The sequence below is a fragment of the Cavia porcellus genome, unplaced genomic scaffold (genome assembly GCF_034190915.1).
Source record: "Cavia porcellus strain 051 isolate PalLab524CR breed Dunkin Hartley unplaced genomic scaffold, mCavPor4.1 scaffold_8, whole genome shotgun sequence".
Classification (NCBI taxonomy): domain Eukaryota; kingdom Metazoa; phylum Chordata; class Mammalia; order Rodentia; family Caviidae; genus Cavia; species Cavia porcellus.
In genome coordinates, this window is record NW_026947491.1 from 28,367,370 (window position 1) to 28,492,496 (window position 125,127).

Genomic DNA, 125,127 nt, shown 5'->3' on the forward strand with positions numbered 1-125,127 from the left:
ACTATGCCTGAACTGCATAGTGAGACTCTGTCTCAACTTGATAGCTTTGTTTTTATTTGCATAACTCTTACATGCAATACTGTAATGTGTAACAGAACAGAGAGCTACAGTGCTGTACTCTATAGTTCAATCACCAAAAATTACAGTGCTGCACCGTGGAAGCCACCCTAAGATTGCTCTGTTGCCCGTATCCCTGTGTCGTAAGTCCAAAGAGTTGATAACCAGATAGGTGGTTCAACAAGGAATATCTGTACTATGGATCAAATGCAGGGCCTTACACGTGTTAGGCAAGCACTTTATCTCTCCAGCCCTTTTAAAATTTTATTTTGAAGCAGGGTCTCATTCCATTGCCTAGACTGCCTTTGAATTCATACTTTCCCTACGTTGGCCTCCTTAAAAGCTAGGATTACAGGCAAGCACCATACCAGGGTGGGTACCGATTTCTGTTAGAGCACTGGACACTGCCCATTTTCCTCTTGAGGGAATGAGATTTGAGAAATACCCATCGATGTGTCCAATCAATGCATCTCATGACTTCATAAGCTTTAGTATTTAATGTAGTACTTAATGCTGATTTTATGTTTTAACTTTTATTTTGTTTGCTTTTGCTTTTATTGCAGGTGTGAAGAGTGATACACATTTAAACCTGCTGTCTGGATTTTGGAGTGGATTGCGTTTTAGCTTTGTCTTACTTAATAGTATAGTTAATGCCATTTAGCAACTTACTTCATTTTGGTAGTAGGTTGCAGAGTTTGGGAATAAGACTATGGCTTCTACAAGAAAATGATTCTTTAGAATTTTTTTTCATATGGCATAAAATTTATAAACTGGCTGAGGTGGTACATGCCTGTAATCGCAGCACTGGGAGGCTGAGGCAGGAGTATCTGCCAGTTCAAGGCCAGTCTGGGCTACAAGGTGAGTTCAAAGCCAGCCTGAACTGTATAGTGAGACTCTGTCTCAAAAAAGAGTACATAAATAAGATAAAAACTTGTAAGTCTCTGACTAGCCAAGATGAAATGAAAATGAATATGTAAAACATTTGTTCCACCATCCACCTATCCATTCACCCATTTAGTCAAACATTAATAACAGGGTCTGGGGATTTAGCTCAGCGGCTTAAGTGCCTTCCTTGCAAGTCTGCGGTCCTGAGTTCGATCCCTGATACCGATAAAAACAAAAAAGACCAAAAAAAATTAGTAACTGAGGAATTAACAAATGAAAACCACAAGTGATAACCTTTACATATATTACTCATGCCTTACTGAGTACTTTATCACATACATTGTGCCACTGATACGAAGTCTTATCTCACCATGATTGTGGCATTTCTAGGAAACTGGCTCTTATTAAATTGACCGATGCTGCCTAATACTGAATAGAGGGACTGGCTGGAGTATCAGAAAAAGACAGTCTCTACTGGGGAGAAAGGTGAAACCAAACAGACAAACGTCAAAACAAACCAGTCTGTACTAGACCTAGCTACTGAAGTCAGGGTGGATGTCGGTTCTGCTCACCACCGTGTGCTACTGAGCCTCTAGATACGCCAAGATAGCTGGCCCAGAGATGAAATCCAAACTTCTCACTACAAAATGAACCAGCTGAGCTAGTGCAGGGGGGACTAAAAGGAAACCTGAAAAAGAGAGGAGGGAGATTTGAAGTGCTTCGCAGAATGCCCAACCATTTGGGAACCACGAGTGAAAGGAGTGAATAAGGAGTTGTGGGCAATCGGGTACGTGGAGTAGTTTAAGGAATGTCCGAGAGCTGGCGTTGCTGTTATGTGAAAATCACTGTGATCTCCGTAATACAACAGTCCACGTTTTGAGGATGGAAGGATTAAAAAAGAGTTTCACCGGTGAGTGTAGGGCAGCCCAGGCCTGGATCTAAATTGCTGTGCTTCCTTTTGCTCATAATTGTGTTACCACACTGCCCTCTAAGGGCTGACACTGTCTCACAGATTGAATGGGGGTGTCCAAGTCAGCGGGCTCACTTCACCATCTGTGGACAGTTTCTGGCTCCTGCCAGAAAATGTGGACCAGAGAGCAACACAAATTGATTAAAGTTGAGCCCAGAGAGCAGGGCAAATTGAATAAGCTGTTTATCATCTTTGCAAAATACAGGCAATTTCCAAAATATGACCGAGAGGCGGCCTATCAGAGTTTGATATTTTATACTAACATTAGATCCTTATCACTATGATATGAGCAACACAGCTTAGTCGTGCTATCACATACAGGGTGGTTGCATTGGCCACCAAAATGTAGGAATAAAATGATACAGGATACTTGCTATACAAATAGTCTGGAATGACCTCTTTCAAGAGCTCCAGTTATGAACTTAACCCAAATTAACTTCCTTTCATTACAGACTTGAAGTTAGAGCAGAGCCAGCCTCCTGCCTGCCTAAGTGACTTAGCAGTATTCTGACGGGAAGTCCTGTGCCAAGCAAGCCTGCCATGTTAGGTAGAGGGGAAAACCACAAATACAACACCATATTTATCTCAAGTCAGTATTAGGGGAGGAGAAGGACAAATTCACAGATCTTCCCTGTCCCCCAGCAAGATCTACATACCAAGTAAGTACTTGGCAAATAATAGAGGTTGACTAAACAAGGGAATAAATAGAGAAATAAAGCAGCAGGAGTAGAAAATAAGGCATCTCTGAGTTAACCAGACATCTTGTTTTAATTCAGCTCTGCCACATACTAGCTACACAAATTTACCAATTTATTCAACTCTTTGGAGTCTTGGTTTCCACATCCATAAACCCATCTCACAATGATATCATACAGTGCTTGGCACAGAGCAGCACAGTGCTTCACACACAATACATACTCGTTAAAGAACAGTTTGTAAAAAGGGCAAAAGAAAAAGAGGTGAGAGTGATTATGCAGGTTAGAATTCCTGTATTATGCATGGAACAATTTTAGAATTTTGGACAATATCTGAAGGTAGATGAAAGCATTTTACTTTGTTTCAAACCAATTTATTCCATATGAGAACAAAGATATCTCCTGCGACAGTAACACGTCTTTACAGATTTTTATCCGGAGAGGAAATATTTCTGCAATTAGTTAGCAAATCCTGAGGGAAGGGCTTTCTATGGTCTTGCTTGGTTCTGGTCCATTTCTAGACCTTAACCTGTTGGAGCCGCCGGTGAAGCTTGAAGTTGACCACAAGCGCAAGGTTGCAAGGCTGGAGCATGACCATCCCAAGAACAAAGAGTGCCAGCGGCAAGCTGAGTGAAGAAGCTGCTTCAGCCCAGAGAAGCCTGGCCCCAAGACAATCTAGACAGTGAGTTGCTAGGACAACAGGGTGTCACATGACATTAAATTGCTAAAAGGTATAAATAAAACCCCCTGCAGTGAGAGGCCAGTTCGTTTCCTCCCATCACGAGAGTAAGGGCTCCTGACCTCAGCTTTGTCTCTTCTTTGCTTTCTCATCCTCTTGTGGTCCTTCACCTCAAGAATCTCAAAGGCCACATGGGTTGCAGCAATTCACCAGGTACAGAAGAACCAACCTTCAAAGGAGTCCATGTTCTAGTTCCCAGACCTGTGAATTTTAGGTGACAAGAGGCTCTAATGATGTGACTATGGGTGCAGATCATAGAGCAGGGGAGATGACCCTGGGTTGTTTAGCTGAGCCAATCTAATCATGAGTTCTTTTTTTTTTTTTTTTTTGTCTTTTTCATTTTTATCGGTACCAGGGATTGAACTGCTTGCAAGGCAGGTACTTATGCCGCTGAGCTAAATCCCCAGCCCCTACTCATGAGTTCTTAAAAGCAGAGAATCTCTCCTGGCTGTTGTCAGAGAGGTTTAACGACACAAGGATTAAAGCCATGTGACGCTGCTAGCTTTGAGGATGCTGGATGGAGGTCACCAAGTGTTGGGAGTAGCCTCTGGAATGTGAGGAGGGCTAGTGAAAGACTCTGGGGAAATGCTGTGCAATACATGTATTTATATATTGCATAATACAGGAATTCTAACCTCCATAATCACATTCATCTTCTTTTCCTTTTGCCATTTTTACACATTATTATTAAACTATTATTTATTGAGTGTGAAGCATTATGCTACCCTATGCTAAGCATGGTGACACTGTTTTATTTATTTATTTATTTGGTCTTTCTGAGACAGGGTCTTGCTATGCAGTTCAGGCTGGCCTTGGGCTTACTTGTAGCCCAGGATGGTCTTGAACTTGCAGTGATCCTCCTACCTCAGCCTCCTGAGTGCTGGGATTACAGGAATGTACCACCACTTTTTTAAATAAACAAACAAACAAATAAATACATTTTCTAGCACTAAGGATTGAACCCAGGGCCTTTGCACTGAGCTACATTCTCAGCCCTTTTTTCTTTTGAAACAGGGTCTAAATTGCTAAAGTGTCCATGTTGATCTGGAACCCGATCCTCCTCCCTCAGTCTAGCAGGGTGCTAGGATTCCAGGTGTGTATCACCACAGCCGGCTCTGATGATGAGGTGATTTTAGCCTAGTGACTTCCATGTCAGACTCCATGTTGTTGTTTTGAACCACAGAGTCTGTGATACTTTGTTAAGGTGGCAACAAAAAACTAATAGAGAAGGAAGGTGGAAACCTGGTTTCTGTTGCTCCTCAGATACTCTCACCCCACCTGTCCCAAGCAGCTTCCTAGGTGATGTCTCACAAGGTCCTGCCATGACCCCCTCACCTCAGTCCCCAGGAGGAACTGGCTTGATTGAAATAAACCATGCGGATCCAGGAGGTACAATTCCAGTGCTTCTCGGGCCCCTGCTTTCAATCATTCGAGGTCAGTTCATTCTTATCCCATGCACCCAAACTGTCCTACCGAAGTCACAAACCTCTGTTGAGAGAGTCACAAACAACTGAAGGAGATGAGCTTTCAGAAAGGCCTTTTGAGACAACACTTGACAAGGATTACTGTGATTCTGTTGAATCTACTCTGCAAAGAACACATTTTCCTACTTCCAACGAACAGGGAGCTATTTACTGGCTAAGTGGCTTTCCCACAAGCAACAGTGTTCTGGCATTAAAATGTCCAAGCCCCAATTGGTCTGCTTTGTTTCCTCCAGTGAAACACATACAGTATCCTACCTCATATAGAAAAAAACCTTATCAGATTAGAGCCATTTCTTCTCGAGGCCTCATCACTTCCTGATTCTTTTTCTCTGCTCCTGATTAACCCAGTGCTTTAGGACAGCTATTGGACAAACCTGCATAGTGGCGGAGTGATGGGGAAATTTCTGAGCACTGACCACAAAGTCATCCTTCCTACTTCTAGGAAACAACACACGTTATTATGAGGCTCTGGATAGTCTAGCCTGTTTTAGTTACATTCTTATCATTGGGTCAAAATACCCAATACCCACAAGTTAAAGGAGGAAAAGTTTATTTCAACTAATAGTGGGGGTTTCAATTCATAATGGGCTGGCTTCGAGGGACAGGAGAGAGGTGACATGAAGGAAGCTCACTCATGGCAGGGTGGTAAAAAGCAGCCAGCACCCAGGGGAACAGGTGGGATCTACAGCCATGCCCACGGGGTCTCACTCCTCCCACCATGCTTCACCTGCCAACATCACACCCAGCTATAAATTCAGCAGTGGACTAACCCACAATCCAGTCACTCCCAAAGCCCCGCCTATGAGGGCAGAAGGCTTTGTGTGTGTGTGGGGGGACACCTAGATATAAGTCATAACACAGCCCAAGAGAAAAATTATAATTTAAACACAACTACATAATACCACACAAAATTCATGACATTTTGTCTTCTGAGATATATATATCTTTTAATTTTCCTTTTAGCAAACAGGTAAAGACCAGGTAAAGATGTTATAAATAAGGGAAAATCAGTTTTGGTCCCATCATTTTTGCCCCAGGGCATTTGGACCCCTCAAAGAATTACTGATTGCCTCCATGAAGCTTCATTCTAACCCTCCTTTTCTTTCAGCTGCTTGTTCTTGGTAGAAGGAGTATAGTCTGTATGGTTTTCTACTTGAAAATAACAGCCCGGTGTGGCAGTGCATGCCTGTAATTTCAGCACTCAGGAGGCTGAGGCAGGAGGATTGCTGAGAGTTCAAGGCCAGCCTCAACTACATAAACTTGAGTTACAGCCAATCCTTACAATGAATTGAGTCCATAAGTTAAGAGTCTGCTTTATTTATTTGTCTTATTAAGCACATATCCTTCATATCAAGCTGTTTCCTGGGCGACTGTGTACACCTCTGCTGGTCAATGGTACTCACTGAAGTTGGGCAGTGTTCATGACTGGAGTAGTTCCTGCCCCAGTGGAGATTAAATCCACTGCTTGTAGGAAGTCTTACTTGAACTTTGACTTCTCCCCTCAAACTGCAACGTGTGCTCCTATTATCTGTTGTACAATATACACGGTCATAGCACCTTACCTGGTCTTTTATCATAATGTTACCACCTGACTCCTACATTAGACTGTAAACTAAGAGCTTGGGAGTGACTATCACTGGTTATTTTCTAGGAGACAGGGACGCATTATTAAAGAGTCAAGAATCTGTCCTCGGGGCTGGGGATTTAGCTCAGCGGCATAAGCGCCTGCCTTGCCAGCAGGCAGTCCTGAGTTCGATCCCTGGTACCGGTAAAAACGAAAAAGACCAAAAAAAAAAAAAAAAAAAAAGAATCTGTCCTCTAGGAGCAGATAATCTAGCAACAGGAAGTAGAAAAAAAAGCTCAACATGTTCTGATAAATACTATGACAAAAAACGGGAGGGAAGGAGACTTTTTCTCACTTGGTTTAGTTCTTTACTCAAACACATGCATATGTATACATCAATCCTCCCCTCCCTCTTTACTTTGACTTAGAAAACTTTCGTAAACTTGGCCTAGGAAAGATACTATCCATTTAAAAAGAAAACCTACATTTAGGAATGGAATAGTAGGGGGCCGGGATTTAGCTCAGTGGCATAAGTGCCTACCTGGCAAGCATGAAGTCATGAGTTTGATTCCCGGTACAAACAAACAAAAAACCCCAAAGCAATGGAATAATATACACCTAGTAAAAGGGAAGCAAGTTTTTCAGATCTTGACTTCGGCAGGTATTAGGCCACAGCAGATAAAAGGCTTATATAGACTAAAAGTCGAGTACTTGTTTTCTAAAACGCCAACACTTTTTAAGACTTTTTTTTCAGAATACATTTTAAAAATAACCAAAAACTCTGAAAACCCTACGCTGGTTCTGGGTTTGCAAAAGAGCACTGCACACAATGTGGCACTCGCATGTAGACCTTTCGCAGCTGGCTGGGGTGTCTGGCGTCGTGAGTCATTAAGTCTTCTCAACCTGTCCTTAAGCATCTGCATAAGGGAAGGACATTTTAGTGAATCAAGAAAGACATCACTAACACTAACACTAGCATTTTCACATCCCTTCTTGCCTCACTTCCTAGGCTTCAGCCCAGGAGTCCTCAGAGAATCCATTCCTACCTGTCCCAAATCTGCGCCTAGTCGCACAGCCTCCTGGGACTCGTAGGCATCCGCGGGCCGCCCTGCAAGAACTACAACTTCCGGCAGGTTTTGCACCTCCCCAGCCCTCGCGGCGCAAGGTTTGCCGGGAGGGGCAGGGAGCGGCAGTCTGGATCCAATGGGCGCGGGCTCCGGTGGGGAGGGCAGAGGAGAAGAGGAAGGAGGTGGGCTCCAGGCCCAGTCCCCATTCATTGCTGCGGCCAGCTGGGTGGGGGTGCGGTGTTTTCGGAGTCATGGAGGCGCTGATTCCTGTCATCAACAAGCTCCAGGACGTTTTCAACACGGTGGGCGCCGACATCATCCAGCTGCCTCAGATCGTCGTGGTGGGGACGCAGGTGAGAGACGGCGGCGGCGCAGGCCAGAGTCCCGAGCGGGTTTGGGCGGTGTTGGCGGCCTGGAGGAACAGGTCCCTGCCAGGGCCCGGCCGCTCCCGCACCTGCTCGCCTGCTGGGCGCGCCCGGAGGACAAGCCGAGGCTACCAACCGGCAGGGCGGAGCTGCGTGGCCCGGAGGGCCTGCGGGAGTGGAGCGGCGGGTGGAGGAGAGTCCTGGCCGGCGTGGCTTCCAAGGGCACCTGGGGGACGCGAGGCGCGCGGGCCGGCGCGGGCTCTGCTCCCTCTGTTCCCTCTGCTCCTTCCCGGTCCCGTGGCGGGGCTGCGGGGCGGCCTAGAGCCGCGCTGGAGCCCGGAGGCCTCTCCTGTGTTTCCTACTCCCGACCCCTCTACCTGACCGGAAAGGCCGAGGCAGTGTTGCAGAATCACCAACAAATAAAATTAGCTTTAAAAATCCCACTGGTATCTGGACGTCTTTGGGTGTTAGGAAGGAATAGTCGGGTGTTCTGCTTAGGCGTGTTTTTTGTCTTGAACCGTTTTGTGATTGTGACCTAAATTGGGCGTCAGGTTCTCTGGACTTTTGGGTCTCAGAAGTCGTCGTCTTTTTTATGCACACATATTAAGCATGTTTTCTAGAGTGACAGACATGTGAGTTTCATTTTCTTTGCCTACTGTTCTTTTTGACTGAACAGGAATCCTATTAGGGTTCAGAGAAAAGCATTTTAGAGATAACAGTGTATAGACTTTAAGTGCATTAATTTTTCTTTTGAGCTGAAGGTTTCCTCATCGTTTTCCATGAGGTTCACTGCTACATCTTGTACAAAATGAAAGTGCATGGAGTAAAATTATGAGAAGGAACTGATGTTTAGAATATTAGAAGATATCAAACAACTGTAAACCGTGGAAAACATGTATCTGTACTTTTGCTACTGTTTTGCTTTTGGTTAAAACAATAGAAGTTACTTTTGAAACAAATTTCCTTGGTCTAGTATTCTCAATTCTATCTACATACTTAGGATTTGAACACTTACCATTTTAACGTTTGGAGACTCTGAATCATCAAATATAATAAATCACGACCAGCATTTTTATTAAGCATAGTTTGTTGTCTGTGTCACATAATAGGTGCTCTGTAAATATTTAGAGTGAATATTACTAACTAGACAATATTTTAAAACATTGGAACTTTTAATATCAAAAGCAATGTTTCATAAATAGAATTATAGAAAGGATATTATACAATAAATTTTCTTTGGTAGTAATTTGCATGTGTTGTATAGCTGCATATAAACTTTCTATGTATTTTAAAGAAATTTTCAGTGCTTCTTAAGTGTGAAAAGAATCAGGGCTATATTGTATCAGCATAAATAGTTTAAAATCAAGAAGGATTCTTCTTACACAAAATAGCGTTTCAGTCAGTAAACCTTGTTGGCAGAAATAGAAAGAGACCTGAGAGAAAAGTAAAAAGTCATCCATCTGAAAAGCCATTAACCTGTGCTGATAGAAACACATGCTAGCAGTGATAGCTATATGCCACCATTGTATGTTGTTTGACATTTCTCAAGGGATCAGTTTTGACTTAGTAACGTTTATCTTTTTCAAACTCATTGTTAAATTCAGTCTTTCATTCAGGGGTAGAAGTAAGGAATGGAAACGGTTTCTTTTCCTTTAAATATTAGAGTTTTGGAGAAGAAAAAAATTCTTCTACTGGATTTGAATATAGTACCACAGTGGTGATCAACCTATGGGCATGCATGTTGTTTGTCTTTTAAGGCAACGGATCTTCTTTGTTTTTTTTGTTTTTTGTTTTTTTTTTTGGTCTTTTTCATTTTTATCGGTACCGGGATCGAACTCACGACCACCTGCTTGCAAGGCAGGTGCTTATGCCGCTGAGCTAAACCTCCAGCCCCCAAGGCAAAGGATCTTAATGTAGGTATTCTTTTCTAAACGAAAACCTCAGTGTTCAGGTTTAATTGCTGTTGGCATTTTGTGATAAGTAAGTGGCTTTTGGGTTGTAGTTTGGGCATTTGTCTCTAAAAGATTTGCCATCACTGGCTCACCACCACTTTGTCATTCATGCCATTTTTACTGTTTGATGTTGTGTAACAAATACACACATCTATTTTAAAATTTTAATTTTTATTAGTACATGTTTACAGTACATAATGATTAGTTTCACTGTGGGTATCTAGTACATGTGCATAACACATGGTAATTTTTTTTTTTTTCCTGAGACACTATCTCACTCTAGTTCATGCTGGCCTTGAACCTTTTATGCATGTAGCACAGGTCCTGTAGTTTAATCTGGTCTTTAGTTATGTAGCCCAAACTGGCCTCAAATGAATTTACAGCGATCCTGCCTAAGGCTCCTGAGTCCTGGAATTATGTGCACCACATCCGCCCTTGCTGGTCCCATCTTGTTGAACTTCTTAGGAAAGTGATTCCCAGACTCCAGTGTGTAAGTCACTTTGAAAATACATTTCCTAGATCCAACTCCTAGAGAGTTTTGGTGAGTTTGCAGTAAGCATGCTAGATGGTTCATAGACTCTAAACTGAAAAGTGTATGAGTGAATCATTGAATTTTATAATGCACAATACTAGAAAAATCAAGAATAATTCAGGGACCTGTGTCAAAGGGTGGACAGTATAGTACCATGTTGATTTTGATGATATTCTTGCTTCAAAATATAGATTCCTAGGCAACCTTTGCTAACTCCTAAATGTTTTGAACCTTGATTTTTAAAAAATTGCCCAATAATACTTATTTGGGTACCAAGGCATTGCAGGCATTTAAGAGTGAGAATCATGTTTACAGGTATTATTCACAGTTTTTATTATTTAGCTAAATATATTGCTTTTTTCTTTCTTTAGCTGAGATCATCTGTGTGGAAAGAACAGAGAATGGGGAGAGAGAAGGTTGATACTTTTAGGCCGTGGTATACTTTGCAGGTGGAGAAGGAGATAAGACTTTAAACAACTTTTGTGACTCAACTTGGAAAATTATTCACTATTTAAGTTGAGAACTGGAAGGGGGAGCCCTCCAGGTACGTAATTCAAACCACCACCTAGAATAGGCCCACAATGCAGGTGACATTAACCTAAGACTCTGGCTTAGTGTTGCTGGTAATGTACTTTCCACTTTGCTTCTTTTTTTTTTTTCAGTGATTAGCTCAGTAGTTGAGACCGATGTAAAAAGGGAGATTGAGTTTTAATGACCAACTTGTAAACCAGGCATTTTAAAATGAAGAAATTCATGAAACATAAAATTCACTGCTATGAAGTATACAATTCTGTGGTTTTTAGTATATTTATAAGGCTGTACAACCATGACTAGTATCTAATTTTGGAACACAGTCATTACCCCAGGAGGAAACCTCCTTAGCCATTAGCAGTTACTCCTTCATTTTAGCCCCTTCTAGCCTCTGACAACTACTAATCTTTTTTTCTGACTCCAGATTTAGAATTGAAATTGTACATGTGGGCTTATTGTCTGGCTTCTTTTGTTCAACATAGTGCTTTTTTAGGTTCATTCATATTGTAGTATGTGTTGTATAAGTTGAATATCTCTAATCTAAAAATTTAAGTCCAAAATGCTCCAAACAGAACTTTTTGAATGATTATAATGCCACAAGTGGAAAATTCCATATATAACCTCATGACAGGGTATAGTTAAAATACAGGGACACTAAAAGTGTTGCATAAAATTACCTTCTGGCTGTGTGTACAATAAAGTGTATATAAAACATAAAGCAATTTCATGTTTCAGTTTGGATTGCGTCCCTCATTTACAATAAATAAATGTTCCAAAATCTGAAAGAAATCCTGAAACTAAGACATTTCATGTCAAACCATTTGAGATAAAGGATGCTCGCCCAGTTTGCACCCGTTCCTTTTTTATGGCCAAATAATGTTCCATTGCATAGATTTACTACTTTCTTCCATCAGTTAATAGGCATTATGAATAATGTTGCCATGAACATTTGTTTGTAAGTTTTTATGTGAACCATATGTTTTCAGTTATCTTGAGATGCAAGTCAAATTTCTGGGTTATACAGTAACTTTTAATTTTTTGAAGAACTGCCAAACTCTTCTTCACAACACCTTTCACATACCCTCCTGCAACAGTTTATGACCGTTTGGTTTATGCACATCTTTACCAACATTTGTTACTGTCTTTTCTTTTAAATGCTAAATCATTCTGGAATCATTTCTTTGGAAAACGAAGCACCTTTGAACTCCTATCCTAGTGCCTTCTAGGACTAACCTTTTAAAAAAATTGTTTGATACCCTTTCTTTTTTCCCAAGCGTACTTTCTACATTTTAGTTCCTCCAGGAGTCTTGGCTTCTTCAGGTATTGTGTACATTTGTGCTGTGCTTGTAAGAGCTGATGGCTTTATTAGGTTCAGTAATTTGGAGCCAAATAGTGATTACATATTTCATTTTTTCTGATGTTATAATTGTTTTCTTTTGAGAATTCTTAAACAGTTTTCCCATATTCTTTCAGTTTCTTGTGTAACTGTTGCCACTTCCTTTTTTTAACTTAAAAAAACTGTGAAAGTTATATAGCATAAAATTAACAATTTTATTTTAATTTTGGTATAGGGAATCAAACTTGGGGCCTTGCACTTGCCATTGTAGGCGCCACACCACTGAGCTACATCCCAACCCAAAATTACCATTTTAAAAGTGGAAATTGAGGTCATTTAGTACATTTGTATTGTGAAACCAACATCTTTGTCTAGATCCAGAACATTTTCATTGCAAAAGAAAACTGTACTCATTAAACAGTCATTCTGAATTTCTCTTGCAACCCTTGGCAACCACTAGTCTACTATCTGTCTGTAGATTTACTTGTTCTGGATACTATATTGTGGTAGAATTATACAACATGTAATTTATGTCTGGCTTCTTTCATGTAGTATAATGTGGTCCTTTCATGTTGCATATGTACCTGTACTTCATTCCTTTTAATGGCTGCTGAGTAATATCCCATTATATATGTAAACAACATTTTGTTTACTTGTACATCCACTGATGACCAGTTCAGTGTTTTTACCTTGTAACTGCTATGCATAATGTCACTGTAAATATTTGTCTTAAAGAATTTATCAGTCCTTTTGGTGTATACCTAGGATTAAAATTGCTTGATCAATGTAATACTTCTGTGTTCAACTTTTTGAGAATGGTGAAACTTTTCCAAAGCAGATGCAGCACTTTACATTTCCTATCAGTGACGTATGAATGTCTCAACTTTTTCGTATCCTCATCCTTGTTTCCTCTGTTTTTCTGGTTATTGCCATCCTAACAAATGTGAAGTGTCATCTCTTTGTGGTTTTGCTTTGCCTTTCCCTAGTGACTAATGATGCTAGCCATCTTTTCATGTGCTTGTTGAGGTTGTCTTTTTATTGCTGAGTTGTAAGAATTCTTTATAAATTCTAGATTCTTGAGCCTTAATATATGGTTTGCAAATATTTTCTCCCTTTTAGGTTGTTCCCTTTCTTGGTAGTGTTGTTTGATGCACAAATGTTTTTCATCTTGATAAAGTCCAAGTTATCAGGGCTGGGGATTTAGCTCAGTGGCTTAAGTGCTTACCACCTGGTAAGCACAAGGTCGTGAGTTCAATCCCCAGTATATAAAAAAAAAAGATTCCAAGTTACCTGTTTCTTTTGTTACTTGTGCTTTTAGTGTCCTGTTGAAGATATTTCAAAATCCAAAGTGATGATTTATTATTTTGTGTTTTCTGCTAAGGGTTGTATTGTTTTAGCTTGTACATTTAGTTTTTGTCTGTTATGAGGTAGGGGGTAAAATTTCATCTTTTGCATATTCCTAGCCATCTGGTCCATTTGTTGACAAGATTATTCTTCAACACTATTTTTACCATGCTGTTGCAAATCAATGGACTTTTTTTTGTACCAGGGATCAAATGTACAACCTTACGCTTGCCAGGCAGGTGCTGTGCTGCTGGGCTGTATCCCTACTCCTCAATTGACTTGTGATGTGTGGATTTATTTTTGGACTTCCAGTTGTCTTCTGTGTGTCTGTCCTTATGAAATTGCTATATTGCCTTAATTAGCATAGCTTTTCATCTACATTGACACATGATGAATGAGTCTCCCAACTTTGCTCTTGAGATTTGTTTGGTTATTTGGGGCCCCTTACCATGCCACACGAATTTGAAAATTAGCTTTTTCATTTCTATATTCAAGACTTGGGATTTTTTTTTTTTTGAGACAAGGTTTTGCTATGCAGTTCTGGCCGTCCTTGAACTCACTTTGTATAGCTCATGTTGGCTTAGAACTTGCAGCAATCCTCGCCTCCTGAAGTTCTGGGATTACAAGCATGCACCACCAAGCAAGATTTGGGATTTTTCATAGTGATTATATTGAGTCTGCAGATTGCTTTGGGAGTTTTTCCATCTTTATAGTGTTAAGTCTGACACAGAATTTGTGGTTAGTAATCTTTTTCTTTTAGTACTCTTAAATTATCCTCTGGCTCCCATGAGTTCTGAGGACATATCTCTTACATCTGTTTTTGATCTTACTGAGCTCTCCAGTGTGTGATATGTTGCCTCTCTGCTTCTTCCTGCTTTTAGACTTTGTGTCAGCCACACAAAGTGTAATAGTTTAATTGTAATTTATCTCCATGTGGATCTTTTTATGTTTATCATTGGATTTCTTAGGTATGTAGATTCATGTCGCTTATGATTTTCTGGTTTTTTTTTTTTATGGAAAAAGTGAGGTTTATATTTACTTATTGGTCCTAAAGATTGAACCTAGTGCCTTGTGCATGCTAGGCGCACTTTGTGCCACTGGGCCCCGTAAAGTGGAGACAATCTTACTTTAGCAGGAAGATTGTGAGTTTGTGATCAGCTTGGGGAACATAACAAGTTTAAGACTGCCCTAAACTACAAAATGAGACCCCAAATAACTACATTTTAGCATCTTAACTTAGGAAATGGTTTAAATTTTAGATTTATATTTTATGCAGCGGTAGAGACTTTGAACCATAAATTTAACTGTCTTAAATTTTGTGTAAGAGCCGGAATTTAGCTCAGTGTCACACATGCCTGCCTGGCAAGTGCAAGGCTGTGAGTTTGATCCCCCAGTTCCAAAAAAAATGTTGTATGAATAATATTTTTGATACTATGAGAAATAGTCAAATGAACAAGTACTAAGGAAACCTCTTCTATAAATCTGTAATTATTTCAAAATAAATGAAAAATGTAACAGACACACACTCTTATCAGTTATATTAATATTAAAATAAAGAATTAAGAGACCTGTCTTACACAATGAGAAATAAAAGTTAAAATATGAAGGTAGGTATCCTGGTGTAATCCCAGCACTCTGGGAAGCTGAAGTAGCTAGATCAGAAGTTTGAGCCCATCTTGGGGAATGTAATGACTTAGCAAGAACCTAGCTCAAAATAAAAGTTTAAAAGCAAATGGGGATGTAGTGGGCAAAGCCTGTGGGTTCAATCCCTAGTGTGTGTGTGTAAAATTAGCCTTTATTGAATCAGGCTATGGTCCTCATCAGAATACCAGCAGCATTCCTTACAGAAACTGATAAGAGAGAGAGATACACACCTTCTTCCTGCCATTACATTGTATGCTGGCTCCACCCCATGTAGGTGTAGCACTAACACCGTCAATCCAAGCGCTAGACAATGAACCAATCACAAATGCATAATGCAAACACATGAGGCCTGGAGGCCACCGACCTAAACCATGACAAAACCCCATGCACATTCAATTATTTAATCTTTGACAAAGGGACCAAGACACACACTTGAGAAAAGATAACCCCTTTAATTGGATATCCACACGTAGAAAACTGAGTCTACATCCACATGTCTCACCACATACTAAGCTAAAATGAAAAGGATCAAAGATCTAAATGTTAAAACAAACAATCTGTTGAAAAATAAAATATGTAAAAATCTTGAAGACATAAGTGGAGGTGAGGACTTTCTGAACAAAACCCCAGTGGCACAGGAAGTAACACTAATAATAAACAAGTGGAATCATCAAAATAAAAAGCCTTGTGCACAACAAAGGAAACAGTCAACAGAGTGAAGAGACAACCTGCAGACTGGGAAAAGATTTTGTCTGCTACACTTTGGATAGAGGACTAATATTTAGAATACATAAAGAACTAAAAAAAACTTAGCCACCTCCAATAAAAGACCTTGTCAAAAAGTAGGTGATTGAAATGGATAGATACTTTTCAGAAGTACAAATAGTGTATAAATACCTGAAAAAGAATGACTATTTGAGAAATGGAAATTAAAGCAACACTGAGATTCCACCATACTCCAGTCAGATAACAACCAAGGCTATGGACAAAAGGGACTCCTCTACATTGTTGCTGGGAGTGTAAACTAGTACAGTCATTATGGAAATCAATATAGAGATTCCTCAAAGAACTGAGAATAAAAATTCAATTTGACCCAGCTATTCCTCTTTCCAGGTATCCTCCTGAAAAAGTTAAACAGATATTACTGTGATAATGCATCCTTGGAATACACCATGGAATCCTATTTTTGGAGCAGTCAGAATCCAGGTGCACCTCACTTGACCACCCTCTCTACTCCTCCAAGGAGGCCCATAGTACAGGCTTCACAGCCCTGGGAAAAACGTTCTTTGCCACACAGTGCCCCAACCCTTTGTGCCACATAAACTGTGCCACATTTTTAAAAAATGAGTATAACAAAGTAATGAACATAAAAATAGAAAAGGTTGGAGTAATATGGAATGAAATTGTAATCTTACCTGAATTGCTTATGGCCTTCTGCGGCAAACTTCCCTTTATAGAGTTGGACACTTTAGATTAAAGATGATGTTTATAGAAGGGAGAGCGAATAAAGGAGTTGGTATATAACTGAATCCAAGCCTGTGGCTGCACCAAGTATCTCCTTTGGGTGTAGCATGGAAGGGGAAGGGGAAATACTCTTACTCCTTTTATTACCTGTTTAGTACAGGATTGTAAGTCATGTTTGAGAATTCCAGTTATTTTTTTATTATTATTATTGGTACTGGGGATTGAACCCCTGAACTCATGCTTACCAGGCAGAAGTTTACGCCACTGAGCTAAATCCCCAGCCCCTGCTGTTATTTTAAAAAATGGAAGATGTCAAAGAAATATAGAATACAAGAATGTGAACACTCTTAAACTTACTTGTGAATTAAGAAATTTTGTTAATACTCAGTTAAATTACTGTCTTTCTCAGAGAGAGAATCACTTTCTTGAGTTTAGGGGTTTATCATGCCCATGACTTGCATTATACATATAACATATGTACGGATGACATAAACAATATACAATACTGTCTAACATAACTTTAAACCTGAGATAATTGGTGTCAAGTACTAAATGCTTTATTCAGTGTTTTATCCACTGTTATGTATATATAACTTATGCATGTAATATACATACATGTTCCTTCCCTTTACAATGTTAAATAAAGGATATAGGAATATATCACAATTTCCTGTGGTGCTGAGGACATTAGCGTGTTATCCTTTGTTTGCCATACAGTTTTGATAATCAATGAAACTGTGAACATTCCTGTCTCATTGTCATGTTTGAGAATTTCGTTCAGTTATCAAGAAGTGGAATTGCTAGATTTTAGGGGTTTTTTTCATTCAGTTTTTGGAGGTAGGGTCTCACTATATTGCTCAGGCTGGCTTAGTTTGAACTCTCCATCCTTCTGCCTGAATGCAGTGATTACAGCCTACCATACCTAGTCGTTTATTTTTATTTTTATTGAGTATGGCTGTATGCTCCATAGAATGGTTGATTGTGACCATTTACATTCCTACCAACAAAGTAAGGTTTGTTCATGTATGTTCACAGTTGGTATTGTATTGTCACATTTTTCATTTATGGTATTTTGTGCTTTTTGTTGTAGACCACTGATTTCTAGTGACTGAGCATCTTACCATGATCCTTGACCTTTTCTGTTGTTGTGATTTTCTGTTCCTGTCTCTGCAGTATTTTCTATCAGGTTATTCATCCTTTGTTTATTGTAGGGGTTATATGTTGTTGTTACTAAATTTTTTTTCTTTGCTAGGGTTAAACTCACGGCCTTGCACATGCTAAACATATGCTGTATTCTGACTACTAATTCGTTGTCAGTTATATGGATCACATGTTTTCCCCATATTTTTTCTATAGGATAAGATATTTGAACCTTGATAACCATGGTAGTTAAATTACTAGTCTTGTCTCTTGTATATTTTGCATATTGTTCAAGAAATCTTTTTTTTTTTTTTTCTTTTTTTTGTAGTGCTGAGGATTAAACCCAGGGCTTTTGAATCCTAAGAAAGCATTTATTACAGAGCTAAATATTAGCTCCTTTATCTTTATTTGAAGAAAGGATTTTGCTGTTGCCTAGGATGGTCTTGAATTCCTGAGCTCAAGTTATCATCTTGCTTTAGCTTCCTGAGTACAGTAGCTGGGAATGCAATCACTGTGCCTGGCTTAATTTTGTTTTTGTAACAGGTTTATTGAGATTTAATTTATGTATCATAAAGTTTACCTATTTGAAATGCAATATTTAATGGCTTCTGATATACTTACATAGTTGTATAGCCACAGCCATGAACTACTTTTAAAATAGATCATCGTCTCAAAAAGAAATCTGTATTCCTTAATAATCAGTCCCTACTCTCTATCCCCAGCCACTTAGTCTACTTTTTATCTTTATATTTGCCCATTTTGGACATTTCATGTAAACAGAGCAAATGATACATGGTCTTTGTGACTGACTTCTTTCATTTAATGTAATGTTTTTAAGATATTGCATGCTGTAGCATGTGTCAGTACCCTATTTACATAGTATAACTTATAGAAGACTAAATATTGGTTTCAGTGTTTCTCAGTGAATTAAATACTCATACTAGGGATCCTGGGCAGATGGCAACAGTGGTACAGTGGCTTACTAAATATTTATGGTGTTCCCATGAGAACAGAATAAATAAGAGTAAGAAAACCAAAAACAGGGACATTAGGTCTAAGAAAATCAGTTGACTGTGTTTTTCCATATACTCTCAAATAACAGCAGGTTGGGGACAAACCATGAACAACTCCGAGACCTGTATGTTATCATCAGTATTAGAAGCAGAAGGAAGCAGTGGAACATCTGATGAACCTGAAAAATGGAAAAAATAGCCAAAGGCTATTAGAAATCTTGGAGGGCCACTTTAAGAATACTAGCTGAAATTGGGAAGAGTGTTACACATACCTGTAATGGGTAGTGTTGAAAGATGTTTATTGTAAAGCCTGAAAGGACTGGAGTCCCTTCCCAAATTTTAAAAACTAATCAACGGAAGCTTCCTTTTAGGGCCTGTCATCATAGTGAGGAGGAACTGAGAACTCAGTTAAGTATCCCTGAAGGGTATAGACAAAGAAGCGAATGTTCACATAAAAGTCTGGGGCTATGAACAGAGATAAAAGACAGAGAAACTATATTTTTGAACACAATGGAAACTACAAAAGAATTTCAGGGGTTTTGTTTGGGGGGGGGCAGAGGATCAAACCTGGGACCTTGTACTCATGAGGCAAACACCTCAACACTGAGCTACATCCCCAACTCCAAGAGGGAATGTTAGAGTGTGAAGTTAAAGAATTTATTCAGAGCCAATCTCTTTCAAAAATCAATAATATAAAATGGTATCTTCAAGTTTCCTGCAAAGTTTTTAAAGAAAAACAAGACTCCTATAGATAATGAAAGCACTCCAGAAAGACATGAAAACCAGGAGATACTAAGACAAAAGATATAATGATAAGGCATTTCTAGAAACAGCTTTGCATAAGAAAAATTTCAAAACGTAGAGCACAATAAAGTGTCAGAAACAAAGTTTATTTTAGAAATGAATACAGATGAGAAGGAATACAAGTAAACAACCTTAACAGGCAATAAGAGGGAAAGAACTTTAAAAGGAGAAAGACATTAAAAACAAAAACATAAGAGAGGAGGAAAGAAAATGGTGGAGTGCAGACCAGCAGCAAAACATAGGCTCTACAAAGACCTAGGATCAAGACGACTGGAAAACAACAACTTGGTGAAAAGAAAAAAGAAGTAGATTTCCAGGAAACTGGAGGGTGCTGGCAGGAAAATGGAAACTACAGAGAAGCTGGAGAAACAATAGTACAATGCAGAAAAAGGAAGAAAGCAGTTGGGAAAGGAGCCCTGTCTTCAGGGAACTGGACCTGTCTCCTATGACACAAGGTAAGCCCAGAGAGGGGCAGCAGCTGCAGGGAGAAACATCAAACCAGGCTGGAAGTGCTGGCCTCTGGAAAAGCCCATGGCTGTTGTAAACTGCAAAAGCAGCAGAGGGTTTTACACTGAAAGTGACTCCTGCAGGGAATGCTAGAGTTGGATAAGCAATCTAGTGCCATGCCCACCATACATGTTGGAGAGTGGTTCATCAGGAGCCATTTTGGGAAGGGATTGTTTTATACTGAGCTATCAAGTACAGAGCAACTTCAGTTCTGGTGTCACTCTATTGCAGTGACTGTGTGTGAAACGGCAATTGTGTACAGTTGCAGAGCGGATGCAGGCTAGACATAGGCACCTGAGAAGTTAACCTCAGGCTGGGAAGTTCTTAGGGATCACACCTCCAAGTTAAGAACACACGCTGGACCCTGTGTGGCCTTCAGAAGGGGCTGAGATTGAAAGAGGTGGCACACCTTGACTTGGATAATTGCCACACACAGCCTGGGGTGTATGTACAGACGGGTCTCTGAAGCAGGGAGGGCGTGACACAGACCCACAGGCCACGGAGTTAGGTAGAGAAAGCCATGAGTTGGGATGCCCATAGTAGCACAGAGATTAGGAGCAGCTGGATTGACTGAAATTCTAGGGCAGACGCTACTGCGCAGCCATGATCAGCAGGAAAAGTGGGGCAGGATTCAGCATTTGCACACAAAAATGTGAGTGTGGAAACAAACTAGTTCTTGGTGGTGACTCACAGTCCCGTTCCCATATCTGTGGATTGTAATACTGCATATCCTGGAAAGAGAACACTCATTTAAAAACATGGAAGTATTTTGAACTCAGTTCTTTTTTTTACAATTGGATTTTGGGATTTTGTTCCTCTCTTTTCTTAGTTTGCTTTTATTATTTATTTTGTCTTTGGTATACTTATCTAATTCTATTAATTTTCCCTTATTCCTTAGTAGTACCCTGTCTCATTTTTCTCTTGCCTTCTTTCTCTTTATTTTTCTAGTTTTTACTTCTTTCATTTCCCTTTTCCACATCTTCCATCTTTATTAGTATTACTGTTTTTTACTAGTATTACTATTAAGCTTTATTAGTATTTAAAGATTTAGACTGTGGTATATTGAATTCTTTTTTTTTTTTTTTTTTTTTTTTGAGACAAGGTCTTGCTATGTAGTTCAGACTGACCTAGATTCACTATGTAGCCCAAACTTGCGGTGACCCTCCTACCTCAGCCCCCTGAGTACTGAGATTACAGGTGTGCACCACCATGCCCAGCTATTACTCAGTTATTTTACACTGTTAATAGTGATATACCTGTAGGCATTTAGTAGATATTATCTGTATGTCCATACTTTGTTTGTTTTGTCTAACTACAGATCTCTTCTATTGCTGTGTGTTTTAGAGTAGTAGCTTTTATTAATTCTTATGGTATGTCAATATTTAATTTGCTTTTGACTCTATTGTTGCTGATTTTGTTGCTATTACCAGCGTGGCATAGTTATTGCCATTAATACGTTTTTACTGTATGCCAATACTTGGATTGTCTTTGTGTCATCAACAGTACTGTAGTTCATTTCCAGAGAACTGAATGCTGGGTTATTCGTACTGCGTCCTTTCATCCTCAGATTAATGGAATCTGACTGGATCTTGGGACAGAGGCAGAGGCCTATAATTGGCTATGATCAGAGTACATCACTGACAATCAGATACTAAAGAGATCTCCATACCAGCAACAGTTTTTCTACTACAATTGATCTATAAGCCTTAGTGCATATATACAAATGAAACCTAATAGAAATATGAGAAGACAAGACAAGAAATTGCCTCTAAAGATTCTCAACTTCCCTAAGTTAACTATGGAGGATCAATGAGGAAAACATAAAAAACCAAACAACTGAATTATCCAGAACAATCAAGAAGAGACCAAAAAAGAAACAAACAACAAAACAGAACAGTAAGGTAGTCAGTGAGGTCAACAAAGCAGAGTAAGCAGTTAAATAGAAAGGAAGATGAATTATCAGCAGTACATGGAACTTCCACCAAAATAGACCATGTACCAGCCCATAAAAATGTTTAAACAAAAATATCAAAATTATCCCTTGCACACTGTCAGATCATAGTGGAGTGAAACTAGAAATCAGTGGTAAAAGAAATCAGAGAAATTATGCAAACATATGGAAATTAAATAATATCCTCTTGAATAATGAATGAGCCACAGAAGAAATCAACAGGTAAAAAAAAAGTCCCAGACTCACACAGTAATGTCAGTGCAACATACTAGAACATACGGGACACATTGAAAGCAGCCTTGGAGGGAAGTTTGTAGCTGGGAATGATGTCATCAGAAAAAGTGAATCCAAATAAATAACCCAATGATGCATCTCAAGGTCTTAGACAAATGAGAGCGTCTAAACCTAAAGCTAACACAAGGAAGGAAATACCTATAAAGATAAGAACAGAAACTAATGAAATTGAGGCTAAGACATAAAAGCACAAGGAATCAATGATTTGAAAAGTTGGTTCTAGAAGCCAGGTGTGGTGGTGCATGCCTATAATGCCAGTACTCAGGAGGCAAGAGGATCGCTGTGAGTTTGAGGCCAGTCTGACCTACAAAGTGAGTTCAAGGGCAGCCTGAACCATGCAGTGAAACCTGGCCTTAAAAAAAATTCTTTAAAATAAGAAATAAAATAGACAAACTACCAGTTGATCTTACCAAAATGTGAGGATAAAAGGTCCAAATCAGTGCAATTAGAAATGAAAAAGACAGTATCACAATAGGCTCTGCCAAAATCCAGATTATTAGTAACTACTTTGAGAATTTATATGCTAATAATTGGAAGATTTAGAAGAAATAGATTCCTAGATATATATGAACCTCCAAAACTGAACCAAGAAGATACAAAAACCCGAATAATCTTGTATCAGGCAATTAGGTCAAATAAGTGATAAAAAACTACCACTAGTAACAAAATCCCAAGTCCTGATGGATTTTGTTGGCAAATTCTACAAGAGCTTTAGGGAATATCTAGCACCAGTACTACATAAACCTCTTCAGTGAAATCTAAAGGAAAGCAATACTCCAAAAGTCATCCTAAAAGATAGTGTTAGCCTGATTTCTATGCCATACAAAACAAAACAAAACAAACTTCAGGCTAATCTTTCGATAACATAGATACAAAACTCTTCAAGGTACTGGCAAACAGGATGCAACGTGTTGTCAAAAAGACCATACATCATGATCAGATAAGATTCATCCAATGGATGCAGGCATGGTTCAACATACAAAACAAACATCAATAAATGTAATATGTAAATTAGGAACCGAGGACAAAAACTACATCATCTTATTTGACAAAGAAAAAACCTTTTACAAAATCCAACAGCCATTCATGATAAAAGTCCTGAATAGGTGTAGAAGGACCATTTCTCAATCTGATAAGGGCCATTTATGACAAACCAATGACTAGCATTGTATTAACTAGAGAGAAACTGAACGCCTTCCCTCTAAAATCAAGAGCAAGACAAGGATGTTAACTATCACCACTACTATTCAATTACTGTGCAATATAGTTGCTAAAACATTAACCAGAGCAATCATACAAGAGAAAGAATTGAGAAGGATATGTATGGGAAATCATGTCATTATTTGCAGATGACGTGGTCCTCTACAGAGATTACTAATCCAATTCAGTACTGTAACAGGGTAAAAAGTCAGCACACTAAAATCAGCACCATTCCTGTACGTTAATAATAAACTTAAGAAAGAAATTAGGAAGGAAGAAATTAGGAAACAGTACGATTCATAATAGCATTAAGAAAAATTAAACACTTAGAAATTAACCTAACCAGAGAAGTGAAAGACCTCTACAATAAAAACTACAGTACTCTGAAAATAAGAGATCAAAGAGGATATTTAGAAGAATGGGAAGGTATCTCTTATTCTTGGATAGGCAGAACTAATGTTTAAAAAAATGGCCATATTTCTAAAACTAACATACAGATTCAATGTAATCCCTGTCAAAGTACCAATGACATTACACTTAATCTATTGGGAGATAAAATAGGTGAAATGCTTGAAGACATACAAGTGTAGGCAAGGACTTTCTGAATGGAACCCTTGTGACACCAGAAATAGTACCAAGAGCCAACAAATGAAATCATATTGAATTAAGAAGCTTCTGCATAACAAAAGGAAACCACCAAAAAGAGTAGAGACAACCCACAGAATGAGGAAAAATTTGCCAGCTATTCTTTGCATAGAGGACTAATATCTAGAATATATAAAATTTTTTAAAAAATTAGACCTCCTCCAAATTTAAAGACCTGCATAGAATAAAAATGGGCAGTTGAACAGATACTTTTCTGAAAAAGAGAAATACAAATAGCCAATAAATACATGCAAAAATGTTCTGTATCTCTGGCCATTAGAGAAATACAAATTAAAGCAATGCAAAGATGATTCTATTTTCCCAGAAAGAATGATAGTCATCAAGAAATCAGGTAACTGCAAATGCTGGTGAGGCTGCAGGGGAAAGATGAAGATGATAGGAATGTAAACTTTTACAAACATTATGGAAATCACTATGGCGATTCCTCAGGACATTCCATTCAACTCATTCCTTTCCTAGGGATCTTCCTAAAAGAGTCAAAGGCATCATATTACAGTGATAAATGCATACTGATGTTTATAGAGCACAGTTTGCCATAGCTAAATCTTAGAAGTGGCGTGTGTATCCATCTTTAACTGGAGAACAAGTTTTAGAGAATCAAAAAACTAGACCTGCATTAAATTATTAATTAATAGATCTTGAGGACTGGGGATGTAACTCAGTGGTAGAATGCTTGATGCATGAGCACAGTGCTCTCAAGCACTGTAAAAATAGGAGGTGGAGGAAAGTTTACATATGCATAAATTAAATCAGAAAAAATGAGGGTTTAAGTGGAGAAAGTATGGTCTGTAAAGAGAGGAAAATGGAGGGATCATATTCAAAACATCGTAATTATTTTCATCAATCATGGTGGCATTACGATTGTATCAAGACTCTGGGGCCAGGGATATAGCTCAGCAGCACAAGCACCTGCCTGGCAAGTGCACAGTGCTAAGTCCAGTTCCTGGTACAAAAACAAAACAAAACAAAACAAAACAGTCTGTGTTATCAGATGTAGTGGCACATGTCTATAATCCAAGCACTCAGGAGGCTGAGGCAGGAGGATTGCTGTGTGCTCCAGCCAACCTGGACTACAAAGTGAGTTCAAGGCTGGCCTGAACTGCATAGCAAAACCCAGTCTCAAAAAGACCAAAAAACAAACAAACAAAAGCATTAAGAATCTGTATTTTATATGAAATAAAAATCAAATACAGTAAACTATTATTCTAGCTTTAGAATTGAGAACTGTAGTTCTTGGTATTGAAGAAAGGAATGACTGGGGATATTTATGTGTGTATGGAGGTGGGCATAGAGATAGAGATAAAGAAGATCAACATTCAACTTAAGGAGTTTTGGTTTGTTTTAAAGAACAGATAAACCTTTTTTTTTTTCTTGGAAGAGTGAAACAGTAACAATAAATTAACAGTATAAAAGCAATTAAAAAGAAAAATCAAAAGTGAAAGGTTCCTAAGTTTGATTCCTGGTACAGAAAAGAAAGAAAGAAAAGAAAAGAAAGAGTGAACGAAAAGAAAAGAAAGATAGATCAATAAAAGACAATTGAGCAATAAAATCAGCTAGTAAAACAAATTTAGCTCACTAGTGTAAGTCCCTGCCTGACAATCACAAGGTTGGGAGTACGATCCTGGTACCACACACACACACACAAAATCAGCTACTAGTCAATTGGAAAACCTGGTCAGAAAAAAGAGCATGTGGACAAAATAAGAAATGAGAAAAACTAACAAATTCTGAGAATATTATTAGCAGTTCTGTCCACCCATTTCAAAACAGAGCATTAGATGATTTTTCTGTGGACAGGTTTTGTCATGTTAGGCATACGAGAAACAGGGAATTTTCTTGTTTAAATTATTGTAGAGGACAGCAATTTAATGATGGAAGACCCCCAGTGAGACTTAGTAAACCTGGAAACAGGAATACCAGAAGTTCTGTTTCTACCCTCTAGATCCAATTAGCATTGTGAATGGGCCCTGTGTACTCTGGCTCCAGTTGGATTTGGAAGTGAGGAGCCCCTGCAGGGACTTGGAGAAAAGGAACACTTAGTCTGTTGCCTTCTATTTCCTGTGTAGAGGCTGTGACACTATTCTGAAAGTCCGGATCCTTCCTTAGAGGCCCATGGGCTTAGAGCTGCTACTGCTTTTTAACTCATCTAGGTTACTGTACTATCCCTTGTTATTCTCCTAAATTTCACCCACAGTTTTCTTAATAAACCTTTGGTCAGTAAACCTTTTTAAAATTAGTTTAATTTGTGAGGACCATATTGATTCCTGTTCTGATTGGGCTGATGAGAGTTAAGATTTTTGCATTTATAGAAAATATTAGATATCCTAATTTTGATGATGAAAAAAAATAAGTGCAGGAAAATTATGTTTTATAGAAAAATGTACTGTAAAATTTAGAAAAATGGTATCTTTAGAAATATTTAAAATGGTTACTATATATCATACGCATTTAAAAAGCATAATGGAGCTTTATATGTTATTATTTACCATGTGTTAAATATTAGTATTGTTATCTATTTTAAATTTCCTGATTATGATCATTATATTATAGTTATATAGAAGAATGTCCTTGTTCTTAGGAGATACCTGCCACAGTATTGAGATGTGAAATGTCGTTATGTCTGTTACTAATTCTCAAATGGGCTAGCAAAAGAAAAATATGTGTGTATGTATAAGTAGAAACATAAAACAAATGTGTCAGTGTTAATGATGAATCTGTGTTAAGGTATATGAGTGTTCACTGTCAACTAATGGTGCAACTTTTTGGTATCATTCAAGTTTTCAAAGTAGCTAGGAGTGGGGCATACACACTTGTAATCACAGCACTTGGAGAGGCTGAGGCTGGAGAATTGCCACAAGTTTGTGGCATAATGAGACTGTGTCTCAAAAACCAAAAAAGTAAAATAAAATAAAATAAATGTTCAAAATAAATAGTTGGAAAATACATTCAAAACAAAAAGTAATATATTATGGATAAAGAGCTTTATTATAGACTAAAAAGAAACATAACATACTAGCATTAGAACAAGTAAATCTTTTTTTTTTTGTCTTTTTCATTTTTATCAGTACCGGGGATCGAACTCACGACCGCCTGCTTGCAAGGCAGGTGCTTATGCCGCTGAGCTAAATCCCCAGCCCCTAGAACAAGTAAATCTTAAATGGAGAAATACAGAAAACCTTTTTAAAAAGGATGCTTGACCTCAATACTAAAGGAATACAGTGTTTTTTGTTTTGTTTTTATGTTGTGTTTTAAGAATGGATCTTACTATATTACATGGTTTATGCAGGCCTTGAACCTCCCCAGTCCTGGGATCACAGGCATGTGGTACCACGCCTAGTGGAAATGCAATTTAGATGAGCTGTCTGTGTGTATCAAAACAGCAGAGATGAAGAAGTGTTGATGGAAGTGTCATACACTGAACAAACTCCTAGGCGACTGTTAAAGCCATAGTCCGGTGCCATTTTGTATGCAATGTGGGGGTATCTGTATATGCTTATAATCTGTATGCTCTGTAATTACAGCAATTTAATCTAACCAGGCAGTAAGTAAGGTTATATACACAAGCAGGTGCATTGCCAGCATTTTTTATATTAGAAAGAACATTTAAGGAGCTGAAGATTAAGCTCAGAAGCCTGCTTAGCAAGCAGAGGGTTGTGAGTTCGATCCCTGGTACCAAAAAAGAAAGAACATTTAAATGTCCATACATTGAGGTTTGAATTCACGTAGAATACTTTTTAACTATTAAGTGTGCAAGTTGCTAATATATTGATGAAGAACAAGATCTTTGATTACTATATTAAAAATAAATGCAAGTTAGAGAAAAATATATACAATATTGCTCCTATTTAAAGTAAAATAGTTACATGTTACAGACATGGTTTTATGTATACTAACATCATGTAGGTTTTGAAACATAGTTGGGAAAATATTTTAAAAGGTTGAGAGTGGATCTTGTTTTTTATTGTTTTTGGCATTTTTCTTGAAAGATGTAATAGTAAATATAACTAAATCATGTAAAAAGTCTACTGATTTTTTAATAATTTCTTTGTATGCTGCTTTGTTGTGACAGTCTGTTAATGTAATAAAGCCTGGTTAAGGAACTCACTTTGCTCTCATACATTCTGTTTTCAGAGCAGTGGGAAGAGCTCAGTGCTAGAAAGCCTGGTGGGGAGGGACCTGCTTCCCAGAGGCACTGGTATTGTCACCCGGAGGCCTCTCATTCTGCAGCTGGTCCATGTTTCACCAGAAGACAAACGAAAAACAACGGGAGAAGAAAATGGTAAATTTCAGGACTGGAGATAAGAATCATTGAAAATACTGTTCTAATATTTGGTCTAATCTAAAACAAGGTACAAGTTGATTAGACAATTAGGAATTAGTAGCAAAATCAAATCCTGTGAAGATTAGTATGCATCTTTCCTAAAGTAAAAAAGTAATTTATGTTGTTTTGAAAGGCCATGAATAAAGTTGTTAGGAACAGCTCCTTTTGAATAAGTCAGTTTACAAACTGCAGTTAATGCTAGTGGAGGATCCATTGAGACACTTAGTAAATACTTAACCAATTATTTTTTTTTATTTAAATTTTATTTATCTATTTATTTTTCAGAAGTTCTTGCCATGTAGTCCAGGCTGGCTTCAAACTCTTCGGTAATCCTCCTTAGCCTCCCTAATGCTGGGACTACAGGCATGCACCACCACACCTGGCATTGCCAATTATTTTAAAGAAAAAAACCTTGCATTTTCTGGAATGAGTTAATTTCCTGTTTTTCTCTAGTTTCCCAGTTTTCTTTTTTTGTACCAGGGATGAACTCATGACCTCACGTTTGCCAGTTAGGCGCTTATGCTGCTGAGCTAAATCTCTGGCCCGGTTTCCCAGTTTTAACCTTGATGGTTTTGGCTTTGTTTTAACTTTGATGGTTTGGCTTTTTTTTTTTTTTTTTTGAGATAGGGTCTTGCTATGTAATTCAGGCTAACCTTCAACTCATGATGATCCTCCTGCATTAGCCCCTGGCTTTTTACGTTGGTTTAGATTTTTTTTTTTTTTTGTCTTTTTCCTTTTTATCGGTCCCGGGGATCAAACTCATGACTGCCTGCTTGCAAGGCAGGCGTTTATGCCGCTGAGCTAAATCCTCAGCCCCTGGTTTAGAATTTTTAAATCACCTAGATTCTAGTTGAAAGGTTTGATTTTGAGTAAAATTAAGAGGGCTGCTTCTAAGATGAGCGTTGGTACCTTGCCTCCCTTTTTCTGGTTTCCTTTGTCCCTTGATCTAGAAGAATTACCAAGTGCTGTATTTACAGCATGAGTTTTAATTTTTAAGTTGTTATTGTTACTCTTCCTCATATTGAGGTTTACGTATATAGCACATTCTATTTTCACTTTAAAAGATCCACTCCTCCTCCATGGTCAAGGATTAGTCATCAGCTAAACTGAAGTTACTTCGGTAATGGATTATGTGAATACTAAGCATGAGTATCAAAGTTAGGAAATATGCATATGTACAGTTGAGTTTTTTAGAGAAAATTAAAATGAAAATATTTAAAGAAGTATTTGTTAGTGGCTTTAAAGTTACTTAGTAAATGTGTATCCTGTATTATTTATACTTAGTCAAATTTGGAGTGTTTGATGAAAATAATATATTTAGTGTTCTCATTCAGTTCCAAGTTTAGCTTGGCTTATAAAAGTTTATAAAATAGCTCTAATTATTAAAAACCTTTTGCAGTAGAGTGCCATGTCTGGAAAGACACTCTCAGTGCAGTTTCATTGCGTGTCTTACATTGAGATTTAAGACAGGATAACAATGTTGACTGGATATTTAATTTTTGGATATTTAATTTCTTCATCTGATTTTTTTAAAAATCATAGGGGCTATTAATGATGATTGGTATTTATTTATTTGTTTGTACTGGGATGTTTTTATTTTAAAATAAGGAACGAAATTGTCTTGTGCATCTACTGTGACTCTACAACATTAATCACTGAAGCAAGTTAAAGAAGTTGTAGATGTTAAAATATTTTTGAGTAGTCAGGGATGCCTAGGAATCTTAGTTATGTTAGGGATCTTCTTGGTATGTTACTAATGCCTTTCCATTTCTTTTGTATTTCTTTATTATTGAAATTCTAAACCTTGAGTTTAGTCATTCTTGGATAACCTGTGGTTCAGCCTTAGTTGCACAGAATAACATGTTTTAAATTTCACCCCTACTGAATTTACCAAATGTACCAAACAAGAAACTGTATTACGTTAGATCTTTTTAACTTTTTAATTTTCTTCAGTCACTTTGACTGGTAGATAAAATTATTTTATCTACTATCTTTCTTATTTTATCTACTATTTTTCTATCTCAGAAATTATTTGTGGATGATGGGTAGTGTTGCCTTACATGAAGCTTCGCTGGTTAGGAAGGAGTAGACACATCAACTTCTTGGTATCTCTGCTTTGTGTGTGTTGGGTTTTGTTAACATCTTGTCTTTGTTGTAAGTCTTCAGTCTGCCTGTCTTTTCCTGTATATATATTTTTCCCAAGCTTAGTGCTTATTTTGTTTTTATGTGTGTATGTATCCCCTACATACTTGAAATGACAACTCAGCAACTCGTACACAAAATAAATTTCATAAATTTGCATACTAGTTTTTCTTTTCTTTTTTTTTTTGTCTTTCTGAGATAGGGTCTTGATCTGCAGTTCAGGCTGGCCTTGAGCTCACTTTGTAGACCAGGCTAGCCTCAAATGCACAGTGATCCTCCTGCCTCAGCTTCCCTAGTGCCGGGACTACAAGTATGTGCCACCATGCGTGGCTCTAAAGTAGTTTTTTAGCTTCTCTTTTTAGCTTTAGGTCCTTTAGCTCTTTGGGATAAGCAGTTGCAGCTTATCACAACATTATTTTAACTCAGAAAAAACTAGCAACTGCAAAATAGATTAACATACAGTGTAGTTAGCAGAGTGTGAGCTACTGGACAATTTGATGGTGAGAAAGAATGCAAGAAAAACATAAACGGACAGAAAACCTTCAAAAAGTCACTCACTGACCATTTTTTATAGGGATTTATAAAGCCTCTGAGGACTTTGTTAGGAAACAAAGGCCTAAGTTGTCAATCATACATGAAGACCAGTGCATCCTAAGATGACATTAGGGCTGTGTTCTACTGATATCAAAACTGACTGAAATAAAATATTTTGGAGTTTAGTATGTATAGTTCAATTATCAAGGAAATTTACTTAGCAAGAGATCCTTCATTTCCACCAGTTGAGCAGTATAATCAGTATGTAGATTTATGGTATTCCAAGCTTACTTCTACTATGTAAAGACGTTTCTGTTAAAATTTTTTTTTTTGGTTCTTTTTTTTGGAACTGGGAAGTGAACTCAGTACTTTGCCCTTACCAAGCAGGCGCTGTATCACAGAGCAATATCCCCAGCCCATGTTAAATTCTTACTGAAAACAAAATTAAACTATATTTTAGAGTGGGGTGATTTACTTTCAATTCCAGATTATGTGTTGTACCTTGGTAAGAAATAAATCAAGCTTTTATTAAATTTCCTTCTAGGTAAAATCCCAAAGGGTCATAACTGAGTAAAGGCAAAATTGTGCTTTGTGTTATACTTCTGAGCAATGTCAGTGGAAACATGAAAAATTACGAATGCATTTTGGGGAAGGAAAGCTTTTAAATTAAAGCAAAAGTTTTCGTTTTCTTTATCTATGCTTTCTACAATAATGTTTGAGAATCTTGGTGTAGTGAAAATCTCTATGACCACATAGTTAAGTTATACATTTGTAAAAGCCATTAGTTGCTCCCAAAGGCAGTGAAGGAGGAAAGGAAAAAGGTAGGATGGGAGCTGTGGTACAAATAGTAGACACCTTCTGCATTGAATCATGAAAGTGAGCAGTTAACTTTCTGTGGTGTTCTGTTAAATTCAACATATATTTCAAAGAAAATAGAAAGCAAAAACCTTTGCTGCTAAGATGAATACTTGTATATACTTATTCTTTCAAGGTTTTGAAAGATGTGCTTAGTATATTTTGTATATTCCTTTTTTAATCAGACAGTTTATTTTTTCCTACAGTAGACTATCAAATATTTCAGGCACATCTTTGAATGGGCTAATTTTAATCCATTTAGAATTAAAAATAATGGTGAGATAATTACAGTGGAAAAATTTAAAATATTAAAAATTAGTTATGGCACACAATATACTTTGCTTATATTACTTAAAAACATACATCCTTCTAATTTGATTTTTAAAGCTTTAAAATTTTAGGTGTAAGCGCTAAACTTATCATTCTATGCTGTTTCTCTTTAACTACAGACCCTGCTACATGGAAAAACTCAAGACACCTTTCTAAAGGTTTCCTTTATCCATTTGTTTTTGGCCCTTTTTCTATCATGCCTGCATGTGTGCTTCTATACTGTTACAGGCTGTGTGCATTTTTTTCCTTCCTTTTTTTTTTTTTTTGCCTCTTCACTTTGGTTGCAGGTTTTAGTGGTCCTTGTTACCCTTCTGGCATTGCATCGAAATGCAGGCTTTTTTGGTGGTGAATGTAATTTACTTTATTTTTATTTTTTTAAAATGTGCTTGCGAAGCTAGGCCTCTTCTTTGTGATTAGGTAAATTGAAAACACCCCTTTGGTATGTAGTACTTGCCTTTTTGAGTTTTGTTCACCTAGATTACTCCACTCCTCAAATGAGACTTCTTGGACGAAGGTACTAAGCTGCCAGTAGGTGAGCATTTTACTTGGAAAAAGGATCCAGTTTTATTTATCTCATTCTACCCAAGACGTTGTCCATCTTTTCCTTGACAAATATTTATATGAAAATCACAGTTTTATTTCGGGTGGCTGATATGCATTATTCAATACAAAAGCAGAATAGCTGTGCTCGGGAAAGGTAAAGTTGCATTACGTTCACAATTAAATATTTCTAATTTCTCTGGGAAAAAACCTTGCTCTCCAAGTTTTAGATGTCTCTACATGATGTAGACAGTGAATATATTTTCCTTTTTCTGTTGTTTTTGTTTTTAGCAAATACAAGGAGGAAAAGACCTGTGATTAGGAACTTATGGAGAGTCTCAAACTATGTGGTGCATATAGCAGTTTCATCTTGGGGTTATTTTTCTCCTTTATTTCATTTTTTTCCTATCTTCAAATCTGTGGGCCATTACAAAACAGCACCCTACTGCTAAGACAGTTCTTTAAAGGAACAGCAAATTGGAATTTTATAGATAACCAGTAAGAAAAAAAATTTAACAAACACCTGAAATATTACTTGATTCACATATTGCAAATTTTTATCCTGAGTGATATGTATAAATCTGTTTATATATGCTTCCTGCACTACCCAGTGAGATTCTTAATTTTTCTTCTTAGTCTTAATTCTTCTTCCATGTATAGGACGTTCAAAGAATGTATCACTACAGTGTAAACACAGCCAAAATAGGTGGTGAGCAACTTTGTTTGCAAATATGAGAAGCTGTAGGTGCAACTGCCTGAAGTGAATCATGTCTTTAAAATACAAAATTCAGTTTTCCTAAAGTGAGGTTATGATTTAGCAATCTTAGAATACTCGTTAATTTATAGTTAATCACAAAATACGAACAAACAACATTTTATTGTGTTGCCTTTTTAAGTTGCTACCTAACCATAAAAGTAATTTCCATAAATTAGTTTTTCTTTTCTTAGGAGTCGAAGCAGAAGAATGGGGTAAATTTCTTCACACCAAAAACAAGGTAATCACACAAGAATATAATGAAGAAATAACATGTTGAAAATGTATTTCGTACAAGTAGTAATTTTCATTGTTAACGTGTTACTCTAAAGCCACTATTCTTTGTAAAATAATTTCTTTCTCAATAGCATATCTAAGGGCAGTAGTTTATTTGATAAATAAACTTTAAATTGATCTTGATTCTTTGTAACTCAGAGATTCCTAACTGTGGTGAGGTCAGGTAACTTCAAAACAAAGCTCAGAAGAACTGAATCCTAGGCTCAAAAAAATGTACACTGTAGAGTATGCTTGTTTGTTCTCTGAAGAAAATCAGTAAATACCTCTGACATAAGAACTTTGATCTTATTTTGAATATTGTGCTTTATGTTTCAATAATTTTTAGCTCTACACAGATTTTGATGAAATTCGACAAGAAATTGAAAATGAAACAGAAAGAATTTCAGGAAATAATAAGGTAGGCATTTTTATACCTGGAAAGTATAAATATCAGTAAATATATCATTGCAGATTTTCTATGTAATATATAAGCAGCATTATAAATTCATGATGTTGGTCTTTGTGACAGATATTTTTACAAATATAATAACTGCTTAAAATTCCTTTGTCTTAGTGCTTTTATATATCAAATATCTCATTTATGTGTTCTCTATCTTATCATATATATTACATTCCACATTATAATTATTCTGCTTAATACTGCTACACTGAGTTATTCTCTTCTGATGAATTGATTGTATTTTCAACTCGGAACATTATATAACTTGTGAGATATATGTATTTTGAAGAGATAGTTTTCATATCTGAGTAAGGCTAGATCGATTTATTATAACAGCAAGAGAAAAATCAGGTTTTGTGAAATGAAAAATAATATGTAAGCAAACTGATCACTTTGAGTTTTTGTTTTGTTTTATTGAGACAGAGTCTCACTGTATAGTTTAGGCTGTCCTTGAACTCACTTACCATGTAGCCCAGGCTGGCCTCAAACTCAGAATTCTTCCTGCATGCTGGAATTATACACATGTGCCACTCTGCCGAACTTGATTACTTTCTTACTTTATAAGATTATGAGAATTTAAAATAAATTAGGTGTTTAAGACACTGTTGTTTATAACACCAGGTGCTATCATTGCCTCAATCAGATTCTCCTTTTTTCTCTTTTCTTTTCTTCTATTACCTTTCTGCTCCCATCACTTTTGTTTTTACATCCATTCTTGTATTATCCAGTGGCACATTTAGTCCCAGAAGTGACCCCCCTAGCCACTAATAGCATTAATATGTAACCCATACGTATTTATTGGGCTTCTGTATCTGTCAAGTATGGGGCTGCTGAGGTTATTTTTTGACTAAACGGCATTTTGGGAGACGTGTTGAGTCTTTATGTCTCTTCTGAATATTTGCCTTTGTTCTAGTATCGACGAGATTTGTTCTTTAATAAACTATAAGCTGGTAACCCAGAGTTACTGCCGTTGCTGCCATACTTCCCTTAATTTCCAATAACTTTATTGTATAGAAGAGGTAAAAAAAAAAAGAGGCCAGAAACTAGATTGTATTGGATAATTTTGGCTTTGGGGTCAGTATAAAATCACACCACACCAATTTGTATTGTCTCTCCTACAATTCCCACGTATTTACTGACCTCAGCAATTGGTAGTAATTTTATGTTTTACCAAAAGTTAGAGTATGAGATTGTAGTGATTCAAAAATGAAAGTTTTAATTAATGAACTGAGTGTCATGAACGAGCAACTCTATATATCTATAAGATTTTTACCTTATGCTAAGGATATAATTCACTTACCTATGTAGATTTTCATTCATAGTGTCTGAAATGTGAAAAGTGCTGGGTGTGGTAGATCCTAGCACTTGGGAGGCTGAGGAGTGCCATGAGTTTGAGGCCAGCCTGGGCTTCAGAGTGAGACCTTGTCTTTAAGGGGGATAGATAGATAGATAGACAGACAGACAGACACAGTTGAGAAGACATATAAAAGGGTGAAGAACACTTTGTGCAAAGATAAGGGTGAATACCTCAGAATTGTTTGTTTTTGTTTTTGGTACAGGGAATTGAACTCAAGATTTTACATTTGTCAAGCAGGTACTTGTGCTGCCGAGCTAAATCCCTGGCCCAGATGTGTTTTTTTTTTTTTTTTTTACAAGTAGCTAAACTCAGTCCCAAAATGCATAGAGGGCCAATGGGGAAGCTTGAGTCTATGCAAAAATCTTAGTCCATAGAAGAGAAAATATGGCAGTCTCACTATTCACATTCTTACTCTTTGAATCTAGGATTCTATAAATTCAGATAAATTATCTGAGGAAACCTTTACTGTACATAGTTTTGCCATTTGATATATGAAATCAGGAACCAAACTGATTTGAGGAACTTACCTATTTCTCTCTGAACTCCACAACATCGTATCTTGGAATAATGAGGTTTAAATTGTACATGTAAGAAGTCTATGTTAATGGCATGGGGTTAGATGTGATAATCTGTTATGTGTGGGCTGCTGTCTCCTGTGTTTCCTTAGTTTCCATTTGTTGAACATTTTTGGGAATCATGGCTTAATTCATACTTCAGAATACCCACAGTCTACATACTCGAGTTATACTTAGCATTTGAAACTTCATTGAAATTTTAATGTGGCTTTAATATATTTTTAAACTTATTTTTAGGGAGTAAGCCCTGAACCAATTCATCTTAAGATTTTTTCACCAAACGTTGTCAATTTGACACTTGTGGATTTGCCAGGAATGACCAAGGTGAGGAATAGCTATTACTCGTGGGTTTGTGGGTTTGTTATTTTCACTTGAACAAGTAGTGTTTTGATCCTATATGAGAACGAGCTGCGTGCTTTAACGTCAGACTTGAATACCTAATGCAGAGCTGACTGCTCCTTTCCCCTTTGAGTGCTGCTGGCTTGGCTTCCAGGGTGCTGCACTCTGCAGTTGTATTTCCAGTTTCACAAACCATTCTTTCATCTCTTGCTGGTTTCTTCGCACCTCTCAGTGTTCAGAGGACAGTCTTGGGATCTCCTGTCATACTCTTAAATGTCTGGTAGGCATTTCAAATTTAATGTGTCTAGTACCCAATTCCTGACTTGTTCTTCAGCTAAATTTTTCCTTCTGTAGTTTTCCTACCTCAATAAATGGCAACTCTAGTCTATCAGTTGCTTAGCCAAAAAGTTTGTAGTCATCTTTGACATTCCTTTGTCCTTTATTGTGTTTCCTGTCAGGAAATCCTTTTGGTTCTCATACTTTTTTTGTCAGAACTTTCACACTGAGCTACATCCCCAACCCTTTTTCTGTTTATGGTTTTGAAGGAAGACTGCTAAGTTGCTGAGGCTGGGCTGGGCGGGCTTTAACTTGCGATCTTTGTGCCTCAGCCTCCCAGAGTGCTGGGATTACAGGTGTGTGCCACTATGCCTAGCTCTTCCTGCCTTTACAATATATCTAGTTTTATAGTGTCTGTCTGAGTCACAGTCTCAGTGATGGGACAAATTGCCTGACCCACTACACCTCAAAAGAGGAACAGATTATTTTGATTTTTTTTTTTTTTAATTCATACACAGTAAGCTGGCTCCCGAGCAGAAAGAGCATGGTGAAAGATCTGGTGGAGGAAAGCTACTCCAGCATTATGGTTTGGGAAGCAGTGAGCTGGAAGACTGCTTCCCAAAGCAGTGGGAGGGAGACACATCCCTCAGGTCACCCTTTAGTGACTGCTTTAGTTCCCACCTCTTCCACTAGCCCCTGCCTCCTGATGTACAGTCAACTCTGAACACATCCAGTCAGCTCTAATCTGGTCACCTTCCAAAAGCCCAGCCCCTGAATGCATGAGCCTTTTAGGGACATTTTAGATCTAAGCCATCAGTGTCTTGCAAATTCATAGCTACTGTCCTGAGACAGCCATTATCATTTTGCCCAGAGTGGTGCAATAGTAATAATAATAATAGTACTAGTAAACAACAGATCTTCATTGTCTCTTCTTGACTAAGGAGCCACAGTAATCCTGTTATGGTGCATATTAGATTGTATCATCTCTTGGCTCACAATCTTTCCCAATGGCTTCCTGTTTTACTGAGAGTAAAAGTGTATGTTCTTACGGAGATCTAAGTATGTACTTGATTTGCTCCTATTATTCCCCTCCTAATTTCTGCACCAGCCTCCTGCTCTTGTTATTCACACACCCTGGAATATTCTCCCAGAGTCTGTTTTCCCCAAAATAAGACCTAACCAGAAAAGAAGCAGGCTTGAAAGGAAGAGATGAGAAATGCCAGCCCTCGTCAGCCTGTCCTCGCCCTGTCTGCCATCGCTGTTCTCTTGCCTGATGGCTGCTCTGTGTGTATCTCTCTCCCTTTTAGTATGTAATTTCTGCTATTTCTCTCAGCTGTCATTGTCTTGGTGAAGTCTTCCTTCTTACTCAGTTCTAGTAGAATTTAGTTTTAAAACAATAGTTGAAAGTGGTAATCCTCTCAAATCATCCTAGCCTCTTCTGCTTTGTTTTGATAGCCCTTATTGTATCACCTGGATACAATAAATATGTTTACTTTCTGCTTCTCTTACTAAAATATAAGCTCCAAGTAGACAGAAATTTGGATTTTTTAAAAAGATAGTACTATAACAATTTGATACATAGAGCAGTAACACTTGAAATATGGTGTGGTGTTAATAAATACTTGAATGAAAGAATGAATTTGTCTCTAGTCAGTTAATACTGACCAGTCCTTAACATAGGATTTTGTTTAGTTAACATATATGTACAGCAGTAAGCTTAATTTTAGCAGGAGTTAACATTTTGACTTTATATATTGCCAAATTTGTAAGTACCACTATATTCTAAGTTCTTTATTTATAAATGGAGAAATACCTATATTGTGTGGATTATGTGGGGGAAGAAGCTGAGTTGGCTTTTAGTATTAGTTCATTGCTCATCTCTGTTTGGTTTAGGTGCCTGTGGGTGATCAGCCTAAGGACATTGAGCTTCAAATCAGAGAGCTCATTCTTCGGTTCATCAGTAATCCCAATTCCATTATCCTTGCTGTCACTGCTGCTAACACAGATATGGCAACATCAGAGGCACTTAAAATTTCAAGAGAGGTGGATCCAGATGGTAAGAATGATGTTAAAGTTTAATAAGAAATTGTAAAATTCCAGCTTGTAGGAGAGTGGTTATTACTACTGTCGATAAATGTTCTTGTTGCCACATTAAGAAGCCAGTTCTTTTCACTTGAATATTTGGAAGTTCTGAAGGCTGTGTTATGTTTATCTTTTCTTGATTGGAAGAAGAATTTCAAATAAAAATCTTACAGGATATATCAGTGCTTTAGAATGCTGATTATAATTTCCATAAGCAGGACATTTAAAACTTTTATTTGAAGTTTTAAGAAACTTTCCTATGTGAGCAATTAATATTCATTTCAGTTAGATTAAAAGATAAACTACCATAATGCTTATTTAAGTTTTATTATTTGAAGTAAAATATTAAGCGTTTTATTTGTACCGAGTAAAGTGACCCCTGAACTGTAGAGGTGGGTGTGTAGGTCAGTGCCAGAGTGTGCACTCAGCACAGGCAAAGCCCTGGGTTCAATTCCCAGGAGCAAAAATTAAAAGATAAAAATAGCGTGAAATAAACTGATTCTTGTACAATAAATATGATCATACTTTTGATCTAGTAATCTTAGTCTGGTAACTCATGGTAAGGAAGTCACTCCAATATTATTGTAGTGTCAAAAAATTTAGAAGCTGCCTGCCTTGCAAGCAGGCAGTTGTGAGTTCAATCCGTGGTACCGGTAAAAAGGAAAAAGACAAAAAAAAAAAAAAAAAAATTAGAAGCAACTTAATGTGACTAACAATAAGTAAATAATATGATAAAATGATGTAATTAAAAGGGATGATTTTATACATTTGGGGCAAGATAGAAAATACTTAAAATTGAAAAACACCCTCAAATTGTACATTATTCAGAGCAGCTAGAACTCTTCATAAATTGATGGTGGGAATGATATAGCTACTTTAGAAAGCAGTACAGGGGTTTCTTACAAAGTGAAATCAGCAGTCCCATTCCTAGTTATCTATGCTAAATGAGAACATATATTCATACAAAAACATTATGTAAATGTCTATAGCAGTGTCTATTCAGTATTCCTAGTTTCAAAAAACGTTCATTGTTGTTTCTTAAATGAGGAGTGAATACCCAAGGTACTGTACACCTATCCAGTGGAACACTGCTCAGCAATAAAAGGAAATGAACTGTAGGTACACCTAGCAATGAGTGTGGCTCTCACATGCATTACACTCCGTGAAAGAAGCCAGACATACAAGGCTTGTGTACTGTGTAGTTCCATTTATGTAGCATTCTTAAAAGCCAAGAGTAGTAATGGAAATGGGTTTGAGTGTTTAGCACAAAGAGCTGTGAGGGGCAGTGGAACTATTTTGTTTTGAGGCAGTAGTGACACACCTGTCTGCACCTGTCAAAAGACTATACTAGGCTGGGGATTTAGCTCAGCGGCATAAGCATCTGCCTAGTAATCGTGAGGTCATGAGTTCGATCCTCAGTAACAAAAAAAAAAAAAAAGGCTATAGTAAAGGTGAGGGCTGTGGAAGTAACTCAGTGACAGAGTGCCTGATTAACATGCTGAAGGCCTCTCCAAAACCAAAGTACATATTAAAGAAACAAACCAAAATGTTTGTCTTAAGAACTAATAAAGAAAATTATTTATGAAAACTTTTTACAACTGTACATGGTGTTTAAAATGATACAAAGCAAAGTTCAGAAAAATATTATCAAAATGATGGAAGATGTAAGGTTAGGTGGGGTTATAGGCGAAGATTTTCCTTTAATACTTACTGGCTTTATTTAATGGGTTGTTTCCCTGCTTCCATTTCCTTCCCCTTTCCTCCTTTCCTTTCCCCATTCCTCCTCCCTTCTTTCTGTTTTACATTGGCCAGGCCGCAGAACCCTCGCTGTAATCACTAAACTGGATCTCATGGATGCGGGTACTGACGCCATGGATGTGCTGATGGGAAGGGTTATTCCTGTCAAACTTGGAATAATTGGAGTAGTTAACAGGTTAGCATCAACAGTAGATTAGAATTACAACGTTCTCATTTTCAAGCAAGTATGAATTTCTAAAATCAATCTGGGGGCTGGGGATTTAGCTCAGCGGCATAAGCGCCTGCCTTGCAAGCAGGCAATCATGGGTTGGATCCCTGGTACCGATAAAAAGGAAAAAGACAAAAATAAATAAATAAAATCAACCTGAAATATCATGCTGTCCTATTTTCTCCCTTTACTTTAATACTGGTATTGCTAAAGAATTTATTGCTCTGCAGGGAGAAAACAGATTCACTAAAGCCTTTCGTAGGTATTTCTAATGGAAAATGTTTCCAAAGAAAGCAGTGCCACAATATGAAAGATAATTTAATAGCCAGGCTTTAACTGTTTTAGTCTGTTATTTAAGCTATTGTCTAAGAAGGACACTAGGTGCAGAGAAAAAATATTTTCTGATTTGTACCCAGTCAAAAAAATCAAGTCAAGAAAGTCAAGAAAGGGGGCTGGGGATTTAGCTCAGCGACATAAGCACCTGCCTTGCAAGCAGGCGGTCGTGAGTTCGATCCCTGGTACTGATAAAAATGAAAAAGACAAAAAAAAAAAAAAAAAAAAAAAAAAAGAAAAGAAAAGAAAGTCAAGAAAAAGGATTTTAATAGATTTGTTTAGCTTCTAGCATTAGTGATGCTGTTCATTGCCAAGACAACTTGGAGAAATTTTATTAAAATTACCCAAATTTTAAAAAGCTGTTGAAACTATTGTCTAATTATGTTTAATTCCAGCTATTTTCCTTTTCAGACAAGGATTTGCCATCATACTGCTTTTCTATTTGTATGTGATTGCTCTTTCAGTTAAATTATTTTTGGTAGAAATTAGTTGCCTTTCCATGAATGAAATATAGTTGACTAGGATCGAGTTATATTTTGGTACCTGCCTAACTGCTTCTGAGTATAATAATGGTAACAATGAGACCTACACTGTTTAAGGCCTTAATTACCTTATGGGTCACATAATTAAAATTTGAGTGGTGATAATTAATATGTGGTCTTGGGTATATTAATTTCTTAGAACTTTTAATTCCTTGCTATAAAATGGGATAATGGCTATCACAGAATTATTGTGAGAATTAAAACAATTCATGTTAGGTATTAGGTTGTGGGTTTTTTTGTTTTTGTTTTTTGCTTTGTTTTGTGTTTTGTTTTGTTTTCTGAGACAAGGTCTCACTGTGTAGTTCAGACTGGGCTTGAACTTACTGTGTAGCTCAAGCTGGCCTTGAACGCCTGGCTCTCCTCCTGTCTCACCCTCCCAAGTGCTGGAATTACTAACATGCACCATCACACCCCGCTGATGTCAGGTATTAGGGAAGAATACTTACTACTGTTATTACTGCTAGACTCATCACGGTAGGGAGAGGATGACAGTTCACTTTAGTTGAACATTTCTATTATTTTGCAACCTAGGAGTCAGCTAGATATTAACAATAAGAAAAGTGTAACTGATTCAATCCGTGATGAATATGCTTTTCTTCAAAAGAAATATCCATCGCTGGCCAATAGAAATGGAACGAAGTACCTTGCTAGGACTCTAAACAGGTAACATTTTGTACCTTTTGGGAATGAGACTTGTTTTGCTGACAGGTGTTGGAGAACATTACTTATATAGTCCCTTGTGTTATTACACTGTTCCTTACAGTTTCACTTCTGTTTCCTGCTTAGTAGGTTCTCATGAAGTAGATCTTTTATTTTTACTGGTTTGGTTTAAATCATATAATCTAGAACTTTTAAATGAATTTTAAAATTTTAATAAAATTGAAAAATTCAACAGTTTTGAGGTTATAAATAACATGACTTAATTGCTGCTTGTATTTGTATAATTTGAATGTGACTATTTTTACCTATTATAAGGATAATGAAACCAAATTATATAGCTAAAATTGGAAAGAGTGGCTTACTTTTTTGTGGTAATTACAACAGTATGAAAATAATTTGCATTTTTTTCTAGCATTTGCTACATGTCTTGGTTACTTTTCTCTTATTGCTGAGACAAAATACCTGACATCCAAAATGAAGGAAGGAAAGGTTTATTTAGTTTACAGATTGTGAAGGTTTCAGTCCGTATTCAGCTGGTTCCAAGGCAGAGTGGCAAGGCTGAGAGGTAACTGTTCATGGCAGCTGTGGCAGGTATCAGAAGTAACCAGAGCAAAAGGGCAAAAAGGGCAGAGCACACCTCCTTCTCTCCCTGGGCTGGTGCAGCATTTACACTGCCAGTCCCAGCATTACACAATAAACTGATCACAAATGCTAGACTCAGCTGCCTCCATGACTGCATGAGGCTCTGCAGGTGCATCCAAACACAAACCATAACACTATAGTGTTCAATGGGTTGAAGGCAGATTTCAATGACATTGACCAAAATAGCTTTGCATCATTTTGTTTCTGAAGACTGTTTACTTCTCATCTGAGTTTGTGCACTGCTCTTGTGATCCAGTGTTTTTCCCTGTTCATAGCCACTCAGTAGAGCAATGACTGCTTCTGATGTCAGGTGTGTGGGTTTCTCCATACACATGTAGCAGTTCTCTTGTCTTTCTCCCTAGGAATCTTCTACCCAGTCAGCCCTGACACTGCAACCTAGATAGCATAAGGCCCCACAGGCAAAGGCTCATCCCCACAAGACTGCTCCTCTGCTTCATGTGCAGGTTGTAAGCACAGAGGATGCTCCCTTCCTCAGGCTTTAGAGCAGAGCATAGAACTGTGGGGAACCCGACTTGTTTACTTCTTACTGTAAGAGACAGTGCAGAAGACACAGTTGGAACAGATGGACAAGGCAAGGCATATGGAGAGGGTGCAGCGCCGCGGAGCCCATACAGGGCCAGCTCCAGGAACACTGACTGCTGAAGTTTCCACAGCAGCTCCATTCTATAGATGTGATTGAGCACAGCACTGCCCATGGCCATCAACTCAGCCTCTGGCTGAGTACTGCAACCTTCTGCTCACACCTAGTCTTTCTGGTGAGCAGCCCTTATCCTGAAGCTCTTCAGGGGCTCAGGGTACAGTCATCTCCTTAGTGTGCAAAACATACTCTGGAGAGCTTAGGGCTTTTAGGAACTGAGTGCCAGGAAATGTAGAAGAAGAAAACATTTATATATAATGATTTTTTAATATTATACCTGCCAACAATAAATTCTTTGACCTGTTTCCTCGGTATTTGCATTTTATTTTACGTATGTATATACATTTTGGGCTTTTTGGCTTATTAATATAGGGTCTCTCTATGTAGTTTAGGCTAGCTGTGAACTCACTATGTAGTTAGTCTAGGCTACCCTTCAACTCATAGTGATCCTCCTGCCTCAGCTTCCTGAGTGCAGGGAGTATATGTGTGCTCCACCACACCTGCTGTTTGCATTTTAAACAACTGACTTGTTTGGAGCATTAAAATAAACAATCAAACTCTCCTCTCTTATTTTGTTAGGTTACTGATGCATCACATCAGAGACTGCTTACCAGAGCTGAAGACCAGAATCAATGTTTTAGCTGCTCAGTATCAGTCTCTTCTGAATAGCTATGGCGAACCTGTGGATGATAAAAGTGCTACTTTACTTCAGCTTATTACCAAATTTGCCACAGAATACTGTAACACTATTGAAGGAACTGCAAAATATATTGAAACTTCAGAGCTGTAAGTAAAACATTTTTGTATATATTTAGATTGCAAGGTCACTTATCTTTTGTTAAGGCACCCTGATTGTGTCTGATTGTGACTGTTTATAAAACATGAATTTCATTTTGTAGAAATGATAGAATGGTGCATGGTATTTGTATTGAAAGGTTTTACAAACTGAGGCACAATAAAAATTTGGGTTTTTTAAAGCACTCTTTCAACCAATAAAATTGAAAAACTTTAAATTTAGCTTTCAAAATGTTTGTTGGTTCTTTAAAGCTGTAATTATTCATGGAAACTTAAAATAAGTTTCTAAGTAACAAATAAATGTATAAACAAAATTACCCTTAATTTTATTAACAACAGATAATTCCTAAATTTAGCATCGATCTGGACTTTTTTCATGCATCTGTAAGCAAAAATGCCTGATTTATACCTGTCTAAAAATTAGATGTTAGCGATGGGAATGTAACTAAGCAGCACAGTGTCTGCCTGGCAAGTGCAAGGTTCTGAGTTCGATTCCAGGTCCCCCCACCCATTAGATGCTGTACAGGTTATTTAGAAATTGTTTTTTGGTGGGGAGGGTAATAGGAATTGAACTCAGGACCTTGTGTTTGCCAGGCAGGTGCAGTGCTGCTGAGCTATATCCCTGGCCCTAAAAATTATTTCTTTAGATCAATGTGTTACAGATTACTTGCTAATATACTAAACTATCAGTCGGAAGATTTGCATGTATTTTACTTTTTAGGTGCACCCTAATTTATTGAACCAGTCCACTACTATTAGACAGTTTGTTTACAATTCCAGTATCCTCCCTAATCCGTGAGGGATGCAGGAAGACTGCCTGTGGATGTCTGAAACCAAGGACAGTCCTGAATTCCACTGTTTATTAGCACTGTGACACCAATTAAGATAGTTGATCCGATAACTAAGATGGCTCAGAAATGTCTGATGGGTGGGATACACTGGATAAAGGGATGTCATATGCCAGGCAGGCAGTGGGAGCTAGGAATAGCACACAATTTAAAACTTAGGACTCATTTATATTTAGAATTTTCCAATTAATGTTTTGTACCATCACTGACATTGGGTAAGCGAAACCTTGAAAAGGGAAACCATGGGCGAAGGATGGCTAATATAGACACAAGTATGGCTTATATGAGAGATTCTTATGCACATGCCTTTGGGGCATGTATCCAAGCCAACCCTGAGGATAAACTGCTAGTAGAATTGCTGGACTAGAGGGTGTAACATCCTCGTAAGTGCTAATTACATATTATATACTGTTAAGATACTGTACTGCTTTACTACTAGCACCATGTAAAAATGTCCCTTTCTTTGCGTTCTTTTTTTTTTCTGCCCTGTCTGCCCACCCCTACATCTCATTTATGAAAATGTTTTATTTTTTGAATAGACTCACAGAAAGTTGCGGAGAAATGTATAGGGAGGTCTCATGCATGTCACTATAGTACAATCACATAAGGAAAAAAATGAATGATAGGACAATCCACAGAATTTATTCAGACTTCACCAATTAAACACATGCACACATTTGTGTATATGTGTATGACTTGGGTGGTCTTTTGTATGACTTAACTCTATAGATTCAGAATATTTAACAGATTAATTATAGAATAGTTATCATATGTGTGGCATATTGAGGGAAATAAAGATGACTCTAGTGGACCTTTAAGAAGTTTCCTGGGTACTGTAGGTCAAAGAAAGATGAGACTAGTGGCAAAAGTATGATTATTTAAATACTTAATGTTAATTACAACACATATCCAGAAAAGTTCACATAACGTCTTTGTGCAGTTTTATAAACTTAATGAATCAGTGGGTTGTGTCCACCTAATCAAACTTACAGGACACTGAAGAGGGACTGCACCATTTCTCTCAGGGATTAGGAGAGCTGTTTAGTTAAGGAGGCATCTGAATTGGGCTCAGAACAGCATCTGGGAAGGTAGTAGAGGAGGGCATTTTAGGTTTGGGAACAACACAGAATAATGCAAGAAATATTTGGAAAATGGCATGTATAGTAGTACTATAGTAGTACTATACTATATGTATAGGGCGCAATGATAGATGAGGCAAGAAAGGGGTTTAGAAACAAGTCTTGAATATCTTGGTCAGAATTGAGAGAACTTGTAAAGAAATGCTGTTGATCAGAGGTGTAACCTGTTATAGGAGAACTCAACAAAGGGAAATGTTGGGAGAAAATAAACCTATGACCAATAATTTTAATACTGTAATTTAAGTGCACAGTTCAGTGGCTTGTATTACATTTATAATGTTGTACAACCATCACTGGTACAAGGTTTGAAACTTTTTATCACCTCAAGAGAAACTCTACAGTTTCTTCAGTTACTTGTTGGTCATGGTCTATGGTAACCTCTAATTTACTTTCTGAGTTTGCTTATTTTAGATATTTCACATAAGTGAAATAAGTGGAATCACATGGTACCCTCTTGTGGTTGGCTTATTTCAGTTAGCATAAAGTTAGAATACTATCTTTTGCCCAAACTATTATAAAAAAGTATTGATGAATAATGGTTGTAAAAATAGGAAGGAAGATTTGGGGAGACATTATATAAAAGTATTTGTAGCATTCAGATGGACTTGAATAAGAACACAGAAGTTAATCCCAGAATTTCTGGTCATTAAACAAGATGGGAAACACAAGGTGCCTAATACTTAAGTGAAGAGATTTGTCAGAAGCAAAAGTAGGCAAACAATCACTTAACAGTTAAGAATGATATTTAAATATTCTTAGTGTAAAAGTGCAAACAATTCAAGGAAGAGCATGTCATAACATCTAACACATACAAAATTCACATTTCAGTATGTTGACTACTGGAACACGGTTGGGCTTGTTAATACATCTTGTATGGCTGATTTTGTTCTTAAGGCCAGTTAAGTAGTTGCAGAGACTTGTGGGTCCTGCAAAGCCTAAATATTTACCACCTGACCCCTTTAAGGAAAACGTTCACAATATTTAGATTTTGTGAGTCAACAGAAACAAAGCACTGTTCCACGTCTTCAAGGAGCACAGAGGCTAACTGAAGAAACTAGGGCAGAAGGAAGCTCTTTTAACAGTTCTTAGCTGATTTATGTCCAGATAGTTATTGTATAAGCAGACATATATGTGGACTTTCCATGGAAAGTCTTTTTCTCATAAATAAATGAAACCAAACAAACAAGATACCTGAGATGAACTGGTTCATCAATGATTCTGAAAATACATAGAAATAAAAGTGGATGAAATGCAATTGTTTATTAAGGTTCTCAAAATGATAAAAGCTCAGAGAGACTTTCTAACTTTTAGGTTCTTTCTCTTACAGTAATAGAAGTAACTACATACTTCATTGTCTTTCAGATGTGGTGGTGCTAGAATTTGTTATATTTTCCATGAGACTTTTGGCCGAACCTTAGAATCTGTTGACCCCTTAGGTGGCCTTAACACTATTGACATTTTGACTGCCATTAGAAATGCTACAGTGAGTATGCTTATCTTTCAGACTTCATAAAAATGAGATTGAAGCCTTGTTTTTTAAAGGATAATTTGCCTTTTTTTTTTAAACTTTTGATCGGTACCAGGGATCGAACTCACGACCACCTGCTTGCAAGGCAGGTGCTTATGCCTCTGAGCTAAATCCCCAGCCCCTAAGCTTTTTTTTTTTTAACTTACTGTCTTTTTAAGTTAGTTTATTTTGTGTTCTTACTTGGAAATTAAGCAGCACTTTTCATAAAAAATACCAAAAATGTTATTTATTTTTAACCTTTGGGAATAACTGGAATTACATGTAGCTTTGTGTTTGATTTTTCTCAGGGTCCTCGTCCTGCTTTGTTTGTGCCTGAAGTTTCATTTGAGTTACTTGTCAAACGGCAAATCAAACGTCTAGAAGAGCCCAGCCTCCGTTGTGTAGAACTGGTTCATGAGGAAATGCAGCGGATCATCCAGCACTGTAGCAATTACAGCACACAGGTCCCTGAGAGAAATGTAACAGGTTTCGGGTGTGACTAGTAAAGGACTGGAAGGCAGCAAGCAGTGTACATAAGATGGGCTTAAAGTTGAAATCTGTGGTGCCCTTACCTAGGAGCAATTTGCAGTAATATTCTTACATGTAACTTTCATATCTAATTCAGTATTTTAGAGATTTAATTTTCATTAAACAAAACACTTACATTTTTATCTCTTTATTTTGTATAGGAATTGTTACGGTTTCCTAAGCTTCATGATGCCATAGTTGAAGTGGTGACTTGTCTTCTTCGTAAAAGGCTGCCTGTCACAAATGAAATGGTAAGCTAAGGTGTCTCAGATATTGCTGTAAACAGTGTTAGGAAAAGCTTAAATTTTATCTTGGCTGCTTTTTTATATAACACTGTGATTAGTTTAGGGTTTAAGCATGTTTAAATACGTTGATAGATGAAAAGAGTATCAGTTTTACTTCAAAGGAAATTTTTCAGTAGTTTCAGTAGTTTTCCGTAGTTTATAGTGCAGTTTTCTTCATATTTTAACCATTGCTAGTCTGCAGCCACAAGTGTTCATGAGAATGGAGTTATTGTTAAGATTGTAAATAGCTTTGCTTTGTTATGTACTGATTTAATGGAAAATTTAGTTCTGTTTCAGTTTTTTTTTTTTTTTTTTCTATCTTCAGTTTTAATGACAGTGTTCCTAGTGTGGGAAATGCCTTTATACCAAATTTTTACTTAACTGCAAAGTACATTAGGGTAATTTGGCCTGTTCTATAGTTCGCTTATTTGGCAACCAAATACTATAATGTCAATTATTGGCTCCTGTTGTATGGGTTACTGTTCTCCCCACCCTCCCCAAAAAGCTAAAATTGAAAGAAACATGAGATAAGCACTTGAAATTGTTTTTTGCCTCTAATTGTTAGGTGGGTATTTTGTTTTTTGCTGGTCAATAAAAATGCATTTGGTTTCTTCGCTCCAGATGGTAAAAGTATAAAAACCATCCTTGGAAGTATAAAATATAAGTGATGCATGGGTAAGTGTCAGATTCAAACTTAACCTGATCTTAAAATCTACCCACTAATAGCAGAGCATCATTGAAACTTTATTTGAATAGATCTGTTTGCCCATTTCTGCACCAGTAAATGGTGTTGATACCCAAGATTCATCAGGAAAGTATAGAAGACATATGAAAACTTAAGTTTATTTTTTGTAACACTTAGAAATTTTGTAGAACACTAGAAATTATTTTCAAGTTTTTGATGACTGTGGCATTAGCTTTTGAACCACATACCATATATTAAATAAATGCCTTAAAATTAAAGCTAGTTACTACCTTAGGTCTAAATGTATCATTTATCCAAATAAAGTTAATATCTTTAACTTTAGATGTGATTATGAAATGTTTTCTTACTGTTGAAATTGAACTAACATTTCAGCATGAAACAATGGGCAATCTTAAATCCAAATAGCAAAGTTTCTTATAATAAGTTTTTTATTAGTATAGACTTTAGAGTATAAAGTTTCTTATTAAATCACCAGGTATTTAACTTTTTCCTAACAGTAAGATAGTACTATTTTAACAGTTTTCCTCCTGAAAAATGCAGTTGTAGTTGCTGAAAATAATAAGTAATCAAAAAGCTAGCGCAAGTAGTTATTTGCCAGAAGATTGATCAATTGGAGTATAATTGTTGAGTACTCAGGTGTGAGTTTCTTGTACATTTCCAGACTTATAAATTTCTCCAACTAAATTAAGATTGACATATTTTTGGATACTTAGCCTCATTTTTTTCTAGGTACATAACTTGGTGGCAATTGAATTGGCTTATATCAACACGAAACATCCTGACTTTGCTGATGCTTGTGGGCTAATGAACAATAATATAGAGGTAAATACAATTTGTCTTTTTATGTATTTATTTATTTTACTGGGGATTGAACTTATGACCCTGCACTTCCTAGGCAGGTGCTTATGGCACTAGGCTAAATCCCTGACTCCAATTTGTCTTTTTTCAGAGATTAAAAAATCTGTGGTAACTAAATTGTATCAAATTTACATAGTACAGCTAACTATAAAACAGATGTGCCAGTATTAGTACCTGTTACATGCAAGGAAACATACTGAGATCATTACATTGTATTAATTGTCAAAACCACCTGGAGGTGTTAGTCTTACTTTGTGCTTAGGAAATGCAACTCAGGTTCTGGGAATTTATTGAGTTAGTGTTAGCTTCATTTCAGTAACTGTAGTTCATTCAGGTTGAAGTACAGTATATAAAACACAGTGAATGCTTAAAACTGCTTTTACTGGGCTTTGAAACCTGTGAAAGAAGCATTCCAGGAATGGCTTATCTTGTCATAAATTAGGAAAAGCAGTGTTCCTAGTGTGGGAGATGCCTGTCATCAGTCTTAATGTATGTAGTTCCTATGACAGCAGATAGAGGCAGTGCCTGGGGCTGCAGCAGTCTATCCAGATGATCTTATTTTTGTTTTCGGTTACTTTTCTCCCGCATCAATAAGCCTGCTGCTCCTTAATATGGAAAAACTCAAGCCCGCTGCCCCCTGGCCACTGCCTTTTTGAGAGAGGGTCTCACTATGTAGTGCAGGGTAGCACTGAATTCACTTGTGTAGCCCAGTTGGCCTTGAACTCATAGCAGTCTTCCTGCCTCAGCCTCCCAAGTGTGTGTGCCACCACACCCAGCTCAAGTCTCCTTCTGTATCACATTTCTTCTTCTGTTGTAGGCATGGAACATGGGAAGTAGAAGGCCCTGGGATTATTTGCTTCAGCTTAGTTAAGGCAGATGATAAGTCTAACACCCACGGATAATGATAGGTACTCTTTCAGTGTCTATTTTTCTGGGCACTATTATGTAGAAAACAGGCACTTTTTAAATAGGCATTAGGAATAAATTTTTAGCTACAAATGGGGATTTTTTTCCTATTGCAAAGAATTCCAAGGTACATACAATAAGCTTCTTTTGAAACTTAAAAAATAGGTTAATAAGGGTTTTATTAAAAATTGGCACACAGACCACTCTTGAGTTTAAGGATTTAGTTCTTGTTGTTAGGGCCGACGCCGCAGGGAAAGAGACCCCAAGGACTCAACTCTTGGTGAGGGAAAAAAGTTTTATTTCCATGCGCATGGGGTCCCCCAGGCAAACAAGTGCGGAGGGCCCCGAGGGGGAATTGTGTAGGGTTTTTAAGGGCGCAAACGGGAGGCAAGCGAGTTTACAGAAGCAGATTGCATTGGTTAATTTTGAGCAGCATAGGATTTGGCAGAAATTGATTGGAGGGGTTTGGGGTTGAGTAACCATGGAGACTGGGGGTCCTAGCCCAGTCACTATGTGCCCAGAACAGAACAGTTACTTGTCTTACTTATCTCGTTGAGACAGAACAACCTTGCAGGTGCATTCTTTCTTTTTTTTTTTTCTCTGCTCTGATAGCTCTGGGGAGTTAGGCATTTCTTTCTGCTCTGCTCTGATAGCTCTGGGGAGTTAGGGAGTTAACCCTTTCATTCCCCGCTCTGGGGAGTTAGGGAGTGAAACATTCTTTGCTGCTTTTTATAACTCGGGGAGGGGGTTATAGCAGGGGGGGTCAACTCTCACATTCCCCCCCTTTTTTTTTTCGATGACTTTTAATCTTAAAGGTCCTGTATGGGTAAGGGATCATATTGTTGACGTAGCACCATAACTTTTACTTGAGAAATCTGGGCCCTCACAAACCGGGTTACTCGGTTAATGAGGCAAGGGGCTATAGTTATAACTATAATGAATCCGGCCAGGGGTCCCAATAAAGGGAGAATATAGGGCAGGATTGATTCCCGGAAAGAGAACATTTTGGCTTTACTTGAAGGGGGCTCTTGAGATCTGATTTTTTTTTTTTTCTCAACTTTTTTATTGCATCTTTTACAATCCCAGTATGATCAGTGTAAAAACAACATTTTTTTTTTAAGTGCGGCGCAGAGACCCCCTTTTTTTAAAAACAAAAGATCTTTAACAATTGGTTTTTTTTTTGTTTACAGGGGGACCAAAGCCGCCGTGTAAGGTCGGCATCAATGTTATTAAAATCAAAACAAGCAAGCTAAAACAGTTTATAACCAGCATAATCTAACTATGTTTTAGTCAATTTTTAACTTTAAGGGTTATCAGTCTGTTGTGTAGTCCACTGAGTATGTCTCTCGTTGTCCGCTGTTTCCAGTGGCTTTACATGAGTGTAGTGAATCCGCGCAGTTTTTCCTGTTACCTTGATGGCAGTGGGGGTACTGAGCATCACGGTGAAAGGTCCTTCCCAGCAGGATTTGAGGGAGTCATGGTGGTGACATCGAACCAAGACTGGAGTCCCTGAGGCCTTGGTCTCTGAAGGCAGGTCTAAGTGTTTTTGTCTAAACAGCTGGTGGATCCAGGCCAACACAGGTTGGAGTGTCTGTAGGGACTTAAAATCTCGATTAGTAATTTTAGCTAATTTGTCTTCTGACAGTCTTGGAACCAATGGTGGGGGCCTCCCAAACATGGCTTTAAAGGGGGAAATTTTAGAAACATATGGGGTATATCTAGCTCTTAACAGTGTAAAGGGAAGAAGGCTCATCCAATTATCGCCAGTTTTTGAAAACAGCTTAGCTAAAATGTCCTTGAGACTTTGGTTTATATGTTTTACTTGCCCTGAGCTTTGTGGCTGATAGGCACAGTGGAGTTTTAATTAATCTTTAATGTCTGGGCTAACTTTTGGGTGACTCGGGCTATGAAAGCCAGGCCATTATCAGACCCCATTGATAGTGGGAGGCCAAATCAAGGTATGATCTCATGCGATAGCCTTTTAACTACCACTAAGGCTGACTCAGACTTAGTAGGGAAAGCCTCTACCCAGCCAGTAAAAATGTTTATTAATACCAAGAGATAGCAGTGTCCCTGTAAATTAAGTTTTACCATGTCCATGAAGTCTATTTTTTAATGTTCTCCTGGAACAATTTTTTGATGTCGGGTGGTCTCCAACGCAGAGCTCTTGGCTGAGTTGACTAACAAGCACTGTGGGCATCTGGAGCTCGAAGAGGTGGTCAGTTTGTAGAGTTTTGGAATAAAATACTGAGTTCTGGACAAATCCACAAGTTTAGTTTTTTTTAAACGAGTAGTCTGGCGAGCCCGGTATAACAGCTCCTGCCCTAGTGTCTCCAGTAACCGTACTGGTATATCAGGTAACTGGTATTAGCCCCTTGGGGTGGGAGACTTTATTTTAAGTTGAGATGCCAACTGTAGGTCTTTCCTTATGTAGACTGGTTCTGATAAGGTCAGAGGACTAGTATCAGAGCAGTTATTTTCTTGGTTGACCCCTCTGATGTGGTTGTTATTTTTTAAGTGGCTTGATCTGCCAAACTGTTTCTTAAGGTGACAGTGTCATCTCTTGTCTGGTGAGCCTTGTAATGAATAGCAACCCATTGAGGCAGTCAGACAGCTGTCAGCAAGTCTAGAATCTGTGGAGCATTTTTAATCTTAGCCTCAACTGAGGTTAAGAAACCTCACTCTTGATAGACGGCTCCACGTATATGTACAGTAGCAAAGGCATATCTACAGTAAGAAAAATGTTTTACCCTCTTTTTTGTGGCTAGTTTTAGCCTCTTAGTCAAAGCAACAAGCTTCGCCTTTTGGGCAGAAGTGTCAGGCTCTACCCGCTTAACCCAGAGTACCTCCTTTTTGGTGGTCACTGCTGCCCCGGCCACTCGTTTGTCGTTTTGGATGAAGCTGTTTTCATCGAACAGTTGTCGGCATTTCCCAAAAGCTGGTCAGTAAGATCAGCCTGTAGGTTTTGTTGCAGTTCGAGGATGTCAGCGCACTCATGGAGAGAGGTGTCCTTTGTTCCTCCGGGTCATCATCAGGCATAAGGGTGGCTGGGTTTAAAGCTGAAGAAGTCTTGAATATCATTGACTCTGGGTCTAGAAGCAGGGCTTGACAGTAGAATTCTGGCATTTGAGAGCCTTTTTTAGGAGGGGTTTTGATAAGAGTCTCTAAACTGTGAGAGGTTACCACAGAAATCACTTGCCTAAAGCGAGTTTTTTTGTCTCCTTAAGTAGCATTGTCACAGTAGCTAGTATTTTTAGGCAGGGGGGCTATACTTCTGTTACTGAATCAAGTCTTTTGGAGAGGTAGGCTATAGGCCTCTTTCAAGGGCCGACGTTCTGAGTGAGGACTCTTTTGGCAATGTCCCTGAGTTTATCTATGAACAAGATGAAAGGCTTGGTAACGTCAGGGAGTCCCAGGGCTGGGGCCTCTGTCAAGGCCCGCTTGAGCTGCTGGAAGGCCTGTTCACATTTATTAGTCCAGTTTAGTGAATTTTGAGTTTATCCCTTATGGGAGTCATATAGAGGCAAGCTTTTTAGTAAAATTTAGCCTACAGTATCCAACTGCCTCCAGAAAGTCTCGTCTGTTTTTTAAAAGTTTTTTTTCATACAGCAATTTTAACATCTTGGCTATCTTTTTGTAAATTTTTTAGTTTTTAAAGACCTTTTTGTGTTATCTTTATTAACTGGCTGAGGGGCATTTTTTTAAACCTCTCAAACTTTTGTAATTTTTGTCTAACATGTGGGGCCGACTGAGTTACAAAGAGAACAACTGGCGATATTGGGAAACCTCCTTACCTCTGGATGTCCAGTCAGGGTGGCACAAAAGGAGAACATGGTTTTGGCATTCCGGATCAGAGAGCCGGCTTCATCTGGATGGCACACTGTTTCTTGTCCAAGGGTGTCACGTGACAGGCCATCATTTTAGTAAAATTATATTTTTAACAAAAAGGGCTTTTTTACAGGTAACAAAATTGTGCTGTATAATCTCCCAGATGTTTACAGCACATGTAAGGATTTGTATCTTATTTTTAGTATCACCTATAATCTCATTTTAATGAAAACATTTTGCAGCAAAGTACAATCTTATGTATACTTTTACCAAAACTGATTTAATACTGTCAAATTTTGAACACATTTACTTTTTGTCAAACCTGTTATTTGTAGTACTATAAACCAAGACAAATAAAATTTACATCCTCTTGAGCCTTCTACAACTTACAATAATACCTCTCAAACTAAGCTTTGATCTTTTTTTACATTCTGGCATAGCCAGACACCTTTACTTGAAGACCACTCTCTTTGTCCCTCTTTTTACTATTACCAGTCAATTACCTTTTTTTTCACTTCTCAGACAACATCAAAACTCTCAACAAAACCCTTGAAGTCACCTTTTAGTAGTCCAAAACATACTTATTTTATGTCTTTTTACCACATAAAAATGTTGTATTTTAAAAACAAAACTGTAACCTTTTAACTGGCTCAAATATAGTACCGCCTGGTTTTTACTTGGCAAAGTTGACATGACTCTTAACAACCATAGATATATATATATGTGTACATGTTTATATTTTTACCAGAGAGAAAAAATACTCCTTTTAAAAGGCATGTTGAGGTTGCAAGCAATCAATTGAAGTCTTACATATTAAACAAGGCGCCACAACATTAAAGACACAAACAAAGGGAGCTTCTTGTACAGTTTGGTCAGCTAAAGGAAATAATTTTTTTTATCATGAACCTTTAATGTAATAAGCCATATGGATCCTACAACAGAAATGGGCAACAAGCCCCTAAGTTAGTAACAAGTTTAAACAGGCAATCAAGGAGAGGGCGGAGGAAGGAAGGGTTTTACCCACGGTGGGGGCTCCTCCCTGAGGTCCTGTCATACCAAGATGTAGGCGATCCGGTCGGGGTGGCCCTCTCGTCCAGGGCAGAAGATGATGTTCTTAACTGCTAAGATGAGGGGAAGGTGGAAAGTCCCCTTTGGTGGCCAACCCACGGAGAATGTGGGCCACTCAGACGAGCAGAAAGTCTGTCATTTACTTTTTTAACCTGTAAGGAGAGATTGTGAGCCCTCTCTCGAACCTCCGACCAATGGTCGAGGGTGAGGGACAATGGGGACGATGTCGTCTGGCCCATGATGTTCTGAAGACAAAGAGTGGTTAGCGTACACGCGACACAACAAATAACCGTTCACAACAGTCACAACACACAGAACAAACAGGCCGGCCACCTCACTCTCACGCATTAGTTTCACACCAAACGAGTCACCTTAGGGGCTGCCTCCAGATTGGCCCGGATGGACCACAGATTGGGAATGAAATTCCCCAGATTGGCCCAGACGGACCACAGATTGGGAATGAAATTCCCCAGATTGGCCCAGACAGACCACAGATTGGGAATGAAATTCCCCAGATTGGCCCAGACGGACCACAGATTGGGAATGAAATTCCCCAAACCGATAGGAAAATCCTATCGCAGACGGTGAGTCACGGAAAACCGTGTGGGGCGTCCCCCGGTCACCAGAGAACAGAGAACAGATAACAAAAACAGGTAACAAAAATTGCCCGGTTGGCTCGGGGCGTAAAATACCGGTAGATTGATCCTCAGAGTAAAAATAAGAAGCGACCGGTCGTACTCACCCACCGCAGAGCCGTTGAGGTCACCTCCCGTGAGACGTGCTATCTCGCTGGGGCCTCCAAGATGTTAGGGCCGACGCCGCAGGGAAAGAGACCCCAAGGACTCAACTCTTGGTGAGGGAAAAAAGTTTTATTTCCATGCGCATGGGGTCCCCCAGGCAAACAAGTGCGGAGGGCCCCGAGGGGGAATTGTGTAGGGTTTTTAAGGGCGCAAACGGGAGGCAAGCGAGTTTACAGAAGCAGATTGCATTGGTTAATTTTGAGCAGCATAGGATTTGGCAGAAATTGATTGGAGGGGTTTGGGGTTGAGTAACCATGGAGACTGGGGGTCCTAGCCCAGTCACTATGTGCCCAGAACAGAACAGTTACTTGTCTTACTTATCTCGTTGAGACAGAACAACCTTGCAGGTGCATTCTTTCTTTTTTTTTTTTCTCTGCTCTGATAGCTCTGGGGAGTTAGGCATTTCTTTCTGCTCTGCTCTGATAGCTCTGGGGAGTTAGGGAGTTAACCCTTTCATTCCCCGCTCTGGGGAGTTAGGGAGTGAAACATTCTTTGCTGCTTTTTATAACTCGGGGAGGGGGTTATAGCAGGGGGGGTCAACTCTCACATTGTAACTGAAAAAAAGAATTCACCGGCAGCTTATGTGGGGAGTTTTGTTGTGTCACTGAAGTCCGTGTGATAGGATTCAGATCAGTACTTTCTGCAAATGAACATACATCTGGCTTTAATAACTGTGGCAAGGAGTATAAGGGTGGTATTTCTATTTAATCTACTATTTTCAATGTCTGAGGGAAGGTACTGTTTTTACCAGACTAGGAAGTGAGGCTTAAAATGAGTGGATAACCAGTCCATTCAGTTAACAAAGCCAGCAAAGTGGCTCTGCAGGTGCCCATAACCAGCCAGGGTCGGAACTGGTTAGTAATAGACCACACAGAGAGTTGCTGTTCTCCAGGTTCCCTGCCTTTCCTTTAGAAAATGTACATTTTAACATGCTTTTTATCAAAGTATTAAAATCCGTATGTTTTCGTCATCAGTGACAGTGTCATCTGTCACTCAATAACCTCCCATGAGGAAATAAAAAATGAGTCAAATTTCTCTCAAAACAAAAGCCTACACGAGACATTACTGGGAGGCTTTGCTGACTGACTGTTGAGTGTAAGAGTGATCATGAAGTTCTTTGTATGCACGGCCAATTCTGAATTGATTTGCTTAAGTGTTTTTCTTGAGGCAGTGATGCTGCCTGTGAGAGGGTCATTGTCACTATCTGTACCTTTCTTTATCTGCATGATCTTGCACCTGTTGTGGTGCTTGTATGTAGGAGGTGCTTAGTGCATGTTGATTTGGATTGAACACAATTTGCATAGCTTTGTGTCAGTCTGACAGAATTAGCAGTTTTTCCATCTGTTGCTAGGTTACAAAAGTGCCTATTATTTGTCAACACTGTGGACAGGTTAGGGTCAATAAAATAGAACATTTTTAAATGATAATCACAGCTACACATATGTTTTCAAATGATGATTTTTGTTGTATGGAAATTGTCTGAGTTGAACACAAAAGTATGCAGATTAAAGTGACTTAAAAGTTTTCTGCGATACATGCACTGCAGATTCTCCACAGTGTGTTTGAAGGCCTGTGCTCTGAACAGTTTTAAATCAGTATTTCCTAACTTGAGATTGGTTTGTTTACCCTGATTTGAGCATCTCTACTACAGGAACCCTGTTACTGCCGTGGTATTATATCAGTGATGTATGCTGGGGCAGAAAAAAGATTGAGAAGTTTTGGGTTAAATGATTTGTTTTAAAATATAATTATTATGTCATGAGTCCCATCAGAAAGAGAATGTTATCTCCAAGTTTTTCACACTTTTCATGTAAGATGAACATATTTTCATATATATCTCAATATTCTGATCATCACTTTTGTTTTGTGTGGTTGCATTTTATAGGAACAAAGGAGAAACAGGTTAGCAAGAGAATTACCTTCAGCTGTATCACGAGACAAGGTAAAAAACCATGTTTTTAAAGCATATTCTGAATTCCTACAGATGGAGTGGTAAGCTTTAGAATTTTATGTAGTTCTAGAAGTAACTGTTTTTTCTCTTTTTAATATTCCCCTGTTAACAGTTTAAGTAAAAGTATGCAAGTTTCAAATAGGTTTTGAGTAAGTTAAAGATAATAATATTTTGAATACACTAGAATAAATGCTTACAGGTGGCTTTAAAGCATCAAGGTTTCTTTTAGGAAAAATTCAGTCAGCATTGTTACAGTGACTTCATTATAATGATTTTTGGAGAGGGAAGACAACAATATATACCTGCCAGAGTTTTACCTGTAATAATTATAATAGTTGATACATTAAAATACATGTATAAAAATCATGTTACCTTGAAAAAAAGATCTTATTAAATACCAAACCTAAAAGTGAGGCTTTGGATTTAGATTTTTCTTAGGTATTCATTCATTCATCTGTTGAGAACTTTCACCAAAGGTGACCAACAGTATAGGAAATAAGGCAGAGTAACAATTTTATGTCCCATCATTACATTGTTTTTCACATTATTTTACTACAGAGGGGAAAAAATTCACATTTAGACTGTTTCTCAGTGCACGTTTGGCATCTTTGATTTTTTTTCCCTGCATTTTTGCCTTTAGTCTTCTAAAGTTCCAAGTGCTTTGGCACCTGTCTCCCAGGAGCCCTCCCCTGCTGCTTCTGCCGAGGCTGATGGCAAGGTCTGTTCCAATTCCTGTCTGAGCCTGCATGCCTAGTTGTTGGGTGCAACATAATCTTCTGGGAATGGTACATGGAGTAAAAGAGCAGTTTGGGTTGTTGTGCTAAGGGTCTCATAACTTTAATAAAATTTTAAGTTCCATAACTATGCATACTTTATAAAATACTGTGGTCATCTTTTGTTTGCAATATATAAGATGTACACAGAAAAAGAAGGTAAAGAGGAAGTTACCCTGCATTTTTATATTTCAAACCATTGATATTTAAATCTTGCTTGTTAAATTGCATGTCTTAACATATCTCTTAACAGTTAATTCAGGACAGCAGAAGAGAAACTAAAAATGTGAGTCTCTGGCTTCAGAATGGAAATGTTGGTACCTTTTGTCCTCATGGAAACATTGTCTTCAAATCACTGAAGAATTTGTTTGTAGAGTGGCATCTATTGTTGTCTGTGATAATGTTCTTAATGTTCCTTTTATCTAACTCTGGCAAGATGGAGTAACTAGCTTTAACACAGTTTTCATTAATAATAATAGGGTGTCTGGTTACTTCAACTAGAATTTTGAATTTCAAGTTTTGGTAGGGAAGTAAGATTTTTGAAATAGAAATCGTACTTTTGGACATTTCCTCTTAAAGGCTGAGTTTTGCCCAGGACTAACAGATAATCCTCTACTGCTTCTTTCTCATGCTTCCTATTAGCGTGCACTTGTCACTGTAAACGCATAGCCTTGTGTGTGCTTCAGCAGCTTAAGCAAACTGAAAACAAATGGGACTGTGAAAGCTTGAGTGTTGTCAAATCTTAATAACCTTTTTGGCAGAAAATTAGATCATGCATAAACTATTCAGTCTCATTCCTAATTTTCCTGGCACTTGGCTCCTGTTCTTACCCAGATTCAAGGTTTTCAACTTTAACCGAAGCCTTATAAATGTCTTGCCTTCTCTCAGCCTACTGTGTTCAGATATTATGAGAACCATCCAAACCTCTGCACCAGTTTTACTTCATTTGTGGCATCATAGTGAATGTGTGTACTTTCCTTAAGGTTTCATTGTCATTCATGTATAAGTAACAAGCATTTGAAAGTAGTCATTTTTAAGTTACATGTAATTAAAAAGTATATAATTTATGCCTATGCTCAGTGTAGCTCACTGAAATGCACTAGAGACAGATCTTAACCAGTTATTTCAGATTAGTATGATACGCCAATGTCATCTTTACAACTGCCCTAACACTCTTCTATTAAAATGTATACAGTCCATTCTCAGATTGTAAAATCATAAGGGTATAAAAACGTATTTTTAAATGTCGATAAATTATGTAATAATCAGCTTTTCTTTTACAAGCTAATTCTATAATCAGTATCCTAGAAAGTAAGGTTGTAGAAGCAGTTGTGTGATTAACTAGTAGCACTAGATTTCTCTTTGTGTACCTTTCTCAGGAGTATAGACACTGAGTTTGGATTGTGATTGTCAAATGTTCCACTTTGAGGTAGCTTGCATCGACTGCCAGCCTAGGCAAGGGTGGCAAACCCATGGCACACACCCTGCAGCGAGCTGTTTGTATCATAGAGTTCTAAGTGGTTTACCTCACTGGCCTAGAGAATAGTCATATTCTTCCATTGAAGATTTTGTACTTTTTTAAATAGTGATTTTGTTGGCTATTAGGAATATGAACTAATTTGAGAAATAATTTCTTAAGTTTGGAGACATAAGTTCTAGTGTTTAAGATTACTTTGTTTCTTTGTGCAAACTTTTAATGAATGGTTTTAAGGGCAGCTTTACATTTTCATAATTTAGTATTTGAGAGGTGGGAGAAGAGGAAAAAGTTTTAAAAGTCAGCAAGTGACAAAGAAAACATTAGGGCCTCTAATGGCTGAGGCTCCACAAACAACTTCCAGCTGAACCTCTCATGCAGATAGCTCAGGTTTTCAGACCTACATGCCGCCTAGCATCCCTTTCTGACCCCATCGTCTGTCCCAATAAATTAAGCTCTAGTTGGGGTCTAGATGTGTTTTTGACCACTGTTATTGTTTAGGTCACATTAGAGATGACATAGCTGGTACAGGTTTTGGAACATGTTTTTTCAGGCTGCATCTGGAGGTGGTGGGGTTGGAGATAGCGGCCAAGAACCCACAACAGGCAACTGGCGAGGAATGCTGAAAACTTCAAAAGCCGAAGAGTTACTAGCTGAAGAAAAATCAAAACCAATTCCAATTATGCCAGCCAGTCCACAGAAGGGCCACGCAGTCAATCTGCTGGACGTGGTAAGCTATGAGAAATTTGGTTTAGGTGACCAAGTAAATGACCAAAATTAATATGAGAAAAGACAAACCGAACTACAAGTAGCAAAACTTATTTAACTTTTGAATATTAAGAGGATTGTCATTTCAAAATGGCACAAAAGTAATGCTTCCTGCCCATGTCATTTAGCCAGTTCCTGTTGCTCGAAAACTGTCTGCCCGTGAACAGCGAGATTGTGAGGTTATCGAACGACTCATCAAATCCTATTTCCTTATTGTCAGAAAGAATATTCAAGACAGGTTAGTATTACTTAACATGAATCACAGGCTACAATTTTGCTACTGTTTCGAAAACACATATTTTTTAGTTTATCTAAATCAAATGAATTATCCTGATACTCTGCATGACTTGTCATAGCAATACTCATAATCTGTTAACATAGTCTAGAACCTGACATATTTGCTAGAAGTTATTAAATATTCTTTTGTTCTATCTGGCTGTCACACTTTCAGCTAAAAAAGCCTTTTTTTCTAGATATTAGTAGTTTCATTAATTTTGGCTTATTAATACTGGCTTATCGTTTTTTTTTCCTTGTTTTTGGTACCAGGAATCAAACTCATGACCGCGCACTTGGAAGGCAGGCACTTATGCCACGGGGCTAAATCCCCAGCTGGCTTGCCTTTTGAATGATTTGACTCTCTGAAATATTAAGTATCTTTCACTAGGAAATACTTTATCATTCTAAGTCAGAATGCTTTTCATGTGTCCACTGCCTAGTGTCATGTCCAGTATAGTACATGTAATGTCATTTATGCAAAAGGGAGAAGAAAAATTTAGCTGTCTAGAAAACATTTAAAAAATATTCTGTATCCAATTTGTAGTGATTAACAAATAAGAAATTTTACTGAAGAGGAATAAAGTCAGATACTCTCTCAACACTTCATACTAAAGCAATGTTTTTCTCTCTATAACCTGTTATCTTATTTGCCTTATAGGATATTTTAACTTTTAGCTTCTGGTAAAAATAATAGTTCTTAGCTGAGTATGGTGGTGCATGTCTGGAATCCTAGCACTCTGGAGGCTAAAGCAGGAAGATCACATGTTTGAGCCTACCCTAGGCAACTTAGCAAGATCTGGCCTCAAAAATTTTAAAAAGTTCTTGGTTTACACTGTATGCTAAAAAAAAAAAAAAAAAAAAATTCTACTTTTCCTTTATTGCTCCTTCCTCTATAAAGGTTTTTATTGCTGTTCTTAAAATTATTATTGATATAGGGCCAGGGATGTAGCTCAGTGGCACAGTACCTGTCTGGCAAGCACAAGGTCCTGAGTTCAAGTCCTAGTACCAAAAAAAAAAAAAAAAAAAAAAAAGCCCAAACCAAAAAACATATATACCAGTTTCCCATCTTAAGTATATTTTGCAGGGTTTTTTTTTTTTTTTAGTATATTCATGAAATTGTACAATGTTGCTATCTAGTCCTGTAACATCTTTATTATCCCATAAAGCAAGCCTGTACCTACCAGCAGTGACTCCCCTTACTCTAACCTACCATCTCTGTCAGTGTGCCTACTCTGGATACTAAATATGGGTTCAGTCTTTTCGTGACTGGCTTCTTTCACTCACGTGTTATTAAGGTTCATTTATATTGTACTTCATTACTTTTTATGGTTAATACTGGCTTGTATTGATACTGCATTTTATCATTTATCAACATACACTTTTTTTTCATATATTTTGATTATGAATAGTGTTCATTACATATTCATATTTTCATATATTTTGATTATGAATAATGTTCATTACATAATAGTGTTAACAGAGTGGATGAAATGAAAAAGGTACAATACCAAAAATTGCGACTTTTCTTTTGCTTGATTATAATTAAGTAAAAATTGAAAGAATGATTATGCCATTAAAGAAATATCTAGGTAGACCAGCATTCTTATTTAGCTTTGCTTTTTTGAGGCCAGAGTCTTTGCTCAAATTTTTAAAAGAAATTTTGCCAAAACTTTGTAATCTGGTTTTGTTTTGCAGTGTGCCAAAGGCAGTAATGCATTTTTTGGTTAATCATGTGAAAGATACTCTTCAGAGTGAGTTAGTGGGACAACTTTATAAATCATCCTTATTGGATGATCTCCTGACTGAATCTGAGGACATGGCACAGCGTAGGAAAGAAGCAGCTGATATGCTGAAGGTATTACTGCAAACTTTTTTCGATTTTTATACTTCGGTTTTAGATGCATAGATACTCATTTAAATAGCTTAAAATGCACTCTGATCTTTGGATAATACAGTCTTTATATTACAGACTTTTTTCCTTTGGGACTTGATTAAGATTCAAATTTCAGAGAAGACACTCATTAGTAAAAATCTGCTATGTATATACTAAATAGGGAAATTTCTCTCCATAATTCAAATACTGTGAGTTAAGCAATTAAAGGTTTTATTTCCCTTAATGCAGGCATTACAAGGAGCCAGTCAGATTATTGCTGAAATCCGAGAGACTCATCTTTGGTGAAGAGAACTGTATAAAACAGACTTTGTTGACTTGAAACCTGCTAGTTACTGCCCATTGAGGAGAATTTTATTTATGAACTACCAGGTACTGCAGTGATGCAAATTTCTTCATGTGAAGACTAGCTATAAACTGAAGTGAACTCTGCATTACAGAACAAATCACACACTTAATCCAAATAATAAATGGCTGTTTCTAAAGTTTTCCTATACATATACATGTCTATCTTGTGACAGTTTCATTTGAACTTAAGAACTGTTGATGTTCTAGTTGTACAAAGCCACTTGCCTGTGGGTAAGATGACCTGTGTAATTTCTGCTAGTAGTTTTAAAGCTGCTGCCATAGTACCTGAAGAAGAAAGCACCGAGACATTTCATGTAACTATAATGCATGCACTGTATCAAGTGACTGGCCATGAGATGTGGGTTGGCAAGTTCCTCATATATAGTCACTGTATTTCACTTGCCCTGTAGAAGTTTACAGCTTTTAAAATCTCTGCATCTTTGCCGTGTTGGTAAGAAAGCTGAGTTAACAAGAGGATCTGGAACATTGACAAAGATGGGTACACACTGTGTAGTCATAGCCCTTGTGTCACTTTGGGGTCCATGTTGTACTTGTTATAAATTAAATTACAATTTGATTCTAACTTAACCTAGAAGCATGAGTCACAACTGACTGCTTTAAAAACAATCATCTGGGCTTGATTATCTTAGTAAGACTTGGTAACAATGGCCAGTTCCTTTTAGTTTTGGAAGATCCAGTGAAGAACTAAATACATCTCTAAAACGGGGCAATTAGACACGAGGATCTAAGATGCAGTTTGAAGCAGGACTCAAATCAGTCTGTTCTCTGTAGTAGTTCATAATAGCTGCTTTTTCTCTACATCAACAGAATATATGAGAACAATGCAATCAGGACATTCACATATTCTGTGAAAGAGTTACCGTTAAACTACATAGAAGGGTTGGGAATTATGTTTACCTCTAATACTTTTGTGTGTGAAACTGCCCAGGTAATTCTTGGTACAAAGCACCTTAAAAACCTTAGGATATGAATAGAAATCCTTAAGACACCTAGCTCCATCTCTAACAAACACATTTAAGTATTATAAACATTATAGTTTCTTTTCAGGTCATGACTAGGTATTTGTGAAAGGTTACTGGCAGGGACAAATTACCAATAAGTTAACTTTAGCTTATGGTTCCCATTTACTGAAAAATAATGTGTTGTAACTAATCTGAAACAAAAAAAATCAATCAGTCTGACTTGAGCACTGCTTGAATTCGATCGTACCAGTTTGATTGGCAATGCATGCTGTTAAAATCTTAGAACACTTGAAAATCCCTTTGCTATCATTAAACACCAGTTTTAAAATTATAACCATTCGTGATTTACTTTTTTCAGACAGGTCAGAGGACTACCACTGTAGCTTTTTGAATTTGCAAAGAAAAAAAAAAAAAAAAAAAACTACAATGTGCCTTCTCCAGCACATCAGATTTCAACAGTACAGCTTTAAAAACATGCTATGGCAATGCACTTGCTAGTATAGTACTACACACTTTGTACAAAGAAAAACAGGCAAGAAACTTACAGAAAGAGTAAACTTTCCTTTGTTGGTTCTTAAAATGGGTGAAGTTCTGAAATGTGGAGATGATCTTGGTCATATTTATAATGGATACCTGTAACGTTCCTCCTGTGTAAATAAAACTGGTATGAAAGAACACTGCAGTTGATCAATAATTCTTACCTACTTCAGAGAAAGGTTTGAATAAACTAGCTTTTTAAAGTCTACTTCAGAACCTAATACCAAAGCTTAAACCACACCAAAAGTTTTATGAGTCTTAACAATTCACTCAGTGCTAGAGCTCCATTTCTGTATGTGAAGACATAGGACTTCCTCCAAGTAATCACAGTAGCAAGTAGCCAGGATTTGCTGCCTGCAAGCTTTTCAGGTGAAATCTGATGTTTTATGATCCGCTAGAGGAAATGATGCTGTTACCTTGATTTTGATGGTTCTAGAGGAAAATTACTTGCCTAATATATGTGGGCCTGTACTCAGTCTTAGGTATGTTTTTTTTTGTACTGGGAATTGAACGCAGGACCTTGTGCTTACCAGGTAGGTGCTTATGCCACTGAGCTACATCCCTGGGCCCCTGTAGTCAGTCTTGAGTCCCAATTTTTAGTTTGACCTGAAACTTTATCTTCTGATGTTCTCATAGAAGTTCACACTTGTTAAAATACTTCTCTTTTTCCTTTGTTTGGCTCCTTACCTTTTCAGTTTACACCTAGTTACAATCTGCTTGGGGATAGAATTGAATGGAAAAGTTTTTACCTTTATAAAACATTGTTATATCAGGAATCCACTGGCAAAAGGGTATGAGTAAATAGTTACACTAACTGAAATGCAGGCTGAATTAGAAACTTTCTGAAAATTACTCATTTGTTCTTTGAAAATGTTCCTTACCATAATTTTTAATTGCAAGTACAACCTCAACTACAAGAATTAGTTTCTCAAACAACAAAATCATCAAATTTGTAATTCCAATAGATTCCCCATTTTTAATACGGATACTACAGGCAAGCCTTACTAGTGAGATCTTGAAATAAATGCACTCATATTCCTTAATACTGTATCTTCTCAATGCTTTACCTTATCACTTCTAAAAGAACAAGAAAGACAAGATAGAAAAGGTATTTCTTTCATGAAGCAAACTTTTTAAGAGATCAGTGCTTTTATTTTTGAGATAGGGTCTTGCTATGTAGCCTATGCTGGCCTTGAACTTGTGGTGATCCACCTGTCTCTAACTCCCAGGGCGGGGTTCACAGATAAAAGCCACCATACCCAGCTTCAATTCTTGAAATCATAGGTTTCTATGGTAATTAATGTCTGAATCAGGAAACAAATTTTATTAAATAAAACACCCTATTAACCAACTAAAAAGAATAAATTACATTGTGAGGCCTGTTTTTCATTTTGAAGAAAACCTTTCATATATTTTGAGAATGACAAATCTGAACAACCAAAAGGATTCTGCATCACAACTGAAGCCATTTTATAATGTAGAAATTCCTTTTTCCTATTTTAAGTAAAGACAGTCCATTCTTGAGAATATGTTGTCCGACAACTAAAACACTCTCAGGATTTGTTACTTGTCTGTGATTTATACTGACTCCACCTTCTGTTATCATGCGATACCTGAAAACAGAAATGTTCAGTAACTACAGAGATCCAATCACATGCCCATTCCTGCCTAATGTTTTTTCTTCTATATCTCGCTATTCAACTAGTTACAAATGAGTACGTGTTAATGATATGCCAAATAATGTCTTATGCAGCAAAAATATTCTCTAGTAATATGGTACAACAGGAATTAAAATATTCTGCCTACTTCCTGAAGAAAAATGCAATTACCAAGAGAAATATTTCATAGTTTACGATCCTTATGAAATTACATCATCTCATTTTCAGTAATTCAATCAAACATATACACACACACACATACACATGTATGTTTGTATAATGATTAGGGACTGAACTCAGTCTTCAACTAAGCTGTACCTTCCCAAATTTTATCGTATCATCCTAAATTTTAAGACAGGGTCTCAACTAAATCACTAAATTGCTCTGGTTGAGCTGTAATAGAGCTTATAATCTTGCCACAGCCTCCCAAAGTGCTGAACTTACAGGCATGTGCCCCCACACCCACCTTACGTCTGTTCACTTTTCAGTTTGTGACCACAGCCCTAAGCTGACTGTTAAGTGCCTTTCCCCAAAGGACACAGCTGCTCAACACTAGACTGCCAGTGCTGAAGGGAAAACTAACCAATGTAATAAGTAGGGAAATACTCCACAGAAGATGCCAGGCATTTTTTTTTTTTTTGTCTTTTTCCTTTTATTGGTACTGGGGATCGAACTCAAGACTGCATGCTTGCACGGCAGGCACTTATGCCGCTGAGCTAAATCTCCAGCCCCAGGTGCCAGGCAGTTTCAACAGTATATATTTTCACTTCAGTCTTCAAATAACCTAACTTTCTCAAGCAATGAGATACCATGAACGCATCAGGTAAATACCCTCTCTGGAAGCATGCTGTAAACTAACAATGAATGGTGAATCAACTGAATTAAAAAGGTAAGTTGTCTTACCCTCGTGGACCATCAGGAATCGCATTTGCTTTGCGGCATGTGTCGAGAACGCTTGTTCCAGGGTCAAGGACTAATTCAGAAAATGAAGCTTCTTTAAACAACTCTTTCAACTCTTGGTCAGACATGACCTCCAGTGCATCTATACTACTATGGTAAAGTGCGTGTGTACACCTAGAAGACATGTGGAAAGCCCATCCCATGAGTGCTTTGTATATAACACAGTACACATTATCCAACTCACGTTCATATGGAAAAATTTTGAAACATGTATCTTGAGTAGTTCCAAAATTTCTCGTCTATCAACTAAACTATCAACTAAACATTTTGGGAAATGTTAACTGCTTCAAAAGCTACCTTTTCGCAGAATCCAGTCCTTCTTGGCCATGAACAAGCTTTGTTACTTCTGCAGCAAGTCGCTTCTGTGGACCTCGCTTTTCTGGTTCTTTGCCATGCAGCTGCATAATGTGGTCAATCTCTGCAAAGGGCAGAAAAGTGAAGAGCTTCAGGTACCTTGGGGACAAAAAAATAAAGGTTATATTTATAGCATTATATGATCTTTACCTCCAGGTCCCTCACCCCTTAAAGAACATCCTGCTTACTTTTTAAACTTTTTTAACTATGAAAACATGCAGAAATGTTCTGAAAATAACACACTCACCCCGAGACTTGAAAGTACTTTTTTGCCCTTATTTGATGTGACTCTCTGAAATAAAACACTCCCTTCTTTGTCCTCAGAAATCGCCACTAATTAAATCCCTCCCAAGCATGTTGCTGCTACAGAGTACTTTTGATTAACATGTGTATATTAATAAATAAAAATACCATGTAATTTAACAATAGACATTCTATATGTGTCTTCTTTTTTAACTTTTTCTTTGGTGAAATGACACACAAAAAAAAGAGCTTTGTAGAGGACTACATGAGAGCCCCTCCTTGAATGTAGAACTGCTGCAACATTAGTTAAATCAAGTCTTATTTCCATATACTAATATGTACAAAGCTATGGTCCATCCCCCCCCCATTGGCTCTAAGCAATGAAAATAAGGCCAGCTGAAGTACTGATATGTAATCTTTAAAGCCAGCCTGACAGTCTCCAATTTCCTGGTATAGTGCTCTGTAAAACATTTCAACCACAGCGGGATGGCAGAGCCACTCAGTTCCAGGAATGTCAACTGGGTACGCGTCTCAAAGTAAGAGGCTAAGAGTCCCTAGGATACAACAGTTGACACATCAGAAACTAAAGCAATAGCCTAATTCATTCATATGCTAGCCCAATCAAGTTATGCAGACTGGTTTTTCTGCTTATCTCCTTGCATTTTGCAAAGATGCTTTTCCCCTCACCTGGCTAGCCAGCTCATGTTACTTCCTCACTGTCATTCATCCTTGAGGCATTCCCTTCTTCACAAGATAATAAATTCTGGGAGAGGCCTTGGATCAAGACCTTTGTTTGCACATCGTCACTTGGATCGGGTTTAGGACCCCTTGGCTGCCCTTAACTTTGAATATGTCTTGCTGTCTTAACTCTTGCCATGGGTTACACTGGAGGAGGTAGGTTAAAATTAACTTGCTGGGATTCCACTAATGTCTCAATGGGATTACAAAAACAACTTTGTGGATTGTAAGGAAGATCAGAAAAGGGATTACAATATTTGGACTATAATACTCAGTATTTGGGAATACATTACAGCTTAATGAATCATTACAATTGCAAACACCATTTCTTTGGTTAAAAATACAACATTGCCTGACAAAGCCCAAGCATACCCCCCCCCTCCTTTTAATGACAATCAGTCCTTGTTTCTTTTTAAACTATGGGAACACCTCAATACACCTCCCTAAATGTATCACTTAGTTTTTTTTTGAGATAGGCTCTAATTGTGTTTCCCAGGCTGGCCTTAAACTCTGGGGCTCAAGGGACCTCCTCTTGCCTGAATTCTAGAGTAGCTGTAACTTTTAGGCATGCCACTGTGCCCAGCAAATTTTGCCATGATGGTACATGCACTGGAAACAAAAAGTGTACACTTTTGTAGCAAGGGACCATGAGAAATCAATCCAAAAGCTACTAGACAATGCAAAGAAGAATAATGTTATAGCTTGTGTCTAGACATTCCTGTAAGGTTCATGGGTGATACATAAATAAGGGCTTTTTCAGAGGTGGCTAGATCTAGAGTGAGTGATGGTGCAATTGATTCGTGGTGCAATGCTAGGATTAAAGGTGTGAGTGCTACCTACACTGAGTAGCCTGGATAAGATATAAGGGAGAAAAAGAGGTTTGTCACTGGTTGCTTGCTTGCTTTTGTAATCTGCCTACTGTAGACAGCTTTTCCTCTATGATGCCCCTCCTGCAATGTCAACTTGCCTTAGAGTCAGCTGATTATGGACAGAAAACTCTACAAACTGTGAGCTAAATAAAGCTTTTCTCCTTTAACTTAGGGCGTTGAGTATTTTGTCTCAGCAATAAGAAAAATAATATAACTAAAATGATGTAAGATTAATTACAATCAATGAAAAATCAGAAGACGGCACAAAGGCCATAAAAAAACTGTTCACATAAGTAATAGCAGAAAACTTCCCAGGCATGGAAAAAGAATTTGACATATAGACAAATGAAGCATGCAGAACTCCATTAGCCACAATCAAAAAAAAAAAAAAACAAAAAAAAAACTAAACCAAACCATGTAATAGTCAAGACCCTAGAAATTCAATGTGAGAACAGAATGTTAAAAGCTATTTGAGGAAAGAAACCAGTCACCTATAAAGGAAAGCCCACCAGAATCACAGCAAGATATCTCAATACAAATCCTCAAATCCAGGAGAGCTTGGAGTGAAGTGTTTCAAACCCTAAAAGAATGTGCTTTTATATTTCGCTACTTAAGCACATCAATATGTTTAAATTCGTTCATGATGTTGCATGCATGCATTTCATCCTGTGCCTGTTCACAAATCATATATTCCACTCTGCTGTGGCATTTATATTGTTTCTGCTTTTGGATAATGAGGATGCTATTATGAATATTTTCATATATTTAAGAAGTCTAGGCACAAGCATGTACTCATTTCTATTAGATATACACCCCGGAGAAGACCTGCTATGGTCACAACATGTGTGCATAGGTACTGCCAAACAGCTGTCCAAATCAGATCTATAATTTACACTCTCACCACCTCAGAACGCTCTCACAGATGCTCTGCATAGCACTGATGCTTAGTACTGTACTACCAAGTCCTACGCCCTCCACTATAGCGGGTGAAGTGAATCTCACTGTGCTTTACTCTGCATTCTTCTTTTTACCATGAAAGGTGAGTACTTTTTCTGTTTGGGACCTTTTGGGTAGGATCTCTGTGAAATGCCTATTTACGTTCCTTTCTTTTTTTCTCCTGCATTGTCCTGTGTTCACTAGCTTTGAGAATTTTTGAGGGGGATTAAATCCTGGGCCTTTACAAAAACAGAAAATGAAACTTCCAAAAATGTGTCATTTTTTGACATATCAAAGCTCAAGGACTGTATCATCAAACAAACTACCATAAACCCAAAGGAAAAGCCTTAAGTATGTAATACAATATTATATTCCATTTTGTTCTTTAAAAATGGGTTGGCATGGGTTGGAGATGTGGCTTCGTGGCGTATCACTTGCACAGTGTGTACAAGGCCCTAGGTTCAATACTCAGCTCTGCATTAAAAAAAAAAAAAAAAAATATATATATATATATATATATATATGTCTGTATCTTGGCAATCTAGATTTTTTTTTGGTACCAGGTATTGAACTCATGACCTCACGTTTGCCAGACAGATATTTATACCACTGAGCTAAATCCCTAGCCCTAAACCAAGTTCCACTTTCTTTTTTTTTTGGTACCGGGAACCTTGCACTTGCTAGGCAGATGCTTATGCCACTGAGCTAAATCCCCAGGCCTAGATCTTTTTGTTTCCACATAAATCATAAAAAGTCCCCATTTATGTATTGTTGGGATCGCAATGAATATATGGATCAAACTGAAGATTGGTATTTCACCTACATTATGAGTATGGCATAACTCTCCATTTATGGAGGTTTCTGTGGTCAACAGTCTTTTCTGATGGTTTTCAGGAAAGTTACATATTTAAAATTTTTAAAAGAATTATTCCTAGATTATTTTTATGATACAGCAGGATCAAATATCCTTTTAGTTTCCTTTGTTGTAGGTCTATTTCTTTTTGCTTTAAATTATATTCTCCTAAGAGTATAAGGCAATGTAAGGTAACAGGAAATTCACTTTAAAAAGCACCCTTGCTAAGCATGGTGTTGCATACTGCTAATCCCAGCACATAGGGAAGCTGATGCAGAAGGATTGTAAATTCAAGTCCTGCCTGGGGAATTTAGCAAGGCCTTTCTCAAAATAAAGAATAAACAGGGGCTGGGTATAGCACTGCAAGCCTGTAATCCCAGCACTCTAAGACAGGCTAAGGCAGTATGATCTCAAATTTGAGCCCAGTTTGGGCAACTCAGTGAGTTGGTGAGACCCTTAATCAAAATTTTAAAAAAGTGCTACAGTCCTAAATGTGCTATATGCTACATACAGAAAACAAACCTATAGGAGACTGAAAAGAAGAATAGCAGAGTTTAAGATGAATGGAGTGAAAAGACTAGAATATACACCTGATAAAATTATAATTATCTGTTCAAGAAAGATAAAAACTTGGTTCTAAGTTTTCTAGCTAGCCACCATGCTATTCTATTTAACCTAACAAAAAGTTAAAGAACACAGTTAAAGATACAATGTTCTATGACATGATGCCTTAAATAGACTCTAAGTTAAAAAAAAAAAAAACAAAACTATAAAGTGTGCATTAAGATTTTTTTCTGTGGATACCAGGAATTGAATACAAGACCTTGCCAGGCAGGTGTCTGTGCTGCTGAGCTACAACCCTGGCCCAGTACATAGAAACTGAACATAGGAAACTATTTAGCTTATGATGTTAATGGTTCTCAGTCCACTTAAAGACTCACCTTTCCACAGAATCATCTGGCTGTCTGACAAAGAACTGATACAACTCGAAGGGAGATGTCTTAACTCTGTCCAACCACACAGCATTGCCAGCAGATTTTCCTAGCTTTGCTCCAGTTGTATTTGTAATCAGAGGGACAGTGATTCCAAACACATCTTCTCCAGTCAGCCTACACATGAAAAAAGGATTTCATGACTGCTTCAGGCACAATTAGTAGTAGGTTACACTACTTACCCTTCAAGATTTCAGTCTGGTTATTTGCGTCAAAGTAATTTGTTGACCTTCTAAATCTAGATTCTTGCCCCTCTTGCGTTTTTTTTTTTTTTTTTAAACAACACTCAGCTTACACTCACTAAACTACCATGGCACACGGTGGCTCCAGGCAAGCCAGGGAGAAGTGATTTTTGAAAAGTAGAGGAAAGAAAAACGAGTGAAAGGTGAATCAGGAAGAAACACTACAGGATTTGTTTCAAAACAATTTTAAAAAGTTTTGTGCCGGCGATGTGGCTCAGTGTTACAGTTCTTGCCTTACACGCACAAGGCCCGTGGGCTCGATCCCCAGAAACACCAAAAAAAAAGTAAATTTTGTCCTATAGCAGGCCCTGTTCTATATCTCCTCCATAAAAACGCCAACAAAATCTACATTACTTGTCAAATATTCGGAGTTGTGAAACTGTCGAGATGTCAAAGACTACAGCTAACGCAGAGTCAAGAGTTAAAGCACAAGAAAAAGGAAGCCCGTTACCTTGCACAAGTGCAATTTCTCAAGTCAGAAACAAAGAACAGGCGACTTAGGGAAGCAGAGACAACCCGAATTTTGACTAGTGGACTATCTCTTGCAACGTCATTATAGATTCTTAACAGGGCAACAACCAACAGGCTATTAGTGTATAAATTACTTAGTTCCTGGATTTCTGTACGGTTTACCAAGCAAGCGCTTACTTGTGGATGAACTCATATCCGGACACGATGTTACCCAGCTGATCAGACCCGCCCAGCTGGACCCGGCACCCGTAATGCTGGAATAAGTAATAGAAGTCGTAGGCTTGGAGCACCTGGTAGAAGAACTCCGCCAGGCTCATGCCCTCGGGGCTCTTGAGTCGCGTCTGCACGCTCAGCCGGCTCAGCAGCGTGCCCATGCGGAAGTGGCCGCCCACGGCCGCCAGAAACTCCACAAGGCGCTGCTTCTGGTACCAGGCCGAATTGTCCAGCACCGTAAAGCTGCCCCACGTCCGCCCATCGGCGAAGAGCTGCTGGTGGTTGGCGGCCAGGGCCTGCAGCCCGCGGCGCAGCGCGCTCGCGTTGGCCCGCACCTGCTCAGCCGCCAGCGCCTCGCGCTCCTTGGTGCGGCCGCTCGGGTCTCCCAGGCGCGCCGTGGCACCTCCCACCAGCGCGATCACGTTGTGGCCTGCTCGCTGGAAGTGGAACAGGCCCTGCAGCGCCAGCAGATGCCCCACATGAAGCGAGTCGGCCGTGGGGTCGAAGCCGCAGTAAATGGTCTGGGGAGAGTTGCCCGCCGACCTCCTGTCGAAGAGCTCGGGGAGCTCAGTCTTTGTTCCCGTCTCTGGGAAGAACTCCTTGAACAGACCCCGAGCCTTCTGTGCCGCCAGAAACCCCTGAGCGGTGGAATGTGACTGACGCACACCCCGGGGCAAGAGTCCTAACAGTCCCGAGGTACCAGACCACCAGCCCGGGAAAAGGAACCTCAACACGGGCGCCGCCATCTTGGCGCGCGCAAGGAATGCTGGGCTCTTGGAGGCCCCGCCCCTCCGTGTCAGACCTCTGCTGCGGCTGAGGTCTTTCTGCGCATGACCAAACAAGGCGGCGGCCGTTACTTAGTTACCCAGTTACAGTCTGGCAGAACCGGGGTTCTTCCACTTTTGGGTGCTTCAAGTTACCGAAAGCTTACTTTCTTCATTTTAATTTTAAATTTATTTTTATTAATACCTGTTTGCAGACTACGCTTGTCACGGACGTTGGTCCAGGCACACAATACATCTTAATTCTTTTCAATCCCCCTTTCCTCTGTCTGCCTCTTCCCTTCCTCCCTTGATCTTCCCATTGCCAGACCCTCGTTTCTAAAAGTGGATATATTTATAATAGTTCCGTCTTCGACAAGCTGTTGTGAGGAGTAACAATGGAGCACATCACACAAACGCTGACTTTCCTGCAAGTGCGTCTGAGATCTTGGCTCGGCGGACACGGGCTCGCGAGGCTGCGAGAGGCTCGGGGAGTTGGGGCGGCCCCGGGCGGCCCCGGCCTCCTCGGCTCGGCCTGGCGGGGGCGCTCTCGCGCAGGCGAGGCGAGGAGAGTGCGACGCGGAGCGCTGAATCCTTTACTGCCGGTGGACACAGCCTGCCCGAGCGGCTTGAAAGCACTGCCACGCGCCCAGCGCCTGCCAGGCCATCCCCAGGGACGGTGTCTGTCGGCTGGACCGCTGGTTGCGGACGGGTGATCCAGCTCCAAAGTTCTGCTTTAGAGCCTGACTCCTGGGACCATTTTCAGTACTGACTGCCTTGGTTGGGTCGCTGGACTCCGCGGTGGTTTGCCTGTGCGGGAGAGTTGTTGGGATGGCCTTGTGAGGACGCCTTGTAGTCCAATGTGGACGCCGCTAGAGCTGTTTGCACAGAGAGCTGGGTCTGCGGGGGATGAGGTGCTGGGATTTGCGTGCAATCAGCTGAAGCTGGGCGAGAGGCGCAGACTTCGACACCCTCCTACCCACTAATCGTTGAACGTGGGCAGCGCGAGCAGCAACACCCAGCAGCTGCGGCCCTGGTGCTGGAGCCGGGGTCTGGATCGTGCTCCGAAGCAGTCTCCACGGGACCGTTCCATTTCCTAAAATCAGGTCTTTTAAATAAATAAAGTACTGCTTTTATAATTAGCTTCTTTTTGTGTGTAATTATCAGTGAGCTGAGTTGCTCATTGCTAAAAGTAAATTCTGTTGATTTTTAGGTACGAATCCAACAGGTTCTGCAACATAATCTCAAACGCTGAAGCAAGTGACCAAGGTGTGTTCTTTCTTGTTATTCAAAATTCTCATTCATGACCTGTTGACCCACAGCCTGTGACCAAGCACATTGACAAGGAGAGAAGATTTCAACATGCCTAGCGGGCATCTTTTCTTGGGCAAGTAGCATAGATAAAGTTGCATATCTAACATACAGCAAGATTTGAACATCGTCTTAGAGAATTATTTTTTTGTTTCCGAGTTTTTTGATAAATGACACATACCTATTTGTAGGTCTTAAAGATGCATTAGTATTATACCACAAACACCATACCATGGTCTAATTACTTTGTTCCTTAAAGGAATCCTACTTCTTACAAAAGCATGGACTCGTGTCAGCACTAATTACCGGCCCGTGCTTAATGAAAAAAAGCTTTCAAGGATGATGAAAAAATAAACATGTTGCTACATGGGATTATAATTTATAGTCTTTTAAAAACAGACTCCTGTAATAGCTCCTGTAACTCTCCCCAACCCAAGCACCACCCCAAAGTCTCCACAGTGGGTTGCATCCCCAACTCTTTTTATTTTGAGATAACTCTCACTAAGGTGCCCAGGTAGGCTCAACCTTTCAATCCTCCTGCCTCAGCCTCCCAGAGCACTGGGCGACAGGTTATGTGCCACCACACTTGGCTTTCTTTGTCTTTTCTTAGGCTGTGTTGCATTTCATGAGTGAGTAGCAAAGTTTGTTACAGGAGATAGAATCAGAGCAGGAGCCACAAGAGCCTTGCCAGTAGCTCAGTGGCACCAACAGTCTTGGCCTAATGCCTTTACATCCATTGTTTTTCTTTCACAACCTGTGTTGGCATAATAGGGAAACTGAGGCTTTGTCCAAAAGTCGGGAGCAGAGAAGAGGGGAGGACTTTCAAATCTTTGGAATTATACCCATGGCCAAAATTTTATAGTATCTGGACTCCTGCCTTGTGCTTGGTTTAAGAAAAGGTAAACAATCCTAAAATAGCTAAGAGAGAAGGTTGAATGTTTCCAAAATAAAGGCACGATAAGCAATTAAGGTGATGGATAGGTTAACTGCTCTAATTCAATCATTCCACATTTTATAAGTCTCACAATATCATATTGTGATACATCGATAAAATTATATGCATCAATTAAAAATGAAACATACTCAAGAAGAATTTATTATTCAAAAAAAGGAAAAAGGTAACCAACTTGATTCTTGCTGTTTTTATTGGCTTAAAAAGTAATGCAGAAAATGTGGTTTAACTCAACCGTAACTTGAGGTTTGCTGGCCTTGAATTAGAGGCATCTTTTCTGTAATTATTTCCGGCAACAAAGCACTACATAAATATTCTCTCTGAAAGGATCCCTGTTTTATGTGGTTGTTTTAAAAATGTTAACAATGATCAGTATAACACCATGCAGAAGGCAAGGAGAGGGTAAAGGGGACTAACTAGTGTTTTAACTGGTGTCCTGCAGGTTGTGCCAACAATTTAAAGCTCAGCAGCTTTAGTTCATTTTGTGTTTTGTTTTGTTTTGTTTCTAGTTGATGTTGAAGTATCTCTCTACTCAGTGCATAGCATGATTCAGATTGTAACAGAGATCACTTGGGTTAAAATATGAACTGTCCAAAGGTCACAGCAAAGTGATAGCAAAAGAGGTCTGAGCAATTCTGATTCCTATTTCTGTTAGAAGCTACAGTGCATTTCTCTTCAGGAACATAAATGATGACGTGCCGCCACCCATGTGGCTCAAGGTTTTTGGGGTGAAAGACCACAAGAGGATGAGAAAGAAGGGACAAAGCTAGAGTCAGGTGGCGGGAGCCCTTACCCTCCTGATGGGAGGAAAGGAACTAACTGGCCCCTCATTGCAGGGGCCTTTATTTATACCATTTAGCAACTTAATGTAACACACAGGACACCCTGTTGTCCTGGCAATCCACTGTTTGGATTGTCTTGGGGCCAGGTGCTCTTTCTTCTTGGGACAGCCATGCCCCAGCCTTGCACATGTGGTCAATTTCCAGCTTCGGCAGCTCTCAACAATGACAGAGGAGGCAAGAGGGGGAAAGATGAGAGCAAGACGCAGAGCTCCTCGTATGCTACTCCAGGGACTTAGTTGTGAGCTGCCTTCCAGTTGAAGTATTTCCTACTACTCGAGAAAAGAAAATGTAATTTCTAAAGGTTGGGGTCAAGCCTTTGTTGGTCTTGTACAGTAATGAATAAATGAGTCTATCTGATAAATCCATCTTCTCTCCTGCTTCGCTGTTGCGTTCTTCTTGAAGCCCGTGGTCCTACAAGGTCCTGACCAGGCCCTGCCATGCCTGCAAGGCCTTCGCTCCTCTTTCATTCCACGCAGACCTCTTCCTGGATGGTGCTTGGCACGGGGTGGGGCAGGGAAAGAAGTTTTTACCAAGCAGGCTGATCATACTCCAAAAAGACATTAACATGTCAAATCAATAATGCTCACAAAAAGGAAAGGTCATTATATTTTATTAAAAATACAGATATGTGGGAGCCAGGTGCCTGCAGCCTAGTCGATGCCCATTCACTGAAATGGCTCTGATGATTTTTGAACATCTTAACACATTCACAACCAGGCTGTAACTTGTGTGTCTTCCTTCTGGGCAGCTTGAGCCACCGATGGCATGACTGTCCCATCGGGTGGTTCTCTATATTAATTTTGTTAGTAAAAAGACTGATAAAAGTGAGTAGATCTCTTTGTACCACTAGTGGGACAAACACCCCATGATTTTGAAGTCAACTGGTATGAGTTAATCCAAATGTTCTTTGGAAGAGATGAATTTCTTTCAAGCTGCTGGCTATACAAGGGTAATTACATTATATATTTTAAAAACTTTTTAAGTTTTTGTTTGTAAAAGTTTGCTGATGTGTTTTGAAATTTTTTTTGTAGTTTTCTTCTTTTTCTTTTTATCCTTGAAATAAAATGGATTTGAAAAATAAAAATGTAAATTTAAAAAATAAGTGAAATTTTATTTTTCTCCTCTTTTCCACTTTTTTTGAAAATATGTTGGTATAGTTTTAGGGAGCACTTTTCAGAATGCTTAGCAGTTTTGGCAACTGCCACACCTAGCTTGCCCCTTGCTAGGCGGCTGAGGGCAGGGGAAGCAGGGGCTGGTGAGTACAGCCCTGTCTGAACTCACGCAGCGGCTCCACCTCAGCTTTTGACTTAAGTCTGTGCCACCATCTAGATTGCATTGCACATCCCCATCTGAGCTAAATCCCAGTAAAAACAAAATTGTAGGGACAACAGTTATGAACATACCTCTCCAGAAGAGTAGCTGGTCAGATGGACGCTGAGTCTTCTTGGACTTTATTTGGAACTGACCATGGAAAGTGACCATGGACAGCTGAACAGAGAAATGTGAGCCAGGAAAAGAGGAGAGCCAGGTGTGAGCATGTCTTTTGCCTCCTCAGGGGCCGTACATGTACTGTAGCCTGTTCCCTAGTGCTGTCTGCAGCTTGACCAGCTTGGGGATCTGGGAACAGAGGCAGCTGGGCAGTTATGGTTGGAGTTTGGAGAGATGTAAGACTTCTGGTTAGTTTCTTATTTACTTTATGCTGATTACTCTTGGATACACGGTGCTGAGTCAGAAGCCTAAATAATACTATGTGTGATGGGTTTCCCAGAGATGGATTCCAGATTGTTCTGTATGATGAGCAAAACATTTCAAGTGTGCATTTGATAGTAGAAGAAAAAGCAGCTACATTTCTTGACATGATCTGGGGAGGTATGCTCAGTGGAAACAAAGAGATGGCCCTCATAGAAAAGAAATGGTGCAGAGGCAGCAGGAAAACGGAAAAAAAAAAAAGATAAATCAGGCTTTTGATTGAACATATGTGCATCTAGCCTATGACATCTCTCATGGGATCTCTCTGCATGTGGCTGATTAAGTGATTGACAAGGTTCTGAGTCATCTCAAGGGATCTAGTAGGCATGACTTTCCCATAATTCATTCTGCTACAGTCAGATGCTTGACATGTTCTCCCTATGAACCGGCCACTAAAGAAGCTTAGTGAGAAAGGTTACTGTAGGTCACACCACTGAATGTAACATTCATGTGTTCTGGCCTGGAGCTTTAGAGATTTCTTGGGACTTTGTTATGCCTAGTGCTGCTTCTCTGGAAGCAGGATTGGCTCTAGGGTGTTGTCCAAGTTTGGATGGACAGAGAGGAAGTGGTTTACCTACCCCAATAGTACCCACTGCACTATAAATAGAGGTAAATTTTTTTTTTAATCTTTTTGAGATCAAGTCTCACTATGTAGTTCAGGGTGGACTTGAGCTCACTTTGTAGCCCAGGCTGGTCTCAAATTTGGAACAATTTTCCTGTCTAGTTTCCCAAGTGCTGGGATTACAGGCATATGCCACCAAAGCTAGCATAAAGATAAATTTTTAAAATATAAAAATAAAAATAAATAAAGGTAACTACATACACAATTCTTTGCTCTATTAGGTTTCTGAGAGGCAAACAGTGGGATAAATTGGAGTTCTTGGACCTTCTCCTGTACCCAGCTGTGGATATTTTGAAATATGCATGAATTTTTGATCTCTTTTTTTTCCACTTTCTGTTTCATCCGCTATGACTGTATCATGTTCTGTGTCTTGAATAAGGTGCAAGTTAGAGATGTGATGTTACTTTGAATTCTGTGTATTTTTAATTTCCAAACCCTGCAGACCTAGGACAGAATAAAGGTTGATGGAGTAAGCTTAGAGAAGCAGAAAAAAAGAGAAAACATCTCTGATTTTTTTTTTTTAAACAGGGTCTCAGGCTGATCTCTGTGTATCCTAGACTGGCCTGGAATTCCCTGTGATCCCTCTGCCACACCCCCTAGAGGCAAGGATTTACAAGAGTGTGCCAGCACACTCACTAGCATTCTCCAATCTATGAGGCCCCAAACTCACCAGGGCAACAGAGCCCTGGCTGCTGGGCCTGCTATACTACCCTAGCCTCAAAGAGGTGACCACATAACTGGTCATGTCTGCGGCTCCTGCCTCACCAAAGGCTCCCCTGCTCCCCGTGAGGCAGGAGTCACCTGAGTGTCAGGTGGAAGTCTCAAGAATAACCAGCTCTCCCCGTGAGGCAGGAGTCACCTGAGTGTCAGGTGGAAGTCTCAAGAATAACCAGCTCTCACCCTGGGGAAAACAGGGAATGACAGTAAGCAGTGGGAGCAGGTACTGGGTATGGTTTAGTAGAAAAAACAGTAACAACAACAACAAAAAGTTCTTGCTGGAGAGGGGGCAAAAAGGAAGCTGCTCTTACGGTTGATACACTGTGTCAACTTGAGAAGTTTAACTAAGAGACCCAGCAGGGAGCCAGGATGCTTACTTTGTAAATATCCTCATCCTGTGCACAAAGAGGGCACAGAGATTTTGTGAGTTCCTCACCCATCCTGGAGAGGGGGATGTCCTGTGTACAATATAAAGGAGGCTGGCTCTTTCCCCCTTTTGCTCTGGCTTCATTTCTTGGCTGCTGCCTTGAAGTGTTGCCCCTGTGTTATGCCACCCTGCCTTGGAGCCAGCTGATTAAGAACTGAAACCTCCACAAACAGTGAGCTAAATGAACCTTTCCTTCCTTCTTCTGGGTCCCAGTTATTTTGTCTCAGCCATGAGAGAAAAGTAACTAAGACACCAAGGAAGCACCTGAGTCTAGAAGCCTATATCCAGCTTGTTGGCACATGCTTGCAAGAGCAGATGAAGGGGCTGAAGGTGGGTGTAAGTGCAGGTTTGTTGCTGCCTCCAGGCAGTGGATTTTATCAGTCCTTTGTCTCCCACTCTACAGTTTCCCTCAAGGGTTACCTCATCTTGCCTTTAGTTTACTGAGGAACTTTGTGCCATTATCTCCTGGTCCCAAGAGACCATGGCAGGCTTGGCCTTTGAGGAGAAAGGGCTGAAGATGGCCAGAGTAGACCTGCTGACTGTGATCTAATAGCGGCAAAATCCTGGCAGGGACGAACCCCTTCACATTGGAGAGCAATTTCCTACCATTCCAGTAGATTAAGGGTGCAGACAGACAGGGGAAGACTTCAAGGTCATCAGCGAAGCCTGTGCAGGTGAGGATGAGGCTGGAGGTGGAGACGGTCTGGGATTCAGTGAGAGGGAGTCCCCTTGCAGGAGGATGATGGTCGGTAGAGCTGAAGGGGTCCCAGTGAAAGGGTTAACTCCCTAACTCCCCAGAGCTATCAGAGCAGAGCAGAAAGAAATGCCTAACTCCCCAGAGCTATCAGAACCGAGCAAAAAAAGAATGCACCTGCAAGGTTGTTCTGTCTCAACGAGATAAGTAAGACAAGTAACTGTTCTGTTCTGGGCACATAGTGACTGGGCTAGGACCCCGTCTCCATGGTTACTCAACCCCAAACCCCTCCAATCAACTTCTGCCAAGTCCTATCCTGCTCAAAATTAACCAATGCAATCTGCTTCTGTAAACTCGCTTGCCTCCCGTTTGTGCCCTTAAAAACCCTGCACAATTCCCCCTCGGGGCCCTCCGCACTTGTTTGCCTGGGGGACCCCATGCGCATGGAAATAAACTTTTTACTCCTCACTACGAGCTGAGTCCTTGGGGTCTTCTTCCCTGCGACGCCGGTCCTTACATTTGGAGGCCCCAGCGAGATCAAACTGAGATCAGACCTCCTCGCAGAGGGAGACCCCAACGGCACCTCTCTGGGGTAAGTAGTACGGCCGGTTTTTGTTTACTTTCATTTTGGATCGATCCGCCGTTTCCTTTCGTCCCAGGCCGAACTCCGGCTCTACTTCAGGGGCAAATTCTGTTCTTGGGTGATCGGGGGACGCCCCACACGGTTTTCCGTGACTCACCGTCTGCGATAGGATTTTCCTATCGGTCTGGGGAATTTCATTCCCAATCTGTGGTCTGTCTGGGCCAATCTGGGGAATTTCATTCCCAATCTGTGGTCCGACCGGGTCAATCTGGAGGCACCCCCTAAGGTGACTTGTCTGATGTGAAACTAATGCGTGAGAGTGAGGTGGCCGGCCTGTTTGTCCTGTGTGTTGTGACTGTTGTGATTGGTTATTTGTTGTGTCGCACGTACGCTAACCACTCTTTGTCTTCAGAACACCATGGGACAAACGACATCGTCCCCATTGTCCCTCACCCTCGACCATTGGTCGGAGGTTCGAGAGAGGGCTCACAATCTCTCCTTACAGGTTAAAAAAGTAAATGACAGACTTTCTGCTCATCTGAGTGGCCCACATTCTCCGTGGGTTGGCCACCGGAGGGGACTTTCCACCTTCCCCTCATCTTAGCAGTTAAGAACATCATCTTCCGCCCCGGACGAGAGGACCACCCCGACCAGGTCGCCTACATCTTGATATGGCAGGACCTCAGGAAAAGCCCCCACTGTGGGTAAAACCCTTCCTTCCTCCGCCCTCTCCTTGGTTGCCTGTTTAAACTTGTTACTAACTTAGGGGCTTGTTGCCCATTTCTGTTGCAGGATCCATATGGCTTATTAGATTCAAGGTTCATGATAAAAAAAATTATTTCCTTTAGCTGACCAAACTATGCAAGAAGCTCCCTTTGTTTGTGTCTTTAATGTTGTGACACCTTGTTTAATATGTAAGACTTCAATTGATTGCTTGCAACCTCAGCATGCCTTTTAAAAGGAGTATTTTTTCTCTCTGGTGAAAATGTAAACATGTGCACATATATATGTATATCTATGGTTATTAAAAATCATATCAACTTTACCAAGTAAAACCAGGTCATACTGTAATTGAGCCAGTAAAAAGGTTATAGTTTAAAAAAAACAGCATTTTAATGTGGTAAAAAGACATAAAATAATTAAATATGATTTAGACTACTAGAAGGTGACTTCAAGGGTTCTGTTGTGAGTTTTAATGTTGTCTGAGAAGTGAGAAAAAAGGTAATTGACTGGTAATAGTAAAAAGAGGGACAAAGAGAGTGGTCTTCAAGTAAAGGTGTCTGGCTATGCCAGAATGTAAAAAAAAGATTAAAGCTTAGTTTGAGAGGTATTATTGTAAGTTGTAAAAGGCTCAAGAGGATGTAAATTTTATTTATCTTGGTTTATAGTACTACAAATAACAGGTTTGACAAAAAGTAAATCTGTTCAGAATTTGACAGTATTAGATCAGTTTTGGTAAAAGTATTCATAAGATTGTACTTTGCTGCAAAATGTTTCCATTAAAATGAGATTATAGGTGATACTAAAAATAAGATACAAGTTCTTACATGTACTGTGAACATCTGGGAGATTATGCAGTACAATTTTGTTACCTATAAAAAAGCCCTTTTTGTTAAGAATATAATTTTAGTAAAATGATGGCCTGCCACGTGACACCCTTGGACAAAAAACAGTGTGCCATCCAGATGAAGCTGGCTCTCTGATCCGGAATGCCAAAACCATGTTCTCCTTTTGTGCCACCCTGACTGGACATCCAGAGGTAAGGAGGTTTCCCAGTATCGCCAGTTGTTCTCTTTGTAACTCAGTTGGCCCCACATGTTAGACAAAAATTACAAAGGTTTGAGAGGTTTAAGAAAATGCCCCTCAGCCAGTTAATAGAGATAGCACAAAAAGGTCTTTGAGAACTAAAAAATTTACAAAAAGATAGCCAAGATGTTAAAATTGCTCTATGAGAAAAAACTTTTAAAAAACAGACGAGAGTTTCTGGGGGCAATTGGATACTGTAGGCTAAATTTTACTGAAAAGCTTGCCTCTATATGACTCCCATAAGGGAGAAACTCAAAATTCGCTGAACTGGACTGATAAATGTAAACAGGCCTTCCAACAGCTCAAGCGGGCCTTGACAGAGGCCCCAGCCCTGGGACTCCCTGACGTTACCAAGCCTTTCATCTTGTTCATAGATAAACTCAGGGACATTGCCAAAGGAGTCCTAACTCAGGACATTGGCCCTTAAAAGAGGCCTATAGCCTACCTCTCCAAAAGACTTAATCCAGTAACAGGGTATGGCCCCCTGCCTTAAAATACTAGCTACTGTGACAATGTTACTTAAGGAAGCGAAGAAACACGCTTTGGGCAAGTGATTTCTGTGGTAACCTCTCACAGTTTAGAGACTCTTATCAAAACCCCTCCTAAAAAAAGGCTCTCCAATGCCAGAATTCTACTGTCAAGTCCTGCTTCTAGACCCAGAGTCAATGATATTCAAGACTTCTTCAGCTTTAAACCCAGTCACCCTTATGCCTGATGATGACCTGGAGAAACAAAGGACACCTCTCCATGAGTGTGCTGACATCCTCAAACTGCAGCGGAACCTACAGGCTGATCTTACTGACCAGCTTTTGGAAAATGCCGACAACTGTTCGATGGAAGCAGCTTCATCCAGAACAGCAGAGACAGATGAGTGGCCGGGACAGCAGTGACCACCAAAAAAGAGGTACTCTGGGTTAAAGGGTTAGAGCCTGGCTCCTCTGCCCAAAAGGCGGAGCTCATTGCTTTGACTGATATACTAAAACTAGCCACGAAAAAGAGGGTAAACATCTATACTGATAGTAGATATGCTTTTGCTACTATACATATACATAGAGCCATCTATTAAGAGCGAGGTCTCTTAACCTCGGCCAGAGCTAAGATTAAAAAAAAAAAAAAAAAAAAGAGGGCTCCACAAATCCTAAATTTGCTGGCAGCAGTCTGGCTGTCAGCAGATTGCTGCTATTCACCTGAGGAAGCAATTTGGCAGATCAGGCCGCTGAAAGAGTAACAATCACATCAGAGAGGCCAGCCGAAAAAGTAACTGCTCTGATGCGAGTCCCCCCGACCTTATCAGAACCAGTCTACACACAAAAAAAAGACTACACTGGTTGTTGTGAGCCATCTAACGGATTCCAGTCCCTGTGACTAAAAGACAAGTACAGAATTTCTAGGAGCCACAGGACTGATCCAGAGTTTGGGACCCTGGCAGAGGCCTGTTGCCTACCTTTCCAAGAGACTTGGTTCTGTGGCAGCCAGATGGCCACCCTGTCTGCGGTGATTTCATCAATGGCCCCCTCATAAAGGAGGCTTAAAAATTGACTTTTGGACACAAACTCTTAATTGTTTTCTCCTATTCACTGAAGACTCTCATCAAGGTCCCACCAGACTGATGGATGTCTAATTCCTGAGCCATACATTATCAGGCACTATTTCTAAAAACAGCAGCTTCAAACTCGGCTACTTTGCTGCCTGAGGATGACCCCTCGTTGCCTCATTGATCACCTCACGGAACATCGACCTTATCTAGTTGATAAGCTACTGTCTAGAGTTCCATCCTACTTCTCTGATAAAAACAGTTATGTCTCTCAAGAGCCCATTTACACTTAAAAAGACCAGCATCTGGCAGCTCAACTTCCAAGAGATTCCGGGGGCTAATATCAAGCTAGCCCAGTCTGTGAGCTTCAGATGCCCTCAGTGCCAATTGGTAAATCTAAAAGTACTGCAACAAATAAAAACCACTGGTTATCGTGGGACTATGCCTAAAAACACTGAAAAATAGATTTTACAAAAATAAAAAGCCTAAACTTCAAAAATATAAGTGTTTTCTACTTAGTCTGAGTCAGCTCTGATAGCAGTTTCTCTGATTTGGTCTCCCTTTTTATCCGTGGGGTCCAACAATGGCCTGGCTTTTATAGCCTAGTAACTCAAATTAACCTAAGCTTTACAAATCAATTTAAAAAACTCGATTGGGCTTACCAGCCTCAGAGTTCAAAAAAGGTAAAAAGATAAGTTAGATTTTAAAGACTATAATTACTAATGGCCTTAAAAACTGGCAAAAACTGGGTGAGTCTCTTTTCCTTCTGCCCCTTTGCGTGCGTGATACACCCCCTATGTTGCAGATATTTCCTCTTTTGAGGTTTTATGTGAGGTTTCTAGAAATTAGCTAATTTAACTAATCAAGATCTTATTAAGTCTCCCCCAGACTTTTCAGCTAGCTGTGACTTCCATCCACTGGTTACTTCGCTGCTGCCCACTGCAGCTAAAGAGCCTAGGCACCTGGACAAGCGACCTCACCGTAAATCTCTTGAGAGCGACCTCACCGTAAATCTCTTGAGCCGCAATGGACTGTCAAAATAGCTAAAAGCCTGCCTAGATTCAACGTTCTCAATGCAGACAAGTCCCAACTTCAAAAGACCATCAGCCTGCAAATAAGTAAACTGTCATTTCTTCCAAGGACACTTTAAAGCTTAAGATTGTCTAATATAACTGATAATTTTGTGTTCTCCTCCTTTATAGAGACCCCAAGGAGGCCTCTGTCTGACTTAAAAATTGTTACTTATATGATAAAACAGAGTAAATTTAAATGTTGGTTTTCTTTCTCCTTTTGGTTAACAGCTTTAATGACAGCTACAAGACCTTTGTTAATCCTCCTACTGGGCCTTATGTTGTAAACAAGTTGATAAACTATGTCAAAGTTCTTAAAAGCTTGTGATTTTAAAGACACATGCAAGGTTATAAACAGATGCTAATGAGTCAATCAATGGGAAATGTTGTACTCTTAAAAAAATAGCTTCGTTATATGTGTATTATAACAAACCTGTAAAGTGACTTACTAAATGTTTTTTTTTAATCCTTTTTCCCTAACTGATATGTTAAGTGGCCTAATTGATATGTTGAGTAACACTCTCCTCTGTAAAAAATTACAAGAATCTCACCTAATTGATATGTTAACCATTGTTGCCCTCTACAAACTACAAAAGCTGAACTAAAACAAGCTAACAAGGGTTGTTAATCACTGCTAGGCGCCTCTATTCTCCGTTAAAAAAAAAACCAAAATGGCAATTAATTTACATTTGTTTAAAGTAACCTGCTTGTGTGCAAAGAGATTTGCGTGTGAGTTTGGCCCTTTACTCTAACCTTGACACATAACCGCCGTTTTCTGTTCTGTATGGCGCCTTATTGCCTCCCTCTCCCCTCACCTATCTGTCTAGGCCATAAAAAATTTGGGTTTCTGATGACCTCCTCCCGACCCGGTGATGACCTGTCATAAAATAAGCCTGCCCCAAAATTTAAAAATTGTTTAGCTTCAAAAAAAAATTACTGGGTAATACTATGGCCCAAACCCCAATCGGTGCTTTCCTTTTGTTCTGTATGTATCAAATGAGTTAGATATCAGGTCTTTGTAAAACTTAAGTTCCAGTGTCTCATAACTTGTGACCCCTTCGCACTCACTAACAAAGACAAGCTGTCCTGAGATAATTAACTCTCCACTTTCTTCTCCAAATATTGCTGCAGACGTGCCACTCTGAGATAACGTCAGTCTGCAGGATGGGAGTAATTTGAGAAAACACCGGGGGCTCCCGAGATTGTCAGAGCTAGGTAAACAACAATACAGTTTCCAGACTTGGGTCAACAAGTTTGATGGCTCTACAGGTTTCTTTATAAATCACATAACTCAGTTTATTAACTCCCAAGTCTCTCAGATAAAAATAATGGTCCTTAGACAACAACATACTCCCTTAGCTATAACTGACCTCTAAGATTAGAGGTATTATGCAGAAGAAGGGGGGGATGAAAGGGTTAACTCCCTAACTCCCCAGAGCTATCAGAGCAGAGCAGAAAGAAATGCCTAACTCCCCAGAGCTATCAGAACCGAGCAAAAAAAGAATGCACCTGCAAGGTTGTTCTGTCTCAATGAGATAAGTAAGACAAGTAACTGTTCTGTTCTGGGCACATAGTGACTGGGCTAGGACCCCGTCTCCATGGTTACTCAACCCCAAACCCCTCCAATCAACTTCTGCCAAGTCCTATCCTGCTCAAAATTAACCAATGCAATCTGCTTCTGTAAACTCGCTTGCCTCCCGTTTGCACCCTTAAAAACCCTGCACAATTCCCCCTCGGGGCCCTCCGCACTTGTTTGCCTGGAGGACCCCATGCGCATGAAAATAAACTTTTTACTCCTCACTACGAGCTGAGTCCTTGGGGTCTTCTTCCCTGCGACGCCGGTCCTTACACCAGGACACGGAACACAATCTGTTCTTTCTCTTTCCAACTGTCCTTCAGTCTCACTTCACGATTGCTGCGCTGGAGGTTGTGCCTCAGGCCACCCTGGCCTCCCAGCCTTCTCTGTGGTTCTTGGGTGGCTGCACGCAGTCCCACTGAATTCTGTTCTGCATGCAGGTTTCCTGCTCGGGATCAGGCTTCAGGAGCCACTGACAGCAAGCTGCTCCTCTTTTTGCTGATGTGATGACAAAAACAGGCTTCTGGAGGAAACAACCTGGGAGACCCTGGGCATGATGCATTTTGAAAAGCTTAGTTCAAAAAAAGGATAATATTTTGAGTCAACAGTTTTGGATTTTTCCTCTTAATTAATTTTTTGATCACTCTGATGTAGCATATAAGTGAATCAATTCAGTCTTTCATGGAGATGGAGTGAAATTATTTTTTTTATTTAAAGAGAAAAAAGAGGAAAAAAAACCAGCAGTAAAAGGCTACAAGTAAAAAATTTAAAGAAAAAAATATACTGTAAGAAATTACTAGTTGGGGCTGGGGATTTAGCTCAGTGGCATAAGCGCCTGCCTTTCAAGCAGGCAGTCGTGAGTTCGATCCCTGGTACCAATAAAAAAGGAAAAAGACAAAAAAAAAAAAAAAGAAAAGAAAAGAAAAGAAATCACTAGTTAATAGATTACATATTGTCATCTTAGAAACAGTTGTCCAAATTACAAAATTAAAGCATACAAAGTGGACATTCATACAGTGAGATTGCAGACAGTTCTGTTCAATGATCCAACAAAAAAACTCAGTAATATGGTTTTCTATCTTACACACTTAAATATACATGCAGTTATATCCTTTAGGCCACTTTCTTTTCCTCTCTTTTTACAATAACTATTATACTTTTTGGGTTTTATTACTCCCATAGTTCTTATTACTTTTTTTCTGAAGAGAATAAAACCAAATGTGACAAAACAAAACAGAGTCAGTTAAAACAGAAGGATGGACATAGTATATGATGCAAAAATAGAATACCAGGTGATCAAAAATGATTACCATTATGCCTCTTGCTATCTTGAAAAGAGTTGCCCATATCATCAGGTATAATAGAATTGAACAAAACAGTACAGAACAAGACCAATAAAACCTACCCTGGAGACCTTACAAGACTTCAAAAGAAGATAACAGTCAAACCATAATGGGCATCATAGTATGTCTTATTGCCTTCAAAGTGGTTGCCTATACCCTCAAACTTGATACTATCAAACAAAACAATTTAGTAAACTCAGACAGAACAAGATGGGGAGAGCAATACTGGGGTTCAAATCAGGTTAATAGGAAAACAAAAAAGTTACTGTAATATATGCCACGATTTTAAATTTAGTTTTCCCTTAATTAAAAAATAATAATAAATTTTAAAAAGTGGGAGATTGAGATAAAAGAGGACATAGTAACAGAACAACACAGGTCAGAACAGAACAATTTGAGCATCATTGTGTTTCACCACCGGATAATCTGATATAATAGTAGTCACCATAGTGTCTCTTTCCTTGAATTATTTGAGTATAACTTCGTATACTATAGCATCAAACATATTAAGACTGTGAAGCCATTCAGAGAATGTAAGAATTACAGGGTATTTAGAACCAGCTAACAGAAAACGAACAACAGTTTCTATATTATCTCTTTGCCTATAAAAAGTTTTGTTTATACTATCACATATAGTAAAATACAATAAGATACAACATGTTAAAACCCATGGAAACCGACAAACAACAGCTTGATGAAACTTCAAGACAAGATGATATTAAATCAGCACTAGCTATTATGATGTCTTGTTTTCTTCAAAATTGCTATTTGTACTATCACAGACAATAAAATCGAACAACCCAGATTAAAACCATTCCAATTAATGAGTGAAAACATTATATGGCTTCAAATCAATATGATTGGGAATCATGATTACCACATGCTTTTATGTATTCTTATCATTTCTTACACTAGGGAAACTATTCAGTATTTATACATGTGAGTTTGATTTATCTCACTTATGAGTATGGTCTCAAGCTGTGTCCATTTATTTATAAATATCTCAATGTGATCATTCTTTATAGCTGAGTAGTACTCCATTGTATAAAAATACCACAACTTTTTTATCCATTCCTCAGTTGATAGACACTCAGGTTGTTTCCAAGATCTGGCTATTACAAGTTGCGCTGCTATAAACATGGATGCTCATATATCACTGTGGTATGATGCTTTCAGTTCTTCTGGGAATATGCCTAGGAGTGGAATAGCTGGGTCAAATGGGGCTTCCAGTCCCAGATTTCTGAGAAATCTCCAGATTGACCTCCACAATGGTTGCACCAGTCTACACTCCCACCAACAGTGTAGGAGAGTTCCTTTTTCTTCACAGCCTCTCCAGCATTTGTTGTTGTTGGTTTTCTTGATCCTGGCCATTCTTTCAGGAGTGAGATGAAATCTCAGTGTGGTTTTAATTTGCATTTTTCTAATGACTAATGATGATGAACATTTTTTTCATGTATTTATTTGCCGTTTGCATTTCTTCATCTGAAACTTGTGTATTCATCTCAGATGCCCATTTTTGGATTGGGTCTTTGAATTTTGGGGGTCTGATTTTTTTTAATTCTTTATATGTTTTAGACAGAAGTCCTTTGTCTGAGGGGCAGTTCATTGAGATTTTTTTTCCAGTTTGTGGGATTCCTTTTCACTATGTTGGAGATTTCTTTTGACGTGCAGAAACTTTTTAATAATAAGAGGTGATCCCAATTGTTGACTGTGGGAGGTATTTCCTGTGCGGTTTGAGTCTTGTTCATAAATTCTCTATCTACTCCTATGTCTTCAAGGTTTTTACCCAATTTGTCTTCCAATAGATTTAGTGTTTCTGTTTTAATATTTAGATCTTTGATCCATTTAGATTTTATTTTAGTACATGGTGATAGGCATGGGTCTAGTTTTAGTTTACGGCATATGGAAAGCCAGTTTTTCCAACACCATTTATTAAAAAGACTGTCGTTCTTCCAGTGAACATGTTTGGCCCCTTTATGAAAGATAAGGTGGTTGAGTGTGTTTGTAGTTGTGATTGTGTCTTCTAATCTATTCCACTGATCTTTGGCTCTGTTTTGGTTCCAGTACCATGTTGATTTTACTAGAGTTGCCTTGTAGTATAACTTCAAGTCAGGGATTGTGATGCCTCCTGCTTTGTCTTTGCTGCTTAGAATTGTCCTTGCTATTCTAGGTCTCTTCTTGCTCCAGATGAATTTTAGCAGTGATTTCTCTAGATCTATGAGGTATGTTGATGGTATTTCTATCAGGATTGCATTGAATCTGTATAACAGTTTTGGGAGAATGGCCATTTTCACAATATTTGTTCTTCCTATCCATGAGCAAGGGATGTCTTTCCATTTTCTGAGATCATCTTCAATGTCATTTTTCATTGTATTATAATTTTCCCTGCATAGGTCTTTCACTTCTTTCATGAGAGTAATTCCTAAATATTTCATTTTTTTGGTTGCTAGTGTGAGGGTGTGGCTCTCATTTCTCTCTCAGTGATTTGTTGTTGGTGTATAGGAATGATATTGATTTTTGAGTATTGATTTTGTATCCAGCCACATTGCTGAATTTATTTATTATATCTGGGAGTCTTTCAATGGAGTTTTGGGGGTCTTCTATATAGAGTATCATGTCATCTGCAAATAATGATAATTTAACTTCTTTTCCTATCTTTACATCTTTTATTTCTCTCTCTTGTCTAATTGCTCTGACTAGTATTTCCAGTACTATATTAAATAGGAGTGGTGATAAAGGACATCTTTGTCTTGTGCCTGATTTTAAAGTAAAGGCCTTCAATTTTTGGCCATTTAGTATGGTACTGGCTGTTGGTTTGTCATAGATGGCCTTTATTATATTGAGGTAAAGACCATCTATTCCAATTTTCGGCAAGGTTCTTTTCATAAATGAATGTTGGACCTTATCAAAAGTTTTTTCTGCATCTATAGAAATGATAATGTGATTCTTACTTTTGGCTCTATTGATATGGTGGATTACATTTATTGATTTACGTATGTTGAACCATCCCTGCATGCCTGGAATGAATCCCATTTGCTCATGGTTTATGATCTTCTTGATGATTTGCTGCATCCTATTTGCCTATATTTTATTGAGGATTTTTGCATCTGTGTTCATTAGGGAGATTGGTCTGTAGTTCTCTTTTTCAGTTGGGTCCTTCTCAGGTTTTGGAACAAGAGTAATTTTTGCTTCTAGGAACGATTTAGGAAGGATTGCTCCCTTTCAGTTTCACTGAAGAGTTTGAGCAGTGTTGGCATTAAGTGTTCTTTGTATTTCTTGTAGAACTCTGCAGTAAATCTGTCTGGGCCTGGGCTTTTCTTTGTAAGTAAGAACTTAATTATGTTTTCAATTTCATTAATAGAAATTGGGTTATTCAGCAGTTTTACATCTTCATGACCCAGCTTTGGTACTTCATATGCTTCTAGGAATCTGTCTGTTTCCTCTGTGTTATCAAACCTTTGAGAGTAGAGGTTTTCGAAATAGGTGTTGATGATCTTCTGTATTTCTATAGGGTCTGTAGTGATTTCGCCTTTTACATTCCTTATTGCATGAATTTGAGCTTTTTCTTCCCTTTTTAAAATAAGGTTAGCTAGGGGCTTATCAATTTTATTTATTCTTTCAAAGAACCAACTCTTTGATTCATTGATTTTTTTTTTTTTTAGTCTCTATTGCATTGATTTCTGCTCAGATTTTTATAATTTCCTCTCTTCTTTTGGCTTTGGGCTTGACTTGCTCTTCTTTTTCTGTATGTTTGAGATGTAATATCAGGTTATTTATTTGTATTCACTCTGTTTTCCTAATGTGGGAACTCAGTGCAATAAATTTTTCTCTGAGGACACCTTTCATTGCATCCCACAGATTCCGGTAAGTTGTACTTGTGTTTTCATTTGTTTGTAGGTATTGTTTAATTTCTTCTTTAATTTCCTCTGTGACCCACTGATTACTCAAGAATGTGTTATTCAGTTTCCATGTGTTTGTGGGATTTTTGCAGTATATTTTATCATTAATTTCTAATTTCACGATCGCTATGATCTGATAACATGCAAGGGATAATTTCAACCCTTTTGCATTTATTTAAATATGTTCTGTGAGTTAATATATGGTCTGTTTTAGAGAATGACCCATATACTGCTGAATAGAATGTGTATTCTGTTGTTGTTGGGTGGAATACTCTGTATATGTCTATCAAGTCCATTTGTTCATAGGTGTGATTCAGTTCTTTTATTTCTTTGTTGATTTTCTGTCTGGTTGATCTGTTCATTGGTGTCAATGGTGTGTTAAGATCTCCTGTTATAATTCTATTACTGCTAACTTGTTTTTTGTTTGTTTGTTTGTTTGTTTCGGTTTTTTTCTTTTTTGGTCTTTTTCCTTTTTATTGGTACCAGGGATCGAACTCATGACTGCCTACTTCCAAGGCAGGCGCTTATGCCGCTGAGCTAAATCCTCAGCCCCTCTAACTTGGTTTTTTATTTCTGTTAATACTTGTTTTATATAAATGAGTGTTCTGGAATTTGTTGCATATATATTTAAGATAGTTATCTCTTCCTCTTGAAGTTTTCCCCTAACAAGTAGTTACCTTCTTTGTCTCTTCTGATCATTATTGGTTTGAAGTTCACATTGTCTGCAAACAGAATAGCCACTCCCGCTTTTTTTGGGGTTCCTGTTGCATGATGTATTTATTGTTTTCCATCCTTTGACTTTTAGTCTGTGAGTATCCTTTTGGGTTTGATGGGTTTCTTGTAGACAGCATATGGTTGGATTTTGTTTCTTGATCCATTCTGCCAGTCTGTTTCTTTTAATTGGTGCATTGAGATTACATTACATTAATGGTTATAACTGTTATATATTGGTTTAGTGTTGAGATGTTATCTTTGTGCTGTTGCATCTTTATCTTTCTGTTCTGTTTAACTGTCTGCTTTGTTTAGTGTTTTTTTTTCCTAAATGTATCTAGGCTGTCTTTCAGTATTCTTTGCAAGGTTGGCTTGGTGATCATGAAGTTCTTCAGCTGTTCTTTGTCATGGAAGTATCTTATTTCTCCATCGATTTTGAAGGACAGTTTTGCAGGATACATCAGCCTAGGTTGGAAATCATTTTCCTTTTAGGATCTGAAATACTTCACTCCGTGCTCTTCTTGATTTTATTGTTTGTGCTGAGAAGTCTGCTGTGATTCTGATAGGTTTTCCTTTATAGGTGATCTGTCTTTTCTCTCTGACAGCTTTTAATATTCTATTCTCTTTTTTTTTGTCTTTTTCATTTTTATCGGTACCAGGGATCAAACTCACAACTGTCTGCTTGCAAGGCAGGTGCTTATGCCACTGAGCTAAATTCCCAGCCCTTTATTCTTTTGTTCGATTTCTGGAATGGCGATTATTATATGTCTGGGTGTAGTTTTATTTTGATTATGGCTATTTGGAGTTCTATATGCTTCACTGATCTTGATATCAGTTTCCAATCTCATGTTTGGGGAATTTTCAGCTATTCTCTAAATATCCTCTTGATGTCCTTTATGTTGTCCCTTTCTTTTTAATTTATCTCTATCAACCTTATGTTGTTTCTCTTTGCGTCATCTTGAAGGTGTTGAATTGTTGTTTCCTGATTTCTTGTTATTTTTAAAAGATGTTTCCTTTCCTGTCCACTGGCTGCAATCTTGTCTTCAAGGTCTGAAATTCTATCTTCACATTCATTGAGGCGGTGTTTACAACTTTCCATGGAATTTTTGATTTCCTGTATATCTCTTTGCATCTGCTTTATATATTCTGTTTGTTTCTTATATTGTTCATCCAGGGATTCTTTTTATTTAGTTCCTCCAATTTTTTAACTATCTCTTCTTTAGACGTGTTCAGCATCTCCTTTATTTCTTTTCTCATTTCTTCTTTTACCTGAGAGATTATTTCTAGCTTGAATTCCTTTAAGGCTTCCCAGAGTTGCTTCTTTATTTTGGTTACTATTATTTCAGGTATTTCAGGTGTATGGCCTGTATTTTCTTCTATGTACATGGCTCCTAGGCTTTCTTGCGATGGGCTGGATGTTTGAGATTGCATTTTAGTCTTTCATTTTGTCATTTTCCTATATTTTCAAGCTTCAAGGGTTGTTCTAAGCTTCTCCTGGGCATGTTGTAAATTTTCTCTTATGTCCTGGACTCCTGGGACTCCTCTGGTAGTGTAGCTCCGTCCTGAGCAGTGAAGCCCCTGGATTAAGAAAAGGTTGCCAGGCTCCTCTCAGGTAGACCTAAAGCCTCCTCAAGCTATACAGCGCCCCCCCCCACCTCCCTGCAGCAGGGCTGTTCTTCCTCCAGGCGGTGGCAGTAGTGCTGGAGCTCTCCAGGCTGAAAGAAGGTCGCAGATAAGGTCGGAGCAGTTTCCCTACAGCTTGGCCCTGTTCCCTCCTTCAGGTGGGGCAGCTGCCCTGTGCCCTCTGGGTGAGAGAGGGTGGTTGGCAAGGCTGGAATGGGATCCCGCGGCTAGGCCCGCCTTACTGTTCCTGGCAGGAAGCTGTGGCGCATCCCCCAGACAAGAGAAAGGTCCGCCAGGCTGGAAACTGGAGTGAAATTATTAGAGAAATAAAATAAAAAAGCAATAACCCAATCACTCCATATTCTGTAGAGCATCTCTATTTTGATTTTCTTTCTCTCTGACACACTCTCTCTTTTTCTGTCTCTCACTCTCTCTGTGCCTCTCCATCTCTGTGTCTCTCTCTCTGCCTCTCTGTGTCTCTCCCTGTTCAATATAAGCTTTGTGTGCTTCTTAATGGTCAATTATCTAATGGGAAGCAAGTCTGGAAACATCTTCTAACTATTCCAATAAGTGTCCTTAAAGCATTATAATGGAAACAAATGTGTTGTGTTTACTTGTTGCAAGTGGAAAGCCAAGCATAACTTTTTTCATCCTCACAACAATAACATGTAGCGCCCCCAGACTAGATGTCATGGGCAGTGGCAGTGGTCTTGGCCTGACCTCAACCAGCTGTGCTCCCATAGCTAAGTCAAGGAGTATAGAAGACTTTGGTGTCCTTGTTTTACAACACATGGACAGGACTAGGTTCACTATAGAATCTCACCTAGTTCTAGAATTATGAGATGCTTATTTGCTGTCACATCAGCCAAAGGTACATTGTTTCTTAATTTTATTTTGATTGTTTTAAGCCCTCATACCAGCAAGGAAGTGAGGAGCGTACTCACAGATTTCCTCCTTGATTGGAATCAGCTTATGTAATAGAAGCCAGTTTATAAGAGTCTACAAAAATGATTAATTCAAAAGTTACAATGAATCAAGTGTGGTGGCACATGCCTGTGATCCCAGCAGTTGAAAGGCTGAGGCATGAGGATTGCAACAAGTTTGAGGCCAGCCTGGGAAACATAATGAGTTCAAGGCCAACCTGAGCTACCTCGCAAGACCTTGTTTCAAAAAAAACAAAACAACATAGAAGTGACAATGAATCAGTGAAGCTTTCATTATATTTGCTGAAATGTTCAATTCAAGATCCAAGTAACTTCTCAATTCAAGACCAAAGTAACTTCTGGAAGCAATTTTGGTGATTACTGGTGTCATTCAAAGCTGTCCAGGGCAATAAAATGCAAATGAGCCCTGTCCATTCCCGAAGCTATTTTCCTAAAAGTGAAGGTTCTCAACCAAATTCTTAGTATGACCACTCTTACTGCTATATTGTGGCATTAGTATGATCATTCTAGCTAAAGTTTTACTCTGCAAAAGAAGTTCATTACATTTTTAAAAATAAGTAATTTTTTTTTTTAAAAAAAGAAAGTATCTTTTTAAAATTACAAGATCTCCCTATGCTGCCTAGGCTGGCCTCAAACTCTTTTTTAATTTAATTCTATTTTTTTATTTAAAGGAGGGTAAGATTAAACATAAAACAAAACAAAACAGATCATAAGGAAACAATTTTAAGAAACATGGTTTCAAAGCAAGTCCACTGGAGGTCTTCACTTTCTATCATATTGTCACTAGTTTTCTTCCAAATAGTTGTCCACATCTTCATGCAGTGAATACATACTGAAGATTATAGAACTAATGTAATCAGAACAGCATGATGAAGGCTTTTTAGGTCTTTAAGGAAGACCTAAAGGAAGACATTAGGGAAGTCAACAGTGACTGCTATCATGTCTCTCATTCTCTTTAAAGTAGCTGTCCATATCTTTACATATGCTAAAATTAAACATAAGAGACTAGACTAATATCACTCTGAACAGTGAATACTGGTATTGCTAGATTTTATATCATAATGCTACAGAATTAGCACTGGGTATCTTAGTGTCTCTTCTTCAGAGTATCTGTTCATTATATCGTGTACTATATAATCTGTTCCCATAAACTGTTTAGAAATTCTCCACATGTGTGAATCTCTACATGTTTAGCTATCCTTTCTGTTACAGGGAAAAGCAGATCAAAACAAGACAACAAAAAAATTCCTAGAAAAGCATGAAACAAAAAAGACATATAAAACCACAATATTAGGTGATCTACAGTAGTTACTATGCTTTCTCTTGTTATTTTCAATAGAATTGTCTACATCATCAGACATAATATAATTGAACATAGTATTACACAGCAATTTTAATAAAAACACAACATTGGAGACATTGTAAGCCTTCAAAAGCAGTTGATAATCAAACTGGAATGGATAGCTTATTACATCTTGTCCTCTTCAGAGTAGTTGCCTCTGCTGTTAGACTTGATACTATCAAGCATACCAAATTCGAATAAAATCAGTCAAGACAAACCAGTGGTCTAACAAGCCAGGTTCAAATAAGATCAGTCATAGTAAGACAATGTAAGTAATACAGGGCTTCAGTTTAAGTTAATAGGGAATTAAGGATATTTACTGTAGTATATCCTGCTATTTTTGGGATAGCTGTCTGTGCCCTCAAATCTAGCATGAGTAGACAGGCCGGAACAAAATAGAATCAAACTAAATAGAGCAATAAGACTACTGTGGCTTTTAAATCTTGATACACTATTAACAATGTCCTCCGCTTTCCTTTTTTAGGCAATTCCTCCCCTTTCCCTTTCTCAGGGTGCTTTGTATATTTTGGGTCCCACTAACTCCTTTAGTTTTTAGATTAGGGGGGCAACCCATTATCTAAGTGGTGTTGAACCTTTTTCCTGAGCTTGATCTTGAGCTGTATTCCTGTACTTACTAAGGCCACAAGATTTTCCTTCCTTATAGCTCAATAGTTCTCCACTGCACAAAAGTGTCATGACTTTCCAACCTATCTGCAGCTGCTGGACGAGTTGTCCTTATTTCTCTCTGGTTGCCCGTCAAATAGAATATTGTTTTATCATCTTTGACTTTCAATTTCATTAATCCTCTTTCAGGTTGAGCATATTCCCTATTCAGAGCATCTCGATGGATTTGCTTCCTAATCTACTCTGCCTGTGTTTCTTTTTGTTAGTGTATCAAGGCCATCTATATTAGATGGCACCTTCTCTGCCTCATCTCTGCTATACTATATGTCTGCTATTATTTGTCCACTTTTCTCCTTCATCCCACTGTCTGCCCTGTTCATTGAGGCCTGTCTGCTACTGTTGCTGCAACTCAGGTATTTTTTTTTTCTCTCTCTCTCTAGAATGTCTTTCAGTATTTTTTGTAGGGTTGGATTAGCGGCCATGAACTCCCACAGTTCCTACTTGTCTTGGAAACATCTTGTTTCTCCATTAATTTTTTTTGGTCTTTTTCCTTTTTATCGGTACCAGGGATCGAACTCACGACTGCCTGCTTGCAAGGCAGGCACTTATGCCACTGAGCTAAATCTCCTGCCCCTCTCCATTAATTTTGAGAGAGAGAGTTTTTTAGGGTATATCAATCTGGATTGGAGGTTATTTTCTTTCAGTGCTTAGATTACATCACTCCAGGCTCTTCTTGATTTGATAGTTTGTGTTGGGAAGTCTGTGTTATTTTGATGGATTTTCCTTTAGGTGATCTGCTTCTTTTCTATGACTGCTTTTAATATTCTGTTCTTGTGGTGAATTTCTGGGATCTTAATTATTATATCTGGGTGTAGATCTGTTTTAGTTGTAGTTGGTTGTAGTTCTGTATGCCTCATTTATATGGATATCATTTCTTTTTCCTATGCTTGGGAAGTTTTCCTTAATTTTTGTAATTCATTTTTAGTTACTCCTGCTTCTTTGCTCATGTTTTTTATTCTTTTTTTTTTCTTTTTCATTTTTATCGGTACCAAGGATCGAACTCATGACCGCCTGCTTGCAAGGCAGGTGCTTATGCCACTGAGCTAAATCCCCAGCCCCTTTATTCTTAAATTATAGATTCTCTTGTCATCTTCCAGCCTTTGAATTTTACTTCCTGGTTCCTTGTTATTTTTAAGAGGTCTTTTCTTTCACAATCACACATTGTAAATGTATCTTCAAGTTTTGAAAGGCTAACTTTAGTTTCTGTCAAGGCATTTTGCCAGCTTTCAATGAAGTTTTTAATTTCCTTGTAATCTCTTTGGATCTGTTTCATGTATTCTAGATTTTGTTTATATTCTTCACCAAAGGTTTCTCTTCCTCTTCAGGGTACCTCCATTCTTCCATCTGTGTGTTCTTGAGAGGGGCTTTTATTGATCTTTTTTATGTTGCCTCACTTGGATTAGAATTTCAGTTTTAAGTTCGTCTATGAGGTCATGAAGATATTTCTTTATGTCCGCTGATGTTGTGGCCAATATTGCGTGATTGCTGCACTGGGTCTCTTCTGTATTTACCTCTTCTGGACTTATTTTCCCAGGGTCAGCAGCGGGAGGTTTTTTCTTATTTGTTTCTCTTGTCATGTTTCTGGTTTCTGTCAGACAGGTGTGGTGGAGGTCTCAGGTCCTCTCTGTATTGCTTATGGTTTTTCTGAAGTGTGCTGTCTAGGGGCTTGCTGCCTTCTCCAGTTTGCTGTTATCTGAGGTGCAAGCAAGGACTGTGGGCTGTCCACTCTTCTCTGAGCCAGTAAACCAGCGAGTTCCTTTAGCAATTTAGGCTGTGCTTTGTAGATGTCACAGGGTTGGGACAGTTTCATCCCTGGCTATTGGGTCCTGACCTGGGGTGTGACTCAGCCCAAGCAGATTCCACCAGTCCGCTTTGGACCAGGGGCGGCTGACTAATGCCACCCCAGCACTGGACCCAGGCGTATCCTGCCCAATTCCAATATGTCCTCCAGCCGGCCACACCTGCTGCGAGACCCAATTTCCAGCACTCTCCGCGAATTAATGCAGTTCTCCACCTTGGCTCCACTCCACGCTGCACTGCACCCTCCTGCCAAGGGCCTGGGACTCACCAACTCCCGATTTCAGCTGCCACAGCCTCCGTGCAGCCATGAATCATCTGACTCCAGGGCATGCCCAGCACATCACGGGATCGGTCTCAATGAATGCATCTGGCTCCAGTCCTCCACCCACATTTTTCCTTCCTTTTCCTCCCTTTTTTTCCCCTCAGTTTCCTCCTGAGTTGTGAGAATCCCTCTCCCCTTGTCCGGCCCTCTCCATGTTGTCAAATTCCAGCATCTGAGCTGTTTTTCCCAGAGAGGCTCTCTACCCAGCTACCTATCAAGCTGCCATCTTCTTCTCAATCTGGCCTCAAACTCTTGGACTCAAGTGTTTTTTCTGCCTTGACTTCTTGAATATCTGGAATAACTTAACTTTTTGCTTTTTGTTAAGAGTTTTAAATATGTTTTATGGAAGATTCTCAGATACAAAGTTATTCTAGTGATGAAATGTTTGTTAATTTTGGACTTAATCATATGAAAGACTGTCAGTAGGATGCATATAGGTTATTATTTTAAATAGCAAACTATTGGGAAAACTTAAATATCCCAAGCTAAAGGATCGATTGGGTAAATTCTGGTATAGCCCTACTGGTATATTTTGTGGCCACTAAAGTTATGATTATACAGAGTTGGAGGCATCATGATACCAGATCTGAAGACATTCTGCAGGGCTATAGTAACCAAGATAGGACAGCACTGGCTAGAAAGCCAGTCTGCAAACCAATGGAATAGGATAGAGAGCCCAGAAATAAATCCATGCATATGTAAGCAACTGATAGTCAACAAAAGTACTAAAAACATACATTGGAGAAAGGACATCCTCTTCCACAAATGAGGTGGGGAAAACTGAGCACTCGTATGTAGAAGAATGAAAGTTGACCCTATCTTGCACCCTGTACTCAAAATCAACCGAAGACCTACATATAAGGCTTCAAAGTATGAAAATACTACAAGAAAATACACCATCAGCATAGACAATAGATAAAACCCATAAGCATAGGAAACAAAGGGAAAAAAAGTAGACAAATGGGGGGTTGAGGGTGGAGTTCAGTTGTATAGCACTTGCCTAGCAGGCGTGAGGTCCTGGATTCCACCCACAGCATGCGGTGGAGGAGACAAGGGATTAAAGGAAGCACAATAAAAAAAATCAAATAATGTAGTTTTAAAATGGAAACATTGCACATGCATTTCTCAAAACAAGAAGAAGAAGAAGAAGGAAAAAGAAAAGGAAAAGAAAAGATGAATGACTAGGTACATAAAAGGATGTTCGGCATTACTAGCCATCAGGGAAATGCAAGTCAAAACCATGAGACACTGTTACAGCGTGCTGTCTAGAAAGCCCCCAAAGTCTCATGTAGTCAGTCATAGGTGGGGCTTTTGAGAAGTGGCTGGATCTAGGCTATGTGGTACTGGGATTAAGGGTGGGTGACTACTGGTTTGGCACCTGCCCACACGCCAGCCTCCCAGAGTTTAAAGGGGTAGAAAAAAGCTGCTCAGATCCCTTTTGCTTGCCTTGCTGCCTTCTTTCCACCATGAACTGTTACCCATCTGCCAAGCCACCCAGCCTGGGAGTCAGGCAAATTATGGACTGAAACCTCTACAAATTGTGAACTAAATAAACCTTTCCTCCTTTAACTCTGGGTGTTGGGTCCTTTGTCTCAGCCATGAAAAAAGTAAGTAGGTAGATGTCACTATTATAGCCAGAATGACTATTTGGGAAAAAGTGAAAATAGCAAATGCTGGCACGATGCAGAGAAAGGAGGACCTTCCTACACTGCTGATAGGAATGTAGATTAGTATGGTCACTGTGAAAAACAGTATAAAGTTTCCTAAAAAAAAAAAAAAAACAAAAATCTGCCTTATAATCCATCAATCCCACATCTGGGAATACATCCAAAGGAAATGAAATCACCACATTAAAAGAGTATCTTCACTTCTATGTTTCTTGCAGCACTATTTATAATAGCCAAGCTATGAAGTCAACTAGGTGTCCATTGACAGATAAACAGATTAAGAAAATGTGGTAGATATACAATGGAATATTACTAAGCCATAAAAATGAAATCCTATCATTTGCAGCACAATAGATAGAACTAGAAGGCATTATATTGAATGAAATAAGCCAGACACAGATAAATACTCTATGTACTCTTTCATTTATGAAAGCTAAAACAGTTGATCTTGAAGCTGGTAGAATAGTGGTTATTGGAGGCCATGCAGGGTAGAGATGAGGGAATCAAAGTACAGTAGAAAAGAGGATTAGTTATAGTGTTTACCGCACAGGGTGACTGTAGTTTATAATGACTTACTATATAATTGAGAAAAACTTGAAGAGCTCGAAGGCTCAAAACCTAAGAAAATGATAAAATAGAAATGCAGATTACTCTGATTTGATCCTATACATTGTATACATGTATTGTAATATCAGAATGGGCCCTATGAATATGTACAAATATTATGCTAAATAATTTGTTAAACGAAAGCCAATGGTTCACCCATTTTTATACAATGCTATTTTCCATGTGCCTCTGCCAATGAGAATAGGCCCCCAGCCTCCATGTCTTCATCTCATGAAAGTAGAGGATCCCCTCAAGAGATGCTCTGAACTGGCTCAAAAGCCTGCTGCTCCATGCTTTAAAAAGTCATTTCATATAATTTTTATTTTTATTTTATTTTTTTCCAAATCCATGTTCTTTCAAGGAGAAAAAGAAAAAGAAGAAGAAGAAAAAAAAACTAAAGCAAAATTTCAAAATACATCAATCAGGGGGTAACAATGGTATACACACTGTGCACTGTCATCCCCAAATCATTCACCCAGAGCACAAGACATCTGCATTCAGTTGTCCAAACAATGCCAGCACAAATCTTTCTCTTTAATGAACTCAGAGAAATCAGTAGTATAACTATCTTAACTATTTTTATATACATACACATATATGTATGTCATTTCTTTCACAAGGAGACAATATGATGTTCACACATGTGCATCTTATTTATTTCATTAACGAGTTAGTCTCAAATTCCACCCATTTACCTGTAAAAGTCTCCCGTTTATCCTTCTTTGTGGCTGAGTAGTACTCCATTGTATAAAAATACCACCTCTTTTAAATTCCCATCCTTTAGTCAATTGACATTTAGGTTGTTTCCAAGATCTGGCTACTACAAATTTTGCTTCTATAAACATGGGTCCACATTAATTGCTGTGGTATGATATTTTTAATAGTTTGACTTCTTCCTTTTCTATCTTTATTCCTTTTGTTTCTCTTGTGTAATTGTTCCAGCTAAAATTTCCAGGACTGTGTTGAATAAGAGTGGAAACAGTGGACATTCTTGTCTTGTTCCTGATTTTAGAGAGAAATCTTTCAGTTTGTGTCCATTTACTATGATGTTGGCTATTGTTTTGTAATAGACGGGTTTTATCAGATTGAGATAAAGACCATCTATTCCAATTTTCTGTAGGGTTTTTATCATGAATGGATGCTGGACTTTGTCAAAAGCCTTTTCTGCATCAATTGAGATGATCATGTGATTTTTGTCTATGGCTCTGTTAATGTGGTGTATTACATTTATGGATTTATGCATGTCAAACCATCCCTGCATCCCTGGGACGAATCCCACTTGATCATGGTGTACAATCTTTGACAATTTCCTGTAGTCTGTTTGCCAGTACCTTACTGAGGATTTTTGCATCAGTGTTCATTAGGGAGATTGGCCTGCAATTCTCTTTCTCAGTTGGGTCTTTCTCTAGTTTTAGTATTAGAGTAATCCTTGCTTCCAGGAATGAATTTGGAAATATTTCTTCCCTTTCAATTTTATTAAAGAGTTTGAGAAGCAGTAGTGTTAAATATTCTCTAAATATCTTGTAGAATTCAGTAGTGACTCCATTAAGGACTGCGTTTTTGTTGATAGTTTTTTACATTTTTGATTTAATTTATTGATATTGGGTAATTTAGGATTTTTATATCTTCTTGATTCATCTTTGATAATTCATATGTATCTAAGAATCTGTCCATTTCTTCTGTATTTTCCATCTTATTAGAATACAAGATTTAAGGGGCTGGAGGTTTAGCTCAGTGGCATAAGCACCTGCCCTGCAAGCAGGCAGTCGTGAGTTCAATCCCCGGTACCAATAAAAAAATTTAAAAAAATAAAGAATACAAGTTTTAAAAGTAGGTATAGATGATTTTCTGGATTTCTGCAGGGTCTGTTGTGATTTTCATTCCTAATGGTATGGATTTGAGTCTTTCCCTTTTTTTGATAAGGTTGGATAAGGGTTTGTCAATTTTATTTAATTTTTTAAGGAACCAACTCATCAGTTTGTTGATTCTTTGTATTGTTTTTTAGTCTCTAGGATGTTAATTTATGCTCTGGTATTTATAATTTCCTCCACTGTATGAGCCTTTGGATTAGCTTGCTCTTCTTTTCTAGAAGTTTGAGGTTCACCTTTAAGTTGTTTATATGTGCTTGCTCTGTTTTCCTGATATGGGTACTTACTGCTATAAATTTCCCTCTTTAAACTGCTTTCATTGTGTCCCACAGTTTTGGTATGTTGTATTGTCATTATCATTCAACTATGAAAGCTGTCAAATTTCTTCTTTAATTTCATCTGTGACACATTGGTTGTTCAGTAGGGTGCTATTTAATTTCCATGTGTGTATGAAGTTCTTGTGGTTTCCTTTGGCATGGATTTCCAATTTCATTACACTGTGGTCTGATAGTATGAATGAGATAATTTTAATTCCTTTGCATTTACTCAAGCCTGTCTGTGAGTCAGTATATGATCTATTTTAGAGAGTGTCCCATGAGCAGCTGAGAAGAACGTGTATTATGATGTTGTAGGGTGGAACACTATAGATACCTACTAAGTCCATTTCAAAAGTTTTAGTTATAATATTTCATGATCTGTCTTTTTGTGACAGTGGGATATTGAAGTCTCCTGATACAATTGTATTAAGGCTTGTTTTTCATGTCACTGGTAATTGTTTTATATAGGTGGATACACTGGTATTTGTTGCATATATATTTATGATTGTTATGTCTTCCTCTTGAAGTGAAGATGTCTTCTTTATCTATCTTAATCAGTTTTGGCTTGAAATTCACTTTGTCTGCAAATAGAATAGCTACCTATGCTTTTCTGTGAGTTCCTGTTGCATAGAGTATTGTTTTCCATCCTTTGATTTTCAGTCTATGAATTTCTTTTTGAATTAAATGTGTTTCATCCCTCTTGATCCATTCTTCCAGTCTGTATTTTGATTGGTGAATTAAGACTATTAACATTGATGGTTATTACCATAATGCATAGACTTATCCTTGTCATGTTATTTTCCTGTTGTTGGATGCCTCTTTTTTTCCTCCTTCCTGTAATTGTTTGCCTTCCCTGGTGTATTCCTTCTGTTAGGGTTCATGGAGCTGTAGTCCCTATTGCCTCTTTCTAGAATGTCCTTCAGAACATATTGGAGTGCTGGTTTGGTGGTTGTATATTTCCTCAGATGTTCTTTGTAATTGTATCTTATTTCTTCATCAATTTTGAAAGATAGTTTTTGTAGGTAACTCAAACTGGGTTGAACGTTTTCCTTTAGAACTTGGAGTGCTGGAGTACTTCATTCCAAGCTCTTCTTGCTTGAGAGTTTGTGCTGAGAAGTCAGCTGTAATTCTGATGGGCTTTCCTTCATAGTGCACTGGATGTCTGAGGTTGCATTTTGCTTAAGTGTCATTTCATTTCATTTTATCTCTTTTTAAAGTTTAATTCCTGGTGACTATTGTAAGTTGCCTATGGTGGATTGCTTTATCGGTAGTATTTAGGACCCTTAGGTGATGATTAATTCCCTGAGGTATCTTCCAGGTGTAGCTGATTCTTTGAGTTTTGAGTCTGTTGGAAGCTCTTACCTCTTCAGTTTGTTGGAGATGAGTAGTTGTTGCTTGTTTGGCCTGGACCCTGGTTCTTTGGTACTGTGCCATCATATTTTCTGTGATCCTTAGTTAATGTCTTTTATAGAATACCAAGACCAACAGTTGTTTAGAACAATTATGTCAATTTTGGCTCTAGTGGTACCAGTATCATCAAACACAGCCTAGAAAACAACAAACTGAGCTAACCCTTAATTTGCAACTTTTAACTGTGTGAACTGGATTTATGATTATATAACAAAATGTCAAACAAAACATAATTATATGCAATATGTAAGTCCATAATGTGTCAATTTCGCCCTCAAGGAGTCAAATTTAAAATGGATTTAGGAGAAAATAGAGAAGTGGGATAAGAAAAAGAAACTAGAAGTAAGGTTCATGGATAAAGGGGGATCATGCCAACTTGGGGAAACCGGTGCAGAAGAGTGAAGGAAAAGAGAGACAGAAGAGAGAAAAAAGAGGGGCTGGGGGTTTAGCTCAGTGGCATAAGTGCCTGCCTTGAAAGCAGGCAGTTGTGAGTTCGATCCCCAGTACCGATAAAAAGGAAAAAGACAAAAAAAAGAGAGAGAGAGAGAGAGAGAGAGAGAGAGAGAGAGAGAGAGAGAGAAAAGAACAGAACAGAACCAGACCCACAAAGAGGTTAGGAACCACTTTCACACTCATATAAAAGCAATGAAGGGGAAGAGGAAAAAAAAATAGAAAAAGAAACACAAACATTCCACTTCCAGGATTCTCTCTGGGTTTACTAGTAGATAACCTGTAGAGACAAGAGTCCCTAATCTTGCTGATCTCTCCCAACAAGCCTGCAGTAGCTCTGTAGCAGGGTAGTGGATAATCTCAGCAGGCCTCCCTGAGACCAGACTCTTTGGGCTTGCCTCTGTCTGAGCAGTTTCCATGGTCTGTACCTAGGAGGGAGCTGCTAGGGGAAGCTGGCAGCAGTTCTGGGTTCTGGGCATATCTGGCACATCTCCCAAATGGCTACTGATTAATTGCTCTCTCCACTTATGAGGACTAAGTCTTCTGCACTCACCACCAGCCAATGCAGCCCTCCATGTCTGCTGCTCCCCTCCACTGCTACATTTCTCTGCAGAGGCCTGGAGTCACCATCACCATGACCATGAGTCTCCAGGTTCAAACAGCTCCCGTTGCACAGTGAGTCCCATTCCAAGGTGAAGGTGCGGCCAGTTACTGTGTTTTTCTTCATTGCAGTTTTTCTTTTTACTCTCTCTGTGGGCTTCAGTTCACACTTCAGGTTCTTCCTGGGTCCAGGGGGCCCACTGCCTGCCTTCTTGTCTCCCTCACGATGCTATATTCCAGCATCTAAATGGTGACTCTTAGACTGTTTTCCCTGTTGCTTACTGATCTGCCCTCTTCTCATATAATTTTTTAAAAAGAATTTCCAGTTGCTCATAGTGAAAACACAAATCTAGTACCAGTTGGTAGAAGTGTAAGTGCCTCAAAAATATTTTTGGTTGGAAGTTGGGAAGATGGCAGGTTAATAAGCAACAAAGTAAAGAGCTGTTTCTGAGAGAAACAGCTCAGATGCTGGAATAAAACATCCTGGAGAAGACAAAAGGAGATAGATCTTTTTGACCCAGAAGAAACTAAAGGGGGAAAAAAGAAATAAAGAAAAAAGAAAGAAAAGGTAAACGTGGATGGAAGGCCGTAGCCAGACACACTCTCATTGGAACTGGTCCCACTGTGTAAATGAAATGCCGCTGAATGTGAAGACACATGGTCATGGTGAAGTTGGGGCTTGGTGAGTCTGAGGGCCCTATTGGGAGGACACGGTCCTGGAGAGGAACAGCAGAGCAGAGAACAGCCCCAGCTTGGAGATCTGCACTGGCTTGTGGTGAGTGTGAGGAACTTATTCCTCCCCTGGGAGTGGGTGATTTACCAGGTGATATTTTGGAGTCAGGCAGGATAAGCCTAGAACCAAAACTGCAGAGGCTTCAGTCAGCCACTCCTAGCGCAGAGCAGACTGGTGAGAATTGCTCGAACTGAGTCCCATCCCAATAGCGAAGGATGAGGTCTCCCTGAAGCTATCCTTAATGGCCCTGTCTGTGTGGCACACACTAACATGGTGAAGACTCCCGGTGGTTGACCAGCTCAGAAGGGAGGGGCCAGCCTGACCTGTCCCTGCTTGTACTTCAGTGGTCATCAGCAGACTGGAGAGGGCAGCAATCCCTACCAGCATGCTTCAGAGTAATGATAGCCAGTACAGGAAGTGCCACGGACCCCCATTATCCACTTGTCTGGAAGAAACCAGAAACATGACAAGAGGAAGAAACAAAGGAAGTCTCCAGCCTCCAACCCAAACAATACTGGCTCAGGAGAAGTAAACACAGAAGGGATTGGGGGGTGCACATCTGCAGTTTCTGAAAAAGTAGCATCTGGCATAAAGAATTATCTTCATGACTTATAAAAGAACTCAAAACAGAAAAACTAATAAAAGTAAAAGAAGATATAAGAAAAATAATAAAAGAAATACTAATCACCTCTCAAGAAGACATAGATGGAAGAATGGAGGAGCATACAAAAAGGAGAGAAATGTTCGATGAAGAACATAAAAAAAAATCTAGAATACATGAAACAGATTCAAAGAGATTACCAGGAAATTAAAAACTTCATTGAAAGCTGGCAAAACTGCTTGAAAGAAACTAAAGATAGGTTAACAAACCTTGAAACAGGTTTGCAACTATATGAAGCATACAGAACTCCAGCCAGCTATAACCAAAATAGATCTACACCCAGACACATAATAATCAAGATCCCAGTTATTCAACACAAGAACAGAATATTAAAAGCTGTCAGAGAAAAAAAAAAACAGATCACCTATAAAGGAAAATCCATCAGAATCATGACAGACTTACTGACACAAACCATCAAATCAAGAAGAGCTTGGAGCAAAGTATTCCAAGCCCTGAAAGAAAATAACCTCCAATCCAGATTGATGTACCTTGCAAAACTATCTCTTAAAATGAATGGAGAAACAAGACTCTTCCATGACAAAGAGGAACTGGGGGAGTTCCCAGTTCCAATCCAGTCTACAAAAAATACTGAAAGACATTCTAGAGAGAGCAAGAACAAGACCATGGTTTCAAGAACAGTGACAGAGGGGGCTCACTGAGTGGGGTAGACAGTGGAATGAACGGGGAAAGTAGACAACCAATAGCAGAAAAATAGCATGACAGAGATGATGCAGAGAAGATTGGCCATATTTGCTAACATTGATGGCCTCCATATTACACTGATTAAAAAAACACATAGGCAGAGTGGATCAGGAGATAGGGTCCATCAAGGTGTTCTATATAAGAAATATATTTAACCTGAAAGAAGGTTTATGGACTAAAAGTCAAAGATAAGAAAATAATGCTCTATGTGACAGGGAGCCAGAAAAAAATGGGGGTAGCTCCCCCACCAGCTGCATATTGGTTGGAAAGACATAACAGTTTTATACAATGAAGAATTACTCAGATATAAGGAAGGAAAACCTTGAGGGTCTTGTAGGTAAATGGATACAACTTGAGACCAAACTCAGGGGTAAAAATGTTCAGAACCAGTTAAGTAAATAGCAGGCTGCCTCTTTAATCTAAAAACTACAGGAGTTAGTAGGATACAAAATGTACAATGTATCCTGGGAGACTGAAAGGGGAGGAATAGGCAGAGGACATTGGTAATCTTGTATCATGATTTGAAACCCATATTGCTTTCATTGCTCTGTTTAGTTTGGTTATACTCTGTTCCAGTTTGTCTACTTGTACTAGATTTGAGGGCATTCCAAAGATAGCAGGATATACTATGGTAACCATTTTTAATCTCTTATTAACTTAATCTGAAACCCTGTATTGCTTCTACTGTCTTGTTTTGTCTGATTTTATTAGAACCTATTTTGTTTGATCACTGTCTTGTGTTGGCTGATTTTATTTGAATCTGTTATGTTTGATAGTATCAAGTCTGAGAGAATAGGCATTACTCTGAAGACAGTAAGATTCACTATGATACCCATTCTGGTTTGACTACTAAAAGTCCTATAATGTCTCCAATGTTTTGTTTTTATTGACTTTATTCCATACTGCTATGTTCAATTTTATTGTACCTGATGATATGGGCAATTATATTGAAGATAACAAGAGACATCATGGTAACCATCGTAGATCACCTTGTATTGTGGTTTTAAATCATGTACTGTGTCCATCCTTTTGTTTTGAATGTTTTTTGTTTGTTTTTGTTTCTCATTTGGTTTTATTCTTTTCAAAATAAAAAAAATTTTTGGTTGAGCTGGGTTTTGTGAAATACACTTATAATCCAAGTACTCAAGAAGATGAGACAGGAAGATGGAAAGTTGGAGATCAGTCTAGGCTACCTAGCAAGTTCAAGAGAAAGAGAGATCTATATCTATATCTATATCTATATCTATATCTATATCTATATCTATATCTATATCTATATCTATATCTATCTGTATCTATATATCTTTATCTGTTTCTAGTGAGACCCTGTTTCCAAAAGTAAATTTTTTTGGTTGGATGAATGAAAAATGCTAGAGAACCCTCAGAAGTTTGTCTTTTTCTGCTAAATATCTTTTATGATCCCACAGGGATTGAAGATAGCTTTCCCTTGGGCTGAAATTTCAGTTATAGCTCCTTCTCATTGATCTTTTGTTGTAGCTCCTAAATCTCAAGTCACAACCAGGACAACTGTTTAGCTGCTTAGGACAGGAAAAAATCTGTCATTTTTTTTTCCATACACATGTGTATGGTGGCTTGGTTACATTTCTCTCATTACTGAGACAAAATATTCAATGCCCAAAATTAAGGAAGGAAAGGTTTATTTAGTTCAAAGTTTACAGGTTTTAATTCATACTTGGCTGGTTCCAAGGCAGGGTGCCATGACAGAGGGGCAAATATTCATGGTTGCAAAAGACAGCAAAAGGAGCAAGAGCAAAAAGGTTGGCATCTGAGAGAAGGCTCTTTCTTTCCCTTATATTGTACATAGGCCACACCCATTCATGCCCATAATCCCAACATTGGACCATGAATTAATCACAAATTCTAGAATCCTGCCCCCATGACAGCATGTGGTTTTGGGGGGACATCCAGACTTAAACTATATCATTCTGCCCCTGGCTCCTCAAAGACTCATGCACCTCCTTTATGCAAAAGACATTTAGTCCATCTCTGAAAGTTGCCAAAGTCCTAACAGTTTCACCATTACTGAAAATCCCAACTCCCAAATCTCTTTCCAGATGGAAGACAAACTCTTAGCTATGAGCTCCTGTACAAATGAAAAGTTAAATACTTTCAACACTCAGTAGGACAAGATAAACATTACCATTCCATTATCCACAAATGGGGATACAAAGGAAAGTGACCAAAGCAAAGCAAAGTGACAAAATCCAGCAGGGCAAATATTAAGTCCTGTAGCTCCATGTAGCACATCTGAAGCAATCTGTGGCAATTTGTGAGCTCCAAAGGGTTTGCATGGCTCCACTCCAATGTCACTTCCAGTGATTGTAGCTCCCATATCTTTTCTCTCAGGCCTGCTTTGCTCCCTCCTTACAGGTTTCCTCAGATGATCCACGTTCCTGGCTTCTCCATAACTTCGAGGGTCTCCACTGCACCTTTGTCTTCACACTCACAGCTTCACACACTGTCCTTTCAGGGGGCACACTGCCTGGTCTCCCAGGCCTTCTGAAATCTGGGTGGAAGCCATTTTAACCTCAGAACTCTTACATTCTGTATGGGCCTAAAACCAGTGCCATGTAGGTGATGCCATGATCTACTGCCAGCTGGAGCCGTAGCCAGGCTTTTTTCTCTCTTGGCTGTAGTGGTCAAGTGCCTGAATCACTGGTTACTGAATCCAATTCTGAGAAACAAATCCTCTAGGTTACTGCCATTCCAGAACCTAGTGTGGCTGCTGCCACCATTCTGGAACACAGTGTGACTGCTACCATTCTGGTACATGTTCCTCTGAGGCTTCTTCATCAAAGCAAAGTCTTTAATTTTTACAGTTTGGAGGTTGCAAAGGTTGGAGAGTTGCTGCTTCTTATGACATCCTTGGCCATCTTTCATATTCTCCTGTCCTTTTCAACACTCAAGATTTCCTGAGTTCTGTCTTCGCAGTCCACAGCTTTCTTTACTGGAGCTTTTTTCCTGGCCAAACTCACATTTTAAAGCATCCTCCTAGGCTCTTTGCTCTTGATTCATAACATAAATCTGACTAGGAGCCCCTACAGTAGTGATGCCAACCCCTCAACATTTGACTGCCTTAAAATTTCTTCTGCCAGATTAATCAGTCTTCCACACTTAATCTCAGCCTCAAGAAAAGTCTCTGGACATAAGCACAGTGCAGATAAACTTTCTGACAAGCCATAACACAGATCATCTGTACTCCAGCAGCCAATGCAGTCCTTCTTCCCAGCAGAAACTTCCTGAGCTGGTCTTAACTGATTTTCTGGTCTTCTGAGCTCTGACCAGAATTCCCATACTGAACAACCTAAGGTGTTCCAGATCTTTTCTTTCAGGTGACATCTTTGAACCTTTGAAAACTCTTTCCACAAGCCATTGCAAAAGCTCTTGAACCAAATGGTCAAGTATAGTCATAGCAATAACCCTACTTCTCTGATACTAACTTCTGTGTTAGGTACTTTTTTTTTTTCGTTGTTGCTGGGACAAAATACCCAACATTCAACTTTTTTTAAAGCAACACTCAATTTTAAAGAAGGAAAGGTTCATTTGACTCACAGTTTGTGAAGGTTTCAGTCCATACTCAGCTGGCACCAAGTCAGGGTGGCATGGCACAGGGGCAAATATTCTTGGCAGTAGAAGGCAGCAAAAGGAGCAAGAGCATAAAGGGGAGAGCATGAGAGAAGACTTTTTTGTTCCTTATATTGTATGTAGACCACACCCACCCTAGGTGAGTGTAGCGTGCACAGCCATAATACCAGCATTAGACCATGAATTATTCACAAATTCTAGAAGCCTGTCCCCATGACTGCATGAGGCTTTGGTGGGGGGACATTCAGACCCAAACCATAACAATTGTTTAATAAATTATAGTCAAAATCATAAAAGTTTACTTACCTTATGCTCCTTCTGGAAGCCAAACATAGTGCATGCCAGTGTAATCCCAACATGTTGTGGAACAGAGGCAGGAGGATCATAGGTTCAAGCCCAGCATGGGCATCTTAGACTCTGTATTTTTTTAAAGGCCATGGATATAGCTTAACGTGAAAGTTTTGGGTTTAATCCCTGGAACATGCATATATCTGGCTCCTCAGAATATCTAGGGTCTGATTCTATTAAGATCATTTCTTGCCTGTGTTCCAGTAATCCTAGGTGCCAAAAAAGCAAATTTCATTCATGTTGGCTGTATCCAAGGCTAATTCTTGAGGTGGACTGTGGTCTGGTGGTCTCTAAACCTTTCCTTATCACACATCCTTATTGTTAGGGAAGTTTGAGCATCCAATGTCAATGTGTGTATATGTCGGGCGCAGGCGCTCAACACACCCCACCCGGGACGATAAGACCACGTCAGCTTCCGCAATGCGCTACGTCCCTCTCTAAATTAGCCAACCCGTGCGCACCTCGTGCTCATTCCGTATTCGCCCCGTGCCGACTCTGTGGCAACCTCTGATTGGCCACAGCTGGATATATTAGCCAGAGCCTGCGTCCCATTCCAGCCCTGCTTCCTCGTGGCAGCCTGTGATTGGTTACGGCTGAATATATAAACCAGAGCCTGCGTAAATAAAGCGGCAGTTCCTGTTACCACCTGAAGCATCTCCTGTTTCACTGGGGCTGCACTGGTCAACTGGTGGCCCATACGGGGACCCTCTCTCTCTCCGATGGAACAGAGACGTTAACAGGTAAAACCGTCAAGCGCCGATAGCGGGGGCTATGCGGCGGGCGGGGGCTGACAGGTTAAACTGCTCAACGTTGGTAGCGGGTGCTACGCAACAGGCAGCGGGTGCTGCCGGGCTGGATAGCGGGGGCTATCGGGCAACCTTGGGTGGACGCGTCACAAGGGTCGAGGAACTCGTAAAGAGAGTTCCAGGGGCCGTAAAGAGGCCGGTTTTGGGGGCGCTGTAAAGGGGTGCAGAGACTAAGCTGTCCCTGTTACAAAAAAAAAAAAAAAAAAAGGAAAAAGGAAACAAAAAGAAATAAAAAAAAAAGAAACTCTTGAAATTCCCGTTAACATGGGTAACACTGCTACTCAGCCGCTGTCAGTCGCTTTAAGCGACTTACTGAGAGAAAAGGGATTACAAATGAAAGGAAAACAAATTCAAAACTTCCTTGATCAGGTCGATAAGGTAGCACCTTGGTTTGGTCCCACGGGGTCCGTTACCATCCCCAGCTGGGATAAATTAGGGAGAGATGTTGACTTTGCAGCAGAAAATGGCCTCCTGGAGCCAGGAGTCAGACCCCTTTGGGCAGTAGTGAGGAGCTGCCTCGCAGACACCTCTTGTCGTGACCATATAAGGGCTGGCGCCATGGCGCTTGGTCACCATCAGGCAGAATCCTCCCGCGAGCAATCTCGTGAGTCCAGTGTCGCAGGCGAGGTGACCCCACCCAACCCAGAAACAGAGGACTCGTCAGACACTGAGGGGGAGGAAGAAGAAGTATACAAAATGGCGGATGCAGACACCACCGAAAGAGGGGAAGTCACACACACGCAGTCGAGAGGACCCTACTCTGAGGCCATAAATGAGCCGCAATGCATGATTTCTCAGAGTAAATGGGTCAATGAAAGCGAGTACGGGATCCCAGGGCTGCCCCGTATAAGACCTACGGCTCTACCTCCCGACCCGCATCTTGCAGGGGGCCCAAGTCGAGCCCGCCGCGATTAAGGGCGCACTAGCTCGGAGGCCCTGGGGATCCTTCTGCACCCCTATCTGGGCAAGGGTCCTCCAGTTTTCCGCCTGTGACCCCCTGGATGGATACTCCCAGGAGATATTATGGGGATTCTCCCTGGCCACCATAAACACCACAAATATGACTTTTCTAAATTGCTCCACCGCAACCTGTTATATGTTACAATGTTGGGATAACAGTACACTTTCAGCTGTCGTTATGCAGGTACTCCAGTTCGCACCGGTTCCAGTTATGACGGACCCAGACGAGTTTCCTGTGATCCAGCTCGTGCGCAATAAAAGGAATGGGCAGGAATAGGGGCTCTGGCTACCATGACTACATTTGCCACATTCAGCAGTCTACTTCTGCTCTGTCGGATTCGCAGACAAAGGAATAGGGACAAAGTATCAAACAAGCATTGTTGGCCATGGAATCCGATCAAAGCCCGGCAGCATGGCTCGCCATGCTGTGACACAGGTGTGGAGCAAAGCATCGCAGGGGGTGTCGTCCTTGGCCAGGAGACACCCTGGTCTCCAAGTCGATGAGCATGCGAGTTGGGCTCATAAAACAATACTCCCGCCCCCTCCAAAAGAGCACCAACGAGGAGTGAGGCACTGTCATGACTGCAGCGTGACACCTCACACACCCCGCCCGGGACGATAAGACCACGTCAGCTTCTGCAATGCGCTACGTCCCTCTCTAAATTAGTCAACCCGTGCGCACCTCGTGCTCACTCCGTATTCGCCCCGTGCCGACTCTGTGGCAACCTCTGATTGGCCACAGCTGGATATATTAGCCAGAGCCTGTGTCCCATTCCCGCCCTGCTTCCTCGTGGCAGCCTGTGATTGGTTACGGCTGAATATATAAACCAGAGCCTGCGTAAATAAAGCGGCAGTTCCTGTTACCACCTGAAGCGTCTCTTGTTTCATTGGGGCTGCGCCGGTCATGTATATATATTAAATAATTACTCCTGAAAGACTATGTATGTGCGTAATAAAACTTCTACAACTTGAACTGTAAATACAAAAATAAAAGTCATACATTTTCCCAGGGAATCCCAATGAATATATGTGTGTCCCTCATGGGTTATACACACCCTGCTTTAGAAGAGGGCCTACAGTTCAGTATGGAGCACACTTGTGCCACCTCAGAGCTGACTCTCCCCTGACTTGTCCTGTGGGAAATTTTTAATTTAATTTTATTTTTTATTTTAAAGGAAGTTAGACAGAACAGTAAAGTGAAACAAAACAGTGATAAGACAGTAGGAAATCTACAATAGTTACTGTATTGCATTTGTTATCTGCTAGTTGCTCAGATTACTGACTCCTAGTCTTATAGTCTACCAAACAATACAGCCCTTCTGAATCATCCAGTTGCTTATGGCAGGGGAGGTGTGGGTGTGTGTGTTCTTTTCTCTCTGGCCTGTGCGCCTGCCGGCTTTCTTCTGCAGGAATAGTTGAAAACTAGATTTTAATGTGAGTCTTTTTCCCATTTGGTAATGCCCTGGCATGATCCTTTTTACTTCAGGCCCCTGGCTAAATTAATCCTTGATTATTTTTGTTCTTTTTGGACTTTTGTCACGTTTTTTCCCCTCACTTGTTTCTTTTGAGACAGGGTCCAACGGTGTAGTCCAGGGTGGCCTCGCCCTCACTCTGGGGCCCATGCTGGCACTGAACTTGCAGCACAGTTCCTGCCTCAGCCTCCCAAGTGCACTCCCAAGATAAGCACTGGGCACATGCCACTTGCCCAGGGCCCTCACTCCTTTTTGTAGCCTCATTTTCTCTCAGGCAATCAATTTCACACCGCATTTAGTATATAAGAGCACATGAATTCACACCGACTTTATAAAACATTGCAATCGAGAGGATGCATGTGACAACAAGGGAGGAGTTATTTTTTAATAGTCCACTTGGATTCTGTCCAAGATGGAAAAGACCTGGAAGCTATTTAAAAATTGGAAACATTTTCCATGTTGGTAGAAAATTAGAAAGTAAACAGATTCCCCACACATACACATAGAAAAAAGGGACATGAAAAGAAATAAAATGCATACTATTTTCAATAGAAAAGTAACTCTTTAATACATAACAAGAGCTTCCTTTAATACATATGGTCTTTTCAATTTGACTATCACATTCTTGGATTCATGTCTATGGGTCAAATTTGAGGCATTTAACATATATCCAATTTTTTCCCAGAAGATAGTTATTGTCTCCATTTTCTTTTTTATTTTTTCAACATAAAACAGTAATACTTCATAGACTTTTTGCATTTTTTTCTTTTTTTTTTTCTGGTACCGGAGATTGAACTCATGATCATGCGCTTGCCAGGCAGGCGCTTAGGCCTGCTGAGCTAAATCCCTATTGCATTTTTATTTTTATTTTTATCATTTTACATTATGTGTTAGGGAGAGACGATACTGGACACATACAACTTAAAGGAGGAGAGGCTTCACTTGGGCCATGGTTTCAGGGTTTTCAGTCCATGGTTGGCTGGTTCCAAGGCAGAGATACAATGGTGAAAGGATGTGATGGAGCAATCAAGCTTAGTTCCTGGCAGCTGGGCAGCAGACGGGAGAGCAATGCCAGAGAGGAAATTGTGAGGGACCAGACACAGACCCAAGGTCATGATCCACCCAGACACCCTGCAGTGTGCTCCATCGGTCACCGGGGATCACTGAGCCAATCAAGTTGAAACTGCCGTAACTGCCACACATCATGTCATGGCCTAGTTTCCAATCAGGATAACAAAAACATTTGCCCTCTTCTTTGTAGCTATATAAAAAGCTGTAATTTCACCAATGCATAGTGATGACCAATAACACCAATCTTTAGTTACATAAATGTTGTTATGTGAACAATTTTGCATGTGTTGTCTTATATATGTGTGAATGTATCTGGTATGAATTCTGGGAACTCAAATTATTTGTCAAAGCTTAGATGATGTTAACTATTTTCCTTTCCCTTTTCCCTTCCCCTTCTCCTCTCCTTCCTCCTCCTCCTTTCTCTTCTCTTCCTGTCTTTTCTCTCTTATCTTCTCTCACTGGGTGCTAGGAATTGAACCTAGAGCAATTTAAACCTTGAATAGGTGTTAGCAGTTATTGCCAGCAATAATTAAAGTAATATGTCCTTTACAATGCCAAGAGCAGTACTTTAGAGGTAGTAAGCACTCAGGTATTCATTCACTGGTATGATTAACTGTTGTAAAAATCAAACAGCAAGGTATGTGGAAGAAATTATTAGCATATCATCTTTAAGGCCAAAGCATGATTGATTATTCTCAATAATAAATTCTGAATCAGCTCATGTTGGATGGATGAATTTCTTGGTTTATTACTTCCTTGTTGGGGAACAGGGAAAGAACACAAAAGTAAACTACACCCTAAGTCATTACCCCTATATTATATTACTTAAGGGAACTCTGGCGTCAGAAAACCTTTGCCTTAAAAAAAACAGCTAACCCTATGCTTTTATCAATCAAAGAGCAATAAAAAATCATGTTCACAGCACCTGACTGTTTAAATGAAAAGCTGAGCCCATTTTTTGCTCAAGGAGCATGTCTTTGGGTAAAAGATATTCCTGTGAATGCCTCGGTTGACGTTAAACTACTGAGCAGCAGATACTGCTCAGCATGTCCTGAAGTTGAACGCATTTAGAGTGTAAATAAAATCCTACTGGTAGGAGAGATGGTGTTGAACAACTTGGAGCTGTGAATTAATAGTCTCCTAGTGTTGAGTGGCAACTGTCGGTTTGTGCATATGTGAACACAGATGCTGAGTACAGCAGGGATGATGAGGGGGCTGTGCATGTACCCCTCTATGTCTCTCTGCCACATGCCATGTATCTTATAAAGATGGTTATGGTGGCTCTGTTACAACTACAAAAGGTCTGCAAAGGACCAAGCCATTGTTCTCACCTCTGCTCAGAACTCCGCCTTGCTCTGGAAGCTAACATGTGGCCTGGCCAGTGCTCCCACACACATCAGATGCGACTCAGGTCAAGAACAGAGGGTATTCCGTGTTCCCCAACTGCTGTATGAGTTGTGATCTGGAGACAGGACTAAAACCAGTGTCTTTATTGTAGGCAGCTGGATAGATCCTCACTGAAGAGAAGTTGTGCAAACTAAAGCAAAAGGACTGAGGATAGATCCCTGGTATCACAGGTCACCACCGCCCATTGTTACTGCTGTGCAGACATTCCCTACTTTGAGCGATTCAGTGATGCTGATCCCAGTTCAGCAGGTCTGTGCCCAGACCTGCTACTGTTTTTGTAACTGTCTGAAGCCCACCTAGATCCATAGCACTGTTCCCCCTGAGCTTAGGCTGCTGGAGTCTGATTTGCATCCATGACTCTGGGCCTGGGCTTGGATTTCTCACAGTGATCTTCTAAGTCCAGCTTTGAGTTTGGGGGGGGGGTGGTGGGGGGATGGTTCTCACGTGACTCGTGGTCACATTTGCATTTTGTCCTCTGCCCTGCTGTTAGCGTCCCAGGAGTGGTCCATGGGTCTGGGCTGTCCCTGTGGTCTTTGTCCTACTCTTGCAACTTCAGAATCCTGCTGGGTTTCTGAGTGAGTCCCTCGGAGGCAGGAAGACAGGGAGGCTGTCAAGACTCAGGCTATGCAACAAGATCCGTAAGGTAGTGAATCCTCAGCCGTGCTTTCTGTGCTGTCTTTTTGACTAAGTTAAGTAAGCCGCTTTGAGTTTTCAGCTTTCTCACCTAACGTGTGGTGACAATAGCATCTACTTCTTGAGGTTGTTGACAGGACTGAAAGCCACAATAGGCCTGTCATTTTTGGCAAAGGCTGACAAAATGTACACACTTTACTGCCGTCCGCCTTTGAAAAGGGCTGTCTTCTCTTTGGTGAGCACTGTGGCGGCCTGGGCCCCTTGAGCGTCCTCCAAGAGCACAAGGGAAGGCAGTCTCCCGATAGGAGAGGGAGGTACACTTGTTCTCAGGATCCCAAGTGAAAAGATGGAGGTGTTTCAGCAGTCCAACTCAGGCACAGCTCAGTCAGTCCTCCCACCAGACTGGGGCGGGGGGCTTCCCCGGAGGCCCCTGCCCAGCTGGCCTCTTAGTACTGGAAACGGCCTTAAACATTGGCCCTGCTGGCTATAAAAATGCAGCTTTTCCCCCTGGAGCTCAGCATATAGCCCACACAACCACACTCCTTGTAATTATTGTTAGGTTTCAAGACAGTGTGAGGAAACAGTTCAAAACCTGCGCTTTCATAATAGCCTTACATTCAGAAGCCCAATAAATGTCAGTTAACAAACGGACTGTAAAAAACCAGATGTAAGGAAATCAGAGTGTTTTGTGCAAAAGCCACGAGGAGAAGTGATAAGTATGTTTGTTAATGCCAAGCAATCACTTGGGGAGTTTTCTTGTTTGTTCCCAGAGGGATTCAAAGTGGTCTGTTACTGTTCTTTTGCAAAAACTTTCAGAGCTGAAGGCCATTATTATGACTGCCTTCTGCTGTTTCTTACTGCACCAGATGACTCCGGCTCATTAAAGTTTTAAAATATTCTTCTAAAAAGTTGATTTGAATTTGAATTTTCTTCAAAAATTACCACACTAAACAGTAGATGAACCTAGAAGTGATCAGTTTTCTCATGAAATTTGAAGAATTGTTGAAAACAGTCAAGGTTCTGTCATTTGCTGTTTTATCATATGGATGACTAGAAATCAGTGTCTCTGGTGTTCCGGAAACATTCTTCAATCTAACCCCGGATGTCAGAATAACCCCCGCTTCATTGCTTTCAGAGATGTTGGGCAACTGTAACTGGTTCCTGTATGTTTTCTTGTGGGGATTTAGTTTAGGGAAAGAAGCCACTGTCAACCAGTGGCAAACCTAAAAGGTTGGTTATAATCATTGGTAGTTAACTGATTTTTTTGAGGGGGGAGGATCAAACTCACAACCTTGTGCTTGCCAGGCAGTGCTTGAGCTATGTCCCTGCCCTCATAGGTAACTCCTTTTCTTTCATAAATCTAAGGAAGGAATCAAGAGACACAGCAGAGTGACTTGATTACTTATCTCTTGTTGCTGAGACAAAAATACCTGATGCCCAAAATGAAGGAAGGAGAGGTTTATTTAGCTTACAGTGTGTGGAGATTTCAGTCCATACTCAGCAGGCTCCAAGGCAGGGTGGTACAGCTGAGGGGCAACAATTTAAGTTAGCAAAAGACAACAAAAGCAACAGGAGCAAGAGGGGCAAAAGGGGAAAGGAGGAGCATGGCTCTTTCCCTCCCTTATATCATATGCAGACTATCCACCCTAGGCGAGTGCAGCACTCACACTGCCAATCCAAGAGCTACCCAACAAACCAATCAGATATGCTAGATTCAGCTGCCTTTGAAAGACTCCCCACTTCATGACCACATGAGGCTTTGGGTGATGTCCAGACACAAACCATAACAGTAGAGGAACATGAGTGTCAACAACATCACAAGAGATTTTAGAGCCCCCAAAACCCTGTTGATCTCATCTAAAGGTTTCACTTGATGGCAAGGCTATGATGTTAAAAATTGGCAGGTACACAGGTAAAATTTTATACCTATTTTATGGATGATGACATTGAGAAAAGTCAGAAGTTAAGTCATAGTTATGGGATTTGAACCTAGATTTGATTGGCCTCAGGATAAGGTGTTTTAGTCTGTCCTCTGTCTCATCTATCTATCTATCTATCTATCTATCTATCTATCTATCTATCTCATATCTATTAATCTATCCTTTCAATATATCATCTATCAATTATTATCTATCTAGTTTTTTCTTGCATTGGTTCAGTTGTGTTTGTTCATTATAAGTGATTGCATTTATCTCATGGCTTTGCCCACATTCACTAAAGAATTTAGGTTTCTTTGTAAGGAATAATCATTCACTAATGCTCACAAGATGCAGATTCACATATGGTCTCTCTGCAGAGTTCTGCCATCCTCCATGGCATCTCAGGACACAACTGGCAAGGAAAAAGTCAGGGCATCAGAGAAGGCAGAGGAAGGTCCAGATGAAGTTTCTAAAAAATTTGGGTTAGATGTGGGAAATCATCACCAAAGAATATTTATAATAAGTTAAGACACTGAAAATAATGTTAGTTACATCTTAAAATTGGAGAATAACATTGATAAAAGAGGTAAGTCAACCAAAGGGCTGAGTTAAAAGAATGTTACTATGACAGAAAAAAGGCACACAATTTTCCTAAGCTTTGGCTTGAAGTTTTAAACATTTTGAGTATCTTTAGATGGTAATTATGCAAGGAGGGGAAAAGCAAGTAGGAAATTCTACATGGCATGCATTGCAGAGGACATATTTATTTCTCAATAAAAATATTACATTTTTACAAATTCACCTGTTCAATAATTAAAATTCATGAGGCATCTATTCTGTGCTCAAACCAGTAAAGAGAAGGTGCAATTCTACCCATACGTGACAAAAGTACCAACCCTGACCTTGATCAGTTAACTGCTCACCAGGGACCCAGGCAATAGGTGAGAATATCTGGTAACATCATAGGACCACAGAACTTGACAACAGTTTGAACAACCCTGCCCCTGGTGTCTAGGATTTGTTTGAGGGTGTTCTCCAAAGTCCATGTTGGACATTTAGTCCCAATTTCCAGTACTGAAAAGGGAGACCTTGGAAAGGTGATTAGGTCAAGAAGGTGGCCCTCATGACACCTTCATTCCATTGTGAAAGTGGGTTAGTGATGGGTCCTGATAAAAAGATGAATGTGGTTCCTTTCCCTTTTCTCTCTGGCACAAGCCATTTTTCCTCTTTGTCTTTTATCACGGCATGGAGAGGCTGTTAGCAGGTCTTTGCCAGGTGCTGTTTTGACCTTGGACTTCCCATTCTCCAGAATTCTAAGAAATAAAGTTCTCGTATTTACAAATTACTCAAGCTCGGGCATTCTGTCACAGCAACACAAATCAAACTAGAGATGAGATCTCATCACAAAAACTTCTTTTACATCATGCAAAATGAAAGGCAGTCTGCCAGGGGAGGAGATGTGGAAAAATATTGCCAGGTGAATGGCAGGGGTCAACAGAGACAGAATTATGAAAGAACAGGTGCACAAGGTCTGGAGGACTGCGACAAATTAGTGTGGCTCCAGGTAAAGGACAGGGAGGCCATCAGTATATTTAGCAATAATGGAATTTCCATAGCTAGTGTAAGTTAGTTCCATTTATGTTAAGTCCAGAGTAGAATATAGGCTGGGAAGGGCTGGACTCAAGAGAGAGAGAGAGAAGTTTCTGTAAATGATAAAGGTTAGTAAAGATCAGATAAACAGAAGTTTCAAACTCACATGGATAAGATATGCAAGCTTATCATTTCCTGAGTTTAAGGAAGCCTTTATAACAAGAGAGCTGAGAGCTGGGGATTTAGCTCAGTGGCATAAGCACCTGCCTTGCAAGCAGGTGGTTGTGAGTTTGATCCCTGATAACGGGGGGGGGGGGGAGCCGAACAGGCCATTAACCTTGAGACA

The 125,127-nt window shown here is 39.2% G+C and overlaps 2 protein-coding genes and 2 long non-coding RNA genes across 17 annotated transcripts; 3 read left to right on the forward strand and 1 right to left on the reverse strand.

Moving 5' to 3' along the window:
- The first annotated feature begins 7,589 nt into the window (after window positions 1-7,589).
- Dnm1l (dynamin 1 like) lies at window positions 7,590-66,252 on the forward strand. 14 transcript variants are annotated; one of them, XM_023563778.2, is made up of 22 exons: window positions 7,590-7,814; window positions 28,336-28,483; window positions 32,506-32,544; window positions 32,901-32,918; window positions 33,875-33,921; window positions 34,303-34,374; window positions 36,586-36,672; window positions 38,857-39,019; window positions 40,858-40,978; window positions 42,418-42,549; window positions 44,426-44,632; window positions 47,991-48,111; window positions 48,444-48,599; window positions 48,825-48,914; window positions 50,383-50,475; window positions 58,999-59,055; window positions 59,705-59,782; window positions 60,091-60,123; window positions 61,865-62,041; window positions 62,208-62,317; window positions 64,051-64,210; window positions 64,478-66,252. In XM_023563778.2, the coding sequence occupies exons 1-22, from the start codon at window positions 7,713-7,715 to the stop codon at window positions 64,532-64,534; spliced, it is 2,268 nt and encodes a 755-aa protein (XP_023419546.1). In that variant the 5' UTR covers window positions 7,590-7,712; the 3' UTR covers window positions 64,535-66,252. The 14 variants fall into 14 exon arrangements, with proteins under 14 accessions (XP_023419546.1, XP_023419544.1, XP_063110600.1 ...); XM_023563776.2 differs by lacking the exon at window positions 60,091-60,123; XM_063254530.1 differs by lacking the exon at window positions 59,705-59,782.
- Window positions 7,821-26,583, forward strand: LOC134477279 (uncharacterized). Its single transcript, XR_010049204.1, has 2 exons — window positions 7,821-10,854; window positions 18,872-26,583. It is a non-coding gene; the product is annotated as an uncharacterized LOC134477279 (long non-coding RNA).
- On the reverse strand, window positions 65,970-75,423 carry Yars2 (tyrosyl-tRNA synthetase 2). Its single transcript, XM_003466763.5, has 5 exons — window positions 74,608-75,423; window positions 73,667-73,834; window positions 69,030-69,185; window positions 68,676-68,846; window positions 65,970-67,727 (listed from the first exon to the last, which is right to left on the reverse strand). The coding sequence occupies exons 1-5, from the start codon at window positions 75,387-75,389 to the stop codon at window positions 67,568-67,570; spliced, it is 1,437 nt and encodes a 478-aa protein (XP_003466811.1). The 5' UTR covers window positions 75,390-75,423; the 3' UTR covers window positions 65,970-67,567.
- Window positions 75,424-75,562: 139 nt separating this feature from the next.
- LOC134477278 (uncharacterized) lies at window positions 75,563-87,093 on the forward strand. The gene is made up of 2 exons (XR_010049203.1): window positions 75,563-76,510; window positions 76,618-87,093. It is a non-coding gene; the product is annotated as an uncharacterized LOC134477278 (long non-coding RNA).
- Window positions 87,094-125,127: the final 38,034 nt, after the last annotated feature.

What these genes read in the sequence shown, in the direction of transcription:
- Dnm1l (XM_023563778.2), top strand. Translation starts at nt 7,713, where the DNA reads ATGGAGGCGCTGATTCCTGTCATCAACAAGCTCCAGGACGTTTTCAAC. An exon ending in AAGAGAGGTGGATCCAGATG is followed by an intron (nt 39,020 to 40,857) that starts GTAAGAATGATG and finishes TACATTGGCCAG; the next exon opens with GCCGCAGAACCCTCGCTGTA. An exon ending in GCAGAAGAGAAACTAAAAAT is followed by an intron (nt 60,124 to 61,864) that starts GTGAGTCTCTGG and finishes ATGTTTTTTCAG; the next exon opens with GCTGCATCTGGAGGTGGTGG.
- Yars2 (XM_003466763.5), bottom strand. Translation starts at nt 75,389, where the DNA reads ATGGCGGCGCCCGTGTTGAGGTTCCTTTTCCCGGGCTGGTGGTCTGGT. An exon ending in CCAGATGATTCTGTGGAAAG is followed by an intron (nt 69,186 to 73,666) that starts GTGAGTCTTTAA and finishes TTTGTCCCCAAG; the next exon opens with GTACCTGAAGCTCTTCACTT. An exon ending in GGACTGGATTCTGCGAAAAG is followed by an intron (nt 68,847 to 69,029) that starts GTAGCTTTTGAA and finishes CATGTCTTCTAG; the next exon opens with GTGTACACACGCACTTTACC.